The sequence below is a fragment of the Sturnira hondurensis genome, unplaced genomic scaffold (assembly GCF_014824575.4).
Source record: "Sturnira hondurensis isolate 20B ecotype Veracruz unplaced genomic scaffold, ASM1482457v3 Scaffold0020579, whole genome shotgun sequence".
Lineage (NCBI taxonomy): Eukaryota > Metazoa > Chordata > Mammalia > Chiroptera > Phyllostomidae > Sturnira > Sturnira hondurensis.
Window position 1 is genome coordinate 4,008,926 of NW_028093210.1, and position 142,769 is coordinate 4,151,694.

Below are 142,769 nucleotides of genomic sequence, written 5' to 3' on the forward strand. Positions count from 1 at the left end.
GGTAACTTGAGGCTGGCTGGGAGAACAAACTCTTAGCTTTAGAAGGCACAAGGGGGACTCTAATATTTGCTGTGCAAAGGGCTGAATTACCATTTAGATTCCTCCCCCCATGCCCTCTGGTCTAGGATGAAGGTGTCCAAGCTTGCACACAAGTTGAACAAGCAAGAGCCGACACGTTCCCACCTCCCACCCCCTCTATGTGGGTGGGAGAGACCATCTCTGTCTGAAGTCAGGCGTGAACAGACGTTCCCAGGGGCAGCCTGTGGTGCACTTGGCCGACAGGACTCAGTCGGTTATGGTTACAGGCTGTCCCGGACCCTCCCTTTGTGTCAGAATAGCCACACTAGATTGTTCCCATAAATGTCCCCAGAGGCTGTGTTCCTGAAGAAACGGGATCCAGGCCATGCCATTACCTGTTAGGTACTGGGGGTCACTCAGCTTGAGGTAGAAAATGGCTCTGTGGAGGAGAGGTGCTAGCTTGTGCACCAGGTTCTCCATGCGCGAGCTGGGCGGCTGCAGCTGGGGGTCCTGGGCCCACTCCTTCTGCACACTGTTTAGCTGCACTGGGAGGAAACAGAGTGCACTCATTCTACCCGCGGACAAGCCAGGTGGACAGGAAAAAAGATCCTAAGATATAACGCCTACGGAGTCTCTCTGCCTCCTCCAGCTCCTGAGGGGAAGGAATTCGCTGACCTTATTGGAAATTAGGCCCTCGTGGGGCTCTCCTGGGTGACAGGGATAGGGCCAGAGTGAGAAGGTTTTGGGTGGCTAAGGTATATGGGGGTGAGTTGGGTTCAAATTCTGACTAATGCTTTTTTTGTCCGGTAACAAGAGAGTCATTTACTTTCTCTCCACTTCCCTTTCCTCGTCTGTAAAATGGGGATAATTACAGTCCTCACTTCTTGGAGGAGGGGGTTCTAAGGGTTAATTGAAGTGTGCTTTGCCTCTTGGGAGGGAGCGTGCCACACCTTTCCCTTCCCACTTTTCTTCCTCCCAGGTGCCTTACCTCTGCCGTTCTCGCTCCTAAGCTCCACGGGCCTTTCTTTTGCTTCTGTAACTTGTTTCCTGAGCCTGCACACTGCAGCTGGCTCACTTCTACTACTTCTGTAACTTTCTGAATAAACTCTTACGTTTAAAAAAAAAGTTACGTGAGCTGATGCATGAGAGGACAGCATTGTTCATAGGCAAAATAACCACTTCATAAAGTGTAGCTATTGGTATTAGTTTGGGAGGTGTAGGGTTGTTACACAGGAGAGAACCAGAGGGAGGGAGTCGGAGTGCAGGGCAAAGAACCCTGTACAGTTGAGTGAGCTGCGCAAGGACAATACACATTCCTGTCCCGGGTTTGAGTATGTATGGAGACATTTCTCCAGCAGATGGCAGTGTAGTGACTTGAGGAAAGGGGAGCCTTCTCCTAATTCTCACGAAGGTGCCCGGAGGACGGACTAGCAGTGGCCCTGCAGTGGTAGGAGACAATGGCGGTGGCCAGATGGAAGGAGTTGTCTTTGCCCCAGAGCCCCTCCACCTTCGGGGACCTGGAGGCCTGGAGGGGTGAAAGCTACACTGGCAACGCAGAGGGGGGCCAGCCATAGTGCCAGGCTCTTTGTCACTTAGAGTGGCCTGTGGGAAGGGGCGTACTGCAACTTGTGGGGGGAATGTGGGTTGGCTCCCTGTTTGCCTTGGCCTGCCTCCAGCCCCCTCCTTGGGGATCTCATATTTCTCAAAGCTGGACAAACATTTGGCTCTCAGCCTCCAGCGGCTAGAAGTGGGGTGGGACTGGGGCTGGAACCGACCTTTGGGGTCCCTGGTTGTTTCCATGGCCGTCCTCCCATAAATGCCCCTTCAAAGGGCACACACCCTCTGCCCACCTTGTTCGTGGCATGTCAGGAAGGAGGGACTGTCAAATGGATCACTTCCTCCTGGGAAAATAATAATCTCCCAGCTTTTCCCATGTGGCCTTTGAACCCCCACCCTGCTTCTAAAAATGTGGTAAGAGCAGGCCCCCAGCCACCCAAAAGAAACAAGCCACTCCCCACCCCTCTTTCCTCGCAGTAAAACGAGAAGGTGGCCAAGTCCCAGAGGTTCAGAGCAGGCAGGTGACAGACTGAGAACTGGTTTTCCAGATGGCCAGGCCTGGGGAAGGAGAGCATACCCACCTTCCAGCACCCGGAACCCCACCACGCCATCCAGGTTGATTTCGGGCAGCCTCTTCTTCAAGAAGGAGGTGGCTCTCTCCAGTGCTGAGAGGATGAGGCCAGCGATGGTAGCCTTGCCCTCTGGGGTGTCCAGCGGTGGCAATGAGGAGGACCACAGTGGTGGTGCCAGCAGCAGGAGCAGGAGCAGGAGCCCCAGGCTGGACATGGCTGGTTTCTGCTTGAGGCTGGTGCACTGCCTCAGCCCAGGCCAACCCGTCCCACCTCTTCCTGCCTCCTCCTCCCCTTCCCCTCGAAGAGCTGCAGCGGAGTGGCTGGGCAGGGCTGACCCAGCAGGGGGTTGGCCTGGTCCGAGGGCCCTGGGAAGGGCAGCTGCAGGGGGCTGATTGGAGTGGAGTTGGGGAGGGGGGGCATGGGGAGGGGCATCAGGCCAGGCCTGGAAGTGGAGCCAGCTGGCCAAGGGCTGGGAAAGTGTCTCCCACCCTTTCCTTCTCACCGGATTTCCATGCCCACAGGATACATCTTTGATCTAGCAATTGCAATTACAATGCAGAAATCCCAAAGCACTGACATGCAAAGTTGTTGTTGTTTTTTTAAAAATAAGTCTGGATTAAACTCATTTGAGGGCACACCTGCCCAAATGACAGAAGATTCCTTAGGGCAGCACCTGCCCAGTAGAAACAGAATATAAGCCACAAAAATAAGCCACATGGTCACTTACAAATTTTCTAGTAGCCACGTTAAAAAAAAAAAAAAAAACCTGAGAAGCAGCCCTGGCTGATGTGGCTCAGAGGATTTAGCGCTGGTAGGTGAACCGAAGGGTCACCAGTTTGATTCCCAGTCAGGGCACGTGGGTGGGCCAGCTCCCCAGTGGGAGGTGTGTGAGAGGCAACCATGTAACTCTCACACATTGATGTTTCTCTCCCTCTCTTCCTCCCTCCCTTCCTCTCTCTCTAAAAGTAAATAAATAAAATCTTTTTAAAAAGTTGAGCCCTGGCTGGTGTAGCTCAGTGGATTGAGCATGGGCCTAGGAACCAAGGGATCGCAGTTCGATTCCCAGTCAGGGCACATGCCTGGGTTGCAGGCCAGGTCCCAGAGGGGAACACATGAGAGGCAACCATACATTGATAGTTCTCTCCCTCTCTCCTTCGCTTCCCTTCCCTTCAAAAGATAAATAAATAAGATATTTTTAAAAAAAGTTGAGAAGCTGGTGAAATAAATTTTAATGGCATATTTTATTTAATCTAGCAGAGCCAAAATATTACCTTTTCAACTTGTAATCAATAAAAATAACAGATTTTTAATATTCTTTTGAAAATACTGTTTTTTCTCATACGAAGTCTTTGGAATCTGGGGGGCATTTACACTCAGAGCACATTTCCACCCTGGCTGCCTGCATTTCAGAGCCTCATGCCGCCTGTGCTGCTGCGTTGGGCGGGGACGCAGAGCCCTGAGGGAGCGACTCGGTGGGAAACGTGTTTGCTCCCTGTGGACAGTGCAGTGTGGTTCACCGGGTGCCGTCCCCAACCTGGCCCTGCTGTGGCGTGCACGCACTCCGTATCACCTTCCCCAACCCCCCAGGATTCTGAGTTNGAGCACATTTCCACCCTGGCTGCCTGCATTTCAGAGCCTCATGCCGCCTGTGCTGCTGCGTTGGGCGGGGACGCAGAGCCCTGAGGGAGCGACTCGGTGGGAAACGTGTTTGCTCCCTGTGGACAGTGCAGTGTGGTTCACCGGGTGCCGTCCCCAACCTGGCCCTGCTGTGGCGTGCATGCACTCCATATCACCTTCCCCAACCCCCCAGGATTCTGAGTTCAGAAACGTACCTGACCCCAGGGCTGCAGTTAAGGGATTACAGGTCCATAAAATAATAAAAATACCACTACACAAATGCGCCTGTGACGCCTGTATCGTGGGTAGGCTCTAGGTCAGGGTTTCTCAACCTTTTTATTTCATTCTTGCCCTTCCCCACATCTCTGATTCTCAACCTTTTTAGTCATTTTTTCCCCTGAACATTTGAGAATAATAAATGTATTGAGATATAATCCACATACCATAAAATTCACCCTTTTAAAGTGTACAGGCAGTATATATGGAGGTACATTCACAAAGTTTTGCAGCCACAGACAGTGTCTTCTTTCTGAATATTTTCATCACTGCCAAAGGAAACGCCACGTCCAGCCCCGGCCGCTCCTCACCGCCCCCCGCCCTCCCCTCTCAGCGCTCCGGCCCCGGACAGGCCGCGGATCTACTTCCCATTCCCGCGGGTTTGCCTGTCCTGGACAGTTGAGGAAATGGACTCGTACACTACATGACCTTTTGTGTCTGACTTTCTTCACTTGGTACAATGTCTTCTCTCTTTCTTTGTTTGGCACTTTTATACCCTTATTCGACAATCAGCGGTTGGTCCTCATCCACATTAACTCTGTAGACTTTGGAACTCGGGGACAAGTCCGTAGGTGACTCAGCGTATACAGTTCGGTGGGTCTTCATCCTCATTGCGTTTTCAGACAACCGTACCACGGTACAGTATGGGGCATTTTTGATTCCTTTGGCCCAGTTGGCTTTGTTGAGCCTGATGCCAACGCCCACATTGTTGGAGTTCCCATCTTCTTCGTGGCAAATTTCTGAATCTCCTTCAGTGCCCGAGGGGCACGCTTCTTGAAACCCACTCCACGGGTGCGCTTGTGAGTGTCGATGGTGTGTTGTCTGGTCACTATCTTGTTGATGGCAGAAGGGCCCGTCTTTCCACACCGCTCTTCTCTGCGGGAGCCTTTGCGCGGGGCCCCAGCTGGAAAGAGAGTTCGAGTACCTTCGGCGTGTTTTTGAGTTTGTCCACGCTGAAGCACGAATCCATATTTCATTCCATTGTGTGGATGAATCACATTTTAGCCGTTCACTGGCTGATGGGCATTTGAGTTGTCTACACCTTTCTGTCATTGTGAATAATGTTGGCATAAACATTCATTCATGTTTTTGTTTGAAAGCCTGCTTCAAGTTCTCTTGGGTGTATACCTAGGAGCAATTGCTGGGTCATAGGATATGCTTTATATTTAACTGTTGAGGCACTGCCAAGCTATTTTCCACGGTGGCTGCACCATTTTACATTCCCACCAGTGATATATGAGGGCTCCTTATGCATAAATTTTTGTGTGCAACTCCCATGAAAATTTAAATCTGCAGATATACTGTATATTTGTTTATGTACTGTATGTATCTGGGCTTTTACATGAAAGTGTAAGTTTTTCTTTGCTTCCCAAGAAATATTTTTTGCCCTCTTGAGTGTACCATTGAGAATGAATGTTCCAGGTGAATCTTGTCATTATCATCATTTCTTTGGCTCTGAGGGGGGTAGGTGACTTATTTTCATTTTTTAAGTTATTTATTTAAAAATATTTTATATATCTATTTTTAGAGAGAGGGGGAAGGAGGGAGAAAGAGAGGGAGAGAAACATTAATGTGGAAGAGAAATATCACTTGGTTGCCTCTTGCATGCCCCCAGTTGGGGACCTGGCCTGTGACCCAGGCATGTCCCCTCACTGGGAATCGAACCAGTGACCACTCAGTCCACAGGCTGGCACTCAATCAATCCACTGAACCTCACTAGCCAGGACTATTTACTTATTTTTATAGAGAGGGGCAGGGATGGAGAAAGAGAGGGAGAGAAACATTGATGTGGGAGAGAAATACCCATAGGTTGCCCCTTGCACATTTCCAACAGGGGATCTGACTGAAACCTAGGCAGAGGTTAGGAAACCTTCAGCACCAGGTAATCCTGCAAGGGGCCACCTCCCATATCTGGAAGGGGAAACAATAGCCTCCTGACCTTTGGAAGGACTGGATGTCATGTGTGATGAATATCGACGGGGCAAGCCGGATCAGAAGGGCTGGCTGGTAGGCATCTTGCTTCTCTCCCTAGAGAAAATGTTCCCAACTCCTTTTCCAATTTGTGTTTCATCTTTCATAGGTAGGTGTTTACTCTCTGTTTGTCAAAACCATGGTGCCTGGTCCTTACCCTCTTAGATGATCAGAACAAGAGGGGTTCTCTGAGATATGAAGTTCCCTCCTTTAATTTACAGGTCAGGAAAGCCAATTGATTGCAAGTGATTTGTTCGAGATCGAGGAACTCATGAAGTGGAGGTCTCTAGATCCCAGCCCTGTCCTACAAAATGTGGTGGACAGGGTGGTCAGGGCACATGTATAAAGGCAGGAGCCTCGCTGGTATCTGAGGGAATAATGAGGTTGCCCACAGTGTGTGTCTGCCCATCCTTCCATCTGTGCATATTTACTCTTCCTTCCTTCCCCTCTTTAGCTCAGGTTTCAAGTCCTGCCTCTGCCATACAGTTATTAATGGTGTGACCTTTGGGGTCCTTATCTGTAAAAAAAGGAGAGTCATACATAGGGTTACTGTGAGAACCAAATGAGAAGTGTGCCAAGGGCTGGGGTCACTGGGGAAACACACCAGACGTCTTCAGTGGGCACTAACCTGTCCAGGTTCTTGTCTCTCTGTGGCATGTGTAACTGGGTGAGGCAGGTCTGAAGGTGGATGGTGGCTGTGCTGGGCGCTCTGCACATTCTGAGGCAGCTCCTAAGGTGAGGGAAGTGTGGGTAGCTTCACCGAAATGCTCTCAATGTTTGTCAGCAAGGGGACTCCTCTCAAAGTCAAAAGGCTGTTGCATGGACACATGATAACTCTGTCGTGTGGCTACTTTGGGAGGCAAAATTGGGGGGTCCGGGGAAATTTTCCCTCAATACTATGGATAGATACTTAAAATTATTATGGTTTTTACTTTCCTCTTTGTCCTTTCCTCTCTCCTGCATCATTACATTTTAAATGTTCTATTCAGTACATCACACATCTTGAAAAACAAGTAAGTTTGCTGCTGGGTGAATTTTCCCAGATGGAACACACTGTTAGGAACCCCCAGACCAAGAAAGAGAACATGGCTGTCCCTATCCCCACCTCCCCATTGGCTTCCTCCCACTCACTTCCTGGTCAGGTCATTACCCTGACTTCTAACAGCAAAGATTGTTTTATGTTTCGGAAATTTGAAGAACAACTTTATTCTGATTCTAAATGAAAAGGAATGGGAATGACAGTAAACTATACAAGGTTTCACCCCTGAATATTGTGATGTGACTGTAGCAGTTTTGTATTTGAAACTCAATGAGGAAACTGTATTCCAAAACAGCTAAATATGCAGGTCCAAAAAATGAAGGTCTTTTTCTGTTACTGCCACATTCACTCTGAAGCCCATTCATCTCCTTCAGAATCCCAAAAGTCAAGCACACTTCTGCTTAGCTGTATAATAAACTGGCCGACCCACTGCATCACTGACATCATCACAGGACAGTTGCCTCTAAAACTAGACTTCTGCCGATGCTGGCCTCCAGCTAGCCTTTCTCCCAGGGTGTCATCCTCATCCGAGAAGTGGTGGTCTGGGCAACCTCTGGAATTGAGATTGTGCTCACACTGTGCTGCCGAGGCTGGGTCCTTGGCAACCTCTGGTGGTGCAAGAGCAGGCTAGGTGACACTCTAAGTTAGGGTCTTCAGTTAGTTTTCTAGCAAGCCAGTGGAAGGGCTTTTCAGAGGTGGAGTTATTTTTGGCAGAAATATCATAGTACTGAAGATTATTCTGGTGGAAGAAGATTGATTTTGCCTTCACTGTCCTTCAAATCCACTTCGTTGCCACACTACCCGATGGGGATGCTTTCCTGCACTCACACCAGGTCTCCATGTCACGTTCTTCTAAGTAACTCTCGAGGTGACATCGAACATTATGATGGAGCGCTGGGCTTGCATGTAATAGCCATCGCTCAGTGGGCGGCACTTCTGGCCAGCTGTATCCCACACATTGAACTTGACAGGCACTCTACTGGTGTGATACGGGAGGGGATGGACTTCAACAACCAAGGTGGCTACAAATTTCCCAAATTCACCACATGATGTTTCACAAATGTAGTTTTCCCAGTCTGATCAAGCTTGGGGTTCTCCCTGGGCAACGGTCGCGATGTTTAAACTTCGTGATGTTAACTTCCAGAAGTATCTCAGGCCTGTCTGACTGAGAGCTGGAAAGATCAGAGATTAGTTTTCATTTTACAGACATGGAACCAGTCAGCATTTACTTTTTGGCGTCTGACCTCTTTTCCCAAGATTAAGATTATGAGAGTCATCCTATATATATAATTTAAAGATTTTATATATTTTATTTTTAGACAGAAGGGAAAGAGAGGGAAACGGTGTGTGGTTTCTCTCTCACTATATCTTGAAACTTTTAAATAAAGTGCTCCTAGATTCCCACATGGTAAAAGCTTTACATTGACACGGCTAATTCTTGGACTTTAGGGACTCTTCCTGGGTTCCGTGGGTTGCTACTTAGGATGCCAGCCCCTCGCCTGCCTTTTCTCCGCCCCCCTGGGTGGGTAGGTGCGGGGGCGGGGGGGGGGAGCGGGGGCCGGAGTCAGCTGCGGCTGCGCATAGACAGCTTGCCCGCAGGGGAAACGCGGTCACGTGACCGAAAGCTGTCGGCCAAGATGGCTACCTCTTATGTGGCAGTGCTGGTGTTGTCCATTTACTTTGCGCTGCTGCTGCTGATCGCGTGGAAGCGCTGGGGGCGAGGACGTTCGCCCCGGCACGTGGTCGTCGTGGTACTGGGCGATGTGGGCCGCAGCCCCCGAATGCAGTACCACGCACTGGCATTGGCTCAGTGTGGCTTCTCCGTGACGCTTCTTGGATTCTGCAGTGAGTGCCGGTGATCTGGGAAGAAAGCAGCTCTCTCAGCTTTGATCACCCCAGAGGAGTCGGGGGTGGGGTGAGGACGCCCCTTTTTTGTCTCCTCTCACTGGCAGTTTTTCGAGACTGAACAACTGTTGTCAGGTTTCTGCCCAGTGGCTGGGGGTGGATGCCTAGGAACAGCCTAATGGAGCGCCTGCCTTATGCTAGGATAGTGCTGAGCTAAATGAACTCATTGCTTAGTTTCAGTCCTCCTAGTAAGTGGAAGGAAGGACCGGAACCTACGTGCATGTGACTCCAGGGCGAGTACCGATAACCGCATTCCAGAGGCTGCTCTTGTCAGGCTGTGTCCGAGGAGACAGGCAGGTTGTCTCCTCTGCATTACTCTTATGCAGAGCGCTGCTGGCAGGAGATGTTTTTCATTTGCGAAGCATGTCCAGCTTTTTCACTCCTTAGTGCAGGTTCAGGCGGGTCTATTCTTCCATCTTCCAGCATGTTAACATCTTTAGATAAAGAGTGGCTCATTTTGCTACCAGGAAAAAGCAGTAATAACATTCTTTGCATTGGGTCTCTGTTTAGAGTCTGCTATCCCAGGGTGAGGGGGGATGGAGTGGGACTGAATAGGGTTCACCCTGTAGTGGAGTAATTCCACCATCCAAGGAATCTAGATCAGTTTGTCAGCCTACTGTGTGCCAGGTATTGGGTTATGTAAAGGTGGTGAAGATTCGGGCCCTCCCTCTGTGGGCAGTTTAGTGGAATCTGGACGACAACTGGCCTCCTTCTCTGTTTTGGCTATCGAGGAACAGTGGGCTGTTTGGAAAAGCCCTATTTTCCAAAATACTCTCCACTATTTTGCCTGAGCTGGTGGATCATCTGACTTGAAGTTAGATCACACTGTCTGGTTCATTAAAGGGAACATTCTTTTCAGACTCTAAACCCCACCATGAGCTCTTGCAGAGTGACAGAATTCGGATTGTGCCTTTGACAGAACTTCAGAGACTTGCAGGTAGGACACAGGCAACTCCACATTCCTCTGAATCGGGGTGTCAGTGTGTTGGGAGGAGTAGGGGGGCGGCTGCACATTGCCAAGAAGCCCTTTGGTAGTGACATCTGTTTTCTGACTTGCAGTTGGGCCACACATTCTTCAGTATGGAATCAAAGTTGTATTTCAGGCGGTGCACTTGCTGTGGAAGTTGATGGGCAGGGAGCCAGCAGCCTACATCTTTCTCCAGGTGTATGTCAGCCCTGCTTCTTTCTGTGAGAATCACTGTTAACAATTTTCTTTACATTCCAGCCTTTAAAAATGTACAAGTTGGTAGATAAATTGCATATGTGTGTGTGTGTATAAACTTTTAAGAACAGAGTAGGAGTCTGTGGTGTGAATCCATTCTACTTATGGTACCAGTATAATGTATTTTTCTATGCCATTACAGATAAGTCTTACACTGTACTTATTGCATCTAAGTGTTTTATGTGTATTAACTCATTTAATCACTCACAACAATCCTAAGAAGTAGGTTCTTATATTACTTACATTTTAGAAATTAGGTGACCTACAGCCAGAGAAATTCAGTAAGTGGCTCATTACATGGCTAAGAAGGGCTAGAGGCAGGATTTGAACTAGGTAGTCAGTCCGGTTCTGGAGTTAAGCTCTTAACCCCTTCCCTTCCCATTTTATCATATAGAAGCACCTTTTAATTGGCTGATGTACCCTAATGTGTTTATTTATTCTCATCTTAATAGACACTTAGATTCTTAATTTTTAAAAAAAATTTTTTATTTAACTCTTGTTCAAGTACAGTTTTCTTTCTTGTATTCCCAGCCCTGCTCAATTTTTTTTTTTTTACTTTTACAAATAGTATGGCAAAGAACATCAGTGAACGTATTTTTTTTTTTGGTGTGTGGAACCAGTCTTTTTCTTGGGATAAATTCATAGGGGTCAAAACTCATGCACTTTATTTATTTATCTATATAAAATATTTTATTTAGTTAGTTTTAGAGAGAGAGAGGAAGGAAAGGAGAGAAACATCAATATGTGGTTACCTCTTGGCGCCTCCTACTGGGGACCTTGGCCTGCAACCCAGGCATGTGTCCTGATTGGGAATTGAATCAGTGACCCCATGGTTCACAGGCTGGCGCTCAATCCACTGAGCCACACCAGCCAGGGCAGAACTCATGCACTTTAAAACGTGGTGTGCTACTGGATAGTCCTAGAGTAAGGTTGGGACAATTTATCTTCCACCCAAGGGGATGGGATGTCTCTTCCCACACATAGGTACCATCACTAGCTGTTGTTAGGTATTTTAATTTCCACCTCACTTAATGCACCTCCTTGTTCCATTTTTTCTCTCCTTGATTATTGATAATCTTGGACTTTTCAAGTTGTTTCTTTTATGTCAATGATGGTCTGGTTTCCTCCTCTTCATTCAAGTCTCTCTTTTCCTCAGAACCCCCCAGGCCTGCCTGCTATTGCTGTCTGCTGGTTCGTGGGCTGCCTCTGTGGGAGCAAGCTCGTCATTGACTGGCACAACTATGGCTACTCCATTATGGGTCTGGTGCATGGCCCCAACCATTGCCTTGTTCTGCTGGCCAAGTGGTGAGGGTCTGGGAGGATGGTGCAGACACCTTCCCTAAACTGTGGTAGGAAGAAGGGCCTGTGCAGAGACTAGTGAAGCTGGTTCCTTGTATAACCTGTGGGGTAAGGGCTGGGCTGGGGAACCGGACTGATGCTGGTTAAAAGTGATAGAAACACGCCCAAGCAAAGGAAGGCGTCTTATTTTTTTAGATTTTATTTATTTTTTAGGAAGAGAGGGAGAAAGAGAGGGAGAGAAACATTGATTGGTTGCCTCCTGCATGCACCCTAACTTGGGGAGCAGGCCCACAACCCAGGCATGTGCCCTGACTGGGAATTGAATAGTTGACATTTTGGTCTGCAGGCTGACGCCCAACCCACTGAGCCACACCAGTCAGGGCAGGAGGCCATCTGTTACCTTGGGTGACAGAAAGTCTAGAGAAGTGGCTGACTTTGAGCTCAAAAAGGGTGTTGTCAGTACCTCTCACCTCTCTTCCCACACTCCCTCTTGGAGTTATTTCTTAGGTTTTGGGAGTTCCCCTTGCTTTTAGCTTCACCCTGTTGAGCTTGGTGGAGAGAGTGAGCCTCTGAGTGGCGCCTGCTGACCTGCCATCCTATGACCTTCCCACGGACACTGGGAGCTGTAGTACCCCATTGTCTCGGGCATCGGACAGGTGCTGCGCTGCAAGAGCTGGGGTCCAGGTGCGCCCAGACCAGGACCCCAAGGAAAAACTGGGGCTGCTGCTGGAGGATAGGGACACAGGCCTGCAGTGGATGAGACAGGGAGAGGGAAGGAGGGCCTGAGACGGCAGTTTTGACCTGGAGCAGGAAGAGTTGGTCTGTTCTGAGCCCCATCCAGTGTATAACACCTGCCTCAGTGGGGACTCGCAGCCTCAAGCCGTCCGCTTCGGCCTGTCCCCTGATAGGCCTTTCCTCCATGGTGGTAACAGTGGTGGCGGCAGCGGCAATTACTGAGCACTTGCTGCTGCATGGCAGGCTCAGGCCAGGGCCTTTAGCTCATTGAGGCTACGTGCCCGCCTTTTACAAGCCAGGAAACCGAGGCTGTGAACCGCGATGTTCACAGCTAATAAGTATGAGGACCGAAATTCAGTCCCACAGCTAATAAGTGTGAGGACTGAAGCTCAGTCCCAGGCCATCCAGCTCCGGAGCTTCCTTTGCATCCTGAGTTAGGACAAGCCATGACCCACCAGTGGCGTTCATCTGGAGTCACTCCTTCCCCCTTTCCAGTTTTCTTTCAGTTGTGCCCTGCCATCAGGTCGCAGGTCAGTTTGGAGCTGATCTGTTGTTAAAGCCTCTCTAACATTTACTAAACTCCCTTTAAACACATTGGAAGGATCCTCAGCCTCAGTCTTTGCAGGGAACAGCACGCAGTGTGTCTAAAATTTAATAATGGAGACTTCATTATATATCTTCTTTCTATGGCAAGAGATACTGGATTTTCCCTTCTGTAGTGACACATGGTTTCCTTTGGAAGTTTTTCTGTTTAAGCTAAAAAGTGACACAGCGTAAAGAAAGGTGTGAAAGAAATAATAGCATAGGTCAAGCTCAGATAGTACAAACCCTGGTAAGTTGCCTTGCCAGTGCCCTGATTTGAGAGAGCTCAGCCCTTGCAGCTTCTGTATCCGAAGGTCTTGAGTCACGTGGTGGTTATGGTCATGAGGCCTAGCCCAGGGCTCCGGGCTGACCAATGATGTGTCTTTCAGGTACGAGAAGCTTTGTGGGCGCCTCTCCCACCTGAACCTGTGTGTGACCAATGAGATGCGGAAAGACCTGGCAGAGAATTGGGGCATCAAGTAGGGACCTTGGGTGGCGGGGTGGGCGGGGGGAGGGCGGTGGGTGAGGGGTCGCAGCACCAGTGGTCCTTGCTGCCTTGCCTGCTGTGCCAGGTTGGTGAGGCATCTGGAAATACCCAGAGGCCTGGGAGGTAGGAAGCTGAGGAGGAGGAGGCTAGAATTTCTTTCTCAGCCATCCTGATCACCCCGGCAGTTTTGATGTTAGACCTCTTTGTGCTTCCCTAAGTCATTCATAGCTTCTTATTGTCATTGTCTGAAGCCTGAATCCCCCAAGTGCCCTTCTTTTTCTAGATCCTCTTAGGTCTTCTATTCCTCAGGCCATTTCCCACCCCTCCTAGAGCCCTCCAATGATCTCGTTGCAGAGCTGTGACCCTCTATGACAAGCCAGCGTCCATCTTTAAAGAGACGCCCTTGGTCCTGCAGCACCGGCTCTTTATGAAGCTGGGCCGCACCTACTCTGCATTCAGGGCCAGGTAGGTCTCCCTGTCTTCTGTCTTCTCTTGTGTTTGTTGCTGTCCTGGCTTTTCCCGTCTCTTCGCTGTAGACCTGGGAATGCAGTAATCCACAGTTTGGCTAACTGGTTGCAGGCCCACTGCCTGTTTATAATTAAAGTTTTATTGGAATGCAGCACAGTCATTCATTTATGCATTGTCCATGGCTGCTTTCATACTACAACAGCAGAGCTGAGTTTTGCAAGAGATTGAGTGGCCCCCAGAGCCTGAAGTATTTATTCTCTGGCTATTTAAGGAAATGTTTGTCCTGCACAAGGCTGTAGTCATCTTTACCGTCCTCCCTGCGGGTTCCTGACCCTGTGGTGGGGTCTGGGGACCTGTGTGCTCAGTGGGGTGTCTCACAGATCTAAGGCTCTTGGAGTAGCTCTTCACACACCAGTTGTTTGCTCCTTTCAGTAACCTGGCAGCCAGTTGGGAAGTCACAGCTTAGTTGAGGGAATGATAAGAACAGTAAGCTGGTGAAGGCAGGGGCTGAGTCTGTCTTGTCTGCTGTTGTGACCTCAGCATCTGGCAACAAGTAGATATTGATAAAGAAAGCAAGGCTCACGTGTATGCCCAGGCCTAGGGTAATAGAGTCAGCTCGGTGTTTCTGACAAGGCCATACCCTGACCTTGGGGAGCCTCTGGGCCTCCCTCTGGTGGGAGATAGCCATCCTTGGTCCTGTGGGCCTGCTCTTTGGCATCTCACAGGCCCTGTCTGTTTGTTCAGCTCAGAACCCTTGGACCCGGCCACGGAGAGGTCAGCCTTTACGGAGCAGGATGCTGGAAGCGGGATGGTGACACGTCTTCATGGGCGGCCAGCCCTGTTGGTCAGCAGCACTAGCTGGACAGGTCTCAGGACCCTTCTGGGCACTTGGGGCTTGTACAAGCACCAGTCTGAGCCTGCATTCTCATCCCTGATAGGCCTGTGCCCCACGTGTCTTTGGGGTGCCCTAAGGTCCTGATCAGAAAGGGGAGGGCGTTGAGCTGGGCAGGGAACATCTTGAAACCAGCCATGACACTTAGTTCTCTTTTCTTGTAGAAGATGAAGATTTCTCCATCTTGCTGGCAGCATTAGAAAGTAGGTGTGTGGCTGTGATCAGGAGCTGGGCTTGTCAGGGGCTACTGAGCCTTGTATGGTGTTCTCTGCAGGGTGTTCCTGCCCCTAGGGCTGTAGGGTGGGCCAGCCCGAGCACTTGGGTGGTGGAGGGGGTGGCTCTGAGTTCCCATTTGGGTCATTGAGTGGCCAGGCCTTAGATCTGAGGTGCCACCTCTGGGAGAGTGATCTGTGTCTGGAAGGTGTCCCTCCCCTCACCCCTCCCTCATTCCTTCCCTCACCTGATTAGATGTTCCTGCTTATCATGTGTTTATTTTCATAAACAGAGTTTGAACAGATAATCCTGAATGGAGAAAGTTTTCCTTCTCTGGTCTGTGTGATAACAGGTACCGTCTGGAACCCTCCATGTTGCTCTGTGTAGGAGGGGGGCAGTGGAGAAGGGGGAAGGCAGCTGCCTTGGGGTCTTTCCTATGTCAGCCATGTAAAGCCCCTTCTCTCCTTAACCCTCATGGTAGCTCTCTGACATAAGATTTCCCATACCCATTTGACAGAGGGTGAAACTGAGGCTCAGAGGGACCTCATGGCAGGGCGTGGAATCTAGGTTTGAATGTCAGATAGTACATTCAGAGATCCTGAGCTTTTCACTTCTGCAGTGGTTTGCAGGCTTTTTATTTTATTTTATTTTTTAAATAAAGAGGCCACTCTCTGACATAAAACTGCTTCCAGAGTCGCCTGCTAGAGAGAGAAGCAGGGAGCTATAGTCGGAGGAGAAGGGTCCTGGGCCAGCTGTCCCACCTTGCACACTCCCCTTCTCCTGGCCCCTGGGCCACTAGGGTGGTGGGTGCCCACTGCGTGTGCTGTGCCACCTGGGGCGACTGGTTGGGCACTGGGGCTGTCTGTGAGGAGCTGAGTCTGGTTGGCACTCTGGCGCCCAGTCAGACTTTGTCCTGGCCACGCCCACAGCCTTTTGGGTACAGATTGTCATGGTTGCTGCGGTTAGGGGCCACACCCCTGTGGGGGGGTGGGTATTTCTGGAAGGGGCTGAATGGGGGCTTTATTGGAGCTGTGGGGTGTGGGCCTCTGTCTCATACCTTTGAGGGGCTTCTCAGGGGTGGGGCCTTGGATGGAGTCAGAGATGGGCCCAGTGCAGTGACTCCCCATTTTCTCTGCAAGGCAAAGGGCCTCTGAAGGAGCACTATCGCCGCCTCATTGACCAGAAGCATTTCCAGCACATCCAGGTCTGTACCCCGTGGCTGGAGGCTGAGGATTACCCCCTGCTTCTAGGTAAGAACACCTGGCAGGAGGCCTGCAGGGAGAGGGCTGAGGTTTCAAAGGGAATACTTTAGGGCTAGGGACTGACTTTTTACAAAAATGGCCAGATTGTAAATATTGTACTGGCCTCTGTTGCATATTCTTTGTTTCTACAACCCTTTAAAAATTAAAAGCCATTCTCAGCTCAAGGGCCACACACAACAAAGGTTTCAGACTGGGTTGGGCCCTGCTTCAGAAGCCACCTGGGACGGGTAGATGCCACCTGCCAGGAACCTGTCGGAGGAGCTTTTGGCTGAACTCCAGGAAAAGAGGCTGTTTCCTGGTATGCCAGCTCCCCCTTGCCTGGTGAGCTCGGCAGCTGTTGGCCAAGGGACTCTAAGAGGATCATGTCCTCTTAGCCACCACACCCTCCATTCAGTCCTGCTCTTCTGTTCAGGAAGAAGGGCTCGGCTGGGCTGGGGTGGGGCCCCCTCTTCTCCATGTGTCGGGGGAGGGGTAGTGCAGAGGTGACACGTGGAACTGTGCTGACTGTCCCAGTGAGGATGCCCTCCCCTCCTCCTCTTCCGGTCGTCACTGCCCTGGGGAGGGAAGCATTGGCTTGGTACTGATACGTCCCTAAGACCTCATCTTCCAGTAGCCAGTAAGCAGCCCTGGGCAGAGAGCCTTTGGTAGGTAGGCCTATCCAGCCAGTATTTAGTGACATGAAGTTGTTTATTTGGCTTTATTTTCAGTGACAGCTGGTTTTCTGTTGAGTCTGCTGTGGGTTCTTTTTCTAATTATTGAGATAACAGAGTTTGCTATTTTAACCGTTTTTCCATTTTTTAGTGTAGATACAACTCAGTGGCATGAACGACATTCACAGTGTTGTACAGTCACCATCACTGTCTGTTTCCAAAACAGTCTCATCGCCCCAAGCGGGAACTCTGACCCCAGGAAGCATAATTGCTGTGGAGTCTTTTAAAATAAATTGTGGTTAAGTAGAAAAAGGGAGTCAGTTTAAGTAAAAATGGTAGTAATGGGCAGATAGGTTTCAGACAGGGCTGAGTGGCCAGGAGTGGACACTGCTGTGACCTCTGGCCCTGCACCAGGCTGCTTGGCCAACTCCAGCCAGTTGTATGTGGGGTGGGGAGTGTTTTCCACTCTCACTTCCCCACCGGAGGCGCTGATCCACAGTCCTCGCAGCATGTGAGGTCAAAGGGAGCCTGGCCAGTGCTCTGACAGCCCCCACTCTCTGCAGGGTCAGCAGACCTGGGTGTCTGCCTGCACAAGTCCTCCAGTGGCCTGGACCTGCCCATGAAGGTGGTGGACATGTTTGGATGCTGCCTGCCCGTGTGTGCTGTGAACTTCCAGTGGTAGGAGCGGAAATGGAATCTTATTAGAATCAGGAGTTAGGTTCTCAGACCAGCAGCTGGGGGGAACCAGTGTAGTCAGAGCTGCCCCTTAGAAAGGCGCCACCTCCCGATCTGTGTAGCTGCACCAGGTGGCCCTGGGGAGTAGGAGTCCTCTCATATGGGCCAAGTCCTGCTGTAGGAGTTGGCTCCCATTCAGAGCTCATGTTGAACAAGAACTACGTGTCCTAAATAATCAACGTGGGGCTTGTGCTCAAAGGATAAAGTAGGGCTAGAATTGCCCACACAATTTACATGATTTTATTTTTCTCTCGGTCTCTTGTCAGAGCTCATTTACTTGGATTCAGATCAGTTAAAAAAGTATAATTCTCTGTCTCCACTCTTCCTGGCGAAGATGAGCGTTTGGAGGGCAGTGTTAGAAGAGGCTCTGGAAACAGTCCCTTCCGTGGGCTGAGGGGCCAGCCTCTGGACGGCAATCAGGATGTCAGACCCTCCCCTGAGCTGAGAGCTCTGCACGCTGTGCTACCCAGAGAAGTCACCCTTAATGTGCTGAGCCCACTTCCAGTTGCCCTTTACCTTGTTTCTTTGCTGTGCGATTAAGAGAAAAATGCAGAACCCACTGAGCACATTCTCACTGGGAAGAGTGTGGAGCAGAAGAGGTCAGATCCCCGTTCAGTGCCCCTCTGTCCCCACATTGGTTTGGGGTTTTGATGTGTATCCTCCCAGGACTATTTTCTTTTCAGACGTCAAATCTAAAAACAGATTCATTGGAACCAGACTGACTGTTCCTAACCCTGAGCTTAGCCCGCGGGTGGGGAGTGATGGTGTGGGGGTCCGGGTGGGCACCGTGGGGTTCTGGTTTCTTCTCCAGGCAGCTCTTAAGCCTCCCTCAATTGTCTCTGCAGCTTACACGAGCTTGTGAAACATGAGGAAAATGGCCTAATCTTCAAGGACTCAGAGGAACTGGCAGCTCAGCTACAGGTAGCCACATCTGCCCCCGTGCCTGGGCTCGCAGGGTTTGGAGGCTGGCAGAGCCACGCTACTGGATTCCTGGCTCCTGCAGCCCAGTGGGCTCAGGGGAATTAAGGTCTACCCCACCCGCTGTCTGGTTTGTGGAGCTTCTACCATGCAGGTGCTGGTGCACAGGTGGACTGTGTATGTCCCTTAGGGAGCAACTGGATATCAGGAGGGAGAGTGAGGAGTGAAGGGAGCTTCCCAAACCATCCTTGTAAGATGGGTGGGAATCTTCAAAGGATACTTATTTCTTATTACAAGAAGTAATATATCAATATTTTTGACAATTGAGATCATGGGTGGCACTTTCTGCAAAGGCCCAGCTAGAAAAACCTGTGGTGCGACTGTGTTTCAGTAAAACTTTATTTGCAGAGACAGGTGGAAGGCTGAATTTGGCCCACAGGCTGTAGTTTCAGACACCTGACTTAGTTTAGCAAAACTGGAAGAATGCAGACATTGCCTGGTTCCCAGCCTGTGGGCTGGATGGTGCTGGGCAGAGGCTGAGGGGTGGATGCTCTTGGTGGCAGGAACAGCATGGGTAGACGGGGTTACTGCAGGTGGGTGTGTGGATGGGCAACACTGCATCGTGGCTGAGCTGTCAAGTAGGACAGAGGAGGAGGTGGAGCGTGGCTGGGGTGTGAGGGCTCTAGAATACTTGGTGCGGGAGGGGGCTTGCTAGGTCGAGGATGTCGGGGTCGGAGATGTCTGAGACCAGTTCAACAGGCTGAGGGTGGAAGCTAGGCTGGCGGCACAGGGAGGCCCCTGGAGGCTCTTCAAACACTGGTGGCGGTAGTGTGGCCAGAGAGGGTGGGCTTCAGAATCACTGGCCTGGCAGCTGGTGTTTGGGGTATGGCAGGGGTCCAGGCTGCTGGGAAGAAGGGGCAGGGGAAGCAGTGATGAGGGAAGTTTCGTCTATTTTTTCTTCTAGGTGCTTTTCTCAAAGTTTCCTGATCCTTCTGGCAAGCTGAACCAGTTCCGGAAGAACCTCCGGGAGTCTGAGCAGCTTTGTTGGGATGAGAACTGGAAAGAGACAGTTCTCCCTTTGCTTATGGACACATGACTCTGTGGTCCAAAGACTGAACGCCCCTGAGCATGTCCTGGTGCTGAATGTCATGAGGGGAGACCCTGATGCTGATGCCAGCCCCACTCTGCTCTCCTGAGCTTCTTACCAGGAACTTGACTCACTCGGCTCCTCCAGACTCTCAGCTGCTGCCCCGTCCCTGGGCCAACTGTTTAGAGCAGCGCCTCCCAGTGGATGATAGTTGAAAGGACAGCAGCATGTACCGCTGTGGAATGAAGTTATTTCCCCACTTTCTTTTAAACTTCATTTAAGAGGCAAATTCTGTAAAGTTTCACGACATTTTTTGGTCAATAAAAAATCCTATGGTCCTTTCTAAGTTGCCTAACAGTCTCAATTCAGGACAGATTGGTGAAGGCAGCAAGGAAGTTTTCATTTAATTGGCGCTGGTGTAGATGGCTTCCCACTTTGGGAACATTTAGTTGCACACCTGTGGGAGGTGTGCTTTTCTTGGGCTGGTGGCGCTCTCTGAGCCTCGTTTTGGGAGGTCCAGTCCACACAGAGCCTGTTGGAAGTCCCAGCACTTGCTGTAGTCAGTTTTCTTTTTTGAGAATGATTTAAACACCTCCAGCCAGTCTGTGGGCCTGTGTGCGTAGCAGATTGTTGTGTGCACTGCACTGTCAGCAGCATTACACATGTCAGAAGGGGGGCAATCTCAAACCAAAGGGCCAAGAACAGAATTTTTAATAAGATGGAGACAGTTATCTACCAAGTGAGGTGCTCGTTCCCAATGTAAACTATCAAGGGAAATCTATGAAAAACCACTTCACCACTCTGCACATTATCAAAGGTAAGAGTTCGGTGATCGGGAGGGTGACGGGGGGAGGATTTGTTAGGGACTTTGTCCCAGGGCACTGTAGTCCCACATCTTTAAAGTCGGGAGAGGTGTCTGCCTCACACCTCAAGCCCCGTGAGGGGCGCCCACAGGGCTACATGTGACACTCACCCTCTGTGTGCAGGGGATGTGGTAGTCTGGCACATCCGACGGCTAGACAGGTCTACCAGAAGAGCTGAAGAAGTGTCAGTGTTGGGATTTGAGTGAAGTTATTTTAATGACCAGGACTTTGTGGCCCAGGAAACTGGTTCAGTCTGGTTTCTTCTTTCTTTGGTGGCCCCGAGTCACTCCCCTCTTTCCTCTTTGAGTCTTTTCTTTCCCTCAGTTTATTTTGTTACTTGCCTGTGGCCTGGGCAGCATCACATTGTCCCTGTTTTTGTCTTCTGGTCTGTGCCTCTCAGCATCTGCTCTGGTGTGTCCTGAATATTGTCCAGGACGGAGGAAACATACTTGATACGTGTTTTTACGTGCACAAATGGAAGCTTACCTGAGCCCAAACCTTCATTTGTGTATGGTGATTTGCTTATGAACCCGAACTGCTGACAAAAGGGGCAGCCACATGCCTCCGCAGTTTATGTTTTATTAGCACACAGTTTGTGGTCCGTGATTCAGAATTTAACATTCTTCAAACAGGTAAGTCCATGGAAAGTTTTACCAGCTTTTCCCAGATAAAAACTTTTCCCCAGGTGATTTAATTTTCGCGGCTATTTTCAAAAGCGTTTGTTGTAAACCTACAACATTAGTTTCAGAATTGCCATCTCCGAGTGTTCTTCATAGGGAAACAGCTTTTGGCTGTGATGAGGCACCGCTTCCCATGAGATCCCAGCCCGGCCTGGAAACAGAGGATGTGTGTCTCAGGATGGTGGGGCTTGGGGACAGGGACCACCCTCGGAGCGTGGAGCTGTAGGACAGGCCTGGCGGTGGGGTTACAAACCAGATTTTTGAGCCCCATCCAGACACCCAGGAGCAGCCTCTAGAAGCAGGAGCAGGAATCCTGTTCTTAAAGAGCTCATGACAGCCAGGTTTGCTGCCCCTGCCCGTCGGGCCATACCCGCCTGTGAAAGGTCACGGCCTGTCTTGGTTCCCTGAAGCGCTCTGCACCTGTCCACCCTGTCACCAGGTGCAGCTCAAGTGGAGCCAAGATTTGAACCTGCTCAGCCTGACTGCTCAGCCTGGTGCCTCCTCAAAATCTGGACACGCACCTGAAGGGGCTCCCAGCCGCTTCATAAGCACAGGTGTGTGAAGAGACGTTGGCAAGGTTCATTTTATCATCAGTTTTTTGTGAATGAAAAATTAATATGTAAAAGGAAATGTGAGACATGAAAGTGTAGAAGCATCTAGAATCCTGCCATCCATGTATAACAACTGCTAACTACTGTATATTCTTTGAGATTTCCCCCATATGAATTTTAAAATAAAGGTGATTATTTTTTAAAATAAGAATTGGCTTATACTGTATTACCTTTTGGCATTTTGTTTCCTTCACTTAAAACATGTTGTCGATTTTTAAGATGGGAGGGGGGTTGGGGGGTATGGGTGAGAAAGGTGAAGAGACTGAGCAGTAGTGTGGTAGTTACAGAACAGCCTGGGGATGTGGAGTACAGCAAAGGGAGTGTGGTCGATAACACTGTGGTAACTTAGGTGTCAGATGGGTACAGAGTTATCGGGGTGATCACTGTTGTAAGTGACATAGACGTCTAACCATGGGGTTGTACACTGGAAACTAATACAATACTGTATGTCAACTGTAACTTGAAAATAAAAAATGTTTAAAAAATAAAATATAGATATTTTTACCCGTAAGTATCTGAAGGACTTCATTCTTTCTCGAGGCTGCACAGCACTCTGCCCGTGGGACGTTAGCACAGGTGGGCAGGCGTTTGCGTGGTCTGTCTGTTAGCAGAGGCTGCTGCCGGTGGGGCTTTGTTTGTGGGCGGGGGCGGGTGTTGGGGCAAACGGGTCCTCCACTGCTGCCAGGGTTTGAGTTGAAGGCCAGGTTGGGCCTGGCATGTGGTTGGGTCATGGGGTGGGGGCGTTAGGAACTCAGAGCAGGAGCTGGCTGCCCGGCTGTAGTCCTTGGAGCTAGGGTGCTTACTTAGCTTCCCTACACCCTGGTGTTTCCATGGGGGACATGGAAGACGACAGCACACCCCTTCCAGCTACTAGACGGGCTGGCCCACGTCTGGTCTGAGGAGACAGTGCCTGACCCACAGCAATGCCAATTCAGGGCTGTAAATGGCGGGCTCCTCCCCCTTCTCTAAAGTTACCCCTTGTTCTTCCATTCACTGGGTGCTGAACCCAGTAACAGCAGCACCTGTTTTCCTGAGTGTTCCCCACGAGACAGGTTCTGTTCCACCTCTCTGTGGATGTTGCTGCTGTACAGATGACCTGGAGGCAGTGACAGCCCAGCCCCACCAGGGTGGGTTGTGGGGTCCACCTTCAGAGCCTGTGCCTGACTGCTGTGTAGCCTGAACTTCATCTACCGTGACACCTATTGGCATCTGCCATCCCTTCCACTTTACAGAAAATGAAACAGGCCAAAAGGCTCTGGAAACCTGCTCTAAACACGGTAGGGCTGCTGGTCTCAGCCCTCCAGGATCACGGCGTGAGTTGCCTCTAAACCCCCAGAGCCCATCCTCTGGCCCTGCCTGCCCCGCTGACCTTCCGGGCAGGAGTCGTCGGGGCTTCCTAGTTTGTTTTTAGGGCCCATTCTTTCACTGCCCTGATTTCTGCCTCACTGGAGGCGGGCCTCTCTGAGACAGCAGCCTGTCCTGGGGTCCTGGGGCTCACCTAGCTCAGTGGTGAAGAGCTGGCAGGTCTCTGGGTTGCGGATGGTGAAGGCAATGTAGGCGTCGAGAGCCTGCTCGTCCTTCCGGCAAGCAGACAGCCTCTGCAGGACCCTGACCAGGGACAGGATGATTTCTGGGCAATACAGCACATCTGCAACGAAAACCACAGATTACTAACGGGCACTCCCTCTAGGATTCAGGACCCCGGAATCGAGGATGCTGGGTTGTGCCAGCCTTGGCAGTGGGGCAAGGGCCGGGAAAGCGGCGGTTCTATCAGATGGAAAGAAAATTATTTGGTAGAAAAAGAAAATCCTTAGGAGAGAACAAAAACTGCTGGAAAGTAATACAACAACTGAAAAATATCTAAGACACATTGTGTTCCTTTAAAAAAAATCAATTGCCTATGGCCTATACAGAAGATGCTTAATAAAGCAAACCCTGAGTCTGCTTCAGACTTCTTGATTGCAGCGGCCTATCACTCTGTTCTCTGTGGTGCGGGGGAACAAGCTTGTTCCTGCCTGACAGCTCGGCCTGCAGGGATGGGCGCCGCCTTGGCGTGTGCTGCTCAGGCTCTGCATTCTGGCCACCATGTCTTTATGGGTCTCAGGGCTGTGGCCCAGGATGAGGGGCTTCTTAGTTTTCCAGCCAAATATCCCTTCTCTTAAAGACCCTGTCCTTGCACTGGGAGTGAGTAATCCCCTCCGTGAGGTATGCACCTGGGACAGAAACACACAGGAACTCTTTCTTCTCAGGGACATGCAAACATGTGGTGATGACGCAGAGCAGAGGGAAGCCAGTGCTACTGGCAGTGGGGACACTCAGCTCCTTCCCTGACTCAGACGCCACCAGCTGGAGCCTCAGCCTGTGGGTGGGTGCCCCTGACACACAGCGGAATCAGACCCCGTCCTGGGAGGACCGTGGTCTTTGTGGACCTGAAAGGACAAGGCTGTCACGGCTGCTGCCCCCGTGCCCCACATGAAGATGCTCTAGCTATTTGATTCAGGTTCTAGATGGGAACTTCCCTCAGGCTGCCAGAGGGGGACATAAAAGTCTGTCTACTCGGCTGTGGTCTGGCCAATAGGTCAGATTGGCGTGCCACCTTGGGGCCTTTTCTGTTCATCCTAGGCCTTGCTGGGGACAGCCAGGTTTGTTTATCGGATGGAACCACTTCCAACGGGAGTGCACGTGGCTGTTTTCTTACACAGGAGGACTGTGGCTTTAGGGCACGCACAGGCATGCTCTGTGCTTCGATGTCACCCTGGAGGTTCACAGTGACCTTTCCGGAAGCCTCATCATTACCCCTCTGACTCCGCAGAGTCCATGGTCCCCTTCCCTGAACCGAGCTGGGTGCAGCCATAGGGAAGCCATGGGCTTCGGTGGCCAGGGCTGAGCCGTACCTGCTGCGAGGATGATGTCTGGCCGGAGGGCAGCGAGCCGAGGGGCTGTCACATCGTCCCAGTCCAGCTGTTCCACTGTCACCACGGGGCTCTCTGAGGTGTGGGTGTTGCGTCCTGTGTGCTGTGCTGGGGCGGTGGCATCTGGCTCCAGCAAGAAGCCATTGAGAAGGATGTTCCCTTGGAGCTGCTCGAGGACATGGCTGTGACAGTCGCTGAAGACATATGCTCTAGGACGGCACATTTTGCAGATGACCAGGCCGGTGAGGCCGGCTCCACTGCCGAGCTCTAAGACAGTCCTGAGTGGGAGAAGGGGACATGTGTCTGCAATTGTGTCAGGGCAAACCAGCCTCAGGGCCCTGCCCTGCGCCCCAAGGTCACCTGTGAGTGAAAGCCGCTGTGTTCTCTAGGGCCCATTCTGCAAGGTAGAGCGCAGCATTCCACGTGACCAGGCCGGTGGTGCCATGGGAAATGATGGCTGTGCTCTCAGAGAGTGTGACCGAGTCCCCAGAAGGCTGTATGGAGACAGAGAGAGAGAGTAATCCAGCTCCCAGAAGACAAGGAGTTGGTGTTGAAGAGAAAAAAAATCACAACTGGTGGGAGGGAATCAAGTTAAAATAAGGTAATTGGGGTGGGCCCTAATCCATGATCACTGAGTCCTCATAAAACAAGGAAACTAGGACATCAAAACCTACAGACGGACAGTGATGTGGAGATAGAGGAGAACACAGCCGAGCCGAGGGCAAGGCCTGGAACATAGCCTTCCCTTGTAACCCTGTTGACACCTTGACTTTGGAGTTGTAGCTTCAAAAACTCTAAGAGGATGAATTTCTTTTGTCTAAGGTACCCATTTTTAGGTACCAAAACTACACAAATGCTAAAAATTGTAATTCAAGAAAGCATCCCCCCCCGGCAAAGATCTGAAGTAACACTGAAGGAGTGTACACACTGCGCCTGAGACCACTGGCCCAGAGCAACCCACCTCAGGACACGTTCCAGAAAATCCCTGAACTTTAAAGAGAAAATCCTCTGACCATCTAAGAGAAAAGGGCAGGCAGCATACACATATGAGAAAGAAAATTACATTATCATCAGGCTCTTCTACAGCAATGCTTTATGCCAAAGAAAATGGACAAACATATTTAAGAGACTCAAGAGAGAAAACGTGAGTCAGGATTCAAGTATGAATGGCTCAAACTGTTATCAACATGTAAGAACTCCAGGAAGGCCAATCCCAGTAGCTCTTCTTAAAGAATCTGCTAGAGAACAAACTTCAGAAAGCCAAAATGGCTAGAGAGATGTCAACATGTGGATTGAGGGGGAGCTCTAAAGATATATAGACTGGAAAGGGATTACGGAGTATGTGCTAGGTCAATAATATCTAACCCCTGACCCCTGACCCTGTGCCTGTGTCATGTTACAGGGCAAAGGGACTCTGAAGATGTGCTTAAGGTTACGAAATTTGAGATGGAGAAATTATCCTGGATAACTGGGGTGGGATCAGTTTCATCACTGAGCCCTTAAAAGCAGAGCATTTTTTCCTGGCTAACGATGGAGAGATGCAGAGGAAAAAGAGGCAGGAGAGATTTAAACTGTAACAGAGACTCGACCCACTGTTGCTGGCTTTGGCAACGAAGGGGCCATGAGCCAGGGAACAAGCGGTGGTCTTTGGAAGCTGAGAGCAACCCCTGGCCAAGGGCCAGCAAGGAAACAGAACTTGAGTCTTGCAGCCGCAGGTCTCCGTGCCAAAGACCTGCAGGAGCCTGGAAGCAGGTTCTGCTCAAGGGCCCAGCCCTGCTGACTCCTTGGTTTTAGTCCTGTGAGACTCAAAGAGAAGCCTGCAGAGCCCACCAGCCTTGTGCCCTGCAGAATTATAAGACAATACAATGTATGTTGCCTTAAACTGCTAAGTTTGTGATAATACTACGTAATGCCTTTATTATGACAATGTACTTATGGCATGGCAACGGACGAATGAAACGAGGGAGGATGGGGATAGTACATATAAGAATTTTGTACTGTTTTCAGTAACTGTAATTGGTGCATAGGATTAGCACTGTTGTTCTGAGACGCCGCATAAGTATTATGGGATAAAGGAAATAGGGAGTTGAGGGATATCTTAACATTATGCCCTGTGTTCTTCAGAACCAGAATTCCAGTGTAGGAGAAAGGGGACACAGACGCACAGTGAAAAGCCTGAGTGAAACCCTGCAGTTCGGATTTTGAATCAGAAACATCAATATGGACTCACGAGGAAGTCTATTATAAAAAGTAGGGATATAGGTACTTCAGGCCAAGAACAGGCATAGGTGGAAACACTGTGTCTCCTCGCACAAGCAAGTTTAAAGACTACAAAGTTTTAGTAACAAAAACGCAACCAAAACAGACAAAATTGAACTGTACGGAAGTCCGACAATGAACCATTCAGCCAGACTGGTAAGAGGGGTGGGGTCAGCGGCTGGCAGAGTGGGGTCACGCAGGAAAAAGTGGCCAGACCGACCCAGGCGCACAGGTGGTGGTTGGCAGATCCCGGACGTGGGGTGGCAACAGGTGGACCCAGTGAGGGCGCAAGGTGGCTGGTTGACCACGGTCACACATTCGCGTGCAGATAAACCAGGCAAAAAAAACGAGCAGTGAGACAAACCGTGCAAACCAGGACCCCAGCGCCGGCCATTAAAGCCTAAAAGCACCAATTGGAAAAACTTTCAGGGGTCGAGGTGCTGGGAGAGGCTCCCAGGCTCACAGAGAGTTCGTTGGAGAGACCCACAGGATCCTGGAGGGTGCACAAGCCCACACACCTGGGAACCAGCACTAGAAAGGCCCAATTTGTTTGTGGGAAGCAGCAGAGGGGACAGAAATCCAAGAGAGAGCGTGGAACAAGCGCCATTGCCCCTCTCTGACTCTGCCCCCACATACAGCATCACAACGCAGAGATGTGGGTTGCCCCACCCTGGTGAACATCTAAGGCTCCGCACCTCATACAGAACAGGCCCGAACAGACCAAAACATTGTGGCTCAAGAAGAACAGCTCAAAGCCCCAAAGCCAATACGTCTAAGCCACCAAGAGATAGCCAACCTATCAGATGCACAGTTCAAAACACTGGTGGTCAGGATGCTCACAGAACTGGCTGATTTTAGTCACAATAGATGAAAAAATGAAGGCTAAGTGAAATGAAGGGAAATGCACAGGAAACCAATAGTGTTGGAAAGGAAACCGGGACTCAAGTCAAGGGAGTGAACCAGAAGGAAAAAAAAATGACCAAACAGAAAAGTATGAAGAAACAAGAATTCAAAAAAATGAGGAGAGGCTTAGAAACCTCCAGGACATCTTTAAACATTCCAACATCCGAATTATAGGGGTACCAGAAGGGGAAGAGGAAAAGCAACAAGTGGAAAACTTGTCTGAACAAATAATAAAGGAGAACTTCCCCAATCTGGCAAAGGAAATAGACTTCCATGAAATCCAAGAAGCTCAGAGTCCCAAAGAAGTTGGACCCAAGAGGGAACACACCAAGGCACATCATAATTACATCAGTCAAGATTAAAATGAAGGAGAGAATCCTAGAAGCAGCAAGAGATAAGGGGATAGTTACCTACAAAGGAGTACCCATCAGACTTTTTCAGCTGATTTCTCAAAAGAGACCTTGCAGGCAAGAAGGGGCTGGTAAGAAGTATTCCAAGTCATGAAATCCAAAGACCTACAGTCAAGATTGCTCTATCCAGCAAAGTTTTCATTTAGAATGGAAGGGCAGATAAAGTGCTTCTCAGATAAGGTCAAATTCAAGGAGTTCATCATCACCAAGCCCTTATTATATGAAATGCTAAAGGAACTTATCTAAGAAGGAAGATAAAAAATGTGAACAGTGAAAGGACAGCAAACTCACAGTTATTAACAACCACACCTAAAGCAAAAGCAAACCAAGAGGACAGCTAGATCAGGAGCAGAACCATAGAAATGGAGATCACATGGAGGGTTAGCAACAGGGGAGTGGGAGGAGGAGAAGGGGGGAGAAGGTACAGAAAATAGCATAGACAGTAGGTATAAAATAGATAGGGGGAGGGCAAGAACGGTAGGGGAAACATAGAATCTAAAGAACTTGTGACACATGGACATAAACTAAAGGGGGGAATGGTGGAGGAGGGGGTGTGCAGGGTGGAGGGGAATGAAGGGGGGAAGGGACAAGTATAATGGCATAATCAATAAAATATATTTTTTAAAAGTAGGGATATACATATCACCACTCATATCCCAGTCTGTCCACTGGAAAGACCTACACTGTGGCCGTGAGCACCCTAATGCCCAGATTGTGGTCTCTAAATATCATTTCTTGCTAAAAGAAACGGGCTTGTTGTAGACATGGCAGATTCCAGGTCTGGGTAAGGAAATATACAAGGTGAATCTGGAGAAGCTTGACAAAAAAAATAAAGCAAGAAAACTGTTAGCGTAATGTCAAAAGGGCTCAGAAACCTACATGAAGTGGCTCAAAGTAGGACATTTGGAGCTTTAAAAGGGACATAATTTGCACGGATTGAACCCCTTCTGGGGAGCATAGGCAACAAACTCACTGTCTTGAGAAAGAAAGATCAAACTTGGATCCTTGCCTTTTCTCTACAAGTTGTACTCATGAGTAAACAAATAATGGATGGAGGGAGGTACGCCCTTACAAAATTTCTCTGGCTAATGAATGAAAAGAAAATGATAAAATCAGGATATCACCCTTTTGTATCCTCTGGTAAATAAACGAGTCTAACATCTGGGCATCCATAACCACTCCCATTAAAAGAATGAAAAGCAGAGACGATGTGCCTCCTAGAACTCCATGCTGTGTTCTTGGTAAGGCAGTCAGACACCAATCTGTGTGCGCCTATGAGTCCAGACACCAATTTTGGGGAAACTGAGGATGGAGGAACAAGTTGAATAGCACCACATGGAAGCAACCAAAAGCCAGCCTGTGAAAAGCTGTCTCTGCAAAACCACCGGGGCTGTGCAAAGGAGGTACTGCCAGGAAAGAAACAGCTGAGATGCAGGCAGGGCACCTGTGGATGAAGGGAGACTTCAGGCCACACCTAGTTAACAGCGAAGACAAAATGCTAGTGTGCAGAGGTGGACAGGCAGTGATAAAACCCCAGGGCGATCAGTCTGAAAGATGGCAGTTACTTTCGCAGGAATGGGGGCTGGGATGGAGGTAGGTCAGACGGGGGCCTTGTGGGGTGGCTGCCTTGCAATGGCACAGTAAGCTGATACTTCTTTTGTGTGGTTTTCTGTATCTATGTTGTATTTTAGAGTAAAACGTTAAAAACAGACAAACAAAAACATCCAAGATCCTTCTGGCTGTTGTGTGCAGAAAGAACTTTCGTGGGGCAAGAAGCTGGAAGGCCAGTCAGAAGGCCATGGCACTGGCCTAGGCTGGTGAGGCTGGTGGCAGGGAGAGTGGGAAGTGGCTGCTGCCCTATGACAACCACCCATCAAGTATTTATTGGACACTGAGCACGCGGTCCCTGCTGTGCAAAAACTGCATTAGCTAATTTAACTCCCAGCCATCCCCACAAGATAGGTACTATTATTTGTCAAAGTGCTTGATTTACAGATGAAAAAACTAAGCCTCAGGGAAGTAAACTTGACTCCATGTAAGACCACAGAGCTGATGAGGATATAAACCCACGGGAGGCTTACTGGAGCCCGAGTTTTAGCTCTGTGTGCAAAGGCGAGCGTCTGGCCTGTGTGGGGAGAAAGCGCACGGCTCCTACCAGCAGATAGGTCCGGTGGCACGGAGTGGGCTCCTCGGCTGTCAGGACCTCCGCCAATGCCTCGTACAGCTCATCCGAAGGCTCCTCCTGGACAGCTTCGTGCTGGGCGTGGGTGGAGTGAGAGCTTCAGCAAGAGCATTAACATGACCCTCATGAATCAAACAAAGGCCCTATTTGTTTCTACTCTGACTTCTAAAAATGGCTGGAGGATTTTCACCAAATCTGAAGGGGCAGTTTGGGATGGATTAACATCATACGGGCCACCTGACAGATAAAAAATTCCCTTGGTGGGGGAACCTGGGGTATCTCAAAGAGGTGTAGAGGGGGTGAGGGTGAGAGTACACTGTAGTCTGGGGCAGCGGAAATGGAACTGCAGGAGAGCTGCCGTGCGACAGGGACCGAGAGCTCTGCCTTTCGGTCATGATGTCCTGGATGGAAAGAACAAATGGAGCTTTTAAGTGGGCCCAGGCAAAAGCCACAGGACAGGCGCTCCACCTTTCAGGGTATGGCTTCATCGGTGGGCAACCCCCTGTCCTGTGCCCCAGGGGGGTGGGGCGGGGCAGGGCAGCATCAGGTGGCCACCCTTCTCCTGGTGGAATGGGGGAGACCTGCTGGTGACTCTAGCTGCACCATGCTGGTCAGAGATGGAGATGGTGGTAATGGAAAAGCCTGGATGATTCCATGTGCTGAGCCTGGGCGAAGCGCAGCCCTTCTATTCAGAGGCCGGACACATTGGGTCTGCTACTGACCACTGAGGAACTAGCTGCCTTTCTGAAGTCCAGTCTAAGATGAAACTCAGTGGATTTGGGCTCACCCTTAAAATCCATCCAGTATCAGTCAGGAAAAGAGCCATTCCAGGTAGATTCATTGGACAGAAGAAATAAAGGGGGCTAATCATAAAGGTATTGTAAGACCTAAAACCTCCAAAGGGGACAATACAGCAGTACAGAGACTGGCAGCAGCAGGAAACCGCCAGCATCTCCCAGGTGGCAGAGCAGAGGGAGAAAGCGGGGGTTCCAGTGCTCAGGGCTGCCCAATAGGAGCGAGAACTTGCACAGGGACCACAGAGGAGATGCAGCTGCTGCCAGAGATGGAGCAATACCCTGGCTTCTCCTTGCCTCCACCTGCCATGGCCTTTCATTGGTGGAACCTAGATGGCAGACTGTTGCCCAGGGAGCACCTGCCAAAAGGGGGTTTGCAGAGCAGGCAAAGGGCATAGGATGGATCTGAGCTGCAACAGGCAAAGAGGGGCAGAGGGCCTACTTCTGAAGAGCCAGCCAAGTCCCAGATGCTGTGTGGCTCCCTGACAGACATGCCCACTGCTCACCTTTCTGATGAGCTCCGAGAGAAAGCACCGGGCATACTTCACCGACGGTGGATGTTTCACGCACAGAGGATGTTTCACAGTCTGTGACAAAGGACACATGTGAGTTGCTAGAGAGACCTATGTCTCCCATGAGATTTAACTGAATACAGGACAAACCCCAGTTACCCGATCCCTCTGCAAGGATATACACAGACACAGAGGTTCTAGCTCCAGGTGATCCTCATGTACCTGAAAGAGTCTCTAGAATAAGTCCTTTCCTAAAAAAAAATTCTCTACTACAGCAGCACAGACTGTGGCAGTGTTTCTCATGCTCATTCGGGGCAGGACCATGGGGCATATGGACCCAAGCTAACACTCTGCTATTGACTGGATGTCTATATCTCCTCAAACACCTATGCTAAATCTAACACCCAATGCAATGGTATTATGAGGTGGGGCCTTTAGGAGGTGATTAGGTCATGGAGGTGGAGCCCCCATGGATGTGTTTAGTGCTTCTGTAAGACAGACCACATGGAGGTCCTCTGTGCCTTCTACCATATGAAGACACAATGAAAAGATGGCCTTCTATGAACCAGGTAGCAGACCCTCACTAGACACCGAACCTGCTGGCACCTTGATCTTGGACTTCCCAGTCCTCAAAACTGTGAGAAATAAATTCCTGTTATTTATAAGCTGCCTAGGCTATGGCTTTCTGTCATAGCAGCTGGAATGGACTAAGAAACAACCCTTCCCAGGGAAGCCAGCATGAATTAGAGTTTGCAGAAAGAACAAGTGTGGGATTGTCTGGCTCTGTGAAAGAGGCAAAAGCCCAAATGGTGGGAACACGGCAGATCTGGCACCCATCCTCCTGGAGCTCACATCCTGGGCGAAGGAGATGAGCAGGAGCCAGACTGTGATGAATGCTACGAAGGCCAAAGCAGAAAAGATGGAGCTTCTGCCTGGGATGTGGAGGGGGAAGGGGCTCTCAGGGGCGATAATTTGGCAGAAACCTAGAGAACTGAAGAGCAGGGGAGCGAGATCCAGGCAGAGGGAGCAGTCTATGCAGGCTCCGAGGTAGCCACAGCCTGGCATTTTGGAAAGGAGGGCAGGGTGACGGGAACAATGAGAGCAGAGGTTAGGTTATGGGAGGCCTCTTGGCTAGAGGGACACGATTTTACCCACAGGGCTGTAAAATACCCACACATTGCTCAAGGGGCTTTCTAGTTGGCTGGTGTTAGATGGGGCAAGAATCAAGAGTAGGCTACAAGATAATGAACAATGAACTTGGACATCTCTGAGCTCAGAGTACTGAATACTAGATTGTCTTGGAAGTCCTCCCTAGCTATAGCTCCATCTTCTCCACCTGGTGGTCAGATGGGTACTCCTGGCTCACCCTCCACACAGGAACTCTTAATGTGGGATCCTTGGATGGGTTTAGTGGTAGGGGGAGAGTCTGTGACTTCCCTGAATTTATATGCAAAATGTATGCTCATGCATTTTTTTTTCTAGGGGAGAGTCCATAACTATGGGTTTGAGCAGGGTCCATGACCCTTCAGAGGGTAGAGAGCCAGGTGCAGTGTGATCTGCACTTGATCCACATGGCCTGGCAGGCTGGGGCTGTGCCCAGCAGAGTGGCGGTTTCATATATACCCTGACCTACATGCTCCTGAGAATCCCAAACTCACCTCTGGAAAGCTGGGGCCCATCTATATCTAGGGGACACAAGTGGGCAAGACTCACATCCTTAGTTTTTTCTTAAATATAAAGAAGTCGCTAAAAAGTTAGCAAATGCTAGATGTTCCCATAGCTATCATCTGTTTTCTGTACAGACAGATAAATGATTTCAAAAATCATCCCCCAGATTCCCTCCTCTCAAGTGGATTTTTATATATTCTGGTATCTTCATCCAAGAAAACAAGAACCAGAGCTCTCTGAGGTGCTACCACCCAAATGCAGTGTCTTTCTTTTCAAAGGATACAAGCATACCCACTTCACTCCTGTCATGGGCCAGTGAGGAGGCTGGTGACATGTCCCTTGATTCTGTGATTCTTACCTTCTGCAAAACATCCAGCAGTAGCTCAGAACCCGAGTGCCTTAATTTCTCTTCTAGGCTCTATTTGGAGACAGAGGGAAAGAGAGAGAAATCTCAAGGGCATTTTCACAGGAACATTAAACATGTAGCAGGACATGCTGGCAAAGTGCTAAGTGATCTCTCCCCAGGGACCTGGGGCCAATCCGAAGTGGAAGCCACGGGTGCAGAAAGCCTGCCCTTGACAAGTCCCAGGTTACACCTGGATGAGCTGCAGAAAGAATGTCAGGAGACAGATTCTTTGTTTGCATTAGCTCTGGCTGCTAAGCCTTGCATGGGTCACAGACAAGCTCCACAGCTGAACTGATCAGCCAGGAATTATAGGTAGACCTCAGCACCTGATGGGCTTGCGTTGAACTTGACCCCCAAGTTAAAGTGGACATACAGAATATGCAGATGCCAGGGCCAGCTATATATACTGTCCTTTCCTACAAGGGAGTCCAGCCCAGTAGTGAGTTCAGGCTCTGGAATCAGGCTGACTGCCTGGCTGGTGTGTGACACTGGACAAATCACTTCATTTCTCCAGGGCTACTTATCACACCCTAAAAGACCTGTAAGACCTGGCCCTGGCCCCTCTCTCTCATCTGCCACCACCTGTACCCCATCCCTGCTCATGCCACTGCAGCCACACTGGGCCTTCTTGTAGCAGCTTGCTCTCACTGGCAGAGAACCTTTGCACTCCCTGCTCCCCAAGACTTCCCACAGCCTGCTGTTTCACTGTTCAGGTTCTGGCTCAAATGTCCCCTCTGGGAGGCCTTCCTTGATTCCCCTACTCTGATGATATATTTCCTTGTTTTATTGACTTTATAGCCACTGTCATCCCCTGGCGTTTTCTTGCTTATTCATTTACATGTTTTTTTCTCTGGCTCTCCCATCTGAGTAGGTCTTCATCATTATGCTGCTGATCCTGGTGCCTGGCTCATGGAAGGTATTCAGTAATCACTTGGTGATGGAATAAAAATACTAGCTAACACTCACATCCACTTACCATGAGCCAGGCACTGCCTCAGGTACTTCATTCTCATGTACTCCTTACAACAACCCTATGCATTAAGCAGTATTATATCTCCTGTTTTACTAATAAAACAACAACAACAACAACAACAACAAAAAACAAAGGCCCAGAGGTATGCAGTCGCTTGCCCAAGGTCACATATTGTTTGGGATTGGGCCAGGATTCCAAGCAGGCAGGCTGTCTCCCAGGTCTGAGCTCTCCACAGCTGCACTCTACTTCTTTTCCAGTCAAACAATCCGTGTGGCCAAACACAATGGCCGTAACGGTACCCACCACTTGGATGCTGTAGGCCAGCCTAAGCATGCATTGAGTATGGTCCTGCTATAGAATACACTCTCATCTCATGTGAACAATTCTGGTTATTGAACTGGGTCCCACACATGCTTTTATAAAGGTTTAAATGTTGGGTTAAAAATGTACATATTCCTGTCTGGTCGGAAATGAGCTCTCAGAATGCTAAATGGTTTATATTGGTTTATATCAATAAAATACAGATGACAAACCACCACTCCTTAAGATGCACAGGACGGGGAGGCATCCCAGTGAGCTAGGGATGTGTAAAGGAGGCAGTGTCATTAGCAGTTCCCGTTTGGCAAAAGAAGCTGCAGCCTCCACACTGGCCTGTGCAGCAATGGCAGGTCCTCGGGGCCGGGATGGGAGGGTGGTGAGACCTCCTTCGTATATTTTCTGGTTAGCTTTGTACTTCCCTGTCTCTTCCATCAGAGGCTTAAGCGCCTCAAGCTGCCTCTGAAATAATTTTGTCTAATGCTGATGATACAGATGAGAACACTCAAGTGTGTGTGTGTGAGGTGGAGGGGGGAGGTTGTCTGTGACCTGATCACTGCGCTCATTGAAACATATCTCCAGCTGTCCTGAGGACGTTGACTGTTTAAATGGGCAATAAAAGCTGTTATTCAATGGCCAGGATGGTTATTGGCTAAAAAAAAAATCACGAACATTTTTGGGAACTGCCCATGATCTTAAAATCCCGAGTGAAAAGGGAGTTGGTAGGAAACTATGCATTTCTTCAATTTGAGGGACCGTCAGCAAAGGCAGCTAAAGACGCGAAGAGCCCAAGGGAGGAGGAAGCTGATGGCTGGGTAGAGGGCTGGCTTCCTAAGGGGCGCGCAGGTGCACCTCCTGCTCTCTGCCGCCCGAATGCGCGGAGCCCGGGGACTAGGACCAGAGGTCCGATCCCAACACACGAGGGAGCTGAGGACGTCACTTAGCCGAGAGGGCGAGGGTGGGAGCCCAAAGCGCCTCCTTCACCAGTCCTTCACCACCCACCGATCGCCCTCAGCACGCCCAGCCGCCCACCTGCCAGGGGAACGAGCGCAGCGCGCGCGCTGCCAGGAAGCGGCGTTCGAAATTCTGCAGCAGGACAGAGGTCTCCTCACTTTCCTCCGGCGCCATGGCGGGGCGGAGCCGCAGCGTTGCTCGGGAGACTGGGCGGAAGCGGGGCGGCTGCCAAAGGAGGCGGAGGCGGGCACTGCCCGAAGCGGCTCGCGGGACCGGGGCGGGGGTTGAAGTGGGACCGGGCGCTGCTCGGTCCCAGGAGGGCTTGGGGTATCAAGGCTGGGCCAAGCGGAGCTCTGACCTCAAAGTGTGGTGTAGGGGTGACAGTCTTGGCGTCAGCAGGATTGTGGGAGGTGGGATTTGGGGAAGTTTCGAGGCGGGTCCTGGAGGAGGGGCTCTGAGCGAGGTTTGAGACCTGGAGGTGGGGCTAAGGTTGGAGGGGGCGGGGCCAATCTATCGGGGTGGAGTCGGAGTGTGGCGTCCATTAAAGCTTTTCAGAGAAGCAAGTACTGCTTAGTAGCGACTGATGAGGCTGAGTTTCTAGCAATTATTTTCGCTGTTCCTGCACCTCTGTTGACGGTCTTTCTGGCAAGTGCTGCCCCTGCGGCTTTATCCTAGCCCTGTGCCCTTCAGCGCCACCTCTCTGTGTGAACGGGCAGAAGGGCAGCCCTCTTGTGTCACACTCCTGACAGCCCTCTTGCCCCTCGAGGGTGTAGGAGTGCCTACCTGGCTCAGGGCCCATGGGCTAAGGCCATGGTCACACTGACTCTCCTTGGAAAAGGGCATTTAATTCAAGGTGCTGGTTTCCAAACTGGCTGGTACACGGAGTGCAAAGAGAAACGGAAGCGAGGCAGGCCACTCCAGACCGGTAGGTGGCTGGTTTAGTAAGGGAGCTTACTTAAGAGTCTTGTCTTCCGCGTCTTCAACAGGAGCAGGTCTCCGCACTGCCCACCAGAACTTTAAAATTTCTGTAGAGGCCTTCAGTCACATAACCAATCAAGGTGTTCTCAACACCACAATTCTCAAGATGGTGTCCTAGAAGCAGCTCCCATTTTGGGAATGGTGGGCAGCGGAGGGAGAGGGTGAGCAGCCTACAACTGTCTGGAGCCACTCGCTGGTCAACCTGTGGTCATGTCCTCTGGATGACAATGTAGCAGGAGATAGTATAGGAAGAATCCTGAGACTTCGCTACTGTTGCTGGTCAGTGGCTAGTGTCCTGGTTGTCAGGCAATACCTTTTAACATTTAGGTAGCTGCTAGGAATGGGTGGCCAGAAGGGCAATAAAGGCAGGGCTTTCACCATTGCAATCTAACAAAGAACTTAATATAGAACTTAATATTTTCTTTTGCTAAAAGCAGAGAAAAGCATGCCTCACCCGTGACTTAAGTAATCCTGAGCCTGGTCCGATGAGGCTGCCGGGTTTCCCAAACAACATAAACTATGGTAGTGCAGGGGGCGGGGGAGCCCTTGAAAGTCTGTGTATCATCTCCGCTGGCTGGGAAAAGGAAAAGCTTAAGACTGTGTATTCGTCCCAAGGCCTGGAAGGGGGAAGGGGAAAGGGTCTATAGTGCCCAAAGAAAGGGCCATAAACATCTTTGGTTAACTGCCTGCCTCCTGTCACCTACAAAATTAATAGAGTCTAGAGCAAGATAAGGATTCCAGCTAACAGACCCCCCCACACACCTGTTTAGGTAGTCATGTCTTCACGGAAGGCTGGCACCACCTTTAACCACCAATCAAAATGTAACTTCTTCACCCCCACCCCACCAATTATAGAAGTCCTTAGAACAAAGAACTCTCTTAGCCTCTCCTCTTGGCTCATGGCTCTCATACTAGGGTGGGATTGGGGGTGGGAGGGCCGTGGCCACTTGGCCTCTGGCAGGGGGCCTCTGGCCACCAGGTCCCCGGCCACCCCCTTTTGGCCACCCAGCCTCTTACTACCTGGGTGCAGGCCACCCAGGCCTTTAGCCACCCTTGCTTTTGCTCTCCTATTCACTAATAAACTTTGCTTACATGGTAATAGACTGGCTGACTTGTAATTCTTCACTGCATCAGCGAGAAGAATCAGGGTTTCTCTGGTAACCACACAAGGCAGGAGCTCTCACTCCCCCAGCTTTTGGGTCTATCCCTAACTCATGGGGACTTTTGTTTATCAAATACTTATGAAGCGCCTATTATATGCTCGGCACTACCAGGCATTGGGGATGCGACAGTGAGAAAAACCAGGAGTGGTTCCTGCTGTCCAGGGGCTCAGGATCTCTTGCACTAATTATCACACAGATAAATGCAGAAGCATGATGAGCCCATGGAGCTGAGTGGGAGTTCTCACTCCGGAGGAAAAAGGAACCTGAAAAAAGAGTAAGAGAGCGCTTGGGTGTTGTGGGGTGGTGCGGAGGTGGGGTTGGGGAGGAAAAGAAAAAAATAATTATTTCTGTTCGCTATTATGTCTTGAGTGAAAGTCAGGGCAGACAGTTCCCAAGTCACCAGTGCTGCCTCTGGACTTTGAACTCTGTAGACCTTCCCAAATCTCTCATAAAACTCCACTTAGAGGCGTCTTGAGAGCTAATTTGTTAAATATACTTGCAGAAGGTAAATGAGAGGACAGATTAAATCTCATTACCCCTTTTGGATGGGAAACACCAGAGCCCTGCTCAGCTATGAGAACAAGAGAGGAGAACTAATTCTAACTGAATGTATTTATTCTCTATATCTGTGTGCTTCTTCCACAAACAAGTGAACACAGGATCTGACACAAAAATTGTTCATCTTTTATTCCTGTAACACTGTTGATTTAAATAAAGAAGACGCTGTGCTGTGGTTATTGCTGTGTTTTTACATGGAATTAATAGTTTCTTGTTCTGAGATGTTGCATAAATCCTCTTTAGTCACAGTGTCCTGAGAAGGAGTCACCTGTGAGACAGCTATGAGTCTTAACTTTGAGTCTTGTTCCTAAAAGGATGTCCTCAGGAGCCGGGCCAGGTGTGTTGGTTTGTTCTCGTTGTTTCGACCAGCTCTCTGCCTGTAGGAGAAAACCAATGGGAATGGATCAGTTAAACTCATAAATATAGGGCTTATTTTATGAACACACATACTAGCTATGAATTACCTTTCCTCTGTGGAGCAAAAAGACCTGTATAGTCAATGTCACAATAATACTGTATGATGTTATACCAAGATATTAATCAACCTAGGCTGGCCCAACTTTTCCTAATGCCACAGATGGGAGGCAGATTGGGGAAGGACCCTGAGTGGGCAACAGCATTGATCTGCACCCAGAAGAAAACTATCATTGCTTGGGAGTTCTCAGGAGCGACAAAGGTAATACATTCCAGGTCTGAATCTGGAAGGATCAAGGCACTGAAGGTATGTTTAATGTTCTGTGAACCTCAAAGGTGTGGTATATTCAGGCGTAAGTGACAATTAGGACTGCTCTTTAATATGGAGAGAAGCGTTAGGACACATCCCAGTGGTCCTTCCAGTGGCAAGAGGGAAGCTATGTTAAAGATTCAGCTTCTGGATGGGAGGATTTCAATAATAAAAATGTCTGTATGGAATGGTTGCCTTTTATAAATTACACTGTGGGCATGGCAATTTAATCAGTACCTTGCAGTTTTTCCTGTATCTGTCCTATGGCTAATGGTTTCAGTAAAAAGAGGCCGATTGATTTCTTTCTAAAATATTGCTTCAGGGTGTAGAGACCTTTATAGGTCATGTTTCAACTTAGAGGATAATTTTATAGCTTAAATATAAATTACGTTATGTGTGGGCTTTGAAATGGAGTTAAGGTTAAGTAGAGTTCCAACTTTCCTTAGTTTACAATGTTCCTCATGCTATGTTAAAGTAGAAGAACAGTCAGGATGGGGTGTAATAACACAGGGGGCTCAGTCTAGTGATAAATGACTGAGATACAGAAAGCAGGGCACCAGGATCATATAATGCTTTGATTGGTGGCAGGACTAATGTTACGGGTTGAATGATTCCCCCCCGAAAGATACCTGGGAATGTGACCTTATTTGTAAATAGGGTCTTTGCAGATATAATTAAGACGAGATCCTATTGGATTACAGGGAGCCCTAAATCCCGTGACTGGTGCCCTTAGAAGACAGAGACACAGGGAGGAGGCGGCTGTGTGACAGTGGAGGCAGAGACTGGAGAAAGAACATCAAGGATTGCTGGCAACCACCAGAGGCCAGAATAGGCAAGGAAGGACCCTTCCCTACAGGTTTCAGAGGGACCATGGCCCTGCCAGCACCTTGATTTTGGACTTCTGGCCTCCAGATCTGTGTGAAGCAATACATTTCTGTGTTTTAAGCCACCTGGTTTGTGGTGCTTTGTTATGGCAACCCTAGAATACTACAAAGAGTGTGTAATTTGGGGCAGGGGGCGGGGGAGGCAGTGCAAAATGAAAATGCAGGGTCCTTGTTGAAAATTAAGAATTTTGAGACTGTGACAGTAGATTATTAAACCGAGCTGGTGGCTCTTCTGAGCCCTGGGCCCAAGCTGGCTCTGGTTGCTGGGTTCTCAAAGTGCTGGGCACCCGGTGGCAGGAAATGGTTGACACGGATTCTCACTCTGTGCACCAACCACAGGAAACTCAAAGGCCACTCACTTCTTGATCCGATGAAGGGCTGTGCATATCATGCTAGTGATAAACAGAATTTCAAGAACTCCTGTGACCACCCCAAGGCCTATTGCTGTGTTTCGGAGAGCAGAGGCCTTCTGCATCTGTCCTCCTGTTAAAAAAAAGTCAGATGGTTTTTAAGTGTCCAATTATTACGATGCTATTCCAGCTGCTCCTTGGTCCCTGGGAAGTTTTCTATCCAGGCAGTAGTGAATATTAATTATGGAAATGAAATGTACATTTAACCCAAGAAAGTGCTCACTGTCGAGAAATCTCGCAGGGCAAGTTGTTGAAATCCGATTTACTAAATGGCCTATTTGCCAAATGACCCATTTGCCTAATGACCGCTTTGCCAAATGACCAATTTGCTAAGAGCCAATTCACGGAGAATCAGTTGTGGGATATCCTGCCTATTGGTAACCGATGGTCAGACACACCTTATGCTGGCTGCCAGTGTATTATGGGACAGAAGGAGGGTCCAAATAGTTGAGCAAAACCCTAAAGTTAAAAAATCCCTTAATAATTTTGTGAAGCGGTCATTTACTTAATTAGTTTTCTGCAAAACGGCCTGCTTTCTGTAAGTTCACAAGAAGATCATGAGCAGTGGCTTGGAAGAAGGGAAAACGGTGCAGGAAGCTGGTCTTTATATTCTGTTCTGATTGAGGGTGGTGGCCCCAAGTGCTTGACAAATCATCAGACAGTATCCACGTCTCTCTGGGCAGAAGGAAAGCTGGCCAGTGTTTGCAAACAACTGAGTCCCAGAGATGATTCCTTTATTCCTTTATATCACCCAGATTTGCCATTTTGAAGTCTTAAGAATTAGCAACTTCATCATTTACAGGCACCCCTGTCCCCTTTTTTCAGCAATGAGTGGAATGGGCAAGCAGCATTTTTCCAGGCACTGGCATGCATGGAGTTGTAGAAGGAAGGCTAATTTTGGGTGTTTATAAGGGGCATCTGGGGGGCAGACTGAACACAATTTCTGAGGATTGGAAGGATTATCCTCTAGCTTCCTCTGTGGAGAGCCTTCCGTTTGCCCCAGAGGCACTCTGCAGAATGTCTCCAGCAGGTCTTCTGCTGTCTTTTTAGAGCTGCTGATATCTTGTGCTGGGAAGCTGCTGGGAAACAGGATTATTCTGCTTGATCTCACCCCCTCCCCAGGAGACTCCATTATGAATCTGTTCTTTCTCAGGACAGAACAGACTATACTGCCAGTTTTCTCGTGGTTGCTTTTGTATCTCACCTGGCTGTCGGTCATGAGAGTCCACAGGCATTTCCTGGGTGACTGCCAGGGAGCCGTTGTGGAGTTCGGGGGTAACCCCCAGGAGCTTACACATGAGTGGGTAGATGTGTATGCTGTCAAAAGGCTCAGCCAGGTGATTATTCTTGAAATTTGGCCCGAAAGCTCTGAATATGATCTTCATGTCCATGTGGACATTATCAAAGCTATGGTCTCCTTTGTTGAAATATATTATAAGTTGCTGAAAAATAACAACAAAAAAGCCATTTTAGATCCCTATTCATTGAAAGAAAACTGCCCCTTAGTTAATATCATGCTTGTCAGATCCACAAAATCTTTGAAAATTTAAATGACAAGGAAGGACACTGCTTTTAGCAGTGGCAGAGAGAAGAGCAAGGAGTGACAGACAGATCTTCAAGAAAGCATAAAGAAAGCATGCCCATTAGAAACAGCAAGAAGATAATGATAACAATACTGACAATAACAATAAACTCAAGCATAGAGCTCTTACCATGCACAATGAATGGTTCTGAACGCTTTATACATATGTTAACTCTTTTTACCCTCCCAGTGGCCCAGCAAGGGATGATATTTTCATCATCCCTATTTTGAAAATAATGAAAACCAAGGAGCCTGCTTGGAGTCATGTAGTAGCAAGATTTGGAGCAGATATCTGAACCCAGACCACCTGGTTCTAGAGCCAAGTACCTGAATTTTGCCACATAAAATGCACATTTTTTTTGCCCAAAAGTTTTAGGGAAAAATCAGGATACACATTATGTATGGGTGCAATGACTACATACCATGGACCTAGTAATCTCATATATAATGCACACCAAATCATGGGTGCACATTACACACGGCAAAATATGGATTTTTTTTATGGCACAGAAGTGGGTATATATATTTTTTAGGATGGAGGAAGGTTCAGAAAGGAGGGAATAAGGACTATAAGTAATTGTTTAATGAATGACAGATAGGTTTTTGTCCTTGCCCCTTTTCAAATGACTAAGCGACATCAGTCACAACATTGCTTATATTTTGTTATGACCAACTGATATTCTAGTATGTAAGAAATGTGATGCTCTGTGCTTTGGAAAGTTGGTCTCATATTTGGCCTGATGAACAGAGAAAGCTCCTGTCACTCAGCTCAGGCTCCCTTGCCCTTGCTGAAGAAAGCAGTCCAATGACCTTTGAGGCCACGGGGCAGCCCATCAAGAGCAAGTGCCTGAGCAATGGCCTTGTGTGGTTTGTAGGCTCCTTAGCACCCGCAGAGAGAAGATAGCAACTACTCTACACCTCAAGGCAGGCAGGTAAATGGGAATTGGAGAAAGTATACTCAGTGGGACGTACTGAGACCAAAGAACATTGTCTCTTAATGGTCAGTTTGCCAGAAGATTCAACTGATCACAGCATCCTATTCCCTCAGACTGTCTGGTTGGTCATGCTGGGAATGTGACTGTCCCACTGAAAAACTGTATATCACTTGCAATCTATTACATCATGAACCAGGTTTACAAAGAGGACACTGACTCTGGAATCTCTCCTTGGAAAGGCCTTAGCTTTGGGCATACATCCTCAGTATTTTGGGCCACTTGAGGGATTACAGAATAACAATAAGTTGTTGCATTTTATGGTGAATACTTCCCTACTACCATTAGACAATAACCCAACGAGTTTTCCAATACCTGTTGTACTCAGGACTTGTAGTAAGCTGAGAGTATACAGTTCCCAGACATAATTGTAATGTTTGGCTCCTGTCCCCAGCCTTAGACGGGGATTCTTCAAGCTGTACCTGAGACGGCCTTTTGTTGTAGGTGTTTAAACATCACCTCAACTTTGTTCTGCCATGAATTATTGGTTGGTAGGAAGCAAAAACTGCACCATATCATTTACATCTCACAATTAGCATTGGTTTGGGTATTTTCTTCTTTAGACCTGCTTATTTTTCTCATGACAGCTTTGTTAAGATATAACTCATATATCATACAATTTACTCATGTAAAATGTCCAGCTCAATGGTTTTTAGTGTATTTACAGAGGTGTCCAACTATTACCACAATCACATTTAAAAGATTTCTATCACCCCTCAAAAGAAACCCTGTGGCTTTTTTAGTCATTCCCCATTTGTCCCAAGTCCTCCCTACCCCTGACCCTAGACAACCACCAATCTGTGTTCTGCCTGTAGATTTGTAGATTTGCCTCTTCCGGACATTGTATCTAAATGGAATCATACAGTATGTGGTACTTTGTATCTAACTTCTTTACTGGGCATAATTTTCTCATGGTTCATTCAAGTTGTAGCATGTACCAGGACTTTGTTCCCATTAATGGCTATATAACATTCCACTGTATGGATGTACCATATTTGTTCATCCATTCATCCGTTGGTAGGCATTTGGGTTGTTTTCACTGTTTGGTTATTGTGAGTGATGCTGCTGTGAGCATTTGTCTATAAATTTTTGTGTGAACAAGATTGCTTTCTTAAAAAATTATCTATTTTCAGAGAGGGGAAGGAAGGGAGGAGAGGGAGAAAAACATCGATGTGTGGTTGCTTCTAGCATGCACCTCACCCATCCCACAACCCAGGCATGTGCCCTGACTGGGAATCGAACCAGGCTCCTTAGCACCTGTAGAGGTGCTTTGGTTCACAGGCTGGCACTCAATCCACTGAATCACACCAGCTTGGACTGCTTATTTTTTTTTTAATTAAACAGGAAACAGGTACAAAGGGGAACCAGGAGATTTTTGTGTGTATGTATGTGACTCTCCTGGTGATCTGTGCACAATAACCAAGCATTCAGGCTTGGGTTTAGGCCTCAGACTTAAACTATTCCCAAATCACTTCTCTTAGCTCTGGTTTCTCGTTAAACTGAGGGAGATAAGAGCATCTGTCGTTAGGGGTGTTGGAAAGAAAATTGAAATAACTTGTATTAAGATTTTGGCACAGTGCTGGACACAGCCTTGGTCAGGGACGTTTGTCATTATTATTTCATAATGCTCACATGGGCTGTGGGGTGGGTGGTGGAGAACACATAGAAAACAGTGGGTTACCACTCATTGCACATGCACTTATGTTTTGATGTTTTCCAGAACCATCCCTCCCTAGTGGTTGTCTCCCAGATCCGAGATTACTTAATTCATTTTAGAATCAACTCACCCCATTAATGGAATAACCAGAGTCGGCAAACATTACAAGTGGCAGGACCCGCTCATGCTTAGCAAAATGGAAGCGTTCTGGAAATTCCTCCTTCTTATAGACATTGAGATGAGGGTGTGTATTCTTTAGTGCTTGGTAAAGGGCTTCCTCTTTCCCTGGTTTGGGCAGGATCATCCCAAAGCCTCCATAGTCCACAATATCAAATTTGACCAAGTCCTTGAACCTGATGTAGTTGGTCAAGAGGGTCTCAGTGACACGGGGCTACTTTTTCACTGCGGTCATGCCATGGTCTGATGTGATGATGACATTGAGGTGCTCAGTCAAGCTGTGCCTCTCAATGGCTTCCAGTAGATACCCAATGGTTCTGTTGATTTGCTGAATAATTACCCTTTGGTTTTCTGTCTCAGGCCCAAACTGGTGCCCCACAATATCTGGCTCTCCATAGTACAGAGTCACAAAGTCGAAGTCTTCCTTAGTGAACCAGTTTGTTACAGTGTCAATGTTCAACTCTGTCTCGTTGCTGTTCCAGTGAGAGTAAGACTCCACCAGGGACCTCTGGATGGCTTCCCCTTTGTATATAGCACCTCTCCCGGGATAGTGGAATGATGCTGTCTTCCTGCCCTGCAAGCACAAGAAGAAAATTCCATCAAGGCCATTTCTCATATCTTTCTCACAATAAGCAAAGGCCAGCTTGTCGACATCCCTGCCCTTGTCCAGAGGTTTTGAAAACACGTGAGCTTTGAAGTCATGGGGTTTAGACATGGGGTGAAGCTGATTTCAGATTTCACTGAATCTTAACCCCCATTAGTTGAAAGACATGCCAGGATTTTAGACACTAGTAGGAAGAACAATGCTGCCAATTAAAGCACCACACTCCAGTGATGGGAAGATGTATTCTAACTTCAGAGATGGCAAAATGAAAAAAAAAAGTTCCCTAGAATGGAGGAAAATGGCTTTCTAAGCTGGTGATAGTGAATTCTTTAATTTCTTATGATTCACTGTTTCTACATGTAAAAATGCCAAAAAGTTGATAGAATTTTTGTGAGGTTTGAGCTAGATAATTTGAAGATGAAGTGCTGGGCATTGTGTTTTGGCACATAGTAGGCACTATTTGCCTCCGGATATAACAAGCCACTGCAGGCCTGGCTCAGTGCATGTAGTGGACAGTTAATATGTTTGCCTGCCCAGCACCTACTCCCTTGTCTGCTGGTTAGAGTCCCGACTCTCCCTGGAGACTCTTCTCCCTGTCCTTGCTCCTTGCCAGGCTCAGGATGTGTTTGTTCCACATCTGGCTCCTGATGTGGGATGAGGCTCTAGCTTGGCTACACAGGACATTGCATCATCTGGCCACTGTAGTTGGTTCAGCCTTGGGACCATGTTGCAGTAAAGGTAACCAAATATGGGACATCCTCTGGAGCTATTGGAGAGGGGAGAAGCTGCCCTACTGGTTCCCATATCTAATTCCTTTAAAATTTGTAGGTGTTTGCAATAAGGGGTAGATTGCTATCTTGTTCTCTGTGCAGGTGTTTGCTCAACCACTGGGCCTGGTGATCTGCCTAGAGGCAGAACAATATGGCAGTTAAAAACGTGTTCTGGTGCTGGATTGCCTGGTTGTAATCTTTCCCACCACTTAGATGCATGTTACAGTCTCCACCTCAGTTTCCACATCTGTAAAACCATGATGATTATGCCACTTCATGAGTTGGCTGTGAGAACTAAATGCATATAGAGCACATTAATAACTATTTAATGAGCTTAGCTTTTATTTTGCCTGGAGACAAAGAGCATTGGGCAAGGAGGCATGGTCAGGTGAAGACGGGCCAATGATTGTTTCCTTTAGTTTCTGTCACCTGTGGGGCACTGAAGGTGAATCTGGAATATACCTGTGTGCCCCAGGGCTGGGGACTGCAGAGAGGGTAGATGAGGTAGAGGCCTTCAGTAATGGCAGAAATGACTGCAGAATGGGACATTGGGCTCTTTACATAGGAGGAATGGGTGAGTTGGCAGTGAAATGTGGCTGAGTTTTGCAAGGCCTCAGAGAAGCCTGGGATTGCTGCTTGACACAGACTTGTCAGTTGGGCCTGGTGACCTTAACCCTCTATGTCAGGCCACGGGCATCTAGGCAGGGCAGCAAATTATAGCCAACAGGAAAAGACTCCCTACAATCTGTCACAGACTCCCTACAATCTGTCACAGGAGTCGCTGATATCTCTTTCTTCTCCTCCTTTCTAGAGAGTAAACCAGGGAAGGGTGTGTGTGTATCTGAAGGAGTAGAGAACATAGGCTATGCTCCTTCTACCCCAGGCTGCTGGGGCCCCCAGGGGGTCTGTGGAGAGAATAGGAGACATATGGGGGGGGAACTTTGACTGGGTTTTGAGATGAAGTTTCTACCATGAGCAGAACTGGGTCTTCAGAAATGAGGCTGTTTTAACAACACAGCTGACTGCAAAGTCATGAAGATACTCTTAAGTGATCTATTCCCCAGCAGGAGGGTGATTTTTGGATAAAGCATGGTAAAATAGTGTGGAAAAGAAAATACTTTTCGGTATGCTCACCGATGTGTTGGCAATGAGATGGAGACATTACTAAGTAGGTTCTGTTTTTGCAAAGCAGCTGCTCAACCAGGAATGGGCGCGTAGCAGGTACTCAATAGAGTTGTGGTTTAGTGAGTGAATGGCCTGCTTATCTGGGGAGCATATGCTTTCCTTCATCTCAGCTAAGCTATTACCTTGAGAGTTTTTCTGTGACACACCCTGTATCATCCTAGATGTGGATATTCTGAAAGAACAGTCTAAAGTTATTGGTTTCAGAAGAACCAAGGGATGGTGTTAGTGTGACTATGGTATGTTAATTTAGTATGGAGATAAATGACTAGGAAGAATAATGGCCCTTGGGTTATGGCTATTTTGTCAATAAGTGAACAGAAAAGTATAATCAAGAGTAATACCAAAACATCCCATGTATATTTGGGAGGTAAGAAAGCAATTTGGAAATTGTAGGGGATGCTAAGTGTGCCCCACCCAGATCCCCTTACTGGGCCGATACACTCACACCCATTTCTGTGAGTGTGGCTGCTAATGACCCTCAGCTACCTCATTATCTGGAAAATTACCCCCACTCAAGTAGCCAAGTCCTGTCTCACCTGGGAAGGTGTCCCATTGTGCTCCTCCAGCCACAGCTGCCTGTGGACAGTGATTGACTGAAAGGAGGACAAAAGATCAACTCTCTGGCCTCAGGGTGAGATAACTTTGAGGTTCAATTTATGCTCCAGAGCTCCCCATGGGGTCAGGCCAAAGCTGGTCTCCAGCTGGGACCACGTGGTCCCACTTAGTCCTTTCCCCTGCCCTGTCAGTTTTCCTTATTCCCATCTTCTGAGACCTCTCTCTCAATGCATTACATGAACCGAATCCCTGCCTCAGGATCTGCTTTCAGGAAACTTGACCTAAGACACAGTCTTAGTACTAAATGCTTTGCAAGGCTCTAGGAGTTGTGCTATCTTTAGCTATAGGTGAAATATTATCCCCTCCACCCTCCAGCAGTCATTTTCTATTATCCCATTTTCCCTAAAGTGCTTTCTCCAATATGAAATCATCTTGATTTGTTTACTTATTTACTGTCTATTTCTCTCTTCTAGAGACATCAGAGGACATGTCTATCTTATGGACCACACTTTTCCTGGGAATTAGAACAGGCTTGGCTCAGAGTAAGCACTATTGATTAAATGCATGCTGAATGAGTGAATGAATCATGTCTTCTTTTGTGGGTATAAAACCCATCCTGTTCTCACTCCTGATTAACTTATGCAAATAGCTACAGAAACTCTCTTTTGGGCTCGACCATCTTATTTGTAACCTCCACAGGTAACACATTTCTTTTCTGATAATAGAATTTCTATGGTTGGTTTAACTTGCAAATCCTCTAATATTTATTTATTGCATTTCTGATTGGCAATCAACATAATTCTCAGTTTTTAGCGACAGTGCTTTGTTTAACTTACATATAAATTGACTTTGCTCTGAATTACGGAATTGACTAGAAGGATGACACTTCTAACATTTCATAGAATGTAGTTTGACTGGCTATTTTATTATTTAGAATAGCTGACATGGATATTCTGAAGGACTTAGGTGGCCCTGCATATCCAGTAGAATTCCTGATGTTTGCATGTTAAGTCTCAGCTGTTCCTGACTTGGAATTGAATTGTTTTCTTGTGCTGTATTCACAACACACACCTTTAAAGATATTCCAAGCTGTAGTCCTAGGAAACTATAATTTTTCTCACTTGGTCCCATAGGAATTTTAGGAGCTGTGCTGCTCTGTGAAATGAGCTCCAGAGAGAAATGTGAGTGCGCGCACACACACACACACACACACACACACACACTTGACTCCGTTTATTTGGGACTCATGATAATCAAAAGTGCTATTTTCAACAAATACTTCTGAGGAATAATCTGAGCCCTTAATTGGATGCAAAAGAGTTGGTATTTACTATTCTACCCTTTAATTAGCATAATCAGTGTTTCCAGTAGCAATAGCAATTGGAAAATCGCTAATTTTATTAGGTTCATTATTTTCCCTTAGCGTAATGTTGCATCAGTGTGGCTGTTACTTTTAAGCTGCTTTTTAAAAACAGGAGCTGGTACTTCCTACCAGGAAGTACTGTTGGGTTTTAAACAGACTCACCAAACTCTTCAGAACCATTAATTAGTGGAGAAGTTTCAATTTGGCTTTGCATTTTGTCTTGTCTCTTCCTTTAGGTGACAGAATTAATGTCACAGTGCATACGCTTTGTGAATGCCCTTGTGCTTTGGTGGGGAGTATGTGTGGCTGAGGGAAAGGAGTTTGCTATTCATTCCAGGGGATGGTTGAGTGGATAGAGATGGACTCCATGTGTTTGAAATTCAAGTCAAAATTGGTTCTGGTTGCTTTTATTGCTTTTCTGTGCTAAGGAGGGGGTCACTGAACAGAAGGCAGCTAGACATTTACAATTCTGTTTTCTTCCCCTCCTACCCTTTTTGGAGGAGGGGTTGTTATTCTTAGAGCCTTTACGGTGCATAATAAAGACAGGGTTTGGGTCAGTATTTGGATGCATTATCTTGTTATTCTAGGCAGATCTTGCTCACAGCTCTTCCAAGTTTGGAAACTCTCATCTAGGAGAGCTGGTTTACAATGAGAATCGAGAACTATAGCTGCCCTCCCACCCTCTCCTCAAGTCCACTCCTGGTAGTCACCTACTGTAGTCCTATTACAGACTCTTGGCACCAATGAAGATCTCACTCAGGTCATCCTCTGCTGTGTCACTACTTAATACACTCTACCTTCTCCACAGAGAGGCAAAGCATGCCCCTAGGCTTTTATGGTTTTCCTAGGTTTTATAGTCATGGCTGCCTGCCTTTCTCTGAGAATTAGAATTTGTGAACGTGGTGACATACCTTGGCCATTGATCACATTCAGTTTTGGGGGGTGCTCATTGCAAATCTGCACAATGGAGCCTCTCGGTTTATACCCTGACTATTAGCGAAGCACTGCGGGAGTGTGAGTGTACTTGTGGGCTGTGAACAATGGATGCAAAGGTGGTCAGGAATCCTATCTTTTATGCATCATCCACCAAGGCATCTCAATTCTTGTGTATCTTGATGGACTCCAGCAGCATTAGTGTCACCGACGGAAAACATTTTAGTCACATTAGAGGTTCATGCATCTATCTCCACAAAGCTCACCGGGAAGGGACTTGGGAGAAGGACGGATTTTCCTAATGATGGATATGGGGCAGCCCCCCTTCCTCCAGCCCTGCCTGGCTATACAGATGGGCCCCTGAATGGCATTTGGGGCCAGCAGTCCAGCTGTTCCTGGGGCAGTGGCCTGGGGCTGCTGGTTTAATCTGATTGAAGCAACTTTTCTGCCAGCCCCTCAGAGAGCTTGCTAATGGCCCTGGCCAGTGGCAGGAGCTGCCAGTGGTAGAATGAGATATACAAACTTGACATTCACATGCCAAATGAGTGGTGTGCTGTCAGTTGCCTGGCCCTGCACCAGATCCTCTTTCTGCACAGTGACTTATGCATTAAACAAGGAAGAAAACAACTCTGATCATGAATTAGGCAGAAAGAAACAAAGTCCTGCAAATAAATGGCAATGAGACAAGAACCATGAGTAAAAAAAGGACAGGAAAAGAGAATGCTACCAGAGGCTGCATGTCAGTGAACAAATAATATGGCAAGAGACTAAAGAGGCCTTGGGTTTAGAATAATGAATTAAAGAAGTCTGTCCAGACCTCTCTAGCAGCTAGGCAAATAGCTGCTAGAAATCCAGATTTACTATGAAATCCATGGCTAAGTTGTTTTGGCCACAGAAGCAGTATTATGTCATGACTAAGTGTTAACAGCGGCTGAGCCCAGGGTGAGTTTATGTATGTATGTATGTGTTTATTTTATTATTTTCTTTTTAAATTATATTTTATTGTTTAAACTATTAAAGTTGTCCCAATTTTCCCTTTAGTCCCCCTCTACTCAGCAACCCCCACTCCCTCAGGCACTCCCCCACCATTGTTCATGTCCATGGGTCTTGGGTGTAAGCTCTTTGGCTACTCCATTTCCTGTACTGTGCTTTACATCCTCATGGCTATTCCATAACTACCTATTTGTACTTCTTTTTTAAAAAATACATTTTATCGATTATGCCATTACAGTTGTCCCATTTCCCCCCTTTCATTCCCCTCCACCCTGCACATCCCCTCCCTCACCATTCCCCCCTTTATTTTATGTCCATGTGTCACAAATTCTTTTTTTTTTAAAAATATTTTATTTATTTATCTTTAGAGGGGAAGGGAAGGAGAGAGGAAGGAAACATTAATGTATGGTTGCTTCTCGTGCATTCCCTGCAGGGAACTGGCCCCTGCCGGAAACTGGCCTGCAACCCAAGCATGTGCCCTGACTGGGAATCAAACCCCGATCATCTGGTTCGCAGGCCTGCGCTCAATCCACTGAGCTACACCATCCAGGGCTTGTCACAAATTCTTTAGATTCTATATTTCCCATACTATTCTTGCCCTCCCCCCTATCTATTTTTTATCTACTGTCTATGCTACTTATTCTCTGTACCTTCTCCCCCCAGTTCTCGTCCTCCCACTCCCCTGTTGCTAACCCTCCATGTGATCTCCATTTCTATGGTTCCACTCCTGATCTAGCTGTACTCTTAGTTTGCTTTTGTTTTAGGTGTGGTTGTTAATAACTGTGAGTTTGCTGTCCTTTCACTGTTCATATATATTTTTAAAGTTATGTTTTCTCTTTTTTTAAAAAAAGATTTTATTTATTTATCTTTAGAGGGGAAGAGAAGGAGAGAAGTATCAATGTATGGTTGCCTCTCATGAGTCCCCTGCTGGGAAGTGGGCTGCAACCCAGGCATGTGTCCTGACTGGGAATTGAACCTTGATCCTTTGGTTTTTAGGCCTGCACTCAATCCATTGAGCCACACCAGCCAGGGCCACTGTTCATATTTTTTATCTTCTTTTTCTTAGATAAGTCCCTTTAGCATTTCATATAATAAGGGCTTGGTGATGGTGAACTCCTTAAACTTGACCTTATCCGAGAAGCACTTTATCTGCCCTTCCATTCTAAAGCTTTGCTGGATAGAGCAATCTTGGCTGTAGGTCTTTGGATTTCATGACTTGGAATACTTCTTACCAGCCCCTTCTTGCCTGCAAGGTCTCTTTTGAGAAATCAGCTGACAGCCTGATGGGAACTCCTTTGTAGGTTACTGTCTCTTTATCTCTTGCTGCTTCTAGGATTCTCTCCTTCATTTTAATCTTGGCTAATGTAATTATGATGTGCCTTGGTGTGTTCCTTCTAGGGTCCACCTTCTTTGGGACTCTGAGCTTCGGGGACTTCCTGAAAGTCTATTTCCTTTTCCAGACTGGGGAAGTTCTCCTTTATTATTTGTTCAAATAAGTTTTCCACTCGTGGCTGTTCCTTTTCCCCTTCTGGTACCCCTATAATTCGGATGTTGGAATGTTTAAAGATGTCCTGAAGGTTCCTAAGCCTCTCCTCATTTTTTTGAATTCTTGTTTCTTCATTCTTTTCTGTTTGGTCATTTTTTCTTCCTTCTGATCCACTCCCTTGATTTGAGTCCCAGTTTCTTTTCCATTACTATTGGTTTCCTGTGCATTTCCCTTCATTTCACTTAGTTTAGCCTTCATTTGTTCCTCTACTTTGTGACTAAAATTGACCAGTTCTGTGAGAATCCTGATCACCAGTGTTTTGAACTGTGCATCTGATAGGCTGGCTATCTTTTGGTTGCTTAGAAGTATTGGCTCTGGGGCTTTGAGCTGTTCTTCTTGAGCTATAATGTTTTGGTCAGGTCGTGCTTGTTGTGTATGAGGGGCAGAGCCTAGGTGTTCACCAGGGCGGGGCAACCCACATCTCTGCGTTGTGATGCTGTATGTGGGGGCATGGTCAGAGAGGGGCAATGGCATTTGTTCCACTCTCTCTCGGATTTCGGTCCCCTCTGCTGATTCCTGGCAAGCAAACCAGGCCCCCCCCCTGTTGCTGGCTCCTGGGTGTGTGGGCCTGTGCACCCTCCAGGACCCTGTGGGTCTCTCCAACAAACTCTCTGTGAGCCTGGGAGCTTCTCCTGACACCTCAAACCTGAAAGTTTTTCCAATTGGTGCTTTTAGGCTTTAATTCCTCTTGCTGGGGCCCTAGCCTGTACTGTCTGTCTCACTGCTTGCTCCTTTGCCTGGTTTATCTGCGTGTAGGATGTGTGACCATGGTCAGCCAGCCACCTTGCGCCCCCACTGGGTCCGCTTGTTGACACCCCACACCTAGGATCTGCCAACTGCTGCCTGTGCGCATGGGTTGGTCTGGCCACTTTTCCCTGGCCAACCCTGCTCCACCAGCCACTGACTCTGCCCCTCTTACCAGTCTGGCTGAATGGTTCATTGTTGTTGAACTTTCGTACAGTTCAATTTTCTGTGTTTTGGTTGCATTTTTGTTACTAAAACTTTGTTGTCTTTAAACTAAACTTGGTTGTGCGAGGAGGCACAGTGTTTCTACCTATGCCTCCATCTTGGCCGGAAGTCTCCTATTTGTACTTCTTAATCCCCTCACCTCTTCACCCATTCTCCCACACCCCTCCCATCTGGCAACCATCAAAATGCTCTCTGTATCCATGATTCCATCTCTGTTCTTCTTGTATGCTTAGTTTGTTTTTTTAGATTCAGTTGTTGATAGATATGTATTTTTTTCCATTTTATTGTTCATAGTTTTGATCTTTTTTCCCTTAAATAAATCCTTTTAACATTTCATATCATAATGGTTTGGTGATGATGAACTCCTCAAGTTTTTTCTTGTCTGGGAATCTCTTTATCTGCTCCTTGATTCTAAATGATAACTTTCCTGGGGAGAGCAATCTTGGCTGTAGGTCCCTGCTTTTCATGACTTGGAATATTTCTTGCCAATCCCTTGTAGCTGCAAAGTTTCTTTTGAGAAATTAGCTGAGAGTCTAATGGAAACTCTGTTGTATGCAAGCCTCTGCTTTTCTCTTGCTGCTTTTAAGATTCTCTCTGTATCTTGAATCTTTGGCATTTTAATTAGGATGTGTCTTGGAGTGGGTCTTTTTGTATCCACCTTGTTTGGGACTTTCTGTGCTTCCTGGACTTGCATATCTATTTCCTTCACCAAATTAGGGAAGTTTTCTTTCATTATTTTTTTCAAGTAGATTTCAAATTTCTTGCTCTTTCTCTTCTCTTTCTGGGACCCATATGATGCAAATGTTGGTGTGCTTGAAGTTGTCCCAGAGATTTCTTATACTGTTCTCATTTTTTATATTCTTTTTAAATTTTATTGTTCTGATTGGTTGTTTTTTGCTTACGTATATTCCAAATTATTGATTTGATTTTTAGCTTCATCCACTCTACTGTTGGTTCCCTATAAATTATTGTTTATTTCAATTAGTGTACCCTTTATTTCCGACTGGATCTCTCTTTTATGCTGTTGAGGTCCTTACTAAGTTCCTTGAGCATCCTTACAAAGAGTGTTTTGAACTCTGCATCTGATAAATTGCTGATCTCCTTTTTGTTTAGCCCCTTTTCTGGAGTTTTGATCCATTCTTTCATTTGGGCCATGTTTCTTTGTCTCCTCATTTTGGCAGCCTCCTCATGTTTGTTTCTATGTATTAGGTACAGCAGCTTTGAATCTGTGTCTTGATAGTGTGGCCAAATATAGTAGATGTCCTGTAGGGTCCGGTGGCACAGCCTGCCTCATCATCCAAGCTGGGTACTTGAGGTACACCCTTTGCATGGGCTGAGTACACCCTCCTCTTGTAGTTGAGCTTTTGTTGCTGTTGGCAGATTAATGGGAGGGATTTACCCAGGCCAGTCAGCTACAAGGATTGGCTGTGACCACTGACCACACACCTCTACCTGCTGTGGAGGATCAGCTGTGCAGGGGCAGGGTGGTGGTGCTCCAATGTGGTCTGTAGTTGTCTACTGGGTATGCTGGCCCTGGGGTTTCCTGGGTGGTGCAGACCAAGGTAGCCCCCACCTGGGTTTCTCCCAGGGCCATCCTACCTGAGCCATAAAGCAATCTGAGATGGCTGCTATTCGTGTTAGGTTTAGAGATTCCCAAGCAAAGCCAAGCTGTGATTCTAGGCTGGTTGCTGCTGGTGCTGGGCCTGGGGCTCACTGAGGCCTGCTGTTGCTTTTTTGATAGTATTTAGGAAGTTGTGAACTTGAGCCAAAATCAGCCATTCATGTGAAAAAGCAGCTTGGGTGGGCTGTAAGTTGGGTGGGACAAGTCTCTGGGGGTCTCCCAGGGGCATCAAACAGTTTTAGCCATATTGATGGAGTCTCAGATATGGCACAGCTTGCTGGCTCTGTGGGGGGAGGGTTTAGAAAAGGGAAAATGGTCTCTGCTCTCCTTGATGCCAAACACTTCAGTTCCTCCCTGTATGCTACTGGTTCCTTCACGCTGGTACTCTGGTGCTGGAACTCAGAGGGAGTGAGTCTGAGTAGGTGAGTCTTTGTGTGGGTCCTTTAAGAGGAACTGCTTAGGGCTCCAGAAATTTCTTCCACTGACCCAATGCCCACTGTTTTTTGCAGCCAGAAGTTGTGGGGACTTATCTCCCTGGCCCTGGAACCCTGGTCTGGGTGGCCTGGTGTGGGGCGGAGACTTCCACTCCTGAGATATCCCTTCTGAATTGTTATCTACCACGTGTGGGTGAGGGACCAGCCAGTACTGCATCTGCACCTCTTCTACCAGTCTGGGTGGATGTGGTTTCTTTAATTTTGTAGTTGTCAGACTTCCATTCAACTTGTTATCTGACAGTTCTAAGTGATTATTGTTCTATATTTTAGTTGTAATTTTGATGTGGTTGTGCAAAGAGGTGAGCCATGTCTACCTATGCTGCCATCTTGACTGGAAGTCTCTGATTCTGGAAGCCAGCTAGGCAGTTGTGAAATCTGTTGGGAAGGTTGCCAGGCAGAGCAGTCTGGAAACCTCTGGAATGGACTGAAACTGCTGTTCCACAAGCAGAATTTCTTCTTCTGGGAAGGCTCAGCTGCCCAGTGTGAGTTTAAATTTCAGCTCTGCCTCTCATTAGCTTTGTGACTTTGAGAAGTTATGGCACTGCTCTGTGCTTCAATTTACTCATCTGTTAAATGGGTATAGTCATACCTGCCTCAGTGTTGTTACACATTAATATATGTAAAGCATTTAAATTAGTGCCTTGCTCATAGCGTTATGAGCATAATTTTCTTGAGAGGACAGAACTTATTTGTGTAGTCTATGCCTCAAAGTTTAAAAAACATTACAGAATAGGAAGGAATTAAGGTGAAACAGTTATAGAAAAAAATGAGCATGAGGTAGGATAGGCTCTCTGACCACCCATTGTGATTATTCTTGAGCTGCGTTGTCCAATATGGTAGTTCCTAGCTACAATGGTATTTAGATTTAAATTGAAATTAATTAAACTTAAATACAATTAAAATTAAGTTCCTCAGCCTCACTAGCCATATTTCAAGGGCTCAATAACCACATGTGGCTAGTGGCTTTCATATTGGATGTGTACAAATAAAACATGCCCATCATCATGGAATGTTCCATGGGATAGTTCTGACCTAGAGCCAACCAGCTAAAGAAGTACTGAAGTGATTCAGCCTCCATTCAAAGGCATGATTGATAGTTTTTGAGCATTTAAATCTAAGTACTTACAGGCATTATTTTAGTTAATCCTTCCAAAGACTCTATGGAGCAAGGACTCTGACAATCTTTATTTTACAGATAGGGCAACTCAAGCACAGAGAGGAGGTCATTGCCCAAAAGTTGCATTATACCACTTTGCAATGTGACATGCTTGGTGTAGGCTTGGAGCACAGAAATGAAACCCCAGAATCCTGGATAGCTTTTGAGTAAAGGCTGATGTCTTGCAGAAGAAGAAAGAGGACCTATTCTGAAATGACAGCAGGAAGCTCATTGAGAAAATGCAAAGCTGGCAGTGGGTTTGGGGCTGGGAGTTGGACTCACAGCTCTGATTTCTGCCTTTTCAAAGCAATAATGAATGGCCATTGGAATCTTTTCAAGTGAATGTTCTCATCAGGGCTTTACATGGCCTGAGGATGAATTAAATGGTCAACTTCATTCTTAATGGCTTTTATGCTTAAGTCAGAGGAAGTGTATAAACAGATATTTATTAAAGAGCTGCTGGGTCCACACTCTATGGTGAGCCCTGGAGGTATAATCATACTTAAGCCAGTCTTTTTCCTGACTTGTCCATCCATAACAGCTAACACTTACTGAGCATTTTCTCTGTACCTACTGCTTTTCATGCATATCTCATTTAATCCTTACATCAAATCTATTAAATAAGCACACCATCATGATTCCTATTACACATTTAGGGGAAAAAACTTAGAGAAGTGAAGTCACTTGCCCAAGGTCACACATCTTCTAACCTCCATCCCACATGCCGTAGAATGAGAGGCAAAATCCCTGGGAGCCAGCCTGGGGCTTCTGACTACCTGTCTCTGGGCCGTGATCCAGAAGGGGAGAACGCCATTGTCCCACCACTCAGTCTTGTTCTGTGTGGCCTTGTAGGGGTACTTCCAGCCTGTCTCAGTGTGAAACATCATGTTGTGAATGACTCCGTGATCTTCAACCCAGCGTCCTTGGGGATAAAGGAGGGAAGGTACAAGTTCTGTGAACAGGTTGCTGGGGGTGTTAATGTGGCCATAAGACTACCCCTCCCCGCCCATAGCCAACATCCCTTTGGTTGGTCTAGGTCTTCTGCTGGAGTATGACTCTAGATGGCCACCCCGGGATTTCAGACTTGTTTTTCAGGAGGTGCAAACATTGGTAGCCACACAGGAATTGTAATCACGTCTCACATATGTCAGATTGGATCTGCTCCCAGAACAGACTTCACCACCCAGGGGGAAGCTGATGTTGGCTGTGGAAATTGATGAGGGAGGAAGGAAGGCAGAACACAGGGAGGCCAGGTTTCTTGGGTTATTCTGCATCCAGAAGCCAAGAGCCTGGGATTTGGACACTTTCTGTGATATTATTTTTCTTATCTTTTGCTTGTGATAATCTAATTCAATATTTAACATCCAGTTGGCCTGATTCTCTCAGCTGACCTCCCAGGGTTTGTCCTAGGACTCGAATGGACTATGCTGTTTGAGGGTACCAATGGAATCAAGAAGGATTTGTAGACATAGATGAATGTAGACTTATTTCTATTTACTTGAGGGGGGAAGATAGATGTTGGGGAATGTGAGTATGCTAGACTGTTCCAAAAGATGCAAGAATCAAACCAAGTATGAGAAATCCCTGTGATCCTACACTGAGCCAAGGAAAGGGGGAGTGCACATGGCAGGCAGTCTAAGGGGAGAACTGCCGCCACCTCCTGGAAGAGACTCTGGATGATTCTACTGACTGTAATAAGATAGTGATGACTTCTCTCATGTCCAAGGTAAACTGAGGCAGGGCATTCATGATCATGGGATAGGGGAAGGGAAAAACTCTCTGCTGGGTCAGAGTCACCACCAGGCTGCTGGTGGGTAAAGTCCCCCGAGGGTGACCAAGGCTTTCATTTGGGATGATGCAAAAAGAGTTGTAAAACAACAGTTTTTGTAAAACAACTTCAAACAGTTGTTTTGCCTTGTAGGTAGGCCAGATAGCCAACCACACATGGAATTACCGGAAAGAATTTGTGCTGCTGCCAGGGTTTGGGGCCTTTCAGTGTCAAGATTCTTGGTGAAGGATCAAATCAGATTGTCAGCAGAGGAAGGCCAGTGACCTAGAGTCCACAAGAGCTGGGTGGCAACCCCAACATGACTTCTGAACTTGCTGTGTGAACTTTAGCAAGCACCTAACTTTCCTGGCTTTGGTTTGTCTGTGTAACGGGCAGGTTTATGTAATGGAATCACGGCACACCTTTACCATGCCATGCTCCAACACCTCTCCCAAGTCTCCTTTAGGAACATTAATTCATGTAATTATACCAATAGCCCTGCAAGTGGGTATTACTATAGTCCCCTTTAGAGGTTTCTCCCTTTATAGGAAATAGAGACATAAAGTTTGCTTAAGGTCATGCAGCAGAGCTGGGTTTTGAACCTGGGAAGTTTCTTTATAACCCATGCTTTTTTGTTATTTTATTCAGGTAAAATTCACATAACTTAAAATCAACCCTTAATATTTTAAAGTGTATAATTTAGTGATATTTTGTGCACTCACAGTGCTATGAAATAATCACCCCTCTAGTTCCAAGTTATTTTCTTTTTTTAAAGATTTTATTTATTTATTTCCAGACAGAGGAGAAGGGAAGGGGAAAGAGAGAGAAAGAAAGATCAGTGTGTGATTGCCTCTTGCACACCCCCTACTAGGGATCTGGCCCACAACTCAGGCACATGCCCTGACTGAGAACCTAACTGGTAACCATTTGGTTTGCAGGCCTGTGCTCAGTCCACTGAGCCACACCTGCCAGGGCCCAAGATATTTTCATCACCCTCAAAAGAGACCCTGTATCCATTAGCAGTCACTGGCTCCCACTCCCCCATTCCTCTATTCCCTTTCCCTGTTGGCCACTAATCTGATTTCTATCTCTATGGATTTGTCTATTCTGGACATTTCATAGAAATTAAATCATACAATATTGACTTTTTGTGCTTGGTTTCTTTTACTGAACACAGTGTTTTCCAGGTTCATCCATTCTGTAGAATGTATTTGTACTTCATTCCTTTTTCTGGCTGAGTAATATCCATGTGCAGATAAGACAGAATTTGTTTATTCATTTATAAGTTGATGGACATTTGTGTTATTTCCATTTTTTGCCTATTGTGGATAATACTGTTATGAACATTCACGTACAGGATTCTGTTTGAATCTCTGCTTTTCTTTTGGGAGCAGAATTGCTGGTTCATATGGTAACTCTGTTCACGTTTTTGAGGAACTGCCAAACTGTTTTCCACAGTGGCATCACTATTTTGCATTCCCACCAGCAATGTGCAAGGGTTCCAATTTCTCCACATTCTCACCAACACTTGTTATTTTCATTAAAAAAATACTTTATTGATTATGCGATTATAATACTCCCACTTTTCTCCCTTTGTGCCCCTCTGCCCAGTAACTCCATTCCCTCCAGCAATCCCACCCCTTAGTTCATGTCCATGGATCATGCATATAAAATCTTTGGTTTCTCCATTTCCTATACTGTTGTTAACATCCTCATGTCTATTTTGTACCTACTAATTATGCTTCTTAATCCCTGCACCATTTCCCCCACTGCCCCCCTTCCCTTACCCAGCTGATAACCCTCCAAATGATCTGTATCTATGATTCTGTTCCTGTTCTGGTTGTTTGCTTGGTTTGTTTTTTTAGATTCAGTTGTTGAGAGCTGTGAAATTTTGTCATTGTACTGTTCATAGTTTTGATCTTCTTCTTTTTCTTAAATAAGTCCCTTTAACATTTCATGTAACAATGGCTTTGTGATGATGAACTCCTTTAGCTATACCTTATCTGGGAAGCACTTTTTCTGCCCTTCCATTCTAAATGATAGCTTTGCTGTATAGAGTACTCTAGGTTGTAAGTCTTTGCTTTTCATGACTTTGAATACTTCTTGTCAGTCCCTTCTTGCCTGCAAAGTTTCTTTTGAGAAATCAGCCAACAGCCTTATGGAAACTCCTTTGTAGGTAACTCTCTGCTTTTCTCTTACTGCTTTTAAAAATCTCTCTTTATCTTTAACTTTTGGTATTGTAATTATGATGTGTCTTGGTGTGGTCCTCTTTGGGTCCAACTTGTTCGTGACTCTCTGTGCTTCTGGACTTGCACATCTATTTCCTTCACCAAACTAGGGAAGTTCTCTTTCATTATTTTTTTTCAAATGAGTTTTCAATTTCTTGCTCTTTCTCTTCTCTTCCTGGCATCCCTATGATTTGGATGTTGGTAAGAAGATGTCCCAGAGGCTCCTTACCCTATCCTCATTTTTTTGAATTATTTTTTCTTCTTGTTGTTCTGGTTGAATGCTTATTTCTTCCTTATATTCCAAATCATTGATTTGAATCCCAAACTCATGTCCCTCACTGTTTGTCCCCTATAGATTTTTCTTTATTTAGTGTAACCTTCATTTCATCTGGGTCTTTTTTATGTTGTTGCTGTACTCAGGGAGTTCCCTGAGCATCCTGATCATCAGTATTTTGAACTCTGCATTTGATAGATTGGTTACCTCTGATTCATTTAGGTTTTTTTCTGGGGTTTTGTTCTATTCTTTCACTTGGGCCCTATTTCTTTGTCTCCTCAACTTGGCAGCCTCCCTCTGTTTGTTTCTGTGTGTTAGGTAGAGCTGCTTTGATTCCCTGTCTTAGTAGCATGGCCTACTGTAGAAAAGTCACCTGTAAAGTGTGTGGGGCAGAGCCTTAAGTAATCGCCAGGGTGGGGCAACTTGCTTCACTGCTTTGTGGCTCTTTGTGGGGGGAGGGCTTGGAGAAGCAACAATGTCACTGCCTAGCTTCTGGAGTTTTGTTTGGCAATCACCCTGTGCAACTTATGCCCTTCCAGCTGTTGCCCTGGTGCTGAGTCCTAGAAGGGGTGGGTCTGCGTTCATTTTAAGTCTGTGAGGTCCCTTTAAGTGGAGTCCCCTGAAAATCCAGCAGTTTCTTGCACTGCTCCAACTCCCACTGGATTTTACAGCCAGAAGTTATGGGGATTTATTTTTGTGGTGTGGGAAACGTGGGCTTTGTGGTCTGGCCTGGGGCTGGGATTACTTGCTCCCAGGGTATCCCTCATGATCTTTATCCACCACTTGTGAACGTGGTTCTGCCTGTTCTGTAGCTGCTGCCTCACTGTGCCACACTTTGCCTCCACGCCTTTCCCCCTGTCTCCACCCCTTCTACCCATCTGGATGAATGGGGCTTCTTTAAATCCTTGGTTGTTAGACTTCCATACAGCTTGAATTTCTGACTGTTCAGGGTGTTATTTGTTTTGAGGTCTAGTTGTAATTCTTTCTGTGGTTGCATGAGGAGGTGAAGTTTATTTACCTATGCTTCCATCTTGACTGGAAGTCCCTTTTTTAAAAGGTTATGACCAAACTAGTGGATGTGAAGTGCTATCTCATTGTGATTTTGTCTTGCATTTCTCAATGCCTGAGGATGTTGAACATCTACAACTGGTGCTTTTAATCTCTTGCTATTCTGTCTCTCAGGAGTGGGGGTTGAATACCTTGAGTGGGATACTTTATTACTGGCAGGTAGAGGACATAATGGGCATAAAGCCTTGCAAATGAATCATGGAAGCCTTCCGAAATCTACAGTGAGCCCTCTTCCTGTTACAGTGCCTGAACGTTCTTATGGCCAAGCCATGCCACATTCCAGCAGAGATAGAAAGAAATGCAGAAATGGAAGCACAGAGATAATTAACCCAGGGAGCAGCTCTATTTCACCTTTTATTTTTTTTTAAGCCTGCAACATCTGAGATTCTGTTCTATCTTCCTGCCCAACAGAAATCAAATCACCCTGGGATTATAAACACCTGCCATTTCACCTGTTGTAGCATTTCTCCATTGTATTTTCTACCACTAGTATTAGATTCAATTGAGTTGCTTGTTAAAACACAGACTCCCTAGCCCCACATTCTAGCCCTTGCTGAATCTTCACCCCTGGTGTGGGGTCTGGAGCCTGTGTTTTAACAAATCAGTGGTTTTAGTGCCTACTAACTCATCAGAACAACGGGTTCAGGACCTTTAGTCATTTATGCATGCATGTAAGTCATTAACATAGAATTAACATACATGCATTAATTCTAGCAGATTGCCCATTACAGAGGAACCAGAGGTAGGGCAGGCAACCACCCAAACCTGGCTTACTTCAGTATCTGGGACATCTTGGGACCCAGATTCACTGGGAGGGCTTGGAAGAAGGGGTGGGAGAAAACAAATGATGCTACGGCCAGAGAACTTCCCCCTCCTGTACCTTGAGGATACTGCTTGCATGCCCTGGGACCTAGAAGTCAATTGTAATTTCAGTTAAGTAGACTAGCCTGGGGCCCAATCATAGAATCCATTTTTCCCTCAAAGTGATGTTACCCAAGTTTCAAATGACCTAGCTAAAATGAGCTCTGGGAGCATGACCCTTCCATTCTGCAGCATGGCTAGTCTCAGTAATTGCACAAAGGGAACCATCTCTGTGGTGTTTGGGTTATTTCCACCCTGCCACTTAAAGGCATGTTCTAAATCTAGCCAGCAACTGGGCACCACTAATGACCCAGTAGAGGTTTCCACTGCCCCTTTGATATCTTCTTCCTGCTGCTCAAACCTTTTTATCCTGGTTAGGGGCCAGTTCTGGTATGTGGACAAAACATGACAGAAGAGAATAAAAGCGGAGAAGGGAACAGCTGTAGGGAGCAGCATTCACATTTTACTTAAATTGCATTTTCTACTCTGGAGACAACCAAGAAACTGGCTAGAAAAACTACATGACAGGTGTACTGTTGCTTGTGCCTGCAGTTCCAGAAGCTGCAAAGGAGCGGGTTTCACTGGGGTCAGGAGATGCTGCCCTCACTGTAATACGATGATCCTGCACAAGAAGGGCTGGGCTGGAGGGGAGGGTTGGTCTTGGCTCTTCCATGCCCTTGCTCTCTCTTTCTGGGCCTCAGTTTCCCTCTTTGTAAGACAGGTTAATGATTTCTGAGGGCCTTTCTGGCTGTCATACTGAGAATGTGTCATCTATGTCACTTCAGTGTGTGGTGATATGGGTAATTATGCAAGTTAAACAAGAAGTAGGATGAGCTCTCCTTATGAATAAGATTTCTGCTGCCTGCTAATTATGCTTTAATCAGGGTACATTGTGGACTCCCACACCATATCAGTTCTGGCAAGGTACAGATAAATTCACCCAGCTGAGCATTTCAGGTCTGGGAACAAACCCAGATAGATGCAACTCCTTTCCTCGGTTTTCAGGGACCAACATTTATTTCTCATACTTGCAGAGTGAATTTAGGAAACCACGAAGTCCAGAGTTTGATCCAACTTTTTCTTTCTCCTTCCCTTTCTCAAATATTTTGTACCAAGTGCATCCTAGATTGTCTCATGATATTTACAACTAAGGGGCAGGGGAGAGAGTTAAAAACAGAAAAAGCATCTTCTGGAGTGCCTGCAGTGCTAACAGATACCTTTTCTTAGAATCTCCCTATTCATAATCCTGCCTAAAGGTGGGTCTAGGCACCATATTTGTACCATATGACATGTCCTCCAACCTATTCAATTGGTTGATGTGAAATCCAATTCTCTCTCTCTCTCTCTGAAGACATGAACCAAGAGACAGTCGCTAATCAGCCAGTGGTGTGCTCTGCTGTCTACCATGGTTGACCACAAGTAAAAAGAGAAAGATAGTTGTGAGCGAGAGAAGCAGAGATAAGAAAGTCCATGGGGCTGATGACAAAGACCACTGGGCTTCTGAGAACCAGAAAGAGGAAGTTGCCATTCTCTAATTTGCCTCTAATTTGGTTCTCATATCCATGAATTTGCTCATTAGAGCCTTACAGTTTGGTCCTTTTGAGCTAGTGTGAATGGATTTCTATTTTTATAACCATTTTCCCTGACATTGCAGAGAGTAAGGCAGTGCCTCACTTATTTTGGTGCCTACCTGGCACAAAGCACAGGGCTTTACTCTTAGTAGGTGTTCAACAAATGTTTGTTAAATTTAATTGAATAGCCCCCCTCCCACCTTCTGCCTCATTTGTAGAAGGCCAGGTGTGCTCCAAACAAATAGAAAGCAGAACTTGATTTAGTCCAAAGTCAATTTGGGAAAAAAATACTTTAGTAGGGTTAAAATAAACCATGATATAATTTAATAACTCAATAACAGCATCCCCCCAACATTTCCTCAGCTTCTACCTACTAATTTTCAGGTGGAACGGTATATATTTTTACAAATAGTCCATTAGGGCATTGACATACTTTCATGCATTTACTTACTTAACAGTAACTTGAGGACCTACTATGTGTCATTTACTAATTCCTTTGACCCAATCTACCATGTAAGCTATAAATGTATCTTTATTTGCCTTCTAATTTGTGAGGTTCAGTGCTTCCTTAAGTACACATTCCCAAAACCAAAGAAGAAAATGTTTTATTAACCACCTAGTATAAAATCAGTGAGGAAGAACAGCCGCCAAATTCAGTTGACCAACCACTTTAAATCAACCCAGTGCTCTAGTCTTGGGCAGACAAACTCATTCAGAACCACTGTCAAGACACTGATGGAAAACCAGTCCCACTGGGGCTCAAAACCACATTCACCCCAAGTCTGCAACCCTGAGTGCCACCCATTGATAACATAACAAAGGTATTGAAATGAGAACAGGTGCCCCAGTGCACCAATAGAAATTTAATACCTTATCAACTTTCACTGTAGAAATGAGGCTGGACTCCAACATTAGCACCAGATGATGGCAGCCCTTTTCTGGGTGGAGAAAAAATCCTAGTGCATCTGTTTTACTAATTTGGTCTTGCTCATGTGTAAATGCAAGTGAAAAATGTTGGTGCTGCTTCTTTTCGACATTGCTTTTTGATTATGGCCATCAATAAATAATTTTATCCTTGAACAAGACTTGACAATGGCCCTAAGGCAGAGGCACAGTTTCTTAGGAACTAGTCCATCAGAGAACGGGCTTTCTCACCCCCACCTCTTCTTCTAATCTACAGTCAGAACAGAAAGTGCTATCTCTTCAAGAAGCTGGAAGCAGATGAGCTGTCCCTGAGTTTCCTCTGGGAACCCTACTGACTCACAGTTCTACCTTTGGCCTGACTTACTGGTCACTGTCAAAGAGAAAGGATCTGTCCTTGCGTCAGCATTTTTTCTCACTTTACTTTTCCCTCTTTACCACTGTAGTGGGCTGAATGGTACCCCTTTTCCCTTCAAAGATATGACCATCTTCTTATCTCCAGAACCTGTGAATGTTACCTTACTTGAGAAAAGGGTCTTTGCAGAAGTAATTAAATTAGGGATCTTGAGATGAGGAGATGAGGGCTCTAAACCCAAAGACAGCTTTCTTTATAAGAAGCAGAAGAGGAGAGGATGCAGACAAGAGGAGGCAACATGACTAGGGAGGTAGAAACTGGAGTGATGTTGCTGCAAGCCAAGGAATGCTGGCAGCCACCAGGACAGGCAAGGGATGATTCTCTTCCAGAAACTCTGGAGGAAGCACACCCGTGCTGAAGCCTTGATTTTGGATTTCTGGCCTCTAGACATTTTGTTCCTTTAAGCCACCAGTTTATGACATTTTGTTACAGCAGCCACAGGAAAGTAATATACTTGTGCTCTCAGCCTCGAGTGGTTCCTGCTTCTCCTCTCACTCAAGACCTTGGAGTTGGGAGCAGTCATGATTTTTTGCTTGGTTGTTGGGGTGTTTTGGGCTGAACCTTCCTCTTGTGTGATCCATGGACCCTTAGTGTCAGCCTCACCTGGGAGCTTGTTAGACTGTGGACTCTCAGGCCCCGGCTCATACCCACTGAAGTAGAATCTGCATTTTAACCAGATTCCCAGGTGGTTCATATACATGTTACAATTTGAGTAGCACTAGTAGGAGAGACTCTGAGGCGGCAGGCAGTTAGATCTTTTCTCCACTTGTAAGAATTCTAATTTCTTCAAGTTAAGTCTGTTAAATATAGGATGGAGGTTATATAAAAACCACATCAAACCAAACTCTTAGATTAGAAATACATGCTGATGTATTATGGGTGCAGTAACATGATGTCTGACATTTGCTTTAAAAGATTCCAGAAAGCAGGAAGGAAGGAAGGAATTATGAAAAGGGCATTGGGTGAGGATGACGGAACTAGGTTTTCAAAATGTGGAAAAATTCTTGCAACTTGGTGCTGAGTACATGGCAGTTTATTGTTCAATTTTCTCTGCTTTTTTCTGCAGAAATTTTTATAATGAAAGGTTAGGAAATACTCTGGTTTCTCAGCCTTGTTTCATTTTCCATTTTTTTACTATTGTTTTTTTTCTCCCTTTGTGGAAATGAATGGTGTTGAAGAGACATCTTTTTGTCTCAGTTTGTGGTTTCTTTGCCCTGTTTGCCTGTGTTTTGGGCTTTGTTGACTTCCAGGACTTTTTAAGCAGGGAGCTATTGCTGAGGAAGTAGGGTGGGAGCTGATTAAGGTAAAACATCTTCTAACTAGGTTTCCAACAACATCTGCTGGGCTTGTATTGTTACTGGCAGCAGGAATTTGATGTTCTATCTCTTTCCCTATCTCCTTTACCTCTTGAAGACTTCTTTTTTCCACTGGCTAGATTGTCATATATGTGATCTTTGACTCTCTGATTTACATGTGATTTGCATATTCCACATTTATTCCAGGGGTTCTCAACTAGATGATGATTTGGACCCTGAGAACCATTTGGCAATGTCTGGAGCCAATTTTGGTTGTCATAATTGGGGGAGGGATGCTGCTGGTGTCTAGTAGATAGAGAGGCCAGGGATGCTGCTAAATATTCTACGATGCTCAGGACAGCACCCCCCATACCCCTACCCTGTCAAATAACAATCTGGCCCAAAATGTTAATATTGCTGAAGCTGAGAAACTCTGATTTAGTGCTAATGATCATCGAAGTGCATTTGGCCACATTTCCTTTGCTCCTGTCTCATGTAGAAAGAGAGGTAGACTCATGATTGACTGCGTATATGAGAAATGTTTATCTCTTCTGGTTTGATTTGGGGATGGAATGTAAGTGACTGATCATTTGTGCAAGTTGTGCCCTGTACACCTCAGGGGGCACCACCCACATATTATTCATGAAAACAACCCCCCAGAATTGTGCTGTACACAGTCTATATGACTATAAGTGGTTGCTTTGGTTTTGGGGTTGTCTGGGGGTAGGGGATTCTGGAACTGAGACAGACAATTTCTGGTCAGCAGGGGCCTTGAGGCTATCATCAAATGTCCTTTCAAGGAAGGAAAAATGTTGAGCAGAGAGGACCCCATTTTTATTATTCCTGACCAGTGTCTAGTTACAAAGCCTCTCCTTTATACCCTAGGGTCATATCCATTTGACTAGATTTAAATTTTTCAAATTGTAATATCATGGTTTATGCTTATGATAGATTTTGTCTGAAACATAGCAGTGATAACTTCTTAATTTCAGTCAGTTCCTTGGGGGAGAAAATATATTTACACTGCTTCCATAAGACTTCCTATCCACCCACCACTGGCTTGGCAGGATTTCCTTAGTTTCAACAGTGTAACTTACTCTTACTGGTCCTTAATCACTTTGCAATAAAAAACTGAGATTGCAGAAATGTTCATTGTCATTACTAGTGATGGAGCAGTAAGTACAGGCTTCGAGAGAGAGAGAGGGAGAGAGAGAGAGAGAGAGAGAGAGAATTGGGTGGTTTCAACTAGCACCATGAGCTGCTTAACCCTCAGAGAATGGCTTTTCATTTCAGTGAGACCTTAGGAGATCTCAGAGTTCAGGCGGACAGAGAGGCAGTGCTGGAAGATGTCCGTTTGTGTGTGTGATCACCAAATCCATACCTTGTGGGCAGCCTCACAGATAGAGTTTTGATTTCTTTAGGACTGAGTACTGGGTCGCCAGACAGCAAACCCCTTTTCTTGCACCGTCAGGCCCAGGCTTGTGTGGTAGATTTCTGTCATTTCTGCCAGTCCTTCTTCACTTGCTCCTCCCTCTGATAATAACCCCTGATTTTCTACTGGGAACATATCAGCCTACAATTCACAGTCCATATACTTTTTGTGGCGCTTGCCTCCCCCTGCCCTGACCTGGGGGTGGGCATGAGGTCCCAACTTGGGTGTTAAGCATCATTTCACCCCTGTTGCCACAGCACTTGGTTCTGAGAAGCTGACTGGCCAATGAAGGTCATCTTGGGGATTTTGTGGCCACTCTTAGGGAAAAAAAGAGGGGCAGAAGGAGAGGGAAAGGGAGAGAAAGAGAGAGATATATAATTTTGATGACATAATCTGAGGAGCTGGATATAGCCATATCTAAAGTTATCAGTGAATTGTGTGTTATATGACTCTTATGAGTTGAACTTTATTCCTTGAAGAAGATATGTTGAAGCCCTAACCCCCAGGACCTCAGAATGTGGAAATGGGCCAGTGCAGAGATGAGGTCATACTGGAGTAGGATGGGTCCCTAATCCAAGTGATTGGTGTCCTTATGAGAATTGGCTGTGCAAAGACAGAGACACAGGGAGAACTCCATGGATGGGTTGGAGGATTGCAGTGATACATACAAGCCAAGAAACACCAGAGATTGCCTGTGAGCCGCAGGAAGCTAAGAAGAGAAAAGGGATTCCTGACAGGTTTCATAGAGAGCATGGCTCTAATGAAACTTTGATTTCAGGTTTTTGTCCTCCAGAATGGCTAGACAACACATTTCTGTTGTTTTAAGTCACCTAGTTTGTGGCATTTTGCTATGGAAGCCTTAGGAAACACACAAAAGTAGTTTCAGATGAATAATCCTGTTTATCTGCCTCCTCCTTTGCCCTTCTTCCTCTCCTTGTTTCTTACTCTTCTTTAAATTCTCATGACCATCATCACCAACATCCTCCTCCTCCTCATTCTGCCCCAAGCAGCAGGAAGGGTCTAGTACTAATGTGGTGACACCCTGTGATGTGGGGAGTCCAGCCTCTTTGGTTACTCATTGCCCCTCTTGCATTCCTCCCTGGGGCTCAGAGGTTAGACCATAGTTCTGGGAGCTTTCTGGAGCTCCACTCTGGGGCACCATCCCATTCCCTGTTGCCTTTAAACAAAGGCTAATGCTCACCCCCTGGTTATCTGTTTGAGGTAGGCAGAATTCCAAGATAGCCCTCAAGGTTCCCACCCCTGCCATATACAGGCCTTGTTTAATTCTCTCCCTTTTCACATGGGCATTACCTATGGCTTGCTTCTAACCAGTAAGTAGTACATGGAAAAGTTGAAGGAATTTTGCAGATGTAATCGAGGCTGCTAATTAGTTCACTTTGAGTTTCTTGAAAGGGAAATTATCCAGCGTGGGCCTGACCTAATCTGATGAGCTCTTAAAAGAGGGTCTAGAGGAGAGAGAGAGACACTCTCCTGCTGGTTTTAAGGAAGCAAGCTGCCTTGAGTTCTTAGCTGCAAGGAAATGACTTCTTCCAAAGGCCAGGTGAGCTTGGGAGAAGACTCCAGCTCCACCAACAGCTTGATTGCAGCCCTGTGAGGCCCTGAGCAGAGAACCCAACTCAGCCATACTCAGACTCCTGATGTATGGAAACTGAGACATAATAAATGGGTATTGTTCTAAGCTGCTAAGTTAATGGTAATATATTACACAGACATAGAAAATGAATACATCTTTCAGGTATTGTGGTCAAGCCCCCTTTGTGAATGTGTGGCATGGAGGTGGGGGAATGGAGCCAGGTAAGAGGAGGAAAACTAGTGGAGGAAGTCATGGCCCACCCAGTAAGTGAAGGGAGAAGCTTGATGAATACGCAGGCCTGTTTAGTGCCCAGTCTGGGGGAGCTGGAGGGAGAATGTTACCCCACAGCCAGGTCTTGCTGCACTTGGAAGCCATGGTCCTAGACAGAGATCCCTTCCCCCTCTTGTAGGTGCTGGGAGGCAAACGCTTGGCAGAAAACACACACTCTTTGTGCGGATGAGAAGATTTTCTTGAATGGAGAGATGGTAAGGTGGGATATTTTGAATTAATAGCCAGTTAAAAAACTTCTCTGTCCTTTAGACTTTCCTTCATTCAAACAGCCAGGATTTCTGTTTTCCGTGTTTCAAGGAAAGGATGCCACGAGAGAAAATGTAGAAAGCAGAGATGCCTCTGACTTAGGAGTTTCACAAGCTTGATTCCTTATGAGAGCCAAAGGGGAGTTGGGGTGCAGAGAAAGGCTTGGGGGACACAGGCAAGTAGGAACAAATCTCTGTCTGATGCCCTGAGCTATCAGAGAAAGGAAGCAGAGGTAGAAAGATCCCCAGGTAAGCTGCTCTTTGTCCTCTGTGGTGGAACTACAGAGAAACAGAAGAAAGCCCCCCGAAAAGTCTGTGGGATCTGGGAGCACATGGGATGTGATCCTGTGTTGTGGGAGAAGCCCTGGAAAGATGGCAAGACACTGGAGACACAAAAGTGTCTAGTTGCCACTGTCCCCACTGCCTAGCCCAGTGGACGTGCTCCAATAGTAATCGTCCCATGAAAGAATGCACACAGTGGAAGTGCTCTAAAAATACTCTCCAGGAAGACGTTCTTCACCATCAGCAGGGAAAGCTGATGAGGGTCTTGAGATTCTGACTCCCGTGAAGGCTGAGATATCTGTACACCTGGCAGCCCCAAAGCAGGAGGAGGTCCTGCTGCCCACATGTAGACCCTGGTAGCCCAGAGTTCTGACGTGGGCAGCCAAGTCAGCTATGCTTTAGGAGTGGTCACTCTTGGGCTGCACCTGGGCCTGGCCTCTCCACCCTTGCTCCCTGCCTGGGACCAACTGGTCCTTGTTCTTTGGACTCTGTCTAGGATGCTCAGAGGGGTGATGCTGTGGCTTCTCATACCTAAGCCCTTGTTGGAGCTGTGCGTCCTATTTTGCCACTGGGATGTGAAGCAGTGCAGCGGCTCCCCATCATCACCACTCTCCTGTGTTAAATTGCCCAGAGGTGTTTGTAAGAGCACCAGTGAATTAGTTGTTGGGCCAGAGGGCCTCTTTTATCATAATTTGTGTCAGGCCGACCCCCTGGAATATGATGAGGTCTTTGGGTGCTGGCAGAACCAATTTTTATCCATTATTTCTTCTATTACAGATGATTCTTTTCCACATTGAAGTCAGACAGAGGTCGGCTTGAGCCTAACTCATGAAGATTGATGCCAGTAGTTTTGCTGGGTCCAGGGTGGCCTCTCTTTCATTAGTGCAACATATTCAGCATATATTCTCATTGCCTGGAAGCTTGAGGTTGGGCAGTATTCAAAGGGGTTTGGAATGATTGCTTAACTAAACCAAAGATAACAGAGGGCCATAGTCAAGCTGCAGGGCAGGGATGGAAAACCCATTGTCTGAACTGTTCAAGGCTGAGTTCGAATCCTGCTCCTGTCCCAGGGAAGACTGGTAGATTCTGTGAGCCTTGGGTATTTCACCTGTAAAGAGGGTACCTGTCCTGACCTCCTATCACTGTTATGAAAATTGAAGGACATGATGGTTGTGGTCCCTGCTGGGCATTTTTGTAAGCCAAGTATTGGGCTTAGCCACTCAATGCAGTGGTTTTTCAGTTGGGGACACTGGGCAACGTATGGAGACATTTTTGGTTGTCACAATGGGAAGAGGGAGTGCTTCTGGCATTTCGTGGGTGGAGACTACTTAACACCCCATAGTGCACAGGATAGCCCCACCACAGGGAACAATCTGGTCCCAAATGTCCATGGAGAAACCTGTTTTAAAGTTGGCATGGAGTGAATCCTGCTCAATAAATGGAAGGTCTGGTTATGAATAAGGGGGACACAGGAACATGCTTTCTTTGCAATGGGTGAATGTAAAAGAGTATTTTGAGTTATAACACTTTGTTTTTTATAGTCAATATGTTCACATGGTCCAAGATCTAAAAGGCACACAGGGCATACAGTGTAAATTCTTCCTACTACTTGGCCCCTTCCCTGGAGGAACCAATGTTACCAATTTCTAGTTGATTTATCCAGAGGTCCTCTATGCAACTAGAAAATTGTATGTGCATATATCCACATATGTATTACATGCACATATATATGCATACTCCACACATTCTCTGCATCTTGCTTTTGTTACTCAGTCCATCTTGGAGATGGCTTCTTATTGGGCACCAAGACCTTCCTTATTGTTTTTTAAAGGTGACAGAGTATGCCATACTGTGGTTGTATTTTATTGAGACAGTTCCCTCTGGATGGATATTTTCTTTTGCAGTTACAAACACTAATGCAATGAATAACTGTGTAAGTGCATGGTTTTCCACTGTATAGTTATATATATCTGTAGGATAAAGTCCTACAAGCGCTATTGCCAAATAAGAAAGTTTCTGCATGTGTGATTGTGTTGGAAGTTGCCAAATTATCCTCCACTGGAGCTGTTCTGTTTCGAGTCCCCACTGGCAGCGAATGTAGTAGAGAAGTTGAGGTGATTTTGTAATTTTTAAAATTTGCTTTCACTGTTTGTATCTCCTCATCAAAACCCTTCTGGGAATTTAAGTAAGTAGTGGATGAGCCTTATAATATTTTGTGCCCATCATATTCTCAGTGTCTAGGGCCCCAGCATCTGCTGATAGGAGTTCTTTTAAGCATTATGAAGTTAAAGTTGATGGGAAGTGGCATTTGCTTTCTCCAGAAAAGGGCTATTTAGTTGCTGCTTCCTGGTGCTAATAGTTCCCAAATGGCTAGCCTCTCAAAGAGTTTACATGTAGGAAAATCTCTCTCAGCAAATCTCCCTCTGAGTGTCTGTTCAGCTTTATTTCTAAAGTTTCTGATTTGAGGGCCCCTTTGAGAGTCTGTGGAAGCAATAAAACCTTCTCCCAGGAAAATGGCACCAGCAGTTTGCATGTCCTCCAGGGAGAGGCTCTCAGGATAGGAGAGAAGCTCATGCTGCCAGGCACCCCTCTCTTGGGGCACTGTTCCCCCAAGAGAGGTCTGCAGATTCCCAGCTCAGAACTGGGCAGAACCAGTTCTGAGTGGCCAGGGCACCCCGGTTCCAGGCCTGGCTCCTCCCTTCCACGCTGACTGGCCAGGTGACTGGGCACTTTCTCAACTTTAGTTTTCTCATCTATGGAATGGGGACAACACTGCTTTGCAGTATTATGTTAGAGACAATGAAGGCAAAGCGCCTAGCACAGTACCTGACATCAAGCCCACGTCTGAGAAATGGAGCTATTGTTATTCTTGTTATAGTGGAGTCTTTTGCGATGGGGACTCTGGGGCAACCATGTTCCTTCTTGTCACAGAGACCTCACACATGCTGTTCTCTTTGCCTAGAACACTTTTCTTTCCTCTTGTCACTTGAGGTCTCTTTCTCTTGCAGCTTAACTGTTCCATCTCAGAGACCCCTTTCCTGTCTCTCTAATTTCAAATCAACTTACTCTGGGCATCTTCTTCTGGAGAAACTCTCCTTTTCCTTCTTGGTGTCTCTCTGATTTGTACTGAGATCTATTAGTCCGTATGCTTGCCTAATGTGTGTCTGCCTCGGTGGACTACATGCTCCAGGGGAGCTGGGAGGACCTGAATAGGCAAGGGCCCTGAGGCAGGTGGGACTGAGTGGAGGCACAGGTGGGAGGATTTTGTGAGATGGAGGGAAGCACTCGAGGGGAAGAGGGATGAGAAAGGCCAGGAGAGACCAGGGGCCAGGACGTGGGGATCTCCTGGGCCACAGGAAGACAAAATTTGCATTCTCTTCTAGAGGGTTAATCTGCCAGTATTAAGCAGGGTAGTTGCTTGATCTAACTGAGTTCTTTAAATTTTAAGGTTTGATTATTATTATTTTTTATCTTCGCTTGAGAACATGCTCATTAATTTGAGAGAGAGAGAAACATTGGTGTGAGAGAGAAACACCAATCAGCCACCTCCTGCTCATGCCCTGACTGGGACTGAACCCACAGATATATGCTCTGACCAGGAATCAAATCTTTCATTTTATGGGATGATGCTCCAACCAAAAGAGCCATACCGGCCAGAACAAGTTTTTATTATTTTTATAAAATTCTTTTAATAATTGACTTTAAAGAAAGATCATCAGCCACTGTGTGAAAGGCAGGGTGAGGGTGAGGTGGGCCTGGGAAGCAAGGAGATCCCTTAGGGGACTTCAATCCTGGTCCTCATTCTGTCTGTAGTCAGGGCTCCGTAGCTCATGGGTTTCTAGAAACTTCCCTGAGATCCCAGGGTATTCTAAGTGAGTGTTTGTTCCAGGGAGTGACCTGAATTACATGAGCTGCCTTGGTCTCTCCAGAGCTGAGCCAGAATGGGCTCTTCCTCAGGGATTGACAGATTCCAGGGCCTTCCACCAGCATTAGTGGACTGACTGCAGAGTGGAACTTACCTGAGATTATGGTGAAGTGAGACGGGGAGGTCATAGTCACGAAGGGTGGGGTGATGTACTTGGGCCTTCACACCCTCCTGGACCAGCGGTCCATGTTGGGGGTGTCCACATCCTGGTCATAGTCCCACTGGAAGCCATCAAAGGAGATCAGAAGCAACTTGTTGAAGCTCTTCTTCCCAGTAATGGGGTGGCTGCTGGCCCAACCCAGTAGAATGGACAGCAGCAGCCCGAGGACCCTGAGCCCCATTGTGCTGTGAGTGCCTCAGACACACACATTGCAGAGTTCATGGGCCTGCTTCCATTTCTTCCCTTTTTCATCTGTGGTTGGACAAAGTTCAAATTGATAATTCTGCCCCAGCTCTGCCGAGGGTCAAAACACCCAGAGTGTAACAGGGTGGTATGTTTCCTATGATGAAAAAGTTTTGGAAATAGTGGTGATGTTTGTACAACCTTGTGGGTGCACTTAATGCCACTAAATGTTATACTTCAAAATGGTAATAATGGTAAATTTTATGTTACATGTACTTTACCCTGATAAGAAAAGTCAAATCGTGTGAAATATTTTGGACTCTTATATTAAGTCCACTGCTGTAAAGATTTGGGGGACATTTAGATGGTGCTTTCCTTTGCTCAGTGCATCCTGTTATATAGGGAGAACAAATGACTGGTTGTTATGATTATGAAGACAGTCAGCATGGATTAAGTACCCATAAAGGCTGGGAGCTTTATATATGTGATATATTCTATTTAATTATTATTTTTCAAATCTCAGGAGCTGCCCTGGCTGGTGTGGCTCAGTGGATTGAGCACCAGCCTGGGAACCAAAGGATTGCTTATTCCATTCCCAGTCACAGGGCTCATGCCTGGGCTTGTGGGCCAGGTTCCCAGTAGGGGGTGCTAGAGAGGCAACCACATACTGATGTTTATCTCTTTTTCTGCTTCCCTTACCCTGTCTTTTAAAAAAAAATATTTTCTTGATTATGCTATTACAGTTGTCCCATTTTCCCCCTTCACTCCCCTCCCCCCTACGTACCCCCTCCAACCCACATCTCCCCCCTTTAGTTCATGTCCATGTGTCATAAGTTCTTTACCTTCTACATTTCTCATACTATTCTTGCCCTCCCCATCTATTTTCTACCTACCACCTATGCTACTTATTCTCTGTACTTTCCCCCTCTCTCCTCCTCCCACTCCCCTGTTGCTAACCCTCCATGTGATCTCCATTTCTTTGGTTCTGTTCTTGTTCTATTGTTTGCTTTTGTTTTTGTTTTAGGTGTGGTTGTTAATAATTGTGAGTTTGCTGTCATTTTACTATACATGTTTTTTATCTTCTTTTTCTTAGATGAGTCCCTTTAACATTTCATATAATAAGGGCTTGGTGATGATAAACTCCTTGAATTTGATCTTATCTGAGAAGCACTTTATCTGCCCTTCCATTCTAAATGAAAGCTTTGCTGGATAGAGCAATATTGGATGTAGGTCCTTGCCTTTCATGGCTTGGAATACTTCTTTCCAGCCCCTTCTTGCCTGTAAGGTCTCTTTTGAGAAATCAGCTGACTGTCTGATAGGGACTCCTTTGTAGGTTACTGTCTCTTTATCTCTTGCTGCTTCTAGGATTCTCTCTTTCATTTTAATCTTGGCTAATGTAATTATGATGTGCCTTGGTGTGTTTCTCCTTGGGTCCAACTTCTTTTGGACTCTCTAAGCTTCCTGGACTTTTTGGAAGTCTATTTCCTTTTCCAGACTGGGGAAGTTCTCCTTTATTATTTGTTCAAATAAGTTTTCCACTCATGGCTGTTTCTCTTCCCCTTCTGGTATCCCTATAATTAGGATGTTGGAACGTTTAAAGATGTTCTGGAGGTTCCTAAGCCTCTCCTCATTTTTTTGAATTCTTGTTTCTTCATTCTTTTCTGTTTGGTTGTTTCTTCCTTCTTATCCACTCCATTAATTTGAGTTCTAGTGTTCTTCCCATCACTATTGGTTCCTTGTGCATTTTCCTTTATTTCACTTAGTGTAGCCTTCATTTTTTCATCTAATTTGCAACCCAATTCAACCAGTTCTCTGAGCATCCTGATCACCAGTGCTTTGAACTGTACATCTGATAGCTGTCTATCAGATGTTGGCTATCTGTTCATTGCTTAGTTGTATTTGCTGTAGAGCTATGATTTGTACTTCTGTTTGGGCCATTTTTTAAATCTTGTCATGCCAGTTACATATGAGGGGCAAAGTCTGAGGCATTCACCAGGGCACAGCAAACCACACCTCTGGGTTGTGATGCTGCATGTGGGGACGGTGTTCAAGAGGGAACAAACTCACAATTATTAACGACCACACCTAAAACAAAACCAACAGCTTTCTCTGCTCTTGGTTGGATCTCAGTCCACCCCTCTATGCTTCCCCCAAGCAAACTAGGTCCTTCTGGTGCTGATTCCTGTGTGGGTGGGCTTGTATATGTTCTAGGACCCTGTGGGTCTCTCCAACAAACTCTCCTGGGAGGCTGGGAGTCTTTCCCTGCACCTCAACCCCCGCAGGTGTTTTCAATTGGTGTTTTGAGGCTTTATTTCCTGGAGCTGGGACCCTGGGTTATGTAGTCTGTCTTGATCCCCAGTTTCCCCTGGTTTATCTGCATGTGAATGTGGGACCACCGGGTTCTGCAAGCCACCTTGCACGCCCAGTCCCTGTATAATTGGCTGCCTCGCTGGGTCTGCCCGCTGCCATCTTGAGCGCCTGGGTCCACCAGCTGCTGCTTTGTGTGCCCAGGGTTGGCAGCCACTGGTCTTTTTTTTTTTTGCCTTGACCCCTCTCTGTCCAGCCACCTGACTCTACCCCTCCTACTGGTCTGGGTGAATGTGACTACTTTAACTCTGGTTGTCGGACTTCCATACAGTTCAGTTTTCTGTCAGTACTGGTTGTTATTTTGTTTCTAAATTTTTGTTGTACTGACTTTGGTTGTATGAGGAGGCAGAGTGTGTATACCTATGCCTCCATCTTGGCTGGAAGTCTCCCCCCTGCATCTTAAAAAAAAAGGGTGAAATTATCATGAATTTGCCTGGGGTTATTTAAAAAAATCTTTGGAAGCTTATTAGTTGAAAGTTCCCCATAAGAATTCTAAACAACATTATTGTGGTCAAATACACATAAGATAAAATCTACCATTTTGACTACTTGCAAGTAATATTTGCAAATTCAGCGATATTTAGTACATTCCCAATATTGTGCAACCATTATCACTATCTAGTTCCAGAATATTCTCATCATCCTAAAAGGAAACCCTATACACATTAGCAGTCACTCCTCATTCCTCTCTCCTCTGGCCTCTAGCAACCACTAATCTGCTTTCTATCTGTTCAGATTTACCTCTTCTGGACATTACTTATAAGTGGGATTATACAATATGTAGTCTTTTGTGTCTGACTTTTTTCAATGAGCATGTTTTCAAGGCCCATTCACATTGTAGCATGAATCAGTGCTTTATTTCTTTTCATGGCCGAATAATATTCTATTGTATGGATATTTTACATTTTATAAGTCTATTCACTGGCTAATGGACATTTGGGTTGTTTCTCCCTTTGGCTATTGTGAATAGTGCTGCAACGAACATTTGTGTATAGACTTTGGTTTGAATAATTGCTGTTTTCCACTTAATTTTTACAACATATGAGGTAGTTTTGACTTTGTACCTGAATAAGTATCTCATAGAGGTTAAGAGACCAATCCAAGTTCACACAGCCCAAGTGAGGTCAAGGCTATAGTTTTAATACTTGGCTAAATGTTTTCTGGGCAAGGGGTAATAAATTCCACACAGGAATAAGTTGCTTTGAACACCCTTAAACGTCTTCCCATTTATTCCACATTTATTGTGCAGGAGGCAGAAGTACAAATAGAGAGGTTGTCTTTGTGTGGCTCAGAGTCCTGGAAACAAGGGTTATGTGCAGTGGAAAGGCCCTGCTGGCGAAGCATGTGGGAAGTGATGCGGGAGCAGGTCCTAACCTTGAGACACTGGGTGGGGGCTGGCTTCCTGGAGGAGGTGGTGCTAGATTTGAGTTTTGTGGGCATGGATGAGTTAACCTCTTGGATGCACCTTCCCTTAGCCACTCATTCAGGTATGACAACAGCCACCTAACAGATCCCCTATTACTGGCTTTTTCCTGTGGGTGCGTGGATGACACTTACTTTTGCACTTTTAGAAAGTTCTGTGAATTTTATAAAGATGTCACCAGTGGGGTTTTTTGTGACAGCCTGCCTGGGTTTTCAGTTCAAGTTTGTGTCTTGACATGGTGGGCTGAAGGCTGGATGTCAGATTCAGATGAGATGATCCATTTTCCTCTTTCACAATTGCCTGAGAATTCTGTTCTAGGCATTTGCTTGGGTCCAATCTCAGGTGAGGAGGTGGTGTGTCAGGGGAGCTCCATTCTGTATTTGTATAACTTGGCTTGTTGGCACCGTGGTTTGCTATATGGGAGATTTTCATAGAATTTTGTGACAAGCATGCAGCATTGTGGTTGAGAGTGTTTTGAAGCTTGCCAGTCCTGCGTTTACATCTTGGCTGTACCACTTACTATCTATGACATGCTGGGGTGAGTCTCACAGCCTCTCTACGCCTCTGCTTTCCCTGTGTAAGAAGGAATGATGATATATTTTCTGAGATTGTGAGGCTCTGATAAGATAATACATGTCAGCAAGAATGCTTACTGCTCTTGTGATATCCATGTGCTGCCCATAATTTTCCAGACTCCTTGTAATTTATGGCCAGTATGCTGTGAGTAGAAGCCACATGCATCACTTCCAACCCTGCTTATGATGAGGGAGAAGTTATGCAAGAAGAGAATTGGCATGTAGGACAATCTAATTTCTTTCTTCCATTGAGTACTGTCAGGTTTAGGTTCTGGCTAGAAGTGGATGCATCTTGAGGGAGAATTGCATATACCTATGTGTGTGTGTGTGTGTGTGTGTGTGTGAGAGAGAGAGAGAGAGAGAGAGAGAGAGAGAGAGAGAGAGAGAGAGGTAGTTTTTAAAATGAGTGAAATATCCCATAAATGCTCTTTGCAATGTGATTGTGAATCATTCCATCAACAGATGGAGTTTATTTCTCTTTTTAAATCTGGGTTGGCCTATGACTTGCTTTGACCAATGGGTGCACCCAAAGTGATGGTGTCCTACTTTTGGTCCTAGGCCTTGAAAGCCTTTTTAGCTTACCGTATTTTGCTCTCTTGGAAGCAAATACCAAGTAATCCCTTGTTGTCCTGCTCAAGGGGCTGTGGGGACATTGGTGCCCAGGAGTACAAGAGACCATGTAGAAGAAAACCAGGTTCCCCAGCCAACAGCAGAACCACCTGCCAGGCATATGCATAAAGCATCATTGACTTTTCCAGCCCAGCTGTGTCTCCAGCTGCTACAAGTGTGCCCAGGTGAGACCAGCAGAGAAAATGCCCAACCAGCTCACAGAATCATGAGAAATAATAAATTGTTGTGGCTTAAATCTACTGAGGTTTGGGAACAATAGAAATAGCCTGAGAGGGTGTGAGCATGTGGGGTGCATATATCCCATCTCCTGAAGATCTATGAGTTCCTATGATCCAATCCAGAGCTCACATTTTCTCACTGTCCTTATTGTTGCAAACACCAATGAAAAAATGTTTAAAGACTTAATTTTTAGAGCAGCTTTAGGTTCATAGCAAAAACCAAGAAGAAGGTAGAGATTTCCCATATACAGCCAACCTCTGCACATACATAGCCTCCTCCCATCACCAACATCTCTCAACAAATTGCCTATTTGTTATAATTGATGAGCCCACAATAAGATGTTATAGCCACCCAAAGTCCATAGTTTATAAACAGTTTACTTTTGGTGTTGTACCAAAAAATTGGACAACTTGTGTGAAACTTTCATAGATTTGGAGCATCTCATGGAAATCTGGAAGTTCAGAAATTATTTTTCCTCCTGGTATGTTCCACATGTGGAACCTTAGGAATTTCTGAGAAGGATCTGAAATTAAAGAAAAATTTAAAGAATGTATTTTTTATGGCTTCATGTCAACAAGGTTCATGTTGAGTATTAGACTAAGTAATAGTGTTAAGTTAGATTAAGTAGTGCTATTAAGCCAGATCGTGTTTTCAAAGACTCAAATGGCCTCAGGGTTGACAGGATGGGAATGGCCTTCCAACATCTATACCTAGAAGGGTTAGTTCAACTGGAAGGGACCCAGATCTCTTGGGCTAATCTGCTGTTTCATTAAGACAAATGCCACCACATTATATCCTCTCCTATAAATCTCCACTATTACAACCTCAGAAGTTGTGGACCACTCTTCCTGGTTTCAGGAATTGCAACTCGACCCCCTGTGGCTAAGGGACAGTGGATGACCTTTGGAATGTGAGCTGCAGGAGACAAAGCTTGTCTCTGGTAGCAAACACTGCCTCAGTTTCCTTTCCCTGCCCCCAAAGCTTGGTCAGAAGTCAATGATGGGTAAGAACTCTCGCAGCAGGGGGCAACCTAAGCCAGACACGATCACTTGGGAGGCCATATCATGGAAGGACTCAGGGACCTGCAACAAAGAGCATTGGACTCTTGCCCCCCAGGCTTTGACAAAGCCCAAGTCTCCATGTTCTCTGGGAGAAGCCCTTCCTGGCTCTAATCCCCTTAAGCCTGAGTACCTGATGGAGAGGCTGTGCAGCTCCTTGCCTTGCTAGAGTGGTATCTGGAGTAAATTAGCCATAAGAAAGAATATGTAAAAGGATTTTTACATATTCCATAAGAAGGAATATGTAAAAATCCTGTGAAACCTGCTTTGTTTAGAATGCTCTCATTTAAATGACAGGGGTCCAAGCAAGAAGTTGGTTCCTCAAAGTTTTATGGCTTGTTAGCTATCTGACCCTGACTGAAAATAAGCCCTCATACTTCTTTGAATGCTATCTATTGTTTGAGCCTTACCTGTATTCTTGTACAAATGAACCCAATAAAAGCCCCTTGAGGAAGGGGCTCTTGGCCTTTTCCCTTTGAGGGATCAGCTACCTTTCCTCCCCAAGCAGATCACATCATGTCTCAGTCATGTTTACTCTCATCCGTGGCGGTCAGGGGGACTTTCGAGGAAAGTCACCCCCACATTCAGAAGCATCAATAAAATATTCAGTAAAATAATGTTTAGGGTTTCAGGAGAATGTAGAAGAAGAGATTATGTTGCATATCACATGGCAAAATCTCCATCTTTTGTAATTTCAATTTCTCCTTGTTTGACATGTTGGACCATGCTGAACAAGTCAAATCCCTCATTCTTACAACAGATATTTGCAGGCAGCTACATTCCCCCATCTTCTTTCTCTCTCCCTCCTTCCTTCCCTTCTTTTTCTGGAGTTGGATTGGCAAACTTTTTCTATAATGAGCCAGAGAGTAAGTATTTTAGTCCTTGCAGGTCATATAGTCTCTGTCACAACTAGTCAACTCCGTCCCTGTTGCACGAAAAGCAGCCATAGAGTATTGTAAATAAATACAGGGTGGAGCAAAAGTAGGTTTACAGTTGTTCATATGGAAAATAATACAGTAATTAATAAATAATAACACAAGAGTAACCTCTGTGTTTCATGTATTCACAACTGTAAATGTGGCTAAGTTCCAATAAAACTTTATTTACAAAAACATAGGGACAGGTAGTTTTGGCTCATGAGCCATGGTTTTCTACCCCTGCTGTTCTAGATTATTCTCTGTAGCCTGAACATCTCTAACTCTTTTGACCATTGCTTTTTGGTGTGGCTTTGATTTTTGATTTTCTTATCTATGGTAGTAATCATTTTCTGAATGCCTGTTAATTTGTCCATCTTTTAAAATGTGGCCCCCAGAACGAGATGCCTTATTCTGCAAGTGTGGTGACATAACACTTTCTCTTGCCACATTTTGAGCGGGAGAAAGAGAGAAAGGGTGACTAGCACCCTTAGAAGCTCAGACCTTGTGAAAATTTATTGACTTCTCTGCGAAGGTTGTAAACTTGTTAATTCATAGGCTGGAAGAATAGAAACATGATCTGTTAAGCTTGAATTTAACGTTTGATGCACAGAGACCTCTGACTTGTTCGATTAAAGATTAGAAGGAAAGATGTCCAAATAAACAATGTTTATCTTTTGTGGTGTTAGGAGAGTGGAAAGGTCAATAATTATGGCTATGATTGAGCTGGATGAGGAAAAGAAAAAAAATTAGCCAAGCACGAATAATGAGAAATTGTTGATGGAATTAGTGGTGTAGAACAGACACTAAAGGCTTCTTTATTCCTCTTGTAGTTAGAAGCTTTTGCTTAGTCTGAAGCTTTTGTTTAGCTGCCATTTCTGGGGGGAAGAAGGCAAGTATGTTGAGAATCCCATTTCACTAAGCAGGGAAGGAGGGTTTTAGAAATAGTTTCAGGAGAGTAAGTTACATGTCGGGGGGGTCATTGGAAATCACCAGAGGTTGAGCCCCATCTTGGCATACTGCAGAGACTGAGGGTTAGAGGACGGGATTTAATCAGGTCTTTGCTTGTCCAACACAATCATCTTTGACATATTGGTTGTTTGCACAGCCTAGTCCCGATACTCCTCTCTGCTCTCTCTAGACTTGCTCACTGGATGAGCCCACCTGTTTCCATAGGTTTAGCTGCCATTTCTTGGTGTTGACCTCTGAACGTTTGTTTCTAATGCAGACTTCTCTTTTGAGCATCAGGTTTACACATCCAATGTTTTTCTTGGTTTTTCCACATGTCAACAAAGTTGACATCTCACACTTAACGTGTGCAAAGGCACTAAAGCCAAACTCTTGCTTTTCGTCACCCTCCCTCCCTGTTCCTCATCCATGTCTTCTGCAATCCTTAAGTGACACCGCCACCTACCCAGCTGTTCAGGTCAGTAAACCAGGCATTTCCTTCTTTCCCCTTTACCCATCAGCAAGTTCTATGGTTCTGAACTTTGTCTATTCTCTCCATCTTTACTGTCACTGTCTTACCCTGGGACCTTCGCTGGCTATGGCTGCAATCTCCTGACTGGTTTTCTGCTCCCACTCCTGACTCTTAGAAGTACATTTTCTGGCAGCTAAAGTGATCCTAGGGTCCCTGCTTTGGCTTCCCGTTGCATGGAAAGTTAAATCAAGACCTTGAGTCTTCTGCTGGCTCCTGCCCACATTTCTACCTCCTTTAGTCACACTGGCCTCCTTTAGTTCTCAGGACCTGTTTGTTGTTCCCTGGGAATGGTTTTCCTTTGCTTTTCCCCAGACTAACCTCTTAACACCCTTTGTCTTAGCTTAAAGGTCCACATAGAGAGGTCTTTCCTGACCCTCTTTACTATATCAGACTCTTGCTACTCCCTTCATGCACTTTCTTTTTTTAAATTCTATTTTCCCTTTTTTAAATGTATTTTATTAATTATGCTATTACAGTTGTCCCATTTTCCCCTTCACTCCCCTCCCCCCTGCACACCCTCTCCCACTCACATTCCCCTCCTTTAGTTCATGTCCATGTGTCATAAATTCTTTAGCTTCTACACTTCCCATACGATTCTTGTCCTGCCCCAGTCTATTTTCTACCTACCCATCTATGCTACTTATTCTCTGTACCTTTCCCCCCCTCTCCTCCTCCCACTCCCCTGTTGCTAACCTTCCATGTGGTCTCCATTTGTGTGGTTCTGTTCCTGTTCTAGTTGTTTGCTTTGTTTCTGTTTTTGTTTTAGGTGTGATTGTTAGTAATTGTGAGTTTGCTGTCATTTTATTATACATGTTTTTTATCTTCTTTTTCTTTCTTTAAAAATATATTTTATTGATTATGCCATTACAGTTGTTCTATTCCACCCCCTTCATTCCCCTCCACCCTGTACACCCACTCCCCCACCATTCCCGCCCTTTAGTTTATGACCATGTGTCTCAAGTTCTTTAGATTCTATATTTCCCCTACTATTCTTGCCCTCCCCCTATCTATTTTCCACCTACCATCTATGCTACTTATTTTCTGTACCTTCTCCCCTCTTCTCCTCCTCCCACTCCCCTGTTGCTAACCCTCCATGTGATCTCCATTTCTATGGTTCCACTCCTGATCTAGCTGTCCTCTTGGTTTGCTTTTGTTTTAGGTGTGGTTGTTAATAACTGAGTTTGCTGTCCTTTCATTGTTCATATTTTTTATCTTCTTTTTCTTAGATAAGTCCCTTTAACATTTCATATAATGAGGGCTTGGTGATGATGAACTCCTTGAATTTGATCTTATCTGAGAAGCAGTTTATCTGTCCTTCCATTCTAAATGAAAGCTTTGCTGGATGGAGCAATCTTGACTGTAGGTCTTTGGATTTCATGACTTGGAATACTTCTTTCCAGCTCCTTCTTGCCTGTAAGGTCTCTTTTGAGAAATCAGCTGACTGTCTGATGGGAAGTCCTTTGTAGGTGACTGTCCCCTTATCTCTTGCTGCTTCTAGGATTCTCTCTTTCATTTTAATCTTGGCTGATGTAATTATGATGTGCCTTGGTGTGTTCCTTCTTGGGTCCAACCTCTTTGGGACTCTCTGAGCTTCCTGGATTTCCTGGAAGTCTATTTCCTTTGCCAGACTGGGGAAGTTCTCCTTTATTATTTGGTCAAATAAAATTTCCACTTGTGGCTGTTCCTTTCCCTCTTCTGGTACCCCTATAATTAGGATGTTGGAATGTTTCAAGATGTCCTGGAGGTTCCTAAGCCTCTCCTCATTTATTTGAATTCTTGTTACTTCACATTTTTCTATTTGGTCATTTTTTTCTTCCTTCTGGTGCACTCCCTTGATTTGAGTCCCAGTTTCCTTTCCATCACTATTGGTTTCCTGTGCATTTCCCTTCATTTCAATTAGTTTAGCCTCCATATGTTCCTCTAATTTGTGACTAAAATCAACCAGTTCTGTGAGCATCCTGACCACCAGTATTTTGAACTGTGCATCTGAGAGGTTCATTATTTCTTGGTCACTTAGAGTTATTGGCTCTGAGGCTTTGAGTTCTTGAGCCATATTTTGGACTGTTCGTGCCTGTTGTGTGTGAGGAGCAGAGCCCTAGGTGTTCACCAGGGCTGGGCAACTCAGTTGCTGGGTTGTAACACTGTATGTGGGGGCAGGGTCAAAGAGGAGCAATGGCAGCCCCCTCTGCTGCTTCCTGCTGCTGGGGCCTGAGAGGTCTGTCTCACTGCTTGCTCCTTTGCTGGTTTATCTGCATGCGAATGTGAGACCGTGGTCAGCCTTCCTCCTTACGCCCTCACTGGATCCGCCCATTACTACTCCACACCTGGGATCCATCCACGGCTGCTTGGGTGCCTGGGTTGGGGGATCTTTCCTGCCTGACCCTGCTCCACTGCTGACTCTGCCCCTCTTACTGGTCCGGTTGAATGGTTCGTTGTTGTCGGACTTCCGTATAGTTCAATTTTCTGTGTTTTGGCTGCGTTTTTGTTTACTAAACCTTTGTTGTCTTTAAACTGGTTGTGGGAGAAGGCACAGTGTTTCCACCTACACCTCCATCTTGGTGGAAGTCTATCTTCTTTTTCTTAGATAAGTGCCTTTAATATTTCATATAATAAGAGCTTGGTGGTGATGAACTCCTTCAACTTGACCTTATCTGAGAAGCACTTTATCTGCCCTTCCATTCCAAATGAAAGCTTTGCTGGATAGAGCAATCTTGGATGTAGGTCCTTGACTTTCATGACTTGGAATACTTCTTTCCAGCCCCTTCTTGCCTGTAAGGTCTCTTTTGAGAAATCAGCTGACTGTGGTAGGGACTCCTTTGTAGGTTACTGTGTTTTTATCTCTTGCTGCTTCTAGGATTCTCTCCTTCATTTTAATCTTGGCTAATGTAATTATGATGTGCCTTGGTGTGTTCTTTCTTGCGTCCAACTTCTTTGGGACTCTCTGAGCTTCCTGGATTCCCTGGAAGTTCATCTCCTTTGCCACACTGGGGAAGTTCTTTATTATTTGGTCAAATAAGTTTTCCACTTGTTGCTTTCCCTCTCCCCCCTCTGGTACCCCTATAATTTGGATGTTGGAACGTTTAAAGATGTCCTGGAGGTTCCTAAGCCTCTCCTCATTTTTTTGAATTCTTGTTTCTTCCTTCTTTTCTGTGTGGTTTCTTTCTTCCTTTTGATCCACTCCCTTGATTTGAGTCCCAGTTTCCTTTCCATCACTATTGGTTTCCTGTGCATTTCCCTTTGTTTCAATTAGTTTAGCCTGTATTTGTTCCTCTAATTTGTGACTAAAATTGACCAGTTCTGTGAGCATCCTGATCACCAGTATTTTGAACTGTGCATCTGATAGGTTGGCTATCTTTTGGTTGCTTAGAAGTATTGGCTCTGGGGCTTTGAGCTGTTCTTCTGCTTGAGCCATAATGTTTTGGTCTGTTTGTGCCTGTTACATATGAAGGGCAGAGCCTAGGTGTTCACCAGTGTGGGGCAATCCACATCTCTGGGTTGTGATGCTGTATGTGGGGGTGGGTTCCAAGAGGGAACAATGGCACTTGCTACACTCTCTGTCAGATCTCAGTCCACACCATGATGCTTCCCCCAAGCAAACTGGGCCCTTCTGGTGCTGATTCCCATGTAAGTGGGCTTGTGTATGTTCTATGACCCTGTGGGTCTCTCCAACAAACTCTCCTGTGAGGCAGGGAGTCTCTCCCTGCACCTGAACCCCCCCCCCCAAAGAGTGTTTCCAATTGGTGTTTTGAGGCTTTATTTTCTGGCATTGGGACCCTGGGTTGCTTGATCTGTCTTGGTTCCCAATTTCCTTTGGTTTATCTGCGTGCGAATGTGAGACCGCTAGGTCAGCCACCTTGGGTGCAGTGCCTTGCTGGGTCTGCCCATTGCCACTCCATCCCTGGAGTCTGCCAGCCACCGCTTGTATGCCAAGGTTCTGCCAGCCACCGCCTGTGGGCCCAGGGTCCGCCAGCTGCTGTCTTGCATGCCTGAGGTGCCTTTTGTGCATGGTGCCACTGCTTTTTGTGCTGTGACCCCTCTCTGTCTGGCTGCCCAACTCTGCCCCACTTTCTGGTCTTGATGAAAGTGTCTATTTTGTCTCCTTGGTTGTCTGACTTCCATACAGTTCAATTTTCTGTCAGTATTGGTTGTTATTTTGTTTCTAAATTGTTGTTGTCTTTATTTTGGTTGTGTGAGGAGGCACAGTGTATCTATCTATGCCTCCATCTTGGCCAAAAGTCAAAAATTCTATATTTCTTTTTAAAAATTTTTATTTATTTATTTATTTTTAGAGAGGGGAAGGGAGGGAGAGAATCATCAATGTGTGGTTGCCTCTCACATGGCCCCCACTGGGGACCTGGCCTGCAGCCCAGGCATGTGCCCTGACTGGGGATAAACCTGCAACCCTTTGGTTCATAGGCCTGTGCTCAATCCACTGAGCTATACCAGCCAGGCTCTATATTTCCTTATAATTTTCTACTCTCATTTCTCCCAATGTCCATAAGCTCTTTGAGGATGGGGCATACCTACTTGTTCTTTGTTGTATCCCAGCACCCAGCACAATGTCTGACATACAATGGTTGCTTAATAAATAAGTCCAGAATGAAGGGATAAATAAACAGAGAGTTACTTTTCTGACCTACAGACAATGAGCTTAAACACTGTGTATTTCTTAGACATCATGTGCAATTAGACATATAATAAATGATTATGATGACAACATCTGTGTCTTGCCTGATGTTCATCACCAATCACTAGATTTGTCAGTTGTGCCTGTTTTGACAGTCTGTTTTCAATATAATGATCTGTTTCTTTTAACTTATGGTTGTTGGCTTTGTTTGGGTTTGTGAGACTGACAAAATGGCAGATTATATTGACATTTGCTCTTTTATTCATGTCATTAACTTTTAAAATGCCTTTCCTTTTGGTAAGAAGCACTGATTAGAGAAATTTATTAGTCAGGATGGTTATGCTTTTTTTTTAAAGAATATTTTATTTATTTGTTTTTAGAGAGAGGGGATGGAAAGGAGAAAGAGTGGGAGAGAAACATCAATTTGTGGTTGCCTCTCATGTGTCCCCTACTGGGGACTTGGCCTGCGACCCAGGCATGTGCCCTGACTGGGAATTGAACCAGCAACCCTTTGCTTCACAGGCCTGTGCTCAATCCACTGAGCTACACCAGCCAGGGCTGGTTATGCTGTTTTAACAATACCTGATTTTAAATCAGTAAGGTTCACAAGGTCTGTCCAAAAAGTATCCAGCCATGTACTATGAAAGATAAGAGACATTTATTGAAAAAGATATAAGATGAGAGAAACATTGTACATAGGACAGTGATGCCTTAGTCCTCTTCAGAGTAGGCATCTTGGGACCTCGAACAGTTCTCCCAATCACTTCCAGCTGCCCATCGTATTTTCCTGAAACTCATCAATGGCCTGAAATCTCTACCCTTTCAAGGGTGATTTTAGTTTTGGAAAAAAACAGAAGTCACATGTAAATAAAATCTGGGCTGTAGAGGGGCTTAGTCACCTGGGTAATTTGATGTTTCAACAAAAAATTCTTCATGATACATGATGCATGAGCAAGCTTGTTGTTGCGATGAAGCTGCCAATCACCAGTTGCTCATAGCTGCAGCTTTCTGAATCATCCAACTAGTTTCTGTGGAAGAATGTTCAACCTTAATGCAAAATTTGATGCAGATTTGTTGCTCTACTTGCTCTGTCATTTTGAATGCAATGGTTACACAATACACGTGTTCACTTGATGGTGCTGACTACCCCCACTAACTCGTGCAGTGAGGTCGTCATTGTTCATGCATGTGCATAACAGTCCATTCCCTTGGCTGCCAGATTACATCAATGTCACGTAAACTATTCTCATTATATTAACAATAGCTGAACTTTTTCTGGGCAGACCTCGTATTCTTGGTCGTATTCCATGTCCAATGTGTGTCTGGGTTCTTTTAAACCTTTCTGAGTTGAGCCATTGAGATTGGGTATTGTTGTTACAATAGCATAACCCAAATCTTCCTGACTAACAAACTGCCCATTCTAGACACTCAGGAATCCAGGCTTTTGAAATCATCTGTGTATACATCCTTGATCAACATCTCAGTGGGTGGGGAATGTGGTAAATCACAGTCTCTTAACTCTTCCACCTGGAAGTGACACAAGTTACTTTTGCTCTTGTTTCACTGGGCAAAATAGATCACATGGTCATGCTCAGCTTCCTTGTGACTGGAAGGCAAGTCAAATATTTGTGAACAGCCTTGTTGACTATTCCCATCAGTTATACAAAAGTAGCTCCTTTAATGAAGCTACTTAGTTGTGATTCCCCTGAAGTGGATTGTAATCTGTTAACCTGAAGAAGATACATGCATTTCCAAGCTATTATTGGGCAACATTTTATTTCAGAATGTCAAAATTAAAACTTTTGTCAGAGGAAAGTATGGTGTGATGGTTAAAAGCAGGGCTCTACTGTTTTTACAGCATTTTGTGTGATCTTTGGCAAATTTCTTTACTTTTTCATGCTTTGCTTTTTATCAGTAATAAGAGTAATAGTAATAATAATAATAATAATAATATCTATCTATCCCAAGGAGGATAGCCCAGTGCTCAAAACATATGGGTTCAAAAATAATATTTAATATTATTAATTTTGGTAGATAGTTACTAACTTTTGTCAAAATCAGGAGTTCAATAACTCTTTTTTAAAAATATTTTATTTATTTATTTTTAGAGAGAGGGGACAGGAAGGAGAAAGAGTGGGAGAGAAACATCAATGTGTGGTTGCCTCTCATGTGTCCCCTACTGGGGACCTGGCCTGCAACCCAGGCATGTGCCCTGACTGGGAATCGAACTAGCAACCTTTTGCTTCACAGGCCCGTGCTCAATCCACTGAGCTACACCAGCCAGGGCTGGAGTTCAATAACTCTTAACACCTGATTGGGATCTAACATTGAAGGAACACACTTCTGAAAAGCAAGGCTGAGGGAGTTGGATGGTGGAATTTACTGAGTGTTTTAAAGATTGTGGACTTTAGAAAGAATAAACAAATGGGATCTCATCAAAATTAAAAGCTTTTGCACGGCTAAAGAAAGCAGTATTAAAATAAAAGGAGAACCAACTGTATGGGAAAACCTATTTGCCAATGGTAGCTCAGACAAAGGTTTAATCTCCAAAACATACAAAGAACTTACATGACTCCACTCCAAGAAGACAAGCAACCCAACTAAAAAGTGGTCAAAGGACTTGAACAGACATTTCTCTGGGGAGGACACATAGAAGATCCAGAGACACACGAAAAGATGCTCAATATCACTAGCTATCAGAGAGATGCAAATTAAAACCACAGTGAGATACCACTTTACACCGGTCAGAATAGCCATCATAAACAAAGCAACAAACAACAAGTGTTGGAGAGGTTGTGGAGAAAAGGGACCCTAGTGCGCTGTTGGTGGGATTGCAGACTGGTACAACCACTGTGGAAAACAGCATGGAATTTTCTCAGAAAACAAAAAATGGACCTGTCTTTTGACCCAGAAATGCCACTGCTGGGATTATATCCTAAGAACCCTAAAACACCAATCCAAAAGAACCTCTGCACCCCAATGTTCATTACAGCACAATTTACAATAGCCAAGAGCTGGAAGCAACCTAGGTGCCCATCAGTAAATGAATGAATCCCAAAACTATGGTACATTTACAGAATAAAATTTTTTGCAGCAGAAAGAAAGAAGGAGCTACTACCCTTTGCAACAGCATAGATGGAAATGGAAAGCATTATACTGAGCGAAATAAGCCAGGCAGTGAAAGACAAATACCACATGATATCACCATTAACAGGAATCTAAACAACAAAACAAAAAAGCAAGCAAAATAAAAACAAAGACACTGAAATAGAGGACAGAGGGACAGTGACTAGAGGGGAGGGAATTTCAGGGGGGAAAGGGGAAGGATTCACAGGAACAAGTATAAAGGACACATGGACAACAACTAGCAGGGGTAGAAATGGGAGGGAGGTGGGGAGCACTGGGAGGTGGGCTGGGATGAGAGTAAAAGGCAGAAAACTGTACCTGTACTGCTGTGAAACACAGGGAACAGGCCATGTGCAGTGTAAGCAGAGATGAGAGTGATGTAGTTTCAAGCCAGGAAATGAAAATAATTAAATTAAAAAAAAATAAATGTAAAAAAAAGATTGTGGACTTTAGTTGTATGGATTTGGGGCCAAGTTCTAGCTTATGCACTAGATAGCAAGGCAGCCTTTGCTAAATTCCATCACTTCCTAGGGCCTCTAGGGCCACTAAGGCCACTAGATAGCAACCCAGCCTCATCTGTGACAGATGGAGTTAATAGCATTCACGTTTTTCAATGTCTGAGATAAAGATGATTATGTAGAGGGGATAGCATTAACTTCTTTTGATGGCCAAAATTGTTAGTTTACTTCTGCCCTGGCTGGTGTAGCTCAGTGGATTGAGCGTGGGCCTGCGAACCAGAGGATCACGATTCGATTCCCAGTCAGGGCACATACCTGGGTTGCAGGGCAGTTCCCAGGAGGGGACTTATGAGAGACAACCATACATTTATATTTCTCTTCTTCCCTTCCCCTCTAAAGATAAGTAAATAAAATCTTTAAAAAATTGTTAGTTTACTTCTATACCAATATTCTATTGCTGTGTAACAACTTACCACAAATTTTGTAGCTTAAAACACCATCAATTTATTATTTTGTGGTTTCCATGGGTCAAGCTTCTGGGTGGGGCTTAACTGGGTCTCACAAAGCTGAAACCACAATGTTGATTAAAGAGTCTCATCTGAGGGGAGACCCTGAGGCTCAGGGTCCTCATCCAAGCTTATTCAGGTTGTTGGCAGAATTCAGTTCCTTGTGGTTGTTGGACTGAGACCCTCGGTCCTTTGAGGCTGCCCTTCTCCACAGGCACCCCACAGCATGGCTCTCTGCTTCTTCTTGGAGGCCAAGGGGTGAATCCTGAAACTTCATTTTCTTTAAAGGGCTCACTGGATGAGGATAGGCTCATGTAGGATGATCTCCCCTTTGATTAACTCCAAGTCAACTGATTAGGGACTTTAACTGCCTTTGAAAACTCTTTCCCCTTTGTTATGTAACCTAATAAAAATTCTGCCCACACTCAAGGGAAGGAGATTATATATGCGTGGACATTTGGGGAGTGAGAAACTTGAGGTCCATCTTAGAATTCTAAGCTTATTTCCTCTAAGAAGAATAGATGGCAGGGAGTGGTTACACACAGATGAGCACAGGCCTGAGGTGGAAAGAGCCTGGTGTTGGGCTAGGATGGAGGAAGCTGAAAGGCAAATGGACAAAGTTTTTCACACCTGCCTCTCAGTCTTTACCAGCCAAGACCAAGGTAAAGCAGACCATCTAGACTCTTTCTATTTTCCTCCCGAGGCAGTGCCTGCTGTTCCCCTTCTTTCTCCTCCCACCCAGAGATCCACCAGGGGTGAGCAGGGATCACCAGGTGCCATGATCAGAGATGCAGGTGAGCAATAGGTGGGATGATATGGAACAAAGAAATAGTCAGGATAGTTCTTTCCAATGGCTTTGTAAACTACAGGCACAGGAAAACAAACCTCCAATGGAATAAAACCCAGAGAGAAGATGAATTTTAAATGATTATTTTTTCCCCAGAATCTGCCAGATGTCAGAGGCTCTTTTAAGCAAAACAAGTACTGTCTGGTTCTGTAGAAGGAGGTCCAGAGAAGCTAGTGTGATGTGCTGAGAAACAAATTACCAACCACCTGTGCAGGAAAACAGGCTCTTCTTGCTCATAGGGCCATGGGACATGCTTGCTAATAAGCAAGGTAAAAGTCAGTGTTGGCTAGAAACAAATAGCTGCTGACCCTGAAGACTCTAGTTTTCTCTCAACAAAGCCTTCTGCCTAACAAGGTCATTGCCAGGGAGCGATGTGAGAGGGTAATACTGAGAACCCTTTCAGAGGCCTGTGGTGGAAGCCCACAGCTCCCTAATGGAACTGCAATGGAGAACATACCCAAGGAGAACTTGAGTCAGACTGAGAGCCCCCTTCCCTCCCTCTGCAGATGCAGCTGCATTCTGCCCTTTGAAATTGCACTCAGTACTTGTCAACATCTGCTCTACAGAATGGATGGAAATGACTTGCCTGTATATCACTGCCAGGCAGGGTAGAGAAGGACCCTCCTCTGTCAACAAAAAAAGTGTCATGATAAAGTAAGTGGAGCATCAGCTTGGATTATGAAGGATTCTTAGAATTGATATAATTCCAAAAAGGGAGGGAGAGCTCCAGCCTGCCTGTGTTTGGAACGACATTGATAAAGCCGGTGCTGTTCAATGGGATACAGATTAGAAGCAGCCTCTGTCCTCGCCCGATGCTAAATGGTCTGCTTGAGAGATGAACTAAAATTCCGAGTCGGTAAACAATTGCAAAAGTCCACATATCATTGAGCATTGCTGATAAATGTTAATGAGACAGGAGCCTGCACTGAGGTTGGGCAGTATTGATTAAGAGAGGAAATAAAATGTGCTGGCCAGTTCTTGACAATCTAAGGCAGTCTAAGGCATTTTGTTTAAAGTATCTCTTGCCCAGCATATGTCCTTGTAAGTCTGAGGTGTGATATATACTATTGTTTCCTCCTCTTCTTCCTACTCCCTCCCTTTCATTCATTTGGTTACTTATTCATTCATTCATTCATTCATTCAACAAATATTTGAGTGCTTGCTACACATCTGTGAAGTGCAGGTACTAGAGTTAAAATAGTGGACAAATGGACACAGTTGTTTTCCCTCTTAGAATTTACATACAGTGGTAGGAGAGAAGCTTTAAAAGGCAATTTCAAGGAATGGGGTATAACTTGACAAGAATTGAGGGCCTTTTAATGAGAGACTGGGTCCAGGGAAAGGCTTCTCAAAAGAAATGATGGCTGGGGTGAGACTGAAAGATGTGTAGGAAGGAGATGGGGGATAGGGGAAGAATCCAAGAAAGCATCCCTATGAAGCCATGGAGGTCAGAGTGGAGCTTCCTAGGCTTGTGTGGACAGCTGGGATGGGCGGGGAGAAGGGTAAGAAATGAGGCTGGAGGTGAGTGTAGGTAGTGGTGTAGTAGGTTAAATTGTGTCCTCTCAAAGGCTATGTCTAAGTCCTAAGAGGAAATCGAATATGTACCTGTGAATATGACCTTATTTGGAAATGGGGTCATCACAGATGCAATCAAGTTAAGATGAGTTCATACTGGATTGAGAGTAGGGAGGACTAATCCAATGACTGGTGTCTTCACAAGATAAAGAAGATGTAGATACAGAGACACAGAGGAAACACAGGGAACAGGCCATGTGCAATGGAGGCAGAGATGAGAGTGATGTAGTTTCAAGCCAGGAAATGTCAAGCATTGCTGGGAGTCAACAGAAGCTGGAAGAAGAGAGGAAGGATCCTCCCCTAGAGCTTTCCGAGAGTGCCCATCTCTGCTGAGACCTTGATTTTGAACTTCTACCTTCAGACCTGTGAGACAATAATTTTCTCTTGTCTTCAGCCAACTGGCTTGTGGTAATTTGTTATGCTAGCCACAGGACACTTGTACAGAGGGGTGGAATATGTGGGGGAAACGTGCATGTTTCCTAGGTTGCAGAAAGTTGGGCAAGTGCCAGAAATGTGGTGATAACTGGACTTGCCAACTCAATTGTCTGTGGAAGCTGAATGGGGGCAGGAGAAAACAAAGGCCCTGTCTAGAGGGACAGCCACTTCAGCTGCTGTGTGTGCCCTGTGTTGACTTTTTAATGCAAATTAGTAATCAGGCTAAAAAATATGGAAAATATTCATTTTAAATGATTAGAAACTAATGAACAAAAATGTAAAAACATTGTGTAGGCAAAACCAAATAAGGCTACAGCCCTGAATTGGACTGTGGTTGCACCATCTGAGACCTCATGAGAGAAGTTTAAAAGTAAGTAAAATCATCACTGTAAATTGCCACACACAACTATGTTTGTTTTGGAACAGTAGGAAAATGACCAATTTCCAAAGAAATATATACTGGAGAAATATATACTGCAGACAGTCATTCTGTCTCCAGGGAGACCTAGAATGACTGTCAGAGACAGCTAAGTTCTGTAGTCCCTTCACCCCCAAACTTTCTAAGGCAGGTGTCCCTACACGTGGAGAGCACATCAGGTTCCATTTGGAGGACACTGGGGACCTTTAATGGGTACAGACAAGTAACCTAGGGATCTTATTGAAGTGCAGATTCTGATTCAGTGGGTCTGGTGGGGTTCTGCATTTCTGATGAGCTCCTGAGTTGGTGCTGCTGCTGATGCTGCTGGCCTGAGAACTTCACTTTGAGCAGTCTAGCTTTCAAGGATCTGTGCTACCCCAGAACACATCAGAAGAGATATTCCCCAGCTCTGACACTCATTGAACCTTGCCTGTCTGCCCACAGTGTGGGGATGGATAGGGAGCTAAGCAGAACACATGGGAAACATAGCCATCTTCTGCTTTAGAAGTAGGGGGTAGGGAGCTTTGTTCAATGTGACAGAAAGGTTTGGAGAGGTTCCTCTTGCTGCCTTTGGCTCAGTAGATGGAGCAGGAAAAGGGCAAGTCTGATAGGAAACAAAGACATTTGGAGAGCCAGCTGCCCTCCCTGGACCAAATTCCAAGTCTACAGCCTGGAGGAACCCTGTCGACACTCCTTCTCACCCAGGCCTGTGGCATCTGGCCTCTCTTCTCTGGCAAATATTTTTCTTTGTGCTCCTGGAAAAACTGGACCCATACCCAAGTTGAATCTGCCTTTGGGCAGTTTAACTTGCACGGCCAGCACTTACTTAGCAGTTAGCCACCAGCCTCATTAACCTTGGCTGTTACCAAGGGTTTTTTTTTTTTTTTTGTGGGGGTAGGTGGAGGAGATTGTGATGGTTATAGAGCTTATGAATTATTCCTTGATGATTCCTGGAGTGTGCTGGGAAGCAGAGTCATTAATTTTGTTGAGTAAACATAGCTGGTGTTCCAAGCCCTATTTGTTGGTATTGTTGATGTGTGCATGTACATGCCTTGTGTGACTGTTGGCCTGTTTTAAATGCTGAATAGTGATCTCTCCCTGAAGGGCTTCTGATTTTTTCTGGTCAGTCTCTTACCCAGTTGGTATTGCCAGGAGATCTGAAAAACCAATGTTTTAGGTTTTATTAGCACTGTATTTCTCTGAATGTTGTCCTTTGCAGACCTGCATCAAGTCACCTGCAGCTTGCTAAAATGCAGATTCTTGGGCCCTTCCAGGGACCTTCTGTATTAAAATCTCTTGTGCTGGAGTCTGGGAGTCTGCATTTTTATCAACTCTCCCTGGTAACCGTGATGCACAGAAGTCTGGAAGATCACTGCTGTTGATGAGACTCACAGGTTTCTTTCTCCATGTCAGCTGGGTCATTCCATCTGTCTTTGGGAGGTGATCTTGCTTATTCAATATACTTGTGTTTTATATTACAAAGCACTTGTGTTTCTCAGGGATCATTAGGTTGACTATTTAAATGATCACTGTGGCCCAGTGTAGTTGACATTTGCTGCCTGCATTCATTTTCTTATGCTCTGTCAATAGCCTAGGTTATAAACTAGGGGCCCTTGCCTCAAGGCCCTACAGCTGGTAGGTGGTGGAGTTAGGATTCAACTCCAGACAGACTGACTTCAAAGTTGACTCCCTTATCCACTGTAGTATGCAGCGGTAGAAGACTCCTGGGGCCCCGCTTCAGGGCTCTGTAGTCACACTCCTTTGTGCACAGAGCACCTTCCTGAACCCATGATCATCTGCTTGCTCAGCCAGTGCATGGGGTAGACCAGATGTACCAGCAAGTTACCACACTGGGAGTAGCCCCCAGCTAGCCACAGGGAGGCATTAGTGGATAATCCCTCAACTTCCTTCCCCTTCAGAAGAGAAGCTTCTAGGACATACTCCTTGTAGTCTTTCTGATATTCCCAGTGCAATTAATTGGAACTCCAGATGCCCATAGCAGGGACCTGCTCATCAGACCTCCAGTATTGACTTCTTCCTGTCACATCTTATGTCTCCATTCCCCTTATGTCTCCATTCCCCCGTCAGTGCATCTTAGGGTCACCTCCCAAATCAACTACTCATGCGCAAATCTCTTTTAAAGGGGATCTGCTTCTGGAACATCATGTGCTTCAACTGCCTTAGGCATATCATCTCATTTAATGTTCACATCAGCCTTGTCCAGCCAGGAGGTGTATACCATTATCAGCTCCATTCCACAGATGAGGAAACTAAGGCTTGCAGAATGGAAGCCATTTGTCCAAGCTTAGTTTCTGAGCCAGTAGTTTCTGAGCCAGGACTGGAATCCAGGTCTGTTGGCACTGATGCTCAAGCTCTCAGCCTGTATATTTTTATTTATTTATTTATTATTTTAAAGATTTTAATTTATTTATCTTTATAGCAGAAGAGAAGGAGAAAGGGAGAGAAACATCAGTGTATGGTTGCCTCTTGTGAGTCCCCTCCTGGGAACTGGCCTGCAACCCAGGCGTGTGCCCTGACTGGGACTCGAACCACCATCACCTGGTTCACAGGCCCACACTCAGTCCACTGAGCTACACCAGCCAGGGCTCAGCCTGTATCTTATACTGCAAAGTTTATGGATAAGTGGTGGATAGTAGGTGATGTGTGTTGAGCAAACTTTTATTCTGTTGCTCCTTCCATCCCAACTGAGAGGGCCATTCTTGGTGCACCTCTTTAAATTTGAAATATGAGTAGAGAAGTCTAGAACTCTGACCTCAGATGTGGCTGCTATACCCCATAGTGTGCCAATGTGCCCACCTCAGGCCTAGCTTGCACTTAAGCATTTTGACAACTTGAGGGAAACTTGTCAGAGTGAACCTCCACCAAGACAGATCTTTTCTGGTGGAGTACCCCCTCTCCCCACTGGTCTTGGCCTTAGCAACCCTCCCACTCCCCACTGTGAGCTGACCTCTGGGTGCTAGTGAAATGTTTCTTTCAAAATGGACTTTTCCTGGTGAGAAAGCCTTCTAAGGTTTTTGTGTGATCGATTTCAAGTCTATGATTTTGTCTGTGGCTGCCCCACTGTTCTCAAGGTCTGCCTTCACATTATAATTTTGCACTTGAGATCACAGGCTATTCTGCCAGGAGTAGAATTTCTGTTTTCAAAGAACAAATAATAAGCTGCTCTAGAATGGTAGTAACTTCCAAAGCCTCCTTAGTCTAGACTCTCCCTTGTGCATTTGGTGAACTCAGCAAGTTCTTGAGCTCCACAGGTATGAGGAAGTGAAGTCAAACACCTATCTGTTAAATATCTATTGAATGATTAATATGCACAGGGTGGTGAATGTGTAGTTACAAACACAAGAAATGCTATTACAGAAAAGAAATGGTTATATGAGAGAGAAGGACACTGGACCAAATTTTATAATGATGAGTTTGTTGTATATATTGTAATATAATTGATAGATTTTACAATTAAATCATTATAGATCATATAGTTGTTATCTATAATAATAATAACAACAACAACAACAACAACAGTAGATTACCCTCCATACGTACATTCTTATAACACACAAATTGATGGGATTATACTGTATACATTATTTTTCAACTAGCTCTTTCTTTTACTTTATAATGTATCATGAACTCCTTTCTAAGAAAGTACATGAAGGCTCTCTCATTTTAAGAAACCTAAATAAATTTATTGAATTTATTGGGGTGACATTGGTTAATGAAATTATATAGGTTTCAGGTGCACAATTCTGTAATACATCATCTGTATGTTGTATTGTGTGTTCACCACATAAAGTCAAGTTTCCTTTCATCACCATTTATCCCTCCTCTACTTTCTTCTACCCTCCCCCCCCGACTCTTTCCCTGTGGTAATCACCATACTATTGTCTGTATCTATGAGGGTTTTTTCTTAATTCCTTCACCTTTTTTACTTAGCCCCCCAACCCTCTCCCCTATAATATCTTTCAGTTTGTTTTTTGTATCTATGAGTTTGCTTCTATTTGTTTGTTCATTTTGTTCATTAGCTCCCATATGTAAGTGAAATCATATGTATTTGTCTATTACCACCTGGCTTATTTCACTTAGCATAATACTCTCCAGGTCCATCCATGCTGTTGCAAAAGCTAAGATTTCCTTCTTTTTTACAGCTGAGTAGTATTTCATTTTGTAAATGTACCACAACTTTTTAATCCACGCATCTACTAATGGGCATTTAAGATGTTTCCAAATCTTGGCCATTGCAAATAACACTGCAATAAACATAAGGGTGCATATATTCTTCAAATCATGTTTTGGTTTTCTTTGGATATATTCCTAGAAGTGGAATTCCTGAGTAATAAGGCAATTTCATTTTTAATTTTTTGAGGAAACTCTATATTGTTTTCCACAGTGGCTGCTCCAATCTGCATCCTACCAACAGTTCATGAGGGCTCCCTTTTCTCCACATCCTCATCAGCACTTGTTATTTGTTGATTTATTGATGATAGTCATTCTAACAGGTGTGAGGTGATACCTTATTGTGGTTTTAATTTGCATTCCTCTGATGATTAGTGACATTTAGCATCTTTTCACATGTCTATTGGCCATCTGTATGTCCTCTTTATGACAGAAACTTTCAAACATATACAAAAGTAGAGAGAATAGCAAAATGAGTCCCCCCTCACACAACTTCAGGAGTTACCATCTCCTGTCCAAATTTATTTATGTATTTAAAAAAAGATTTTATTTGTTGATTCTTAGATAGAGGGAGTGGAGGGAGAAAGAGAGGGAGAGAAACATGGATGTGAGAGAGAAATATCCATTGGTTGTCTCTTCCATACACCCTGACTGGGACCAGGCCCACAGCCCAGGCCTCAACCCAGTGCCCTGCTGGGAATCTAACCAGCAACCTTTTGCTTTGTGGGTTGACACCCAACCCACTCAGCCACACCAGTCAGGACTTGTCCAAATTTATTTTGTGTAGACACCCCCTCACATCTGCTTTCTCCTTTCCACATTATTTTTAAGAAAATCCCAAACATCATATCACTGCATTTACAAATATGTCAATATACCTCATTTCTTTTTAACTGCCATGTGATACTCCATAATTTATTTATCCCATCTCCTACAATGGGCATTTCAGCTGTGTTTAATGTAGGTAGATACATTTTTCTAGTGGTAATTGTGGAATTAAATGAAAAGGTTTTTTTTTTCTCTTCTGAAGGAGCCCTTATACTGAGGACTCTCTAGCCTTGAATAAAACAAAAGCATGTTTCTTTGCTGCCTTCTGCCACTTCTGGACCAAGTGTAGAGGGTCTCTGAGCTAGGCAGGAAGGGATGAGGTTTACTAGTGGTGGGATGAAAGTGGGGTGGTCATTCCTACAGCTTGAGAGTTCCCCAAAATGGTGTGAGTCAGGCCAATGGGTCAGGGATGCACAGCAGTGTAACCAATGGGTCCCAGTAATTGTTGGGGCCCCAGAACAGACTTGAGTGAGTACTGTTTCATGCAGCTGCTGCAAAAGCTCACAACTACATAACTTAAAACAACATAAATTTATTCTCTCCTAGTTCTGGAGGCCAGAAGTCTGGGATCAAAATGTTGGTAGGGTCATGGTCATGCCCCTTTGGAAGGCTCCAGGGGAGAATCCTTCCTGACTCTTCCAAGTTTTGGTGGCTCCTGGAGTTCCTTGGCTTGTGACTGCATTACCCCAATCTCTGCCTCTGTATTTACATGGCCTTCTCCCCTGAATATTTGTATGTCCTTTTCTGTCTATTATAAGGACGCTTTCATTTATTGGATTTAGGGCCCACCCTAATGATTTCATCTTAGTTTTTACCTTAGTTATGTCTGCAAAGACCCTATTTTCAAATAAGGTTATATTCTGAAGTTTGGGCTAGACATGATTTTTAGGAAGGGATATGTTTCAGCTCACTTCGGCGAGTGTCCTGGTACTTTCAGTTGCCCCAGGCAAAAGGCCAGGACTTTTTGGAGGTGCAATAGGTGTTACTGTGGCATTCAGGCAGTCACAGGCTATGCCTTGGAGCAGTTAGAGAGCATTGACCCGCAAGCAACTGAACGCAAGTTTTGCCAGGTGAGTGGAAAGATACAAGAAACCTGGAGGTTGGTGTTTCTGGGGGTTTTTCAGCTGTTCCATGATATCAGGGTTCTGGGTTGGGGATTCTGCAATTTTTTTCTGTTTTTTCCTTCATGGTTGGAAGATGGCTGCTGTGGCCGAAGCAGGAATCTTCACATAGTTCCATGCAAAGATGTGAAATGTGAGTATGAGGGGTTGGCATGACCAGAGAGGTGTGTGTGTGTGTGTGTGTGTGTGTGTGTGTGTGTGTGAGAGAGAGAGAGAGAGAGAGAGAGAGAGAGAGAGAGAGAGAGAGAGAGGAGGAGAAAAGAAGGTGAGAGAGATGATGGGAGGGAAAGGTTGGTCTTTCTATTAAAGAAGAGATATCTTTTCTAGGAAACCTCCCTTTACATCCCATTGGTCAAGACTGAATCACATGGCCACTCCTAACTGAAAGGGAGGCTGGGGAAGCAAACATCTCTTATTCAGTCTCTATAGACAGAGGCAAGAAAGAAAGAACTGAGGAGAGGCCTCTACCCATAGACAAACAGCCTTCCAACTTTTCCAAATAAATTACCAACTAATCCATTATGTTATTCTATTTTACTACATTCAAGACCTTCATGCATCAACTCTTGTCAGGGACTGTGTCAGGCAGCTTTTGTTTGGAAGACTCGTGCCCCAAGATGGGGAGTTTCTGGAGAAACACTAATAATTCAGTAGCTTTAGTTTTTTTTTCTCCATAATTAGGACAGTACTGAATTAACATCTTGTCCATAAATATTTGTACATCTGTGACTATATTTTGGTAGGATAGATTTCTGGAGGTGTGTTTGCTGTGTTTGAATACCCCATACATTCTTTTTGGAAGCTTTTTCTAGGGCTGGGTGAAGATCCCATTTGCTCATCTTCAAACCAACCATAGTCCACAATTTTTAGGGAAAACTGGGCAGTAATATGCATTTCTCCCACTTCCCACTTGAATCCATTATCTTGGCCTGCTGCGTCTTCCCTGTGTTGGCAGTTACATTCACTGATGACTCTAGTGCTGTTGTATGCATTATTCATACATCTTCTTATGTCACCTACTGTGGCTCCAGCTGGGGAAAGCAAATACTACAAACATGGCACCAATAAAAAAGAATCTGTAATCAGTCCTTAAAAATTCCTTCTTGACTGCCAAGGGCAGCACATGAGGATGAAAAGTGAGCAGCTGGCCCATCCTGCTAATTTCAAGGCAGCTTCACAGTGGAAATGGTGGCTGCTTCACCATCAGTCTCTCCCTGACTCCTGGAAAAGGCAGATCCCAGGAGCCCTGGAAGATTTTATGGAAAGGAAGTGCATGTCTGATGCTATTTTTTTGCTTCCATTTTGTTTTCTGGAGGCATAGTACTTATACAATAAAGTGCACTCATCTTAAATGTGTAGTTTGATGATATTTTACACACACATACACCTATTGTTGTGAGTTGAATTGTGCCCTCCAAAAAGTTATGTTGAAATCCTAACCCCCAGAACCTCAGAATGTGGCTTGATTTAAACACAAGTTTGTTGCAGATGTAATGTTTTAAGATAAGATCATACTGGATTGGAGTGGAGAACTTGTAAGAAGATGGAAACTTGGACACAGGCACACATAGGGGAAGAAGGCCATATGAAGAAGAAGGTGCAGATTGAAATGGTGCCTCTACAAGCTAAGGAGGTCAAAGACTGCTGACAACCACTGGAAGACTGCAAGCACTGGCAACTGGAGGAGGCACGAAGGATTTTTCCCCTAGAGCCATCAGAGGGAGAGAAAGAGGCCCTGCTGACACCTTTATCTCAGACTTCTGGACTTAAGCCATCCACTTTATGATACTTTATTATGGCAGCATAGCAAACTGATATACTGCATAAATACCACTGAGGTGCATATATAGAAACTTTTCAACACCCAGAATTTTCCCTTGAGCCCCTTCCTGATTATAACCTCTTTCTCCACCCAAGGTAATCATCTATTCGGATTTCTACCATCATTGACCTATTTTGCCTATTCTTGAACTTTGTATAACTGAAATGATCTGGTAGGAATTATTTTGCCTGGCTTTCACACAATATCATATCTGTGAGATTCCTTCATTGTGCTATATGTGCAGATTAGTACCATTTTTTTTCCATAAACACTTACCCATCCCTTGTGATGTGCTTGTGTTCTGTGCTAGGCCCTGAGAACATAAGGTCTAGAGAACATAAGGTTCCCTTTCCAGTTTGGAAGGGAGAATTGTAAACCACTTATAATGAGATGATGTGGCCATGCATGGATAAGGGTACATATGGGCTGTGGGAGCCTACAGAGAATGGGAAAGCCAGGTGAGACTCCACAAAAGAAGTGGGATGTTTGGATTGGACATTCTGGGATGATGAACTAGCTTCAGTAGAAGCACTGAGTAAGGTTACAGGGTTGTGTTCAGGAAGCTGTGAGGAATCTGGTGTGGCTCAGGAATAAAACATTCTGGGTGAACAAGAGATATTTATCAGCCAGCACAAGGATTGGCAAACAGGCCTACCTCCTGCTTTTGTAAATAGAGTTTTATTGGAACATACTGCTACACATTAGTTTACATATGGTGCATGGTTGCCTTTGCACTACAACTACAGTCTTGAGTAATTGTGATAGAGACTGTATGATGATTCTTAGGTTCAAATTTAAAGTGATTTTCAAGGTCACACTGATAGCACAAAGAGGTACCATATCAGTTTGAGTTCAAAGGAGCTTATCCAGAGTAACTGGAATCTTTCCAACAATTAGTGATCATTTGAGGAAATAGGTTGAGGCCAAATTGTGGAGAGTCATGCATGCATTTTCATCTTTGCACAGTGTGGAGACACTGAAGGTTCTTAAGAAATGGAGTGGTATGATTAGCCCAATGTGTGACTATCATATCCAAGCCCTTAGCTGGGTGTGGGGTCCAAGTCTCATCAAGTAGGATTTACACTGACCCACAAAATTCTTCTCAGGAGGGGAAGTGCTGGCTACTCTTGTGAATTTCTGAGTTATGCCTTGGAGCTGGAGGTCTCCACAGAAACACGTACATGAATGTTTATAGCAGCATTATTCATAATAGCTGAAAAGTGGAAACACCCAAAAATTTCCATCAGCTGATGAATAATAGCTATTGCACAACATTCTGAATATGTTAAAAAATCACTAAACTGTACACTTTAAGATGGTGAATATTATGGTATGTGAATCATATATTATTAATAATAAAACAACAACAAAATACTCTTATTCGCAATGACACAAGGAACATTGTCAGGGTCAAGGATGATTGTCTACTTCCAGAGACCAAGACTGATACCATTCTGTTCAGACTTTGTCTATCTGAATAGGATATGTTCATGTCATACTTAGAAATCCCAAATTACTAGTCTTGTGTGCTTTCAAAGGGAAACATACATTGATCCAGGAGACGGTTGCATAGTGGTTAATCACTGAATGGAATCTTTGCTCTGCTGCTCCTCAGCTGTACCTCAGTTTTCCCACTTGACAAATCTAGTTGGTAATAATTGTACTGATCTCACAAGGTTGCTAACAGGGGAAAATGAATTAAAATGAGTGAGGTATTTTGCAGCATGTTTGTGGGCAGCATTGCTCAGTAAAAATTTTGCAGTCTCTTTCTGAGTTGTTAGGGACCTCCTTTTGGACCCTGGTTCATGGTCTTTGAGCTTGGGTGTGTCTGCAGCTGTCCCATCCTTGTTGTCCAAGAGATAAGTGGTAATATCTGGCTGATGCTGTTGTCCGGGTACAAAGGTGAGAGGAAGAACCCCCCCCCAGGATTTGATGGCACCAGGATCAACCTATGTTCGTTGAGTCATCACTATTTTCAATTCCCCACAGCTCCAATTTTCCCCATAGCACAATATAAGTAAAGCTTAAAAAGATTTGATGGTACAAGGGCCACATAGCAATCATAGTGAATTTTAATATTCAAATTAGAATTTGAATGAACTTGGATAATCAAAAACTTTTCAATTCTGCTCCCCATTCTCTGCTAGGTCTCCTCAAGGCTGAATAGCTTTGAATTGGCCATAAATTTGCATAATAGCTTCTATAAAGCTAATCACTTTAGGTCTGGAAGTTATTTTTGCCTGGGGCTATTACAGTCTTTCACTGTGTCTCTAGCTGATTATATATATATATATATATATATATATATATATATATATATATAAAATCAAAAGCATTGGGGATTTTTTTTGTTAGAGTGAGAGGTTTTGAAGAGTCTAGCTAGGGCCTTCTGGGGCACTGAAGGATGGACCAGGCTTCTGGACATGCTCCAGGTGGCATCAGAGTGTGTTCCACTTGCCACTTTGGGATGCACTGGGAAGGGGACAGATTATAGAGGAGACTAGAGGACGTCTGTAATATGGTCTCATATGTTATTTGGGAAACATTTCCCGAGTCTGTCTTGAAAGGAGTCACTGGCTGATTCTCTTTGAGTTGGCGAGTGCCAGGTAGCCAATGAAACCTAGTGAGATTTTCCTCCTATTTTTGTCTCTCTTTTCCAGATACTTGAGGTCTTTTATGAGCCCTCACCACTGGATAGTGATCACTGTGTTTCTATGCTTCTTGAGTTTATACAGTTTAAATAATCTGAACCTTGAAAATCGTATGTTTCGGTAATGGAGGAAGGTTTATTTTACTTTTGCTTTTTATTTTTATTTTTTAAATTTATTTAATTATTTTTCAAGTACAGTTTTCTGTCTATTACTCCCATCCCATCCCACCCCCAACTCCCCCCTCCCTCCCATTTCCACCCTTCTCAGTTGTTGTCCATGTATTCTTTATATATGTTCCTCTAAATCCCTCCCCTATTTCCCCTGAAATTCCTTCCCCTCTTCCCTCTCAGGCTGATAGTGACCAGAGGAAGGTTTATTTTAATTAGAATTTTGTTTTCACTAGCCAATACATTCAAATGATACAACATTTAAAAGGTACAGAGGGGTTGCTATATACTAAATATACCCCTCACTCCCCAATTCATACGTTGAAATTGTAATCCTTAATATGATGGTATTAGGAGGTAGGGCATTTGGGAGATGATTGGGTCATGAGGTTGGAGCCCGCATTAATGCCGTTATAAAAGAGACCCTAGAGAGCTCCCTAGCCCCTTCTGTCCTGTGAGGACACAGAGAAAACACCAGCTACAAACCAGGAAGCAGGTCCTCACCAGGTACTGAATCTGCTAGCACCTTAATCTGGACTCCCCAGCCTCTAGAAGGATGAAGAATGAATTTCTGTTGTTATAAGCCACACAACCTATGGCATTTTGTTACAGCAGCCTGAATGGGTTAAGCCAGGGGTACACGTTGAAAAGTCACCCTTCCATCTCTTTTTCTTTGCTGCCACTTCTCCCCACAGGCAAACTCTACTATCAGTTTCCAGGCTTCTTCCAGAAAGTATATCTGTATTTATACAGATATATTTCTATCTATGTCTACCCATCTGCTATGCATGATAGCTCACTAGAAACACTGTTTTATACCCTGCTTTTCCCATTTCAATTGTATACTGGTGCCCTGTTGCTGCTGTAACAAATTACCACAACTTTAGTGTTTAAAACAATGCTAATCTATTTTTGTAGATTCTGGAGGCCTGAAACCCCAAATGGGTCTCACTGGGCTAAAAATCTACTTGTTTTCTTGCCTTTTCTACCTTCTAGAGGCCACCCCCTTTCCTAATCTCTTGGCCCCTTTCTCCATCTTTGAAGCCAGCAGCATAACATCTTGAAATACCTCTCTGACTCTGCTATTGTAAGAACTCTTGTGATTGCATTGGACTCAACTGGGCAATCCAGGGTAACTTGATTAAAAACTTTTTTGACTTCATCACACCTGCCAAAGTCCCATTTGTCATGTAAGATAACATATTCTTAGGTTCTAGGGATAAGAACATGGACATCTTTTGTGTGGGGGTGCATTATTCTGCCCATTATAATTTATTTTGGAGATTGTCTTGTGTTAGGGCACAGATTGTTCCTTTCTTTTTATCAGCTGCATACATACTATTCCATTTTTTGGATGTGCCATAATTTACTTAGCCAATTGCCTCTTGATGAACACTTAGCTTGTTTCCAGCCTCTTGCTCTTATAACTATTGCTGCAAGGAGTAACACTTTATTTAACACCTTTGCTAGTATATCTGATGAATTTTAAGAGATGGAATTGCTTAGTCAAAGAGTGTGTATACCCATCATGCAATTCAACAATAGTAACTACGAACTCATGGCCAATCTTGTTTTGTCTACACCAATCCCCCCCAATATACTTCTTTCCCTACCTTGCACCTCAATTATTTAGAAGCAAATCCAGACTCATATTGCAAAGGAGCAATTTAACAGTTTTAAGTATGGCTGCATCTGTTAAGGAGGTTCTTGAGCCTGGACTGAACCGAGAGGAGAATTATTCACAGATGCTACATTTTAACACCCGTGTCTCTTGGAAAGTGACCCTTCATCTGGAATAGGCTGGGTGTCTGCCATCTACCTGCCCCACCCTACCCATTGGAGACAGTTCCTTTTCACCCAGAGGATGATCTCAGAAATGAGCATTAATTACACTGTGGAAAGCTGAATGGTTGGGAATGAGCTGACTCATCCAGCTGCTTTGGAACTCTGATATTGAGCGAGAGCCCAAAACAATGAAAAAGTACTTTCGACCTGCTGTGTCTGAACATTATCAACAAATGAGAGCCTTATCTGTAGCAACACCAGAACTTTGATATTGTACCATAACAAAATTTCACACCACTTTTCTGAGAGTAATGCACTGGGAAGTGATGGATAGAAAAGGGTCCAAGGAGGGATGATGGGCTTTGAAGGGAGACTGGGTCTGTAGGGAGGAGGAGGTTTTTATCCATCACTCATATCCCAACAGAGAATGGACTTTCTCTTAGAGAATTGGAGGGCATAGCATTTATCACAATGTGATTGGTTTGGTAATTACATTCTCCCTTCAAAGCCATGAGTGTTATCACCTTGGAGTCTCGGGGCCTTTTTGGTCGCTGAATCTAACAAAACATCTCAGGGAAGCAGGCCAGGTGATATTGTGCCCAATTTCAAGACAGGGAAAAAGAAGGCACCAAAATGTGAAAGCACACAGAAAAAAAATCATTTCTGACACCTACTTCCCCCTCCCATTCTAGCGGTGATTGTTACCAGCGATTCCCAAGGGCTTCTCCTTGCCTTCACCTCCACAGCCACCAATCTGCTCCAGGCCCTCATCTATCCTCTGAGTTATTACAGCACCTTCTGGCTGGTCCTTTTGCTTCTATAACAACCCCCGACTTCCAGGCAGTCATCAGAATATGTCACTCCTGTGCTCACAGCTGCCCAGTGGCTCCATCTCACTGGGGCAAAGCAAAGTCTCCCACCATCTGCTACTGTGCCCTCCCTCACCGGCTCCTGGTGATCCTGCAACAAACCAAGCCTTAGGGCACTCATTCTTGCTGTTCCCTCCACATGCAATGCCCTTCCCCTAAGAATGCTGCTGGGCTTCACCCTGGCCTTCAGGGAATACTTTAAGGAAGCCTTTCTTGGCCATCCAGCTAAGAGTGCAACCTACCCTCGACACTCCTTTTTCCTTTTCTTGCTTTACTTTCACCTTAGCACTTAAAACTAACTAATGAATCAACCAAGTCTATAACTATAAAATATGTTTGTATGTAATGTCTTATAATAGAGTTATATACCTCATATACATATATTGTTATATTACTATATCCTAATTAGATATAACTATATATTAAGACATTATATACATGATATATTAATAACACACATTAATATATTAACTTGTTTTTTGGCTGTCTTCCTCAAGTAGATTGTAGGTGCCATAAGGCCCACAATTTTTGTCTTGCTTACTACTGTATGTTCAGTGCCTGAGGTGGTACTGGCACATAGTAGGTCCTCAATCATTAAAAAAAGATTTTATTTATTTAATTTTTTAGATAGAGGGGAAGGGAGGGAGAAAGAGGGAGAGAAACATCAATGTGTGGTTGTCTCTCACACGCCTCCTACTGGGGACTTGGCCTGTAATCCAGGCACACGCCCTGACTGGAAATTGAACCAGCGACCCTTTGGTTCACAGGCCAGCACTTGATCCACTGAGCCACACCAGCCAGGGCCCCTGTAACACATGGTTGCATCTTCCATGGTTGTGTTGCTGAATAATCCAGCTGTGTTTAGCCCTGCAGAAGAAAGAGGTGTGTTCTTTTTCTTTTTTTTTAATTTTTAAAAATATTTTATTTATTTATCTTTAGAGGGGAAGGGAAGGAGAGAAGGAGAGAAATATCAATGTGTGGTTGCCTCCCATGAGTCCCCTGCTGGGAACTGGTCTGCAACCCAGGCATGTGCCCTGACTGGGAATCGAACCGCGATACTCTGGTTCGCAGGCCCGTGCTCAATCCACTGAGCTACACCAGCCAGGGCAAGAGGCGTGTTCTTATCAATTACAGGTTGCAATAAAAGTAGGGATGGAATAAACAATCTGCTGCCTCTTAGAATAACATGATGAAAGCAAAAGCCAAGTAGCTAAAGAATCCATATAAAAACAGGCATAATGCAAAATTTTACTGTTAATCAGTTATAAATATTTAGTAGTTCCTATTGTGATCTCCCATTTAACTCATGAATTACTCAGAAGTATATTTAAAATTTTCCACATTTTGTGTTTAGCTGGTTTTTTACTGATGATTTCTAATTTTGCTGCACTATGGTCAGACACTAGGGTCAGTACAACACCAATTATATAGTGGGTTACATTGAGCTTTCCTTTATGGACTAATATGTGATCATTTTTGTTTACAAATGTGCCACATATGCTTAAAAGCATTTTGGATTATCTTTTTTTAAGGAGAGAATTTTAATTTTTAAATATTATTGACCTTAAAAATAAAACGGCCAGTTATTTTCACCAGCAAAAAATGGGTTTATTCAGAAATAGCAGAGAATTGCAAATCAGGATGAGCATGGTATAATAAAAACTACAGGCAAGGCTAGCAAACAAAGGCAAGAGCAGTTACTTTATGGAAAAAAAGAAGGAAGTTGGGTGGAGGTGCTTTGAACAGAAAGTCCATTGGAGGAAAGTGAGAGTTCAGATTGGTGATGGTTTCCCACAGGCTGCGTTGCAATGGTTCCCATTGGTTGGGCTTGTTGCTGGGCAAGGAGAAAATCTCCCTTACCCCTGCAGGGTACTAAAGTAGAGACACTTCTTATTGGGAAAACAAGGTATATCTCTTCTTGTTGAGTCTATAATTGATATTTCTTCCTGTTGGACTATGCAATTCATGTGGAGTGGTGGTGCCTGAGAGCTTCCCCTTCAGGCCTCCCAACTCCATTTTAAATGAGGTTTCTTTTATTCAATTTCACTATAAATAATCAAGGTTACCAGTGTAATTGAAGCGTAAGTATTTTTTCCATCTGCTAGATCTCTCTGAACCTTATGTATGAGTTGGGGTAACACGAGACAATGCTGCTGTGACTAATAAACCTTGAAAATACCAAGATTTCACAAAACAAACATTTATTTGTCACCCATGATACAGTCCAGTGCAGATCAGGGGCTCCTTGGTGGCCCTCCCCCTACAGTGTTTCAGAGACCTGGGACGTTTCCTTCTTGTAATCCTGTCATCTTAGAGTTTTTCACTTGTGGCCATAGAATGGGAGAAAGAGGAACTATGGAGAACTTATATTTAGTTATCTTAGTCTAGAAGTCACATGTGATTTCTTACATTTCTATTGGTGGAAATGCACTTACATGGTTTCAATGTAACCCCAAGGGATGCTGGGAAATGTTGTCTTCCTGAAAGTCCAGGAAGAGAAATGGTGTGGTGAATATGGTGTTGTGCCTCACACAGTGAGACCGTTTCTTACTCTTATTGGGGATTTGTCTCTCTTTCCACATGAACTCAGTTTTTGCTTACACAGTTCTAGGCTATGTTGTTTGGTATATTCAGCTTGATGATTATTTTATCTTCTTGGTAAAGTAGCCATGATTTTTATTAGTGTGAATGAAAAGTATTTGATAGAAAGATGGGGTCATGGAATGGTAGTACTTTCAGGGGCTTTGAAGACCCTCCTATTTCTCAATTTTACAGACAAGAACAACTGAGTCCTAGAAAGGGGAGGTCATTGGTCCCACTAATTGTTGGCAGAATTGAGACCAACACGGCAATAGCTTTGCCTTTCTGCCATCACATTCTTTCTCTATCTTTACTTATTTGTTGTTTTTCCTCACAATACCCTAGTGCTAGGTACGTAAAAATAGTGATTAATCTGAGTGTCTCAAGAAAGTCCTTTCTAGGTTGGCATTGGGAACAAGAAATCTCAGTGGATAAAAAAACATTAAGTAGTAGCACTTTGTGAATGGCTTCCAAATTAGTCCCGTATCCCCTCCCCCACTTTTTCCTGAAGCACAGTTGCAGGAAACACATTAACTTGAGATGAAACACATATTAGAGAAAGGCTCTCTCCACAGCATTATCTATTACTCTAATGAGCATGAAAAAGGGGAGAGGGGATGCTCTCTCTCTAGCTATTATTGCCTCCACTATAGAGTTGACATACACAAGCTCATTATTGCATTATGTTTTATTCAACAAAATAACTTTAATGTTGTAGCTTAAATTGAATTTGCTAAAACATCTTCATCTCCAGCATAATGTGCCTCAAGTGTCTTCTTGGTGCCTGCCTTTCCTCCAGAATTATAGTGCTGAAGCTATGGAAATGGCAAAATTATATGCAATCTGCAAAACAATGTGGCTATAACGTGGTAATTGGCCTTGCACATAATTAAAGGAACATTTTCTCATCAGAGCTGTTCCATTGAAGACCCAAAGGCTATCATTGTACAAATCATCCACTTAGGGAAACCTTTATTCCTAGTAGACTCTAAAAATCTGGTTATGCAAACAGATTTGCTTATTCAGTAACATTAATGGCTCCTCATAGTTAAAAAATAATCAAGGTGATTGACCTATAATCTGCCTCCTCTGTGACCGAGTGTCATTTTTATTTTGATGGCTGGGAAATTTTTGACTCTGTGAAAATTATTCACAGCTGGCATCAGAACCCAGGGAAGAAAATCTCAAAAACCAACAACCTGTGTATTTCCAGCCTGTTAATCAAAAGAAAATCACTTCAACTGGATTAGGGTCTTGTACCTGGTAGAAAGGCTCTTATAGACAATGGAATTGGATTCTTAGATGTAACATCCTCCTGAATCAGTCTGGATTGTTGATTGACAGATACTTGCTGGAAAATTGCTTCAGAGTCTGTATGATAGCTGAACTTCTGTTTTTATTTTTATTTTTTAAAACAGCATTACATGTTTTGAGAACTTTCAGAAGTTATTTTTATACATGATCTTTAGAAATGGCCCTGAATAACTCTTACTAAGAAAACTTCCAATCAGTGTTTTTTGGGAAGATGTCTGATGGTTGGTTGATTTTAATTATGGATCTCTCCCCTTCATTTGTCCCCTAGGTTCTATTCTTACTTCTTCATGCCTTTTTTATGGGGTGGTGGGATCACCTATTCCCAAGGTCCTTACATCTTGTTATTGACATTCCAGACCTCTCTGTATGACTCTGCTTTGGCACATCCAACTTCCCACTGGTCATATCTACTTGGATGTCCCTCTTGAACTTGATCTCATTTTATCCTTCCTCTCCTGATTTCCTCTTCTACCTGGGTTCATGAGGTCCCATTCACCTCATGATCCACCAAGCTTCCAGAAAACTTAGATGTATTCCTCCTCCTACTTTAGTCAAATTAGTCCACCTCTCCTCTCCATCCATATCACCACAGACTCGGTCCAGCCTACCATCTTGTCTCACTTGAATTATTTCAGCCTCCCACCTGGTCTCCTTGCTATTTATCCATCCTCTGATGCCAGACTTTTCTTTTTATAGTACAAAGATGATTGTTACTCCTCTACTTAATGACACCTCCTGATTCCCTTTGTCTACAGGATAAACATGGCTGTCAAGAACCATTATAATTTGGATCCAACTTATTTTTACATTCCTCAGCTCTTACTCTTACAATTATATAAATTTCTTTCATCTCCTCAAATGCTCTTTCAGCTCTCAGTCTTTGCATATGTTCTTTCCTCTGCTTAGAGCAATCTTCCACCCTCTTCCTATTCACATGGATAACTCCTATCACCTTCTAGTCTTCAACTTGAAGGCTGTTTGATGGGGGAAGTCTTCCTGATCACCTAATACCAAATTAGGTGCTCCTTTTATGTGCTCCTCTTGGCCTATGTGAACATGCATCCTAGCACTGAGAGTCATAAATAATTTTGTAATGGTTTATTTTCCTCATGAAATGCAAGACTCATTGAGGAAAGGGCCCATGGGGGTTCATTGTTGTACTTCCAGTTCCTGACATTTGACAAAGCTTGTGTTGTTTCCCACATACCGTGTGGTCTGCTTTAGGGCTGTGCACTCAAGTTCTGAGGCTGGAGAATGACCTTCCTAGACTTCATTCTGAGTTGGCTTGGAGAAAATCCAGTAGGCACTCCCCAAAATATAAAACAAAAGGTTAACACACATTTGAAATTCTTCAATTTCAGGATGAATTAGGATTCCCTGGAAAGCTTGGATCCTAATTCATCCTACAAATGTTGACTCCTGTGAGCCATTTTTAAAGTCAATGAGTTAGTTGCACCCTCCTCAAAATATACCCAGAATCCAGGCCCTCTTCAGCACCAGTCTGGACTGAAGCTCTGTCAGTTCCCACCTGAATCACTGCAGTATCTCCTCCCTGGTATCCTCCTGCTTCTGCCCTGGTCCTCCCAGAGTCTATTCTCCTAGAGCAGCTGGAGTGATCCTTTTAAACAGAATTCAGGTCACATCAGTTCTCCGTTCAGGACCTCCAGTATCCCCTATCTCACAAGGTCTCCTATGACCTGACCCCTAATTGCCTCCTCTCTGTTATCATCTACTACCACTCTCCTCATCACTCCCTCTGCTCCAGCTGCAATGGTCTATTCTTTGTTCCATGATCATACCAAATGTGCTCCTGCCTCATGGCCTTGGTACTTGCTGTTCCCTCCACCTGGAACACTATTCCCTCAGACATCCATATCGCTTGCTCTGTCTCTCCCTTCAGCTCTCTCACCACTCAGGGAGCCTTTCCTAGCCTCCTTGTCTAAAATGGTGATACCCACGCTTCTTCCCATGCTTCCTATCCTCCTCCTTGCTTTGTTTTCTCCTTCATTTTCATCTGTAATGCATATGCATTTAAAGTATTTATCTTATGTATTTTTAGTTCCTCCCACTAGACTGTCAGTTCTATGAAAGCAGAATTTTTGTCTGTTTTGTTTACTGCTGTATCTCCAGTACCCAGAACAGTGCTTGGCACATAGTGAGCATCCAATAAGTGTCTGTTAAATGAATGGTTGAACTGGAATCTGCATTTTTTATTGTGGTAAATACACATAACATAAAGTTTATTTTAAAAAGAATTACTTTATATATCTTTAGAGGGGAAGGGAAGGAGAGAGGGAGAGAAATATTAATGAATGGTTGCCTCTCATGTGTCCCCTGCTGGGAACTGGCCTGCAACCCAGGCATGTGCCCTGACTGGGAATCGAACCTCGATCCTTTGGTTTGCAGGCCCGCACTCAATCCACTGAGCTACACCAGCCAGGGCACATAACATAAACTTTATCATTTTAAGCATTTGAAAGCATACAGTTTAATACATTCACTATGTTGGGCAACCATCATTGCAGCTTTTATTTATTTTTTTCCCCAGAGCTTTTCCATCACTTCAAAAGGAAAGTCCACACCCATTCACAATCACTCCTCACTCCCACCCCGGCACCTGGCAACACTAGTCTGCTTTCTGTCCCTAGGGCTTTGCCTGCTTTGGATATTTTATATAAATAGAATCACATAATATGTTGTCTTTTGGGCCTGATTTCTTTCACTTAGCAAAATGCTTTTTAAGGTTCACCAATATACAGGAACCTGCATTTCTAAGAAGCCTAGAGATTCTGAAGCAAATGGTCTGAGCACCTCATACTTCCTCCCAAATCTCTCTCTCTACCCACCCCTACCCCATCCCTCTGTCTGATAGATGCCTCAGGCATCCCTGTGATTCCCCTGCTTTCACACTGGTACTCTCTCAAGTGGCATCTTGCTCTGAATCCTTGGGTTTCTGCCCACACTGTCTGTCTTGGGAGGAAGAACCATGTGCTTCTCATGGACACTTACTTTTCATGACACTTCTTCTCTCTCACACCTGCTTTATTTCCCCTATAAAGCCACCAACCTGTATCCCCCTCCCACACCGAAGTGTGTGACTTCTTTTGCCATCCTATTAACAGAATGATTTCAAGCACAGGTTTGGGGGGAAGAAATAATGATTTTTGAGTCCCAACTCTAGTGGGACTCAAGCTAGTGAGTACACTAGCTATGTGACTTTGGATTAGTTACTTAACCTCTGAGGTCTGTTTTACTTCTGTAAAGTGGGAATTGCAATGGAGCCCAACTCACAGGTCTCCCAGGAGGATGAAATGAGCTAACTCTCAGTGCTGCCTTCCACCCTTGTTAATGTTAATATTAACAGATTGCCAGACCCAAATCCACTGCAGTGCTTTTGTGGACTCCACTGGAAATCAGTTTCCAAGTTCCCAATGACTGAACCAGATTACAAACAAGGGGTTATCCCACAGCTTTGGAAAAAAGATTTCAACCCTACACAGTGAGTCTAAGATGTTGAACTGAAATCCACCCTGAAACCTCCTGCTTTCTCATCTAAGTTCAATGTCACCTGGAGGCTTGCAGAGCAGGGCTAGTGACCACTTAGGGAGCAGTGATGCTTTGAAAAGGCAGCTGAGAATTGTGTTGTTGATGGATGGCACTCAGAGTGCAAATTAACTCTGACAGAGAAACTCACCCGCTGGGGAAAATGTGCCCAAGGCTGGCAGCCATGCCAGAATGGAGGGTTTTTCCTGTGGGCTCTCGTAAGTGCAAACAGCCGGAAGGTTTTGCTTTTTGAGCTAAGTGGAACCATGTTCCTCACCGCACATTGCAGCAAATGTTTATTCCTGTTGCATTGATTAAAAGTGCTTACAGAAGAGGTTTGGAGGGAGTGGTGACAGCGTGAGTTATGGCTCTGCCGGCTGCCAGTGGAGCTGGCTGCTCTGCATGGCTATGCAAGGGTGTTTTGAAAAGTGGCTGGGCCCATCAGGACTGACTGAGTGTAAATGATGCTGCCACAACATCTTGTAGCCTGATTGAGGCTGTATTTGCAGAGCCCAGACCAAGAATCTTGTTCAGATGCATAAATAAGCTTACTTCCCCACCTCCTCTGCTGAACCCCATCTGCGCTTTATCCAGGTCTCTGTCCAGCAGGGCTTTTAGCAACAGTGTGACCCAGTGCCCTCTCTCCTTGCAACTTCCTCCCAGCAGGGGCTAGGAGGAAATCCTCGATGAAATCAATTATAGGACTGTTTAGAGGACTCTGGCTAGAACCCAAGGTGTTCAGATTTTCAGATTGGTTACTAGTTATCTCAAATGAGTTTCTAATTAGCAGAGCTTCAGGCATTATAAAGAAATGAAGTGTAAGTATGTAAATATTGTGAGAAAAGATTCTCTCCCCTGTGCCTGCCCCATGAATGGCTTTTACTTTTCTTGGCTTCCTTTCTTTGAGTCTAGCCATTTTTCTAAACTTTCAGTGAGGGTCAGGTGATTATTTATTTATTTTTTAAAAGATTTATTTATTTATTGATCTTTAGAGGGGAAGGGAAGGAGAGAGGGAGAGAAATATCAATGTATGGTTGTCTCTCATGCATCCCCTGCTGGGAACTGGCCTGCAACACAGGCATGTGCCCTGACTGGGAATCGAACTGCGATCCTCTGGTTCGCAGGTCTGCGCTCAATCCACTGAGCTACACCAGCCAGGGTTGGAGGTGGTTATTTTTAAGTCAGGTTTGTAAATTAGGACAGCTTGGTGAAGTCATGCAATATACTTTTTGCTGTGGCAGACTGTGTTCTCTGAGACGATGGCCACAGTAATATTTCCCATCCTATGGATTCTTCTAGAAGCTTGTCACAGCCCCATGGAGAGGTGGAGTACAATTCCCCTCCCTTTGAGTCTGTTTCCACAAATAAAATGTGGTGGCAGTGGCACTCTGTGACATTGGAGGCTGTTAGAAAAGCCTGTGCAGCTCCCTCCTGGCTCTCTTTACAAGTTCACACTTTAAATGCAGCCACTGCACTGTGCAGAAGCCCATGCAGTCCGTGGCAAGGCCCACCTGGAGAGGACCTGCTGCCCACAGCCCTGGAGGCTCTCAGCTGACTCTGGCACCAACTATCCAGCCGTGGAATAAGCCATCTGGAGGGGGTCTGTTCAGCGCCCCCTCAAGATGTGACGGGATAGTAAGAAGCTTGGAAAATTCCTGGGCATGTGGAATAGGGACCCTAAGATAAGAAAATTAAACAAGGCCAAATGGTTTGCACAATTTACAGCCAGCTGGTGAATTGCAAGACCTCATCTTCCCTAACTGAGGACACTTGAGGGTGAATGGTTCCTACCTCTTCTCCCTAACCAGAGAATACATGGCTTAAGTCTCCCTGGTCTAGGAAAATAGAGAACAGAAACCCAATTAATGTCATTTGTGCCCATTAACCCAAGGACAGATGAAGTCAGGGGAACAACAAACAAACAAACAAAACCATTAAAAGTCAGACAGATTCAAGATAAAAGTAAAACAGTATAATAGACCAAAGAATATTCTCAAAGAATAGCCCCCCATATACACTCATTTTTACACATCAGCATATTAAAAATACAACTGGAAAGCTAGTGAATATCCTTTTTTTTTAATTTTAATTTTTAAATTGTTGTTCTATTGCAGTTGTCCCAATTTTCCTCCAATGCTCTCCCTTGCCCTGCCACCCCCCACTTCCACAGTCAGTCCCCACCCTGTTGTCCCTGTCCATGGGTCACTTATGCCTCTTCCTTGACTAGACCCTTTCCCTGCTTTCCACCATTATCCCTCTTTCTCCTCCCCTCCGGTCACTGCCAGTCTGTTTCTTGTTTCCATGTCTCTGGTCCTATTTTTCTCACTTGTTTGTTTAGTTTGTTATATTCCTCTTATAGATGAGATCATGAGATATTGTCTTTCACCGAGTGGCTTATTTCACTTAGCATAATGCTCTCCAGTTCCATCCATGCTATTGCAAAAGGTAGGAGATCTTTCTTTCTGCTGTGTAGTGTTTCACTGTGTAAATGTACCATGATTTTTGATCCACTCATTTACTGATTGGCACTTAGGCTGTTTCCAGCACTTGGCTATTGTAAATTGTGCTGCTGTGAACACAGGTGTGAATAAGTTTTTTGCATTGGTGTTTTGGGATTTGTAGGATAAAATCCCAGCAGTGGGATCAGTGGATTAAAAGGCACGTTCATTTTTAGTTTTTTGAGGAAATTCCATGCTGTTTTCCACAGTGGCTACACCAGTCTGCATCCCCACTAACAGGGCACTAGAGTTGCTTTTTTTCCACATCCTTGCCAGCACTTGTTTGTTGATTTATTAATGATGGCCATTGTGACTGGTGTGAGATGGTATCTCATGTGGTTTTAATTTTCATCTCTCTGATGACTAGGGATGTTGAGCCTCCTTTCATATGTCTGTGGGCCCTCTGTATGTCCTCCTTGGAGAAGTTCCTGGAAGGTTCTATTAAACTACCAATAATATATTTCACAGATTTAGAACAAATATTTCAAAAATTTATATGGAACCAAAAATGACCCTGAATAGCCTCAGCAATCTTGAGAAAGAAGAACAAAGTAGGAGGGATCACAATACCTAACACCAAACTGTATTCCAAGGTCACTGTAAACAAAAAGTCTGGTACTGGCATAAAAACAAATACATAGATCAATGGAACAGAATAGAGAGCCCAGAAATAAATCCATGTCTCTGTGGTCAATTAATATTTGACAAAGGGGGCAGGAGCATAAAATGGAGTAAAAGTAGCCTCTTCAAAAAATGGTGTTGGGAGATCTGGACACCTTCATGAAAAAAAAAATGAAACTAAACCATCAACTTACACCATACACCAGAATAAACTCAAAATAGATAAAAGAATTAAACATAAGCTGTGACACTGTGAAAGTCCTAGAAGAAAACATATGTAGGCAGTAAAATCACAGATATCCCACGCAGGCATATTTTCACTGATATATCCTCTAGGACAAGGGAAATAAAGGAGAGAACAAACAAATGGGACTACATTAAGTTAAAAAGCTTCTGCATGGCTAAAGAAAACATCAAAATGAAAAGGAACCAACCATATGAAAAAACATTTGCCAATGATACCTCAGACAAGGGTTTAATCTCCAAAATATGTAAAGAACTCATGTGACTGAACTCCAGGAAGACAAACAATCCAATGAAAATATGGGCAAATGACCTGAACACTAGTGAATACCCTGTTGAAAACCTCCCCTAAGATTCTCACCCAGAGGAAAAAGATAAAAAGTCCTTAGGACAAAGCCTCAATGTGGGCTTGCTCTAGAGCCCACCCATGCCCCTTTCCAGGCATGAACCTTTTATTTCCTCCTAAACTGCAAGGGCCCCAAGAAGACTAGCAGCCAGGGGAGCAACTGGGCAGCTTCACCTGGGCTTATCCTTTGATCCTGTCTCAGGGGCCTCCTTTTCTCTGACTCTGGTGAGCTGAAAGCAGCCCTGCCTTAGCTCACTTCTGTCTCTGGGACCTTCACTTCTTTTCTGTAACTTTTCTAGGGAATCAAAGCAGAACACTGTTTATGCTTTCTCTTGTTACGTCTTCTTCTTCTCTTTTAAGATTTTATTTATTTACTTCTGGCCAAGATGGAGGCGTAGGTAGACACACTGTGCCTCCTTGAACAACCAAAATAAGGACGACGACGATTTAGAAACAAAATAACAACCAGAGCTGAGAGAAAATTGAACTGTATGGAAGTCTGACAACCAAGGAGTTAAAATAGACACATTCATCCAGACCGGTAGGCAGGGCAGAGTTGGGCAGGTTAGCGGAGTCAATGGTCCAGCGGAGAGGGGTCGCAGCACAGGAAGTGGTGACACCAGGGCACCCCGGGCACACAAGATGGCACTGGGCAGACCCTGGGCTCCCAGGCAGTGGCTGGCAGACCCCAGGCATGGCATGGCAATGGGCAGACCCAGTGAGGTGGCGATTGAGAAGCAGGGCACCATGCGCAAGGTGGCTGGCTGACCGAGCAGAGGTCCCACATTCGTGTGCAGAAAACCAGGGAGCGAGACAGATCGTGCAAGGACCCAGGGTCCTAGCACCAGGAAATAAAGCCTCAGAACACTGATTAAAAATACCTGTGGGGGTTGAGGTGCAGGGAGAGACTCCCAGCCTCACAGGAGAGTTTGTTGGAGAGACCTGTAGGGTCCTAGAATGCACACAGCCCACCCACATGGGAATCAGCACCAGAAAGGCCGAGTTTGCTTGGGGGAAGTGGCGGAAGGGACTAAGTTGCAACAGAGAGTGGAGCAAAGTGCCACTGTTCCCTCTCGGATCTCACCCCTACATACAGCATCACAACCCAGCGACTTGGGTTGCCCTGCCCTGGTGAACACCTAAGGCTCCACCCCTCATATGCAACAGTTGCGACCAGACCAAAAAAAAAAAAGGCTCAAACAAAAGAACAGATCAAAGCCCCAGAGCCAATATATCTAAGCGACCAAGAGATAGCCAACCTATCAGATGCACAGTTCAAAGCACTGGTTACCAGGATGCTCACAGAACTAGTTGATTTTAGTCACAAATTAGAAGAAAAATGAAGGCTATTCTAAGGGAAATGAAGGGAAATGAACAAGGAACCAATAGTGATGGGAAGAAAACTGGAACTCAAGTCAATGGAGGGGACCAGAGGGAAGAAAGAAATATTCAACCAGAACAGAATGGAGGAGCATGGATTCAAAAAAATGAGGAGAGGCTTAGGAACCTCCAGGACATCTTTAAACATTCCAACATCTGAATTATAGGGATACCAGAAGGGGAAAAGAAACAGCCACGAGTGGAAAACTTATTTGAACAAATAATAAAGGAGAACTTCCCCAATCTGGCAAAGGAAATAGACTTCCAGGAAGTCCAGGAAGTTCAGAGAGTTCCAAAGAAGTTGGACTCAAAGAGGAACACACCAAGGCACATCATAATTACATTACCCGAGATTTAAATGAAGGAGAAAATTCTAGAAGCAGCAAGAGAAAAGGAGACAGTTACCTGCAAAGGAGTTCCCATCAGACTGTCAGCTGATTTCTCAAAAGAGACCTTACAGGCAAGGAGGGGCTGGAAAAGAGTATTCCAAGTCATGAAAGACAAGGACCTATATCCAAGATTGCTTTATCCAGCACAGCTTTCATTTAGAATGAAGGACAGATAAAGTGCTTCTCAGACAAGGTCAAGTTGAAGGAGTTCATTATCACTAAGCCTTTATTATATGAAGTGTTAAGGGGACTTATCTAAGGAAAAGAAGATAAAAAACATGTACAGTAAAATGATAGCAAACTCACAATTATTAACAACCACCCTTAAAACAAAACAAAAACAAACCAGGCAAACAACTAGAACAGGAACAGAACCACAGAAATGGAGATCACATGGAGAGGTAGCAAAGGAGTGGGAAAAAGAGAGAGGGGGAAGGTACAGAGAATAAGTAGCATAGATGGTAGGGAGAAAAGAGACAGGGGGAGGGCAAGAATAGTATGGGAAATGTAAAAGCTAAAGAACTTAAGACACATGGACATAAACTAAAGGAGGGGAATGTGGGTGGGAGAGGGTGTGGGGGGTGGAGGGGAATGAAAGGGGGAATGGGACAACTGTAATAGCATAATCAATAAAATATATTTAAAAAATAAATAAATTGAAAGAAATGTTTGCAAAAGAAAAAAATTTATTTATTTATTTTTAGAGAGAGATGAAAGGAGTGAGAAAGAGAGGGAGACAAACATCGATGTGCACGAGAAATGTATATAAGCCACCTCTTGCATGTCCCAACCTGGGGATGGGACATGGCCTGAAACTCAGGCATGTGCCCTGACTGGGAACCTTTTGGTTTGTGAGATGACACCCAAACCACAGAGCTACACCAGTCAGGGCTCCTGTTACTTCTTTTACCCTAAGTACTTCCTTTGTTTCACTGTCCCCAGTCTTCATAAATGTACTCTCAAAATCACCTGGAGTTGTGGGATCTTTCCTACATGAAGCCAAGAACCCACACTACAGGCTGGCCCATGGTAGACCCACTCTGGGTCGGTTCCTGTCTGGCAACAAATACACCATGGCTGATGCTGTGAAGAGCAGAAATGGGCCTTTCCTATGGAGCCCTGCCCAAGTCACAGCTTTGTTGGTGGGACAGATGATGTATTTTTTAAGCCATTCAATTTTGGGGTGGTTTGTTGTCCAGAGACAATCAGAACATCTACTTTGCACAAAGCCCCTATGATTAAGAGGCCTCTGGAGTCAGACTGCCTGGGCTCAAACCCCCTTTCCACCTTATACCATCTAGGCGACTTATGGCAAATTCCTTAATCTGTTTGTGTCTCAGATTCTTTTTCTTTAAGAAGATCTTATTCATTTATCTTTAGAGGGGAAGGGAAGGAGAGAGGAAGAGAAATATCAATGTATGGTTGCCTCTCATGAGTCCCCTGCTGGGGAACTGGCCAGCAACCCAGGCATGTGCCCTGACTGGGAATTGAACTTCCATCCTCTGGTTTGCAGGCCCATGCTCAATCCACTGAGCTACGCCAGCCAGGGCTGTTTCTCAGATTCTTTGTGTGTAAAATAAGGATGATAATATCTACCTTGTGGGTGTTGTGAAGGTCTAAAATAGTAGTAGTAGTAGTAGTAGTAGTAGTAGTAGTAGTAGTAGTAATTTGGATGGGTGATTCTATCCCGTGAATATGATGCCTATTATAATGCCAGGCTATGATAGGCACTGGAGAGAGCAAGGTGAGAAAAATAGCTCTTGTCCCTGCATCCTGAAACTTAAGTCTAATAGGGAGCATGGACCTTAAACAAATAAACAATAAGTCAACATATAATGGCCAGTTCTAAGTGACACTTAGGCTAAGACTTGGTTGAGGGGCAGGTGTTAGACAGATGGAAAGCTGAGGGAGAGGCATCTATGGAGGCCCTGGAAAATGAAAGAGAGGACTTGGACACCCAATTTGGGCCTCGTTCTATATATCACTATTGTGCAACTTTTCTCAAGCATTTGTAAGCCCTTCCTCCTGGCAAACATGTACATGGTTTCTGGTCCTTTTATACACAATTGCACCAATGCCCATGATTTGAAATGCCCTCAGGGTTGCTGGCTCTGAAAAAAAACCAATAAACACAATAAAGTGTGCATCAGTCAGGATTCTTGGCTGCAAGCAACAGCAACTAACCTCATTTATGAAGCAAGCAGGGAATTCATTGAAAGTTTTTCAGAGGGCTCTCAGAATACACATGTAACTGTGGGACAAAACTTGGGGAATTGGCAGGAATGTGTGTGTGTGTGTGTGTAGCCAGCCAGCTTGAGCTATTCATTGGGACAGAACTGACCTCTGTCTTTTCAACTCTTTTGCAAGAGTCAGAGCCCTGGTAGCAAACATAGTGGGTGTTGGGGAAAGGGGTTGACAGTGGGAAACGGACTTTGGGATATGCCTCTTGCCAAGGCTGTACACAATGAAGACTTCTCTCCGTTGACCTGGAGAAGGAATATACCTACCAAAAAGGACTCTGTGGTTAACAGGGCCCTAATACATAATCAAAGTTCAGTAGCCATTGTTTGCAGCAGCCTGCCATACACAATGCATATGAGGGAAAAGCAGAAGACTAAACCTTCACTTCTTGTGCTGTGTTCCTGCCGGCTTAACTGAACCTTGTAAAGTAGCTCCTGGGATGGTATTTCAACCAATGGGCTGAAACCTGCCTTGTCCAATTGGAACTTCAGAGTTATATACTCATTTGCATCTTTACTGACTTATCAGAGTGGCTCCATAATGACAAATCAAGAAGTACAATTCCGACCATTCAGGATAGTGCTATTTGGACAAATCAAACTGTGCAAATTTAGATTCCCCAGGGACGGAGGTTGGGGGTGGAGGTGGTACTTTCTTTATAAACTGTACCCAAGGGTACACTTCCCTGTTTTGCAAACTGTTTACCTGAATAAAATATATTGGGGACTCCTGTTGGCATTAGATTGGTGACAGCAAACTTTTGTTGACTCTCCAAAGATAGATCTGGATGCTAATGGAGGTGTCAGCCACAGACTGGCAAATGTCTATTATCCCATCTTTCTTGGAATGCTTTTCATGGAGAAGGTGGCTGTGCTCTCCATCCACCCTGGCTCCTTTGGGAGAAGTAGTGATTCCAGAATTCATTCTGCCTTTTCTCCACCTTCTTCTCCTGAAGGGAAGCACCACTAGGGTGTGAGAACTTTGTCTGATCAGGAGGTGAGTGCCAGCTTCATTGCAAGGCAGTGGTGCTACATAAAGATGTTCTTACATGATATCACCACTTTAGACTGATTCCTAACTCACTTGTAGCTTTTATAGCCTAGGCTTTCTGACACAAGTGTACAGCAGTTGTCATTTATGGGATGTGGTGCAGCCTCAGGCTGGTCTTCCTCATTTCTCCTCTGCTCTGTACTTTCATTTTATTGGAAATAAGCCAAAGCATCCTCTCATTTGTGCCCAGTGCAGACCTTGGCTCTGAACTTGAGATGGAAAATTGTGACCCTTTGTCAATATGTGAGTGAATTCGACCATGAAGTGTTCTGGGTTTCCCTAGGGTGGGCTGATGAGGAGGGGCAGGGATACTGAGCAGAATGAGTTTGAGGGAACAGCTTTAATGAGGAGGTGGTGAATCCCAGCATTCTCAATTACCATGTACAGAGGAGAATGGAAAATATAGGTAGGCTTTGGGCTGGTGGTGATATCCAAGGTGGTCTAGCCATGGGAGTGGGACTATCAGCTGCAATTTTGAACCAGTGCTGATCCTTAATACAATTCTGGTGGTCTGAGAATTGGGAAAATGGTGCTATCCCATGCCTAAAGATATGGGCAATAGAGTCTAGTCTCTTGGGGGAGCTGGGAGGGTCTCGGTGTAGTGGCTTCAGGGTCAGAAAGAACTCATCTAGAATTCTGGCTGTGACACTAACTTAGTGAAGGTGTCTTTCTGTGAATCTTAATATCCTCATCTGTAATATGGAGATAAAATGGAATTTATACCTCAATGGGTTGTTCCAAGAATAAATTGATAATGAATGAATTCATAATTCCAAGAATGAATGAGCCTGGTAAGCTTTCATTGTACTTCCTGGTACCTAGAAAGTGCTCAGAATTTGTTAGGTATTGTTAACAAAGACTCAGAGTCTGTGGCTTGCTGGGCATGCTGGTGGATTTCTCAAGCTTGGTGCAGGACCCCTACAAATAATTCTACAGCAGCAAGGTGTCTTCCAGGGACCTTGGCAGTACACCTGAACTTGCTTGCCCAAACGGGGTTGACATCTTCAATGCCTCTGCTTAAGGCTGCAGGATCCCTCTCAAATGTCTGCAGACACTATCACATCTCCATAGGCAGTGCCCTCAGAGTCTCCCCATTCTTCTTTGAAATTCCTCTCTCCCTGGGATCCTTGGGTCCTTTCTCTCTACCTAGACTATTTGGATACCCAGTTTGCTTTCCTGCCTCCCAGGTTGCTCTTTAGGTAGATTAGTGGCTAATGGCAGGCACCAAGTACCAAGCCCATGTTCCCAGACACTCAATCCTAGGTAATTCAAGGGGAGTGGTCTGGTATTCCTGATTGCCTGTTTTTTTGGGGGCGGGGTAGAGGTTAGTTTAAGGAGTGGAGTCTTCCCCAGCTCCTGCACTTGAGGAGGATGGAAGGTCAGGAACCAATGGCCTTTGCTCTTGACTAATGAAATTCTTGGTCTTTTGGTTTCAGTTGGCTAAGTTGGGTATTGAGGATCAGTTAAATACATGAACATTGACTTCAGTAAAGGCGAGAGTGATGAGTGTCTTGTCTTCATCTCTTCATGGGGTATTCTTCCAGAGTTCTGCATCTAACTCATTGAAACAGAAAAGGGAATGTATTGGTTGATATAACCAGACCAAGGAGCAGCTCTCTCTTGCCCATGTTATCCCTCCTTCTCATCTGTATATCTTTTTTTTTTTTGCTCCTACTTTAGATGAAACTTTTACATATGGGAGGGATCTTGGCAGGAGTGTCTTGGGCATTCCTTGTGACTTTGTTTTTAGGAAGAAAATTGACTTCCCTCTCTTGGCTCCAACATGAAATTCCTGGGAAAGAGTTATGATGGCTGCCCCCCTCCAGGCCACCATTCCATATGTGGACTAGGGATTTGGGGAACTGTGATTGGCACAACTTGAGTGCAGGGTTGAGTTGGGTGCAGCTCTTACTAGAAGAACTTGGGTCGGGGGAGTGGTGGCATGGACAGGGCCACCAGGAGAAATCCTGGGGAAGTGGGTCTATCACAATGGGTGATTCTGGGAAAGCTATTTGCAATGGACTATTTCTTAGCCACTTCAACTCCTCTTTGCAATAAAGCAGGCAACCAGTGCATTTATGAATAAGATATATGGTTTTGTTATGGAAGAAATGAGTGTGAAGTTAAAACAAAGAAACCCACGGAGAGTTATTAGTAACCAGGAAATGACAAATAAATAAGTTATGCCTTATTGTCCTTGATTATTTGTCATTTTGAAGCATGGATGAATATGAGATCAGAGTAAGGGTGACTTCTTAGGCTCTTGACCTAGAGACAATTTGAAAATGGAAACTTGGTACTTCTGGTTACCATGGAATTATGTTCACAAATCTTGACTATGCTGAGAATATGGGCTACGACCATAGGAGGAAGTGATTCCAAGAGTTGGGAATCTCTCCTGGCCAAACAAGGTAGCTTCTTAGAGATGCCTTGAGTTCTAAATGCAGCCAAAATATTACATTTGAGGTTTCTGTGTAGGTGTATTTTAGAAATATATTTATTTTCTTGTTTGTATAATTCTACATTGTCCTAGAGGGTGGCCTGCATGGCTGTTAACTTAATAACATAGAAGGTGGGTGGTGTTTGCTGAGGGATGAGGTCACTTAACTACATAGGCAGTGCCACATTTTTAATTAACTATTGATTTGTAGGATTGTGTATTGAGGTTAATCAGGTACAACAAGAACAGATAACTTTACTTGGCTTCCTTTGAACTCAAGCATATAAATCTGATGTGGAGTGACTATATGTTAGAAATGGATCCTTTTTTTTTGTCCAGAAGTAATCAATGCAGTCTCAAAGCTGCAAATAACAAGCACAATTCAACCTTCTCCTATTTGTGAGAATCCATGTTTTATTTTCTTCTTGGGTTATGGAGTAAAGGGGACATATTTCTTTCTTGTTTTGGAAAAACCTTACTACTTATGGTGAGCAACAGCCTTTACTATGGAAGGGACAAATGCAGTATTTTCCCCAAAAGGAGTCACTGTGCATTCCCAGACATAGCTGGGGCTAAAGTGCAGGGGTTCATCAGGGCAGAAATGTTGTTGAGCTTCCTACTGACTCAAGAATATATTTAGGTTAAATTTTAATTTCTAGTGACACGGATGAGAAAAATGCATCAAGTGAGGTTTCAGACTTGCTGAAAGATTACTGTTTCTTGGTGCCAGATGTATAAAGCATGGTTGCATTTGTTGTGAGTGTGGGGTCCAAGAGTGAATTTTAACCACATGGTTCTTTATCTGGCAGCCTCCCAAAAGATCCTAGGGCTCACATTTTTCTTTACTGAATCAAAATCAACAAACAAGTAGCTCACATAGCCATCACTTTAGAATTTGGTAAAGTACCAAATTTACCAAAATTTGGTAAATTTTGGTACTTTACCAAAATTTGTAAAGTACAAATAGTAATAGTAATTTGTAATAGTACAAATTTGTAAATTTGTACTATTTGCTATAGTACTTTAAGTCTGGGTGAAGAAAAACTAAGGAGAGGGTGCCCAAGGTATCAAAGTGTGTGTGTGTGTGTGTGTGTGTGTGTGTTTACCAGGTTTGGGATTCTAGAGCATCACTCTTAGCGACCTATTTAGAACCTTTGATTTCCTATGTTTTTTTAAAAATTGAAGTTTACATTTAATATTATTCTGTATTAGTCACAGATGTGTAGTATAGTGGTTAAACAATCAGGTACTTTACAGGGTGGTCCCCCTGGTATTTCAAGTATACACCCAGCCTTATATATTCCTATGTTTTTTAGATGTACTTGTTGACTATTGGGTACAAAGGGCAGGTCAGCACCTTTCCCTTTGGTGAGAAGCTCTCTCCCACTTTCAGAACAATCTTGTTCGGTTCTTGTGGTTCAGGGTGGTCACGTGAGTCATGCTTGTCCAATCAGAGAGCTTGATCTCACTGGCCAGACTGATTGGTTTGGGAATGGCCATATCTAAGAATATCTCTGTTGCAACCACTCTCTGCCATTGTAGAGAGAAAGTAGCCATGGACACTACATGAATGAATGGACATGGTGTTCCGATAAAACTTTATTTACAAAATCAGCTGGTAGGCCAGATTTGACCTGCAGACTACAGTTTGCTGACCCTGGAGTTAGGCTGATTGGTACATGTCATTACCCTGGTAACTGTTATCTGTCTAGTCAACATTTCCTACAGCTGGCCTAGTTATGCTGAAGGGAACTTACATTTCATGTGTGGAGGAGAGGGTTTCTCAGCATCTTCCTGGGAATGAAAGTGGAGCATGAAGCCCTAAATGACATCACAGCCATGCTGTGATCAAGCAGGGAACCAGTCTCAGGATGGAATGCACATTGAAGTTGGCAGAGGAGAGAGACTGAAAGAGTCTGGGATCTTGATGTAATTATCCAGATGCATAAGGCACCTAGACCTTTCTCTGCCACTGGCTTGCCATTTTTGTGAGTAGATCACACAAATTTCCTTACTGGGTGAACTATCCTGAGCCTGGATTTTCTGTTACTTGACTTCAAGAGCATTCTAACCTGTACAAGTTTCAAATAGATTGGAATGAATCTGTGGATCTGGTTACTAAGTGAACCTGAGTGGTTTGGGGGACATACCTTAAATTTTTGAGGGTGATTTCATGAGGGGAAGCTGTAACAGAGGAAGCTGAGGTAACAAAGAATGTTACCTCAGATCAGTATTATATGCTGAGTGGAAATTCCCTTTATGTGGAAAATGTGCTCAGAGCAGGAGAGTATGAATTTGGGACCCAAGAGTGTTGTTATGAAGACATTGTCTCTTGACTAAATTTGGAAGTCACTCATAATTGTTTTGGATGTGCTGAATTAGGATAAAATGTTTTCAAAGAAAATAAAGACAAAAGAATTTCAACTAACTGCTTTAGGTTGAAGGCATGGGGGTAGGCTGGGGACTCCTGGGGTGAGGGGTGGATGGGTGGTAATCACAGCTGAATATTTTTTGCCTTTAACTCTAATCCCACTCATTTCCCTCAGGTTTTATCCATGTGGTTTAGAAAAGAGCACCTTTACAAAATTTTTGTTTGTTGATAAAACATACATAACAGAAAATTTACCATTGTAACCATCTTAAGTGTAGTATTTAGTGGCATAAAGTAGTTCATATTTTTGTGCAACCATCACCACCATCCACGTCCAGAAGTTTTCATCTTGCCACACTGAAACTCTGCACCCATTAGACACTAAATCCCATTCTCCTCTTCCCCAACTACCATTCTACTTTCTGCCTGTGACTTTGATGACTGTAGGTACCTCACCTAAATGGATTTATACAAGATTTGTCTTTTTATGTCTGGCTTATTTCACTGAGCATGTCTTCATGTTTATCCATGTTGAAGCACGTTATACTACATTTCATTTTTTAAAAAAATTTTGTCTTTTATTTATTTTTTGGAGAATCGGACATTTTTAGAAATTGTTATCCCAAATGGTGAGTTCAGAAAGAGAGAGATACAAGGAGATGTTGAGACTCACCTAGAATAAGAGAATCAGTTTGTACTCTGAGGCTCTGCTCAATGTCAGCACGTTGGCTGTTTTAGTTTCTCTTTACTGTCTCCAGAAAAGTTCCTTGAGACTCTGCTCACTCTGATCTCCCATGTGTCTCTCTGTGCTGAGACCCTGTCACACGACAGAGTGGGAAGAGCATAGGTTATTTCCTGACCCCAAGACCTTGGGGTTCTGAGCCTCAATTTCTTCATCTGTAGAATGTAGATGACTCTGGTGTGTGTGTGTGTGTACATATGTCTATGTCCATGGGTCATTCATATATGTCCTTTGACCAGTCCCTTTCCCTGCTTTCCACCATTATCCCCCTATCCCCTCCCCTGTGGTCACTGTCAGTCTGTTCCTTGTTTCCATGCCTCTGGTTCTATTTTGCTTGTTTGTTTGTTTTGTTCATCAGGTTCCTCTTATAGGTGAAATTATATGGTATTTGTCTTTCACCAAGTGGCTTTATTCATTTAACATAGTGGTCTCCAGTTCTATCCATGCTGTCACAAAAGGTAAGAGATCCTTCTTTCTTTTGGCTGCGTAGTATTCCATTGTGTAAATGTACCATGATTTTTGATCCACTCATTTGCTGATGGGCACTTAGGCTGTTTCCAGCACTTGGCTATTGTAAGTTGTGCTGCTGTGAACATAGGTGTGCATAAGTTCTTTTGCATCGGTGTTTCTGGATTCTTAGGGTATATTCCCAGCAGTGGAAATGCTAGGTCAAAAGGCAGTTCTATTTTTAGCTTTTTTGAGAAAATTCCGTATTGTTTTCCACAGTGGCTGCATCAGTCTGCAATCCCACCAACAGTGCAGTAGGGTACTCTTTTCTCTACATCCTCACCAGCACTTGTTGTTTGTTGATTTATTAATGATGGCCATTCTGACTGGTGTGGAGCAATATTTCCCTGTGCTTTGTCTTTTCAAAGCCTGCATGAAGTTAACACAATACAACAAATAAACAAAATTTCCATTCCTTCAGTAAGTACCATATTTTTTGGACTACGAGACACACTTTTTAACCACATTTTTTGCTACCAATTTTTTTTTCTGTTTTCCTTCTCTAAAACCTAGATGCATCTTATGGTGCAGACCCCAGATGCACCTCAGTTTTAGAAGAGGAAAATAGGGGGAAACATTTTTGAAGCAAAAAATATGGTAAAAATGTGTGTCTTATAGTCCAAAAAATATGCTAAGTTTTTAGTTCTCAAGTGTGCCAGGCACTGAACTAGGCTCTGGGGCTGTCTTGGAGCACCTAGGTTTGTGGGGAGACAGACATGAATCAAGCTGGCACAACACAAATAACAGCAAATGTTTATGGAGTGCCTACTACATGCCAGGCATATTTCTAAGCACCTTACTGATGTCAGCTGTTAATCTTTACAGCAGCTTGAAGAGGAAGGTGTTTTTATAACACCCATTTTTTAGATGAGCAAACTGAGGCACAGAATGATTAAGTAACATGCTCAAAGTCAACATTTAATAAGGAGAGAAGAGGCTTCATCCACAAGTCCCTGACTCCCAAACCTGTATCCCTAAATAGGACACCATCTTGCTTCTCTGTTATAAAATGATATGGAGAAACACAACTGGATGGTCCATGAGAGAATAATAGTTGAGGATCTAATTTATATTGGGGTGTTTGCAGAAGACCCCTGGGAGGAGGTGGCATTGAATAAGAGGTGTTAAGGAAAAGAAGGAGCCAGCCTTGCAGAGCTGGGTGTGTGTGGGGAATTAAAGAGAGAAAGAGCTATTATGGTGCGGCTTAGTTAGTTGGGTATTGTCCCATGGGGAGAAATGTCACTGGTTTGATTTCTGGTTAGGGCACATGCCTGAGTAGGGGGTTTGGTCCCCTGGTGGGGTGCCCTCAAGAGGCAACCAATCAATGTTTCTCTCTTGCATTGATGTTTCTCTCCCTCTCTTTCTCCCTCCCTTCCCCTCTCTACAAATAAATACTAAAAAATAAGAGAGGCAGAAGGAATGGTTCATGCAAAAGTCCTGAGGTAGGCAAGGCTTTGGGAACATTGGCAGTATAGAAAGAAAGCTCCTGCAGCTGGGGTTGTTGAATTGGAGGTGCCTTTGAGACTTGGTACAGTGACTGGCACATTGGCAGAGCTCAGTGGAGGTTAGCTCTTGCTCTGTCTTTTCAGAGAGATAAGAAATCAGAAGAGCCAGGGAAACAAGACTTCAGGGAAAGCTTGTTTCCTCAAGCTCTGGGTAAGCACAGTAGGTATCATCTCACGACATTAGCATTAGGAGCAGATGAATTCCACCTGGTCACCCTTGGCCTCCTGTTCCAGGTGTGGGTCCTGCAGGGGACCTTTTTGCTGGAGAATCCTAGTGGGTTTTTTGGGTCCCCACCTTTCAAAGAATCCTCTTTTGTTGAATTCATTGTGCCCATTTCCTTTTTGCCCCCATCAGTCCTGGAATAGGAAGAAGGTAACTCCAATCTGCCTTGAAAGTGGAGCAAATAAAGCTCTTTTACAGTTGGTTCCATTGTAGATAGAGTATTAGACTGATTTATTCAAATCAATTCTGGATAAAAGCCATAAAAGAGAGCTTAAGAATGAGTTGTTTCCCCAGGAAACCCAGCTGATGGATTAGCACCTGAAGGGGATAGATGCGTGACTAGCTTCAGAGCGGACTGGGGATCAATAGGCACTTCAGGCAGACTCACTGAGCATTTTCCTGGGGTGCTGAAGTCAGAGGTGGCCCCCATTGGTTGCTGGGGGTGCTCTGCTCCTTAAGCTCCTGGTTGGGGACATAGGGTCCTATGCTTCTCTTTTTTGATGGCTCTTGCAGGGAAGAAAGCCTTGTTATGAAATACCTTTTGGGACTACAAGCTGCTATAGCTGGGGGAATTATCAGATAATCTGGTTGGGGCCCCTCCTTTTTGGCAGCAGAGGGCAGGTGGAGTGGAGGGAAGTTAAGGCTTAGGGAACTGAAGCAGCTTGCCGAGTTAGTGGGAGAGCCAGGATTCAAATTCAAGTCTCCCAGCAACCTTGTCCAGTGCTATTTGCACCACAGCGCTAATGTCCTAGCTTAGAAAACACATCCTGACAGTAAGGTCTCTCATTAATCCAGTTAAAAACACCTATGATTTGATTTAAGTCAATTTACTTTTTCTTTGCTACTACACACAGAGAGAAGAACTCATTATTGTTGTCTTTATAAATATGATTTTTGTTGAGACTGGGAAATAGGGGGAAATAATTTCTAAGCTTGCAAAACTCTAATTCATTGCACTCCTATTCATAGGACTAGTTTCTCCTTTTCCTTTTTAAATGCGTATGCTTGTGTCTGTTGCTTACTAGCTGTGTGACTGGTCAAGTTACTTAATCTCTCTGAGCATCAGTGTTTTCATCTGTCTAGTGGAAATTGTGCCTGACTCATAGAGCTGTTGTCACCGTTGGATGGCATGGTGCATCTAAAGCAATAAGCAGTGCCTGGCTGTATCAACTCTTTAGAAATATTAGCTCTTTTGGAATTATTTGCAGAAGGTAATGAACCTGTTCCCAGGTGGATAATACCTGTTTTCTCCTGCTCTTAGACTGATTTGGCCTGCTTCTCATCCTATTGCTGGGTTTGTTCATGGACACCTTCCTCTCTCCCCACCCCCCCATCCCCCTGCCACAGCATCTTTGTACACCCTGAGCCAGTTACATGCACACTTGGGTGTATACAACACAGACTCTCCTTTCTTCATGGCAAGTAAGTGAAGGTAGCAAGTGTGGTGGGTGGTAAGAAGGAATCTGCATCCTACCTCTTAGCCCATTTATTCCCCAAGATTTTCACTTCTCTGGACTGGGATGGAAAATCCCAGTCGTTTGGAGTTAGTGCATCCTGGCACCAGCAAGGGCAGTGTAAACCCCAGTACTTAACGCCTTTTATCCCTTGTCCCTTCTACAAGGGCTTAGCACCTGAGTCAGTCAGGCGTCAGAGCCCAGACAAGATATCTCCAGGTAGTGCTTGTGCCTGGTACCTGCACAAGCTGTGTTCCTGTATCTGTCATGGAAACTTCCCTTTTTGGGCACAACTTTGACACCACCACAGGTGTGTTCAAATAGTATTAAGTAGAGGGGAAGAGAAGGAGAAAGAATGAGGAAGGATGAGAGAGGGAGAGAAGGAGGGGGAGAAAGAAGGGTGTGAAGGGGTGGATGCACAGAGGAGGTGAGTAAGAAATTGAGTCATCTACTTCCCAGAAGGAAAGAGCCGGATTTGCTTTGGCCTTGGTGCTGAAGTACAAGTCGAGATGTGAGGGATTGTAAAGAAATGACACAGGCAGCAAGAAAAGGTGTATGTTTTAGGTTTATCAATGATTATGTATTGATAAACTAGGATAAAGCCTAGGAGGAATAGATAAAATAGGCAGAGAGAGAGAAAGAGAGAGTGAGAGATAGAGATAGAGATAGATAGATAGATATGGAGGAAAAAGATGTTTGTATACACATACCAGTGGAATGACTTCTGTCTGGAAAAAGGGTCAAATGCTACAGGCTCACAACAGGGAGACAAGTCTTTTTTTTAAAATTTTTGCAAGCGTTTCCACTTGCTCAGTGTGCTTGTGTGCATATGTATAAGAACAGGGGTTATTACTACTCTATGAATTCTACTTGGCATTGGAGCCATTGCTTAAAAAATGATTTTGCCCAGGCTCATAAAGCAGTATAGAGCATAGCTGAGACACAAACACAGGTACCCTTGCCCACTGGAACTTGCTGAGGGTTGGCAGCTTTGTGGGAGGAAAGATGAACGACAGTTCCATTCTGTCTTAGGAGTCTTTGACTCCTTGCTTGGCCCAAGGGATGGGGAATTTCCTACTCTATTTGGACTCTCAAGGGCATCTTCCAATCCATGTGGTTGATTTTTGGTTGTCTCTGGTACCATCTTCTGGAGGTGACCAGGGCTTGCCATCTGCCCTGTGTGCCTTGCACAGACCTTCCAGAGTCTCACTGCTCTCCTCTAAGCCCAGGGCTTTCCATGTAGGAAGATAAAATTTGGGCAGATGGCTGCATCATGGCTTAGCACTCAGGCTCAGGAGACAGATGTACCTGGGCAGATATATTTCATTTCTGTGACTTACTTTGGTTTCATATGGGCTTTCTTCACCTCTTGTTTTGTTACTAGTGTGGATGTGGAGGCTCACGGCGGGTGAGTGGGGTTTAAATACAAGAGAGAAATAAGGATGAGGCTCTTGCTAATGTTAACCCTGGAATGATTACAGAACACACCCTAGTCTTTGCTGGTCCTAAACAGTCAGTCTGATGTTATAGTGATTGCCAGAAGGTTCTGGGAGGTGGTGTCACTGAGAGGGTGAGTCTGGTTTGAGACAAACAGTTCAGTTGGGTGACCTTGGGTCAGTTGCTTAACTTCTTAGAGCTTTGGCTTCCTCATCTGTAAAATGAGGATATTGATGACAATATTTATAATAATAATATCCACCTCTGTGAGTTGTACTGAAGATTTAACCAGTTAACATGCATGAAGCATTTGGAACAATGTCTGGCATGTAGTAAGCTCTCAAAACATCAGCTGTTATTATTTTGTTAATATTTGGGACCATGGTTCTTATCGACTGGACTGTCTGTGGAAGTAACTTGTATTCTGTCTTCAGTCTTTTTATCTGAAAACTGAGGCTGTGGATAATAATTACTTCATAGAGTTAGGATGAGAAAGAAATGAGATAGTTCACAGTAAGTGCCTCACGCAGTGGAGGCATCCACAGGCATTTCCCCTTCCCTTTGTTCCTTGGTCCTGTTCAAAATCAAGGTATATTAGATATTGGAGTAAATGCACAGTTTGGTGTTTCTTCCTTTTTGGGGGTCATGGAACTCTTTGTGAATTTAAATGTAGAATCATATCTCCTGAGAAAAAAGGAAATATGTACATACCGTATTTTGCTGTGTATAACACACATCCACGTTTTTGGCTAAAGCTTTTATGAAAAAAATTTGTGTTTTCATTTTTAAACTCAATGATTTATTTATTTATTTATATTTAGATACTTGTATTTGTATTATAATTGGGATTTTAGCATTTATTTTTGGACATATTACCATACAATAAATTATATGTAACAAATAATTACAAAACATAAGAACTGATACAAGGTATTTCAGGTACTACCCATGTATAATGCGCATTCTTATTTTCCCCTCAAAAATTTGGGCAAAAATGTGCTCATCATACACAGAACAATATGGCATAATTTCAGTGGCTCAATAGTTCATGACTTATTATAGGTTTTTATCCTATTGCTCCCCTCAAATAATTTCCATCTCTCCTTCACACCATGAATTAGATAGAGTTGTCTGGAAACCAATGCAATGCACAAAAACACCAAACTCTGGGGAAAGTGAGATGTTGGGAATCTGAGGACTCCAAATGGCTTGGCTGTGTCTTTCTAGAGGCTTCTGAGCTTAGGACCTTTATCTGCTCTAGGACTCACTGTGCTCACTCCCATTGCTGCCCCATGGCCCCCTGCCTGGGGCCATTTCATGGCTCAATATGATGGTGTTGGGGATGGGAGGTGATGTCTTCCTTCTCTCCCAGTGCTGCCTCTTATGCACACAGACTGTGTGGGCACTGCCTTTAATGTTCTCTTCTATAAACTCTTGCAGTTTATGGTGCAGTCATGCCAGGGTGGAGGCAGAGATTTGTTTTTGCGGTAAGTGTTTTATACGTACTAAATGGTTCTTACAGCAATCAGGATCCCATGGCAGAAAACAGTGGGACACAGCAGACACCCATTTAGCAAGAACAAGAGGAGGGGAAACTTGAATGGTCAAGACAAATATCCATGCACCCAAGATGCCTCTAGGAAGGGCTGGCAGGAATGGTTTAGATAAATGCTGATGTGTGATGTTTGTGCTCTTGTCCTGGAAGATGCCTGCTCACCAGCTTGGTTCAGAGCTGATGAGGGAAAAATTGGGGTGCTGGGGTGGGTGGAAGAGCCTCCCAGAAACACTGTGCATGAATTGTTTAAGTAGATGAAGAGCTAGATTGAAATGATACTTGGGAGGAGAAGAAGAAGAATACAAGATTCTTCTTCTAGTCACATCTCAGAATTAAAGACAAGATGGACAAAAATGTGATGCTTGGAACCTGGAATCTGGTGACTTGTAGCAATGTTATTTGTGTCTTGATAATATAATGAGAAAATTTAAAATTAAAAACAAACCACCTGCAAGATTATATCCTCATAGTAGGGCTGATAGAAAGCTTGTTGATGGCCATGTAATTTAATTTACAGGTGCAAGATGTACTAATACATGTGCATTCCAAATGAAGTAGAAGCAGGGAGACTATAAGTAAAGATCCATGGCACCTGGCGGGGGGGATAGTTTGGAAGGAGATAGACCACCGATGGCTAATACCATAGCATTGATGGGATTCTCGGCAATGGTGCAGAGCAGCATACATCCTGATTTTTTAGTTCAGTGTATTGGGGGTCATGATTGTCATTAGAAGACATGGCTGACATTGAAGGTTATGGCTGATGGCTAATGAACATGCTGTATGTGGTATGTAAGTGGCACCAGATGCTACATGGCTTGTGAAACAGTTGCTGGAAGAAGTTACAGGTTAGGAAAGGTCAGAACCCTGTGTTGTGATTTCTCTTTGAAGAGGAAGCATCAATGCCTTGGGACCAGGGGTCTTTCCTTATGGGGGTCAGTGCTCAGATAGCTGAGACTGTTCATCTTGATGGAACCCTGACCCTCAGCTAACTACCCAATGTGGGAATTAGTGCAAAGAGGGTAGGTCTAACAGCTGCATTTCTCCCTGTTCCTCCCAAATGGCTAGGGAGGAAAGCAGGGAAACTGTGGGTTTTGGGCTCCTCAGACCCTAATTCACAACCAGCTTCAGATGTCAGGCTCAAAGCTTCTTGTGGCAGACCTGTCTCCAGCTCAGCATGCAGCTGCCCTTCCCCACCAGCCCCTATCTCTGACTTTCTGCTTTTGGCTGTCTCATCCATATTCAGTCTTCCTCCTTCTCCCCTTGCATTTGGAAGCCTCAGGACCCTCTAACTTCAGGGCCCGACGTGCCTTCCCTATAAAAACGAAACAAAACAAAACCCATCAGCCCTGGCTGTGTGGCTCAGTTGACTGGAGTGTTACCTTATACACTGAATGGTTGCAGGTTGGATTCCTGCTTAGGGTGCATACCTAAGTTTAGAGTTTGATCTCTGGCCAGGGTATGTACAGGAGTCAACTGACCTATTTCTCTCCCACATTCAACATTTCTGTCTGTCTGTCTGTCTCTCTCCCCGCCCCAATCCTCTCTTTCTAAAGTTAATAGACATATCCTCAGGTGAGGATAAAAAAGAAAGAGAAAACACATAAGCTAATGATATTTAAAAATAGATGCACTTTCTTTTTGAGCCCTTGTGCTACAGCAGGCTAAGAGCTTTCTATGCACAATTGTTCAATTCTCACAATAATCCCATGAGGTATGGTGATGCCTATTTTCCAATAGGCATCAAAAAACTGAAGCTCCCAAAGTTCAGTTTCCCTGTTTGAAGTTATGTGGCTAAGAGTGAAGCCAGAACTCCAGTTGAGCTCTGCCCCCAGATCTCCAGCTGAGCCAACCTGCCTTCTAAGCCCTGCCATGGAAGGGCAACCTGCCAAAGAAGCTTCTCCATCACCACACCAGAGTTCTCCCAGTTCCGCCCTGCTTACCTCTTTCTGGCTGGAGCCTGCCTGGTCACTGCAGGCTCAGGCTCTGAAGCAGATGTGTTTGGGACACTTGCCCACATCCCTTGCCCTCACCACTTCTGCAAATGCTGACTTGTCTTTGCCTGAGGCTCTCTATGCCTACCAACTCCCACTTTGCCAGAAATACTTGGAAATTAAGACCCATAGAGAATAATTGCAAGTTTAGAGGCTGATATGTGGTGGGTAAATGCCCCAGGCCCTGTACCCTGAGTTGGGACAATTCTGAGGTGCAGTGTTTACATTTTCTTCCAGTTGGATTAGCTGTAGGTGTCCACAGGGGTAGCTTGGTTGACAGCAAGCTCTTTATAAGGTGTTCTCGCTTTTCCATCCCATGTCCCCAGTCTTTCACCAGAGCTTCCAAAAATCACCCCCAAAATAAACTATTTGCATTTGTGTTGGATTCTGCCTGGGGGACCCAAGGCTCTCTCTGGAGTCAAGTGCACCTTTTCATTTTTTGAAGATTTTATTTATTTATTTTTAGAGAGAGGAGAGGGAGGGAGAATGAGAGGGTGGTAAACATCAGTCAGTTGCCCCCTGCATGTCCCCACCTGGGGACCTGGTCTGCAACCCAGGCACGTGCCCCAAACAGGAACTGAACCAGTGACCTTTTGGTGTGCAGGCCAATGCTCAATCAACTAATGGCTCAAATGTACCTTTTCTGTGGGTGTGCAGGTTCGGATGGTAATCCAAAGACCCCACCAATGCAAAGGGAGTATTTTTCTTTGAATAGCTCACAACTTCTTTCACAGTTTCCATCACTTTAGCTTATTGTTTTATTACTTATTTTTTCTATACCTGAGGTAGCATCCCAAAGAATTTACAGAAACGTTCTCAGGTGAAGGTAAAAGGGTTCACCTTTGTCTGACCTTCCCCTCACCTTCCCAGTCATGCTGCTGGGAAGCTGAGGACAGTCCCTGCAGGATCTAGCCCCACATTTGTGAAAAACTTGTGCCCTTCCTTTTTATGGCAGGCCCTTTGCTCTTTTGGTTATCCCAAATTTTCCTGTCTAGTTTTAAATGCTGCAGAAATGGGGTTGACACTTTGACTTTGGGCCAGGATAGGGGTGTGGGGACTGAAACCCTGAATTATACTTTCTCCCTAGAGATGTCAGGCTTGTTTGTTTGTGTGTGTGTGTGTGTGTAGTTAAGAAGAGCACAGCCTCTAAGTTGGACACCTTGGGTTTAAACCCAGCTCTGCCACTGTACAAGAACAACAGGATGGGGGCGGGGGCCCACTGGATGCACTGGGAGATGGGCCTGAGCTAAAAATCCTTCAATTACCTGACCTTCCTAAGCCCTACTGTGACTGGTGGACCTCAGTGACCTTTTGGATGTACTGAATGAGCGTCAGTACGGAGGCTGTAGCCTGTGTCCATTGATCTTGGGAAGGTCTGATTTTCTTTTCTCCAGTGCAGGCTCTCTCTAAAAGCCTGTAGATTCCTGTAGGGAACACTGGGAGGAAGATTAATGTTATTAATTTTGGCAGTGTACCAGGGCCCTTCTTCAAGGGGGCTCAGCCTCCTCATTCGAGGGATTCTGGGTCTGTATACTGGCTCAAGTCTGGGAATTGACTGAGAGGTCATGACTCTATTTCTGTGACTCCATGTAGACTTTTGTTCACGTGACCTAGAACTCTTCTGCTTATACAGATCAAGTTAAAATTCAGTAGGCTTCCCATCTATTTCACTTCTAGGGATATCATGACCAGGTAGCCCACGTCATATATCAGTGAGAGTCAAGAGTTTCTGATTGCTGCTTTGACTCTGCTGTTCATTACAATGACCACCGCAGCTTGCCTTTGGTGGCAGAGTACCTCCACTTGGCCCTTGTCACCCAGGGTTCCAATGCCTCTCATTGCATATAAGTTTCCCAATTCAATGGCAGCAGTTCCCACTATAGTGTTCCTTGGGCCTGTCACTTACCTTTTTTATGCCTCAGTCTCTTCCTCTGTATAGTGGAGGTAATAACAGGGTTACTGTGGCATTTAGATGAATTAATATGTGGAAAGTAATAGGAGAGAGTCTCAAAGCCCATCTGTGGTTATTAGAATTATTTGTTGGGGGAAAGGAAGAGATGGAGGAGAGAGAAAGGTGCTGGAGCAAGAAGGGGAAGCTGCAGGATGCAGAAAACCCTTGGTGGGAATGGATTCATTTACACACTCAACGTTTCTTGAGCACCTACTGTATGCTACCCATTGGGATAGCTTTTAAAATTAAAATCATGAACAAGGCAGAGGCGGTTGGCGAGCTGGGAGCAAAAATTAAATAAGCAATTACAATGTGATCTGAACACTTGGTTGGGGAAGCAGAGGGAACAGAGGAGCCTGGCGCTCACCCAGCCTGCACTGGGCACTGAGCAAACTACCTACTTATAGGTTGAAAAAAATAGCTCCTAGTTCACATCTGTCCATCTGCACTGCTGCTGTGCTGAGCCCTGCAGTGGTCCTGTAGCTGGTCTGATCTCAGGCAACGGCTCCACTCACCACA

At 44.9% G+C, this 142,769-nt stretch overlaps 4 protein-coding genes and 1 pseudogene across 11 annotated transcripts in view; 1 reads left to right on the forward strand and 4 right to left on the reverse strand.

Annotated features, from left to right (window-relative positions):
- The window catches only part of CUNH16orf89 (chromosome unknown C16orf89 homolog), a 10,622-nt gene extending 8,185 nt beyond the window's left edge, over positions 1 to 2,437 (reverse strand). The window contains exons 1-2 of one of the 2 annotated variants that reach the window (XM_037029908.1): positions 2,157 to 2,437; positions 414 to 563 (exon numbers count right to left, since the gene is read on the reverse strand). In XM_037029908.1, the coding sequence (XP_036885803.1) occupies positions 414 to 563; positions 2,157 to 2,361 (355 nt within the window). In that variant the 5' untranslated portion in view covers positions 2,362 to 2,437. The remainder of the gene's footprint in view (positions 1 to 413; positions 564 to 2,156) is intronic. The other variant, XM_037029907.1, reaches the window with a different exon arrangement.
- A 5,110-nt stretch (positions 2,438 to 7,547) lies between these two features.
- LOC118975801 (GTP-binding nuclear protein Ran-like) lies at positions 7,548 to 8,275 on the reverse strand (annotated as a pseudogene).
- Positions 8,276 to 8,655: 380 nt separating this feature from the next.
- On the forward strand, positions 8,656 to 19,851 carry ALG1 (ALG1 chitobiosyldiphosphodolichol beta-mannosyltransferase). Of its 3 annotated transcripts, XM_037029960.1 has the most exons (13): positions 8,656 to 8,895; positions 9,815 to 9,892; positions 10,015 to 10,118; positions 11,334 to 11,482; positions 13,183 to 13,272; positions 13,635 to 13,745; positions 14,493 to 14,614; positions 14,805 to 14,843; positions 15,146 to 15,205; positions 15,993 to 16,103; positions 17,329 to 17,443; positions 18,346 to 18,421; positions 19,383 to 19,851. In XM_037029960.1, the coding sequence occupies exons 1-13, from the start codon at positions 8,688 to 8,690 to the stop codon at positions 19,512 to 19,514; spliced, it is 1,395 nt and encodes a 464-aa protein (XP_036885855.1). In that variant the 5' UTR covers positions 8,656 to 8,687; the 3' UTR covers positions 19,515 to 19,851. The 3 variants fall into 3 exon arrangements, with proteins under 3 accessions (XP_036885855.1, XP_036885857.1, XP_036885856.1); XM_037029961.1 differs by lacking the exons at positions 8,656 to 8,895; positions 9,815 to 9,892 and having other exon boundaries at positions 10,054 to 10,143; XM_037029962.1 differs by lacking the exons at positions 9,815 to 9,892; positions 10,015 to 10,118; positions 11,334 to 11,482 and having other exon boundaries at positions 8,817 to 8,895.
- An 863-nt stretch (positions 19,852 to 20,714) lies between these two features.
- On the reverse strand, positions 20,715 to 36,219 carry EEF2KMT (eukaryotic elongation factor 2 lysine methyltransferase). 5 transcript variants are annotated; one of them, XM_037029964.1, is made up of 8 exons: positions 36,026 to 36,191; positions 33,658 to 33,717; positions 31,626 to 31,706; positions 30,299 to 30,400; positions 24,932 to 25,065; positions 24,554 to 24,849; positions 23,158 to 23,307; positions 20,715 to 21,199 (listed from the first exon to the last, which is right to left on the reverse strand). In XM_037029964.1, the coding sequence occupies exons 1-8, from the start codon at positions 36,119 to 36,121 to the stop codon at positions 21,099 to 21,101; spliced, it is 1,020 nt and encodes a 339-aa protein (XP_036885859.1). In that variant the 5' UTR covers positions 36,122 to 36,191; the 3' UTR covers positions 20,715 to 21,098. The 5 variants fall into 5 exon arrangements, with proteins under 5 accessions (XP_036885859.1, XP_036885862.1, XP_036885858.1 ...); XM_037029963.1 differs by having other exon boundaries at positions 21,106 to 22,742; positions 36,026 to 36,206; XM_037029965.1 differs by lacking the exon at positions 36,026 to 36,191 and adding an exon at positions 34,682 to 34,785 and having other exon boundaries at positions 21,106 to 22,742.
- A 644-nt stretch (positions 36,220 to 36,863) lies between these two features.
- LOC118975823 (ectonucleotide pyrophosphatase/phosphodiesterase family member 7-like) lies at positions 36,864 to 75,842 on the reverse strand. Its single transcript, XM_037029959.1, is given in 6 exon segments — positions 36,864 to 39,023; positions 40,614 to 40,737; positions 41,869 to 42,106; positions 45,026 to 45,646; positions 58,038 to 58,183; positions 75,526 to 75,842. Coding segments are annotated over 6 exon segments (1,446 nt in total). The 5' UTR covers positions 75,773 to 75,842; the 3' UTR covers positions 36,864 to 38,953.
- Between the last annotated feature and the right edge of the window lie 66,927 nt (positions 75,843 to 142,769).

Bases quoted from the DNA above. Each gene is read 5' to 3' on its own strand.
- ALG1 (XM_037029960.1), top strand. From the start codon at position 8,688: ATGGCTACCTCTTATGTGGCAGTGCTGGTGTTGTCCATTTACTTTGCG. The intron at 11,483-13,182 runs GTGAGGGTCTGG...TGTGTCTTTCAG, and splicing joins CTTGTTCTGCTGGCCAAGTG to GTACGAGAAGCTTTGTGGGC. The intron at 13,746-14,492 runs GTAGGTCTCCCT...CTGTTTGTTCAG, and splicing joins TACTCTGCATTCAGGGCCAG to CTCAGAACCCTTGGACCCGG.
- EEF2KMT (XM_037029963.1), bottom strand. From the start codon at position 36,121: ATGGCGCCGGAGGAAAGTGAGGAGACCTCTGTCCTGCTGCAGAATTTC. The intron at 30,401-31,625 runs GTGAGCAGTGGG...ACCCACGCCCAG, and splicing joins TCTCGGAGCTCATCAGAAAG to CACGAAGCTGTCCAGGAGGA. The intron at 23,308-24,553 runs GTACGGCTCAGC...TTTTCGTTGCAG, and splicing joins AGACATCATCCTCGCAGCAG to ATGTGCTGTATTGCCCAGAA.